The 144179-nt window shown below is 31.8% G+C and overlaps 5 protein-coding genes across 8 annotated transcripts in view; 3 read left to right on the top strand and 2 right to left on the bottom strand.

Annotated features, from left to right (window-relative positions):
* The window catches only part of cbc (crowded by cid), a 43907-nt gene extending 11127 nt beyond the window's left edge, over positions 1-32780 (top strand). The window contains exons 3-13 of the mRNA XM_067269436.1: positions 6874-6987; positions 11407-11532; positions 12264-12377; positions 12461-12488; positions 12571-12741; positions 17573-17662; positions 19119-19219; positions 20611-20749; positions 23387-23467; positions 28625-28718; positions 32577-32780. Coding sequence (XP_067125537.1) covers positions 6874-6987; positions 11407-11532; positions 12264-12377; positions 12461-12488; positions 12571-12741; positions 17573-17662; positions 19119-19219; positions 20611-20749; positions 23387-23467; positions 28625-28718; positions 32577-32688 — 1170 coding nt within the window. The 3' untranslated portion in view covers positions 32689-32780. The remainder of the gene's footprint in view (positions 1-6873; positions 6988-11406; positions 11533-12263; positions 12378-12460; positions 12489-12570; positions 12742-17572; positions 17663-19118; positions 19220-20610; positions 20750-23386; positions 23468-28624; positions 28719-32576) is intronic.
* A 16-nt stretch (positions 32781-32796) lies between these two features.
* Positions 32797-46545, bottom strand: LOC136974532 (meiosis 1 arrest protein-like). The gene is made up of 3 exons (XM_067269434.1): positions 46092-46545; positions 44084-44212; positions 32797-33900 (listed from the first exon to the last, which is right to left on the bottom strand). Exons 1-3 carry the CDS (start codon positions 46455-46457, stop codon positions 32998-33000), a joined length of 1398 nt encoding a protein of 465 aa, XP_067125535.1. The 5' UTR covers positions 46458-46545; the 3' UTR covers positions 32797-32997.
* A 10662-nt stretch (positions 46546-57207) lies between these two features.
* LOC136974539 (dnaJ homolog subfamily B member 6-like) lies at positions 57208-94758 on the top strand. 2 transcript variants are annotated; one of them, XM_067269444.1, is made up of 7 exons: positions 57208-57226; positions 75336-75426; positions 79288-79397; positions 81523-81732; positions 81832-81934; positions 83014-83133; positions 93669-94758. In XM_067269444.1, the coding sequence occupies exons 2-7, from the start codon at positions 75362-75364 to the stop codon at positions 93763-93765; spliced, it is 705 nt and encodes a 234-aa protein (XP_067125545.1). In that variant the 5' UTR covers positions 57208-57226; positions 75336-75361; the 3' UTR covers positions 93766-94758. The 2 variants fall into 2 exon arrangements, with proteins under 2 accessions (XP_067125545.1, XP_067125546.1); XM_067269445.1 differs by lacking the exon at positions 57208-57226 and adding an exon at positions 58456-58467.
* Positions 94759-104329: 9571 nt separating this feature from the next.
* On the top strand, positions 104330-112454 carry LOC136974543 (mitochondrial translation release factor in rescue). The gene is made up of 2 exons (XM_067269448.1): positions 104330-104727; positions 112203-112454. The coding sequence occupies exons 1-2, from the start codon at positions 104478-104480 to the stop codon at positions 112427-112429; spliced, it is 477 nt and encodes a 158-aa protein (XP_067125549.1). The 5' UTR covers positions 104330-104477; the 3' UTR covers positions 112430-112454.
* LOC136974537 (synaptic vesicle membrane protein VAT-1 homolog) lies at positions 112439-132355 on the bottom strand. Of its 3 annotated transcripts, none has more exons than XM_067269441.1 (8): positions 132234-132355; positions 130726-130771; positions 130316-130584; positions 130043-130253; positions 120879-121046; positions 117225-117314; positions 116907-117151; positions 112439-112669 (listed from the first exon to the last, which is right to left on the bottom strand). In XM_067269441.1, the coding sequence occupies exons 3-8, from the start codon at positions 130574-130576 to the stop codon at positions 112580-112582; spliced, it is 1065 nt and encodes a 354-aa protein (XP_067125542.1). In that variant the 5' UTR covers positions 130577-130584; positions 130726-130771; positions 132234-132355; the 3' UTR covers positions 112439-112579. The 3 variants fall into 3 exon arrangements, with proteins under 3 accessions (XP_067125542.1, XP_067125541.1, XP_067125543.1); XM_067269440.1 differs by lacking the exon at positions 132234-132355 and adding an exon at positions 132109-132203; XM_067269442.1 differs by lacking the exon at positions 130726-130771 and having other exon boundaries at positions 132236-132355.
* Between the last annotated feature and the right edge of the window lie 11824 nt (positions 132356-144179).

Here is a 144179-nt window from a genome sequence, read left to right as displayed (position 1 = left end):
TACCCGTGATCTAAAAGTGTCAGGAATGGTTCAATGAAACAAGATCTGAATTTATTTATCAAAATTTATTTCGTCCACTTCAAAGTTAATCCCCTCCCACTGCAATGCACTTATGCCAACATTTTTTCCAATCCTCAAAACATGCTTTAATTAATTACCACTATAACAAATTTTCGGGTAGGGTTTTATTTATATAAAAATTTTTACAATATCGTCTTTATTTGTCAATTTTTTATTTTACATACAATCACCAGAATGATAATTATCGTAAAAACATTGAAAACAAAAACTATTTTGACATCTTGCACAATTTATGAAGGACGATTGTTTAACGAACAACCTTTCTTTAAAAGATCTATTGGAAAACATATTTGTTTGTTTACAAGAAGCAACCGGTAACTTTGGTCCCCCAGTTCAAAAAACAGTAAATGAATATGCGCAAAAATATAAAAATGTCGTAATAACGTCTTCGAAATCTGGGAAACTAACGACAGGACTTTATATTCACTTTCTCAACCGTTGTTTAAAATCTTATTTGGGAAAAGAACAGTTTTTATTATTGACTCTTGGGATGGACAAACAAAGCCTGAATTATATGACAAAATCTTTCAGGATGACAAAAAATCACTGACTTGTACAATTAAAGTGATTCCACCAAAATGTACTCCTCTTGTTCAACCTTGCGACGTATATTTTTATAGACGGGTAAAAAAATCTAATAAAACATATACAAAATTGCGAGTATCTGATTGAAAATAATAGAGAAATAAACTCCCGTGAAGACTGTATAAAAATACAATCAATAGTGCATCATCAACTGTTATCGCCAATTTTTAATGAAATGATCCGGTATGCCTGGTAGGCTTCCAGGCTTTCTGATGAAAGAAAAATTTTTATGAATGTAAACAAAGTATGTTTTCCAATAGATCTTTTAAAGAAAGGTTGTTCGTTAAACAATCGTCTTTCATAAATTGTGCAAGATGTCAAAATAGTTTTTGTTTTCAATGTTTTTACGATAATTATCATTCTGGTGATTGTATGTAAAATAAAAAATTGACAAATAAAGACGATATTGTAAAAATTTTTATATAAATAAAACCCTACCCGAAAATTTGTTATAGTGGTAATTAAAGTTTTAATTTACCTCCATTAAAAATGCATTTGAAATTATTCAACTTTTAAAAAATAAAATATTATCTTTAATTCACATTTTAATTAGCTGTAACAGTCATTTCATAAATAAAGTAGAACTATTTATGATTTAATTAATAATATTTTTAGGTTATTAACTTTATTTAAAAGTTATAATTTTTAAAACAATTTAAAAAAAAAAAAAAGGCGGTGGTAGATCGAACCCAGCTCACCCGCATGGCAAGAAAGTTCACTACAGACTCAGCCATTTTGCTACGTTGCCATGCTGTAAAATTGATCGGTATATGAGCTGCGCTTAAAACTTTAGAGCCTTTTTTTCGGAATCTTCTGGCTAGTGTGCTTTAAAATTTTTCTGGGTGGACACCCTTGAGGTATACTACTAACCTGTGAAGTCTCATCCCGAACTGAATTTCCGAGACCGTAAGGTCCCCTTGTAAATCCGCTTATGGAAAAGTTGTTTGACTGGTTTTGGTATAAAGTTTCCTTTCTAGCCTGAGGGGTAAAACCAACTTAATCTGTAGCTACATAGTAGGAGAATGTTTTCAGAGTATAAAGAGTTAGACATTTTCGTGAAACCCCTTCAGGACTCATAGTAAATTTTTTTTATGGCATCAATCGACTCAAAACTGTCCATGAAATGGAAATTTTAGTCAAGGAAACAGGAGAAAGTGACACAGTGCCATATTAGGTGATTACAGAGCTTGTATGTTGAATTTGTGGCCAAAAATTCATGAACAAGTGCATTATCATGGTGCAAAATCCACAAATTTTCTTGCCACAAATCATGTTATTTTCTACAAATTGCTTACACAAACAACACAAAATGCTCAAATAATATTCTTTGTTGACAGTTTTGCCAGTTGAAGGAATTTGTCATGTACAACACTATAACAATTGAAGAAATCAAACATGAACTTGGTTTTTGATGACTTTGATGTGGTCTTTTTGGTCTTGCTTCACCTTTTGAACATCATTCACTTGATTGTTGATCTGCTTCGGTGTCAAAAGCATAGATCTATGATGTTTCGTCATCCATAATAATGCATTTTAAGAATGATTTGCCTTGAGAAAGCATTTCCTTGGCCATTTCAACATACTATGGTTTTTGGAAAAAATTTAATATTTTTGGGACAACTCAAGAAGTGACATGACACAAGCCCAAATGATTTTTTAAAATTGCTTGACAAGATTCAAATGATACTGGAACATGTTCAATAATGACCCTAATTGTTAAACGATGGTCATTGAGACTGTTATTTAACAAATCTCCACTCAAGTGACCAAATCTTTGACTTGAGTGACGTGTTGTTCATTGGTTGAAGTGGATAGTCTATCAGAACCTTGTTCATCTTCGATGCATTCTCTGTCTTCCTCAAACATCTTGCTCAATTACACTTGATGTTTTGAAAAATTACTGGTGCAAAAATTCTTTACACAAAACAGATGATGACACACAGATTACTGCTAGATGTCAAAAGACATACCAAACAACAATGTCATCTTGCAAGCACACAGTTTAAAAGAACCATTTCCAATACTTTTTGATCAAAGTAGTATAAGTTTATAAGTGGATCATTTACACTTTGACATGTTTGATCAACAGTAAGATGTTCCTCAAAGAATTTTTTATTGAAAAATGTTGCAGAGCTTTCTATTTTAAAATTCTTTGATATGAATCTGAAGTGCATCATACATTTTACCTTTTCCTTTAAAAAGATTATGTAGAAGAATTACTTTATCATTAATGCAAAAGAAAGATTCAGTATGTTAGAGAATCAATGCCAAGCGATAATGAGAATTGACTTCCAATTAGAAAATCACTCCGTATTATCTATTCAAATTAATCCTCTTACGTCTTGAATAGTGATGGGACGATTAATCGGAATTGGAAAAATTGGGCATTTTCTGGTAATTGGAATTGAGCAAATTTTGTCATAATTTCTGATTCCTAAAACAATTCTTTCATATTTTATGAGAAAATTAATTATTTGTTTCAATTCAAGATTAAAAATTTCTTAAATTATGATACTAACAATTAAGTATTAGTTTATTGAAACTTTCATGTTGACAAAGCAGATAGTATGCGACACCTCATACATGAGATGAGGTCTGTTATGGCGGACTTTCCTTTTGTGTAGTCAGAACCATATCAGAACGAACAGAGATTGCACTTGGTTGGTACTAACTGTCCCCATTTTAGAGGAGATAGGGTGACATTAGGGTTGCCATCTGGCTGGCATTGGGCCGGCTTGACCGGCAATCTGTATCTATATTAAAGCAAAATGTTCTGTCACCACAGCACACAAATAACATAAATTTAAAAATTGATTTGATTTACAATTTGAATATTTCAAAACAACTTTTTAGTGGTTTTTGAAAACTTTGTTTTAATTTTAGTTCATTTTGATTTTTTTTTATTAGTTTTGGTTTCAGTGTAAAGGCCAGACCACAGTTTTAATTATTTTATTATTTTTAATAATTATTTATTTAATTTTGCCTGCAGTTTTTGAGCCCTTAATTAATTACAATTTTTAAAATTAATTGCAACTTTTTTTTTCTTTTGTGACATAACTATAGAAATTGTTTGTGCTCATTTGCACAAAAGATAATCTAATTTAAATTAATTTTAATTTTTCTTTTTAGTAATTTTATTACTTTTTGTTTTATAAATTTGTCTGCTTTTTAAAAATTTTTAACATTTTAATTATAAGTGAGTTAATATTGATTGAACTATCAGGCTATTAAGTTTCAAATCAAGGCCAGTAGTTGGCAAAAATATTTAAGTGTCAGCAAAACAGTTTAAAATATAAACAAACGTGTATTTTAATTGAAAAAATATTACATAAAATTATTAAGTTTTTCATTTGCATTCTACTGAAGAGGCATAACCTCAAAGAAAAGGTCTCCATGCATGAAAATTCATGTGTTGGACTGTCACTGGTGTGAATGGTGGAAACGAAAGCAAAGCAAGAAATTTTTTCTTTGTACATTCATTATATTTTATATTTTGTAAAAAATTAAATATCATCTGCCAACTTTTAAATTTTTACTTTATAAAAGTTTTTGTTATGATTCATAGATGATGCTGTAATACATTAAATTTTCAAATGCAATTCACATGATGCTGAGTAAAAATACTTGTTTGCACTAAGTTTACTGCGAGTTTTAAAAATCGTTTTACAAGATGAGTCAGTCTTGACATTCATGGCTCAAGTGAATGAATTCAAAAACTGGTTAACTCATAATAATAATAATGATGATGATATTTATTTGGCTCATTGCATCACTTGCCAAATCTCATTTAGTGTTAAATACAATGGAATTAAAGCATTTACAAGACATGCCGATTACACAAAGCATGAAAAAAGAAGTACATCTTTTCATTTACTTCCCTCCATCCTGGTCACTGCGTCAGCCAATGAAACATTTTCCAAAGATGATGACACTAGATGACATGATGGGATTGTTCTTTGAATAAAAAGAAATTAGCTGTAATTTCTTTGAGGGTAGTGTCGCAATATTAACTTTATCTGAAATAAGAATACAAATTTATTTTGTAGTATGCAATAAAAGCATGCATATCCACATATAAATGGAGAATTCTCACATTTCTTTCAAAAGATTGATTCTGGATTTCCTAATCATTTTTCATTCTTAAGCTTGATGTTTATTAATTAATGAATATACTGTGTTTGTAATGTAAATCATTAATTTTTCTAAACTAAAATAAACTTTAGAAAGTATTCAAAAAATCAGAATTGGGAATCTGTATCAGAATTAAAAGTTTTCAGCAGAATTGGAAGAAATTTTGGTATCGTCCCATCACTAATCTTGAGTCATTCTTTTGCAATGGAAAAAATAATTTTACACAATAAATATAAAATTATTGTGCTAGGGCTAGAGTTGGCTATAATAAATAAATAATTAATAAGACAATTTGGCACTAGAGCTTGGCGTTAGATGCCATCTCTTACTAAACTTAATAATTATAATTAAATTAAATAAATAATTTTAATAATTTGGAACTGGAGGAAAAGAAATCGGCCCGAAGCGGGACTCGAACCCGCAACTTCTGCTATCCGTGCAGACACGTTACCAGTTACGCTACCCGGACCTTCAGTCTGAACGCCTCCTCCAGTATATATAAGCTAACACGACGACCATTGATGGTCATTACAATGCCGGCTGGGGACACATCAAGTGCCCACGTCTTCCCAAGGCACTCAACCGGCCATCGCAACCCTGGCAAGGCGTATAAATATAAATAAATAACGACTAACCCGTTACAAAGCTATACATCCACAAGAGCCGAATTATCGTGTTAGCTTATATATACTGGAGGAGGCGATCGGACTGAAGGTCCGGGTAGCGTAACTGGTAACGTGTCTGCACGGATAGCAGAAGTTGCGGGTTCGAGTCCCGCTTCGGGCCGATTTCTTTTCCTCCAGTTCCAAATTATTAAAATTATTTATTTAATTTAATTATAATTATTAAGTTTAGTAAGAGATGGCGCCTAACACCAAGCTCTAGTGCCAAATTGTCTTATTAATTATTTATTTATTATAGCCAACTCTAGCCCGATAATTCGGCTCTTGTGGATGTATAGCTTTGTAACGGGTTAGTCGTTATTTATTTATGTTTAAAAAATATTTACAAAATTTTTGAAAGTGATTCCTTAATTAGATAATATAAGTGTTTAGAGCAGGGCTTCTTAAATTTTTCCTATTCCTGGCCCACTTTTTCCAATAAAATTTTACATGATCTCCAGTATATAGATATATAAAATAGATATACGAATAAAATCACTGATGATAAATCATAAAACAATTTATTTCAAAACAGTTCTTTGACATACATACATATTTTACCATTTCTTGCCATTTGTTAAAGACAAAACAAATTTGCATGCTAATGAAATTGATATGCTTGTTTATTTTTACATAAGTTAAATCTTGGCTGAATATTTGATACTGTGGGGTGCAGGGCATCTTCAATGTTTTTCATAGTTGACCAATATTTTGATTTTATACTTGTTAGTGCTAAAAGTGCCTCTTCACATAAACACATAGTATAAATTTTTACTGTTGTCAAATTTTTTGTGACCCCATTCTTAATGTTTGTTTAATTTCACCCACCATATTAACATCACTTTCCAGTTTTGTAACATAGAGGGTCTTCCAAAATGAATGCCACCATTTTAAATTACCATAATTATGTTAATTATTATCTGGAAGTATGCAATGTACTGTACAGTACATCAATTGATAGAGTAATCATCTGAATTTCATTTCTTGTCCACATTAAAATGTCATCTATTACCTCCAGAAGAACCATAAATGAAAATGGCAACTACACAACAAAGTGCTTTGTGTTCTGCAGTTTACAAAGTCGGAATCATTCATTGTTGTGCAACTTGAGTAATCTGCAGGAGCTGTAGTATTGTGGCTGCTGTGAGAGGAGTGACAATGGATATACTGTAGTGAATTTAGGAAGAATTTAAGTATCAGTTGGGTGTGTGCTGTGTGATATGAGGTACCTGTACATATATTGAGAAATTCTAATGGGAAATTTGGACAGTTTTCCAATGTTTTAATGTAAATTACAATGTTCTTGGGTAATAATTAACATAATTACAATAATTTAAAATGTTAGAATTCTTTTTGAAAGCCCCTGAATTTTCTGAGCATATTGTATTTTTAATATGTACATTATTATTTTCAGCTTAAAACAGGTTTGGCAGAAATATTTGGCACAGAATTAGTTAAAAACAAAAAATATATATTTACTGCGGGTGCCAAAATAGCTGTATTTACTTGGCATGGCTGCACAATTGAAATATCCTTTTTATTATGATGTATTTATTTAAATTTATTTTTAAATATGTTAGATATAGCAGATAAAAACTGAAATGCAGAGAAGCTAAATTTATTACTAAGTGAGCTTTAGTTTTAAAATTAGTTGTTTCAAATTATATAATTATTAACTTGTAAATAATATTTTTATTATTGCATTTATTAATTTTGTTAAATTATATTAAAAATTTAAAATTTTTATTATACAGTACATATGTTTATTGTAACTTATATATCAGGTAGTCAAACCTTTTCACAATAAGAGCCATATAATGTCATGTATTTCTGATAGGTACACAATTACATCTTGTATTTGAATGGTATTTCATTATAACCTATACACTGTGTGTGTAGAGGAATAGCACCAGAATTTGACCCCTACCCCTAAGTAATAAGGTAAGGGTCCCTAACATACAGGAGCTTCAATAAGAGTCTTGAACTACAGTAGATATTGTGAAAAATTTTATCATTCCTTTATTGTAAAAGTGCCAAATCCTATAATAAAAGGTTGGCATTTGATCATTTCACTGTGGTTATATAATAAAAGTAATTAATTAAAAATATGAACTTGTAAATTATATAGATTTGTAATAATTTCTAAGTATTTGTATAATATTCAATGCACAGTATATCTCAGGTAAACTATCTTATACTTATCTATCTAGTTCTAGTAGATGTCGAAATTTAAAGTTTTGGGAGATGTTAATGAATCTAAAAACTACACTTTTAAACTTTTTGTTGTTGATTACATTCATATCTTTGGCTCCATATCAACTTCATATCTTCAGTTTCATATTAACCCTTTGAACTTTATTTGAATAGTTTTTCTAGTTTTATTATTTCTGTTGTTATGAAAACAATTACCGTATTTTATGGACTATAAGACGCACTTTTTTCTTCGAAAAATTGCCTCCAAAATTCAGGTGCATCTTATACTCCGTAGCGTCTTATAGGTATTTTTTTAAAAAAAATTGCTTAAAAATTAAGGTGCGTCTTATAGTCTGTAGTGTCTTATAGTCCGTAAAATACGGTAAGTTTTTTGTTTACTTGAGTACAATTGGATCATTTATGTTTCAGTTTGTATGTATGGAAGGGTCTATGGAAGTTTGTGTGTGTGTTTATTTATTTATTTAGACTTATTTTATTATTACCTAAGTCTTTTATATTTAAAACATCAGTAGTATTTTAGCATTTTATTATGAAAATCAAATTCATTTTATTTATTTTGATATATTGTTGGAGTATTAAAAGACTTTCATAAAAAAAATAATAATTTTCTTTCATGTCTATTCTTTATTCCTTTTTAATCCAACTCAGAAGTAACAGTAAAAAAATTGGCTTGAAGATATAACTAAATCTTCAAAAATACAGCAAGCATAGAATATTAAAAAATTACACAAGTTAAAAATGATCAAATGCCAACCTTTTATTATAGGATTCGGCACTTTTACAATAAAACACTGATAAAATTTTTCACAATATCTACTGTGTCTTGTAGCCATAACATTTAACTGTTGTTGTTTTTTGAATAAATTCCTGAAATATGTGGTACATTTAAATTTTGGGAAACAAAATATAGCATACTATATTTATGAATACTGTATAAGGAGAACAGTATTTGTCCAAGTGTTAGTTGCTACAGGGGCCTCCACAACCATGGCTTGACTACACTGCATAAATAAATCCATTCCTGTGTGTATCACTGAATGTAATGAATTAAATATTTATTTTTGTTATACAGGGTGTTTCAAAATTCCTGTTACAAACTTATAAGATGTTCTTTAAGAAAAACTAAGTTGAAAATGTTCAATAACAGTTTTACTTTCCTGGCTGTTATACATAACAGAGAGAAAGTATCGCCACTAGTCAAAAAATGACTTCTCCAGATTTTTACATTATGCAGCTAGAAAAACCTCAGTAACACAGTGCTGTCAGCTTATTCACAGAATAATGACATGTATGTTCAATGGGATCAAGCCAAAATCATTAGGTCCACGTCTAACTTACACAACATCATGTTTTTAGAAAACTTGGAGATATATCACACAAAAAGTCACACTGTATCAATTGTTGAGGTGTGGAAAACCTATCAAACACCTGGTGGACACTTTACGAAATATAATTTATGAACATTTAATTAAGAATTACATCTTACAAATTTTTTAAATATTTGATATTTATTAATTTAATTTGTTTTACAAAATTTAATTTTTTGTGTTTATTAATTATTACATTTTAATTATTTATTCTTAAAATTTTTGTATTTATGACTTCGTTATTTTGAATTTGTAATTATACATTCTAAAGAATTCAAAGAATTGGTAACTGAAGATGATCAGTAAAATCTGATTGAAAATGTTTATATTTCAATAAATTTATAGCTAGATTTATTAAAGTTTAGTTTATTGATTCTAATGAATCATCACAAACTAACATTTCTAGATTTTTTTTAATTAAAATGTTGCTGAAAATAAATATATCTGTGGAGGAAACATTAGAAATCTTATTGTGACTTGAATTCAAAAACATTGCCTGATTGGCAAGTAGGAGATAAAACATTTTGGAATAAACACATGAATGGAAATAAGTCACTTTGAAATAACATGAGGTTTGCTATTTGTTAACAACAGCAAATAAGTCTCTTAGAAAATGAAATACAGTGGTGTCTTATACATCAAATTTAATTTGTTTCAGGAGGCTGTTTGAAGTTCAAATCAAATTTTCTCATTAGAAATTGAATTAATCCATTCCCAGACCCAAACAATACCCATTTCGATAAACAGCAAATATACATAATTTAAGGTAAAAACAACATGGTTAAATCTCCTAAATAATAAATTAAAACATGAAAACAATAAATAAAATATGTAAATACTAAAATAAGACTCACTTCAACTAATAACCAGTGTGAATTATGATTAACTCTTAAATAACAAATGTTTTCATAACCCTTCTTGGTTCTTCTTCAGGCTTTTACTTGACAACGCTATTTAATATTCAATATTATTTAAAAATGACACAGGGAATGCATGCGCAGAAGTTCTCTTTATTTGAACTCATCCTCTTATGCTTTCATTGTAGGTTTGAATTTTGTATTCATGTCATTTCTTGACAATGATATTTAATGTTCGATCTTATTTAAACATGTTACAGGGAACCCATGCGCACAAGGTCTCGTTATTCAAAATTTTTGTCTTACCATTTGATTTTATGTTTGAATTTTATATTCATGATTAATTTTGGAAGATCCAGATTAATCAGAATTAACAAAAGCCTGAGGAAGAACCTAGAAAGAGTTACAAAAACATTTGTTATTCAAAAGTTAATTGTGACTCACACCGGTTATTGGTTGAAGTGAGTCTTATTTTATATTCATCCTGGTGTGGTGTGCAGATATGTAAATACTGTATAATAAAATGAAAATTATATTTACTGGTTACACACCATCAACTTCAGCATTTTGAACATAGTTATCAGGATCTCCACCACATGTGTATTGCTTTCATGCTTTGCAGTAAGTTCCTTTTTCACATAAATCGTTGATAATACAACTTTCTTCTTAGGCTTCATTGTTTCCACACACTTAGATGCCATGGTTAATAGGTAGGAGTTATATATTTAACCAAACACGCAAAAAATAAAGCGAAAAAAAGCACTGAAAACATACTACAAGTGTAATGCAAGAGATGTTTTCACAGTAAGGGTGATAAACAACTTGGGCACACAACAAATGTGTAAACAAAACAAATGCAGTAAAAAATGTAGTGTGTGCATTTTTTACTGCATGTGCAGTTCAAACTCCAGATCAAATTTCTCTTGAATTTGGTGTTTGAACTCTGGAACATTTGAAATTTGAGGTACTACTGTAATACAATACTATGTACTTCTGCTAAAGCAGAATAATAGAAGTACCATTAGTTTATATTGTGTCATTTTTGGAGATTAGTCATTTTGGAAATAGACTTTTCAATTGATACTCTACATCTATCCACACCATGAGATCAAACTTGTATCCATCCTTCTGACTTGCCCTGTAAAATCAATCTTATCATTTATTTAAGGTAAATTTCAAAATAATATACATAACTATTTCTGAATTACACAATGTCCATACTTTCATTTGGTGTAAATTGGATTATTCCAAGATAACTTTCATATTTCAATAGAACCATAAATATATTATGTATATTGAAATATTCATTTGACAATTCATACAAAATGATGACATAAATGGTTCTACTTTTCAAAGCAATTAAAAATCAGGATTAATTCTGGGTAATTCAGTTTTTTTATATATGAAAATAATATAATAGCTTCTGAAAATGATTCTGCAGCATTATTCTTTTCATCAATGCAGGATAGCTAGACCTATAATGAAATATTTCCTTAACTATATATATACTTATGTGGAAAAACAGAATCAACTTATGTAGCCAAAGAGACACCAATGATAATGTATGCTAATATACATGCAGCATTTGAACAGATGAGATTGAAAGCAGAAGAAGAAGATACAAAAGGACCAACAGTAAGTGAAGTTTTTATGTTGTTTGCTGTTTTTATGACTTTTCCTTTAGAAAATGTTAATTTTATCATTACTAAAACTAAACATTTTTTAAAAATAAACACTTACCTTCAAGTATTTATCTCATAAAACACTATTTTATTGAAGAACTCAACTCGAACACTAAAAAGAAAAAAATTCAGTAGTTCCTAACTGGCATATTACAAAGCAATTCAAAATGTGCCATGAGATGAATGAAAATATTTTAATTTCTTTTTCTAGCAACAATTTCAAAATTTTTACAAAAAACATGAGAGTGTTTGTGTGTGTTATCAACAATATTTCAGAAGTTTGGTCCAGTAAACTGTCAGAAAAACTATTAGAGGTTTGTGATTGACCAGTTGGCCGGTTCAGTAATATTTATTAATAAAGTGTGCTACAACCTTTGCTTGATTGTTTAAATATGCTGTCAGTCTGAAAAGGTTGGGAACCACTGTTGGGAAGATTTAAAATTATATATATAATGTTAATAGTTTTTTTCTATTGCTATGTTGGTGGATACATCATAAAACAAACTGCCTTGAAATTAGAAGGTGATGAAAAGCTTGGAATGAGGCTTGAACTTGTTTTTTCTGGGTATTTCTAAACTAAATGAAATGAATAATAAAGAAAAATCTAAAAATAGATTAATTTTTGCGTGTTGCATATTAATATAATGGCAGTATCAATTTTTTTTTATAACTTTGATTTTCTAGGTGTTAATTGTAGGTCCAACAGATGTCGGAAAAAGCACATTGTGTAGAATTATTCTTAATTTTGCAGTAAGAATTGGCAGAAGACCCATTTTTGTTGATTTGGATGTTGGGCAGGTTGCAAATATTTTATTATTATTATTATTATTATAAATTATAAAATTATAAATTAATCTTTCTGTACATGTTAAATTCTTTAGGGTCAAATATCTATTCCTGGGACAATTGGTAAAATATATTTTATTTAAATATTTATTAAATTCCTGTGTTAATTACTGAAAAATCAATTAAATGGATGGATAAATTTCAGGGGCCTTATTAGTTGAACGCCCAGCAGATGTTGAAGAAGGTTTTTCTCAACAGGCTCCATTAGTGTACCATTATGGTCATAAAAGTCCTGGAAGTAATATTGTCTTATATAATACGCTAGTATCAAGATTAGCGGAAGTAATTAACTTACGCGCAGAAAGTAATAAAAAAGGTGAAACATACTTTCAATTATTTTTCATTAATATAAATGAAATTTAATTTTTGCAGTTTTGTTTTAAGAGTGAATACTTTCTAAGTGTTTTTTAATAAACACTTAGAAAGTTTATTTAAAAAAAACACTTCCTAAACAAATGTTTAAAAAGCAGTAAATAAATTGATCAAATAAGCTGAGTCAGAAGCATTTTTTTCCATTCACAGCGTAGAACTTGATTTTTATCAATTCTTCTCTATTACAGTGGGTTACAGTGGGTGATCGGTTAACGAACAAATTGGATAATGAACACTTTTGCGAAAGATTTTTGTGTTTCACAGAACAAACACAAGAGGTGAAGTAAAATAATGAATTCCAATTGGTCTTCTTCGGGCAACAATTCGAAACTTTTCAGATCATGGGAGACATTGACATCAACGCTCAACCTGGTATATACTGATTGGATGGTATTCCTCTGAACTTTGAAACTCTCCCTTGTAATTCCAGCCTTTTATTTTCCTGACAGAAACAATTCTTTTATAGTATTTGCGAGACTGTCGGGCGGGCACTCGTTAAGTTTTGCATCTGATTTTATTTTTGAAAGGTGAAAGTATAATAGCATAGTGGGCAGATGTCTGACGTTGCTGGCAATATGGCTTAAACAGGTCTATAGTAGGCCGCAGTTCAATCTTATCTAACAAAGGGCAGGCACGACCTGGGAAATTCACTTCGGGATGAGACTTGGTATATAGGTAGTACTCCTTTAGGGTGTTCAACCCTCAAAACAAGAAAGCACAATGGCCAGCCAATTTTGAGAAAAAAGCCTTTAAAAATTCAAGCTCAGCTTATGTACTAATAAGTTTTGCTAGGCCGTTGAGCAGCTCAGTTGATAGCGTTCTTGGCTAGCGCCAGGTTGTTCAGGGTTCAAATCTTGGTCTCTATTATTTTTTTATTTTTTATTTTTTTCTTTCTAAAAATTTTTTAAAATAAGTATTTTTAATGTATAAATATTAAAATTTTATTATAATAAATAATTTCATTTAAAAAAATGTTTAATACAATTTACATGCCATTTTATTTATAATAAAACAAAATAATTAATAAGTATATTAATAATAATAGTTATAAATAATTAGTTGTTATAATTATTTTTATCATTTACATAGTTTATAACATTCTATAAAAATTTTCTATTGAACTCTGCAAAACCAGTTCTGACCTGACAAAATTTATATGGGTACTAGAGAACAGCTGTTATTTTATTGACAAACTTGCAGTCTGTTTAAAAAAACTATCATCAGAATAATTCAAACAGCTTTCAAATGATAATCCTAGATTGTTCAACAAATTCTCAATAGTAGTGGGTAACATTTCCCATGATGCTGTTTTACTAGATGATGAAAGTTTAGTATATAACAGTTGCCCATAATCATTTTCTGGTAGTAGTAATTCTCTTCCAAAAACAAAGTAAATTTAGTGACAAATTTACAGTGATAGGTGGTATACCTAGTTCCATCTTTATCATGGCCCCAGGCACAAAATGATTTAGACAAAAAATTTACTTGAAAAAGAATAGTTGTATTTTTTCCACTTTATCAACCATCAATCTCTCTCATATTAGAAATGCAAATAAAATGCCCAATCTTATTAAGACATCAAATAATCTACAATAGTTATTAAGTGACGATTCTTTCATTTTGATAAGTAATTTATAAAGATTTGAGATATTTTCCTTAGCCTCAATTATCACTTTTTCCAAATGAAAAGAAAAGGAAAATCATGAGGGGTAAAATAAATCCCTAAATATTTAAAATTTGAAACAACTTCCAACTTGTGTTTCTCTAAATAAAATTTATCTGATCTTTTAAATTTACCACCTCTGCGAAAAATCATTATTTTTGTCTTTTCCGAGTTAACTATTAAATAATTATTGTGACAATATTCTTGAAATATATGTAATTTCTCCTGGAGAGCCACAACTGAATTTGCCATCAAAAGAACATCGCCTGGATATAAAAAAACAATTTATATTTACATAGGGTGAAATTGCAATTGCAGAAGTTTGGCCATGTAAAGAATTCAGAAGGTCATTTAGAAAAAGGATAAAAAGAAATAGGTTTAAGGGTTCTCCTTGATGTGATCCTTTGTTAGATGAAACAAAATCTGTACAAAAAGAAGATTCTTCTATTGAATAATGAGTATTAGAAAACAGATTTTTTTTAGTAGATTGATAAACTTTGTTGATGAAAGACCTATACATTCTAATTTGAACTATAATGTCATGATCATGATCTATAGAATTGAAAGTTTTTTTAAATCTATGAAACCTGCATACAAGGTTTTTTTTTTCATTTTTTTGATAGTGTTAGTTGAACAGTTTCATTTAAAATAAACGAGTCAAATTCAACACCTCTGTTCTTAACGTAAGCTCCTTGATAAGGATTGATAATATTAAACACTTCCATCCAAAGTTTAAGACAGTTTGCTAGTAAGGATGAAAACAATTTTCTTAATATGTTGATTAAAGCTATTGGACAATAATTAGTTGGTAACAATCTGCTTCTTTTTTTATATAACATTTTTAAACAGATTTGTTTTCAAGTAATAGGAAATTCGTCATAAGATTTAAATGAATTAAACATATTTAAAATGTCGTTTAATATTTTGTTTGGAAGACATTTAATCATTTCATTCCTGATTTTATCTGAACCAGGTGATTTGCAAACTTTTTATTTCCTTATTGTATATTCTAGTTCTGTCTGAGATATTGGATTGTCTAGAAGAGGGATATTTCTAATTGAAAGGCTATTTAAAAGAATAATTGTGGGAGGCCCTGAGAAATGTAATTACAAAAATCAAACCAAATCTCACTTGAGATTATATTTACAATATTCCTTCTTATTCTGAACTTATTTACCAATGACCAAAATTCTTTTCTATTTTTTGTATGTTGTAATTGTAGCTTAATTTTGGCTTGAAATAACTTTTTATTAGCTTTGCACAATGACTTATAACTTTTGTTTAATTTGCAATACTCTTCTAACAGATCTCTTGATTTATTTTTTGGAATCTTCTTAATAAACTATTTTGTTTTCTTTTTAACCACAAACAATTCGAATCAAACCATTGTTTATCAAATGGCTTTAATAAACAATTCATTCTCAATGTTCCACTTTGAGTTGCTGAAGCCAATAGTATTTCTAAGAATTCTGAATAAAAATTCCACACATCTAATAAAAACCTCATCTTCAGTAATTTATGTAATGAGGTGACTGACGAAACATATTTGTCAAGCTTATCCTGGTTCCATACATATCAAGTTTCCTGTAGTTTGCATGTCTCTATTTTACCCATGTTGAAATTAAATATTGCAGAAATAGGAAAATGGTCTGAACTGAATTTGTCCAAGATTTTAAAGTCTTTCAACTTGTCCAACAGATTAACATTTAATGCTACCAAGTCTATTACCAACATACCATTTGAAGAAACAAAAGTGAAATTTGCTGGATAGTCATTTGTGCAGTGATTGTTTAATATATGTAATCCATATGATTTGATCAATTGTAAATATTTTTGTCCTTTAAGGTTGCACACCATGTTGTTAGATTTATGAGAATTTGAAACTTGAATGTTAGGGCCATAATAGCCAGGAAAGTTATGCAACTTGTTGCTGGATTTTTTAATATTTTTAACAAATCTTTCTTAATATCACAATTATGGTATACACAGTGTTTAGCTACTGCTGAGTTGTCTAGGTTGTATTTTATTGCATTAATGTGTTCTTTAAATCTAAAGATTTAACAACATTTATAATCTTTGAAGATGTTTATACTGTACACAAAATAAAATGTCTGTATGAATATAAAAAGGAAGGCAACTATGATTGTTAACAGATAAAATGTGTTATTTAAGTATGTATTAAATATAGTTTAAATTATTGTAATCATTAATCGTAATGTTTGTAATGAAAACCAATTATATTTTATACTCCTGTAAAGTACAATTTGTAACAAACATGGCTGAAAAGTGACATATAAATTGTCCAAAATGCATACCATCATTATAATAAACCAATGTTCACCCATTTCTATGTGATTTCTCCAGTGCATCAATAGTGTGTGATAGTGCTCACATATTCAATTATTGTAATATAAGGAGAAAAAGCAAATCACTAAATAGATTTTTTTTCTTTAAATGATGCCAAAAGATGCACCCCAACTTAAGGAATCTGCTTTTGTATCAAACTCAATTTTGCCAATTTATCAGATACAATATTTTCCCATACAAGGATCATTTAGTGTATTATATTTTCATATGGATACATAAAAATGACAAAAAGTCTCTACTTTTGGCTTATCTGATTGCATATGCCACTACGCTATTAAGGCCATCAAAAAACTTGCTTTTTTTCCAACAAGTTGCTACGGTTGGCAATAAGGGATAGCAAAGACAAGGTGTGGGAATTTGATTGGGCTGCAGGGGTAAAACATGGAAACCTTGACATGGAAGATGATCTGTATATGAAGATGCTAATGAAGCAAATCATTTTTATGTGTAATTATGCATATAATTAGATTGAAATCTTATTTAAAACATATTTTTTAGTGTTAAATATTATAGAAAATCAATTAAACTGTTATAAAAATTTATGCAAAATATAGCTCCCTCATTCTGCTTTATTGGTAAATAACTGGAAATGGTTTGGTATACACTTATTTCATGGTTTCATTAAGCAACCTACAGTGGATTAGATATTGCTTTATCTGCCTTTGGATTGCTTTACTTATAATGCATTTGTTATATTATTTTAAAATTTTTTATTTGGTATTAATAACCAGTTAAATTTTTTTAGCAAGCGTCAGTGGTGTAATCATCAATACCTGTGGTTGGGTGAAAGAAGAAGGTTATAAAGCGATATGCCATACTGCTCTTGCATTTGAAGGTATGTAAAAGTTACGCAAATAAATTACACCTAATCAAATAAAAACCATTTATCCAGCAGATGAATGTGTTAGGGTATTATTTCTGTTTTATGAGATGACAAGTTCAAATCCCACTTTGGGCACAGATGTTTGTGTTTATTGGATTTTAATGTGGATTTTTGTTTAGAGGTACTTTAAAATCACTAAGGTAAGTGGTGGGACATTGCTTGTGACATTTTAACAAAATTAAAAGCAACTGATATTTAAGCATTATATGTAGTTATTTTTTTATATTTGCTGTAAAATGTTTGATTTAAAATAATTTATTTTTCTCAATTGGTTTTATTCCATTAATAAAAAATGTATATTATTTTTAAAATTGATGGTGTTACCATTTTAAAAACAACAAAAATGCAAAAACATTTCTTTTAAAATGAATTGTAAGAGACAATTTTAAAAATTAGCTGTGTATTTCTTATGCATCATTCATATCAATCAAATATTATTGTAAAGAATGGAATACTTTATATTTATTATTAAATACAGGTACTCCTCACTTTACGACCGAGTTCTGTTCTGACGATTATGTCATTAAGCGAATTGGTCGATAAGCGAGGAGCATGCATTGGGAATATAGGATCATTATAAAATTATACAAATTATGCAACAAACTTTGAATTTATTCATAAAAGCACATGCATATGTACATATTATCATTTGTCGGAATGAAACTGACTGAAAAACCAGATAGCAAGCCTATTATAGTATGCTTAGTGCACGTGTCACTATTTGCCACTGACCGACACTCAAGCTGAGAAAGGGGATTCCCCGAATTGCAGGTCGAAACTCGAGTGGTCGTTAAGCAGATATGTTGTAAAGTGAGGAGTACCTATATTTAATTCTGGAAATTGTAATTTTCTGCATCTACATACTATATAAGGACCCATTTAAATAAGGTTCTGCATCATGCAAAGAAAATGTAAAGAGTACTTTGTCAACAAAGACAAAAGAACATCATAGAATACAGTTCATTTTACATATCTTGGGTGGGTATAGACAGGACTCTAAATGTTTTAAAACAGTTAAGGCTCCATGACTTTGTGACTTCTTGTAACATTACAAATGTTTAGAAAAGATTAAAGAAATTTTAATTATATTAATAAACACATCTCACAATATGCAGAAGATGAAAGACAATGCTTTGCTCAAGATCAAGTTTTTCTTCCACAAACTTCTAAATTAGTTTATTTAATTCAAAATTAATTATTAATAATGGAAACTTTATCAACTATGATTAGGCTAAATTGTATTATAGACTGTAAATAATCCAATAATAAGGTCTTTGGTTAAATAAATTTATTATTTTTTTTTTAACATTTTCCATGAATGAGCTGTTGAAAATGTAATATTTTATAAAACAAAAAAAGTATTCAAATGTGAAGTGTTGAATGTACTTACTTTTTATTTTTATTCCAGTTGATGTTATTTTAGTTTTGGATCAAGAAAGATTATATAGTGAACTATTTAGAGACATGCCACCTTTTGTGAAAGTTGTTTTAGTTCCAAAGTCTGGTGGTGTAAGTATTTAAAATTTTGTAGATTTTTTTAAGCACACACAGTTTTTCATGTAAGTGTAACCACATACAATAAGTACTGTAGTGCAATACTGTGAAAGTAAATTAATTTACTCAAAATGCAATGTAATGTTATATATATATATAGCCTAGTTTCAATTTCCCAAATTTTGGTCTCTGTGTATTATATTCTGTGGTATGTTAAATAGTTGTTAAAAAAACACATTGTTGTTTTTTTTTAACAACTGTTTTGGATAATCTCATACCAGATAATTGAGTTTCTACTTTATTACTATTATGATGATATATATATATATGTATAAGTCAATATGTGTGATATGATTAAATATGTAATAATAATAATAATTATTGATTAAAAATCACATATTCAGAAAATTTAAAAATTTGAGACCAAGTTATCTGTAAATTTTGTTCTCTGGGTTAAATTTTTTTAAACTCAAGTTAATTCTGGTGTTGACACTCATTCTAATAACTTTTTGTTTTAAATTTGATCCATGTTTGTAATTAATTTTTAATTTTAAAATGTATTCATCATATTGTAGGGATAAATAAATGTAGTTTTCATTAGAAAATGTTCAACATTTATTGAAGACTGTGACTGAGAATTTTTAATATTTAGAAAATTTAAGAAACTTTTAAGAAAAACATAATGTTTAAAATTTTAAAAGTGACATAAAAATATTTATAGTATCGAATTTTTCATGTCATATGAAATATTTTTATGTCACTTTTAACATATTTAATCATATCACACATATTGACTTATACATATATATATATATCATCATAATAGTAATAAAGTAGAAACTCAATTATCTGGTATGAGATTATCCAAAACAGTTGTTAAAAAAAAACAACAATGTGTTTTTTTAACAACTATTTAACATACCACAGAATATAATACACAGAGACCAAAATTTGGGAAATTGAAACTAGGCTATATATATATATAACATTACATTGCATTTTGAGTAAATTAATTTACTTTCACAGTATTGCATTACAGTATTTATTGTTCATAAAGTTTGCATAGTGCTTGATGTACCCAAAACACAGAAGCAAACATGTTTCTGGATTATCAGAAATTTCATTTATCCAAAAGATCCCTGGTCCCATCAAATTCAGATAATCGATTTTTCATTGTAATAACATTTTGAACATTACTTTTATTAATATAGGATGAAAATTTGATTAAATGAAACATTATTAAATTATCTTGAAAGCAGTGTTATATAGATTTTATTTTTTAATAATAATTCTTGCCTAAATAAGAATCAAAATATCTTTTGTATACAAAATGATTGAGTTGTCTTTTATTTTAATGGTTTTATAGTCAAAAACCCATAATACAAGATTTTTTTTTTTGTCATTAGGTTGTTGAAAGAAGTCAAAGGTCAAGAGCCGAAGCAAGAGATAATCGTGTTAGAGAATACTTCTATGGATTAAGAACTCCACTATATCCACATTCTTTTGATGTGAGATTTAGTGATATCAAGATATATAAAATTGGAGGTAGTTTTTATTAAACTGTTGTTTATTTTTTATGTTTATGTCGTTATGTTATTTTATAATTCATTGTTTTGTTGTAAATAAATTAAACTTCAGATTTAATAAGTACAGTCAAACCTTGGTTTGTGAATTTAATTTGTTTCTAAAAGTTGTTTGGAAACCAATTTGTTCTGAAACCAAAACAAATTTTCTTATAAGAAACAATGTAAAATGCATTAAACTGTTCCTGACCCCCAAAATAAAGCCCTTTTTTTTAGCTACATTTCATGGTTTCATGCATAAAAACTTGTAGGTGTGACTAGCAATGAGAAAGACTTGATGGTTACAACAAACTGTTTACTTGATACAAAAAGAGCTTACAAAATTTCTTCAATCTTAGAAGTTTAAAGTTAATGGTGGCCTTTGGGTCTTTCTCTGCTTTCTAAGATAGTCTCAAATGTCCCTGGTTAGCAAGTGAGCATTCCTTCACAGCCCCCAGGGTAATGCATTCCATTTTGACTTCCAGTGATGGGAAAATGTTGATCCAAGGAAGGAAGAGAGATGAAGATAGGCACACAACAAATGGTATGAGACTTGGAATTTTCAGGAGAAGAAGCCTTGAAATTTAGGTGGTTGTTATTTTCTGTCCCTGATTGCCCATTCCAATTGGTTGCTTTTCTTCATTCTCACTTTCTAAGTGGTTGTTCACTCAACTCCCTCATGGGAGAGGTCAAAATTGACATTTAATCTGATCACAACTGGAGATGGTTCAAAAACTACAACATACTTCAAAAATGATTTTCATTTTTGAAGCATGTTGTAGCTTTTGTTAAGGAAAATTCCTTCTTTGTGATATCATTAACTATACAAAGCAATCTTTATCTTAAAAGAGCTTTTTTAATTCTACAGATTAAGAGGCATAGTAAAGAAAATAAAGGAATTGTGAAACACATTTATTATGATCATAACATCATAATAAACATGTTTTATTGAAGCGGAGCATTAACAAAGCCTCTTCTATGAGACTTACACAATTGTGTTCGTTCTCAAAATCCATTCTATAGATTTTGATTCAACTTTGCCATTTTTCATTAATTGCAATGCGGAATCCAAAAATGCTATAAAAAATGGGTGTTCACGACTTCATTTTTGAGATATAAAGTTGTCTTGCGGGCACACGTGACAAAGCGATATTGCATGAATTGACAGACAGCCAATCACTAACACATCTTGTATGGACTTATAGAATTGAGTTTGTTCTCAAAATTTAATGGATCGATTTTGATAAGACTTTGCCATTTTCCATTAATTGAGACAAGGAATCCAGAAATGTAATGTGGATCCATTTAAATGTAAAAAAATCCAGCAACAAATTGCTTAACTTTCCCAGCAACATTTAAAATTCTGCTGGCACTATCTGTTACGATATTTCATTAAAAAAACTGTTTACGTTTTTAATTATTATAAAATGGCAAAAAGCTTAATTTTGAGGGTAGGAATGGGTTTTATAAAAAAAATTGTAAATGCTAATAATGAGTAAAATCGTCATTAAGTCTGACCCTATTCGAGATATGACACACGACCACGCTTTATCTCTTCACCCCATTTGACCTTAAACCACCAAAATTTAATAGCATGAATCTTTCTAATACACAAACCTCCCTGCAAAATTTCAAAAATTTTTAAAAACACAGGAGTTATTAAGCTTCAAAGAGGGCAAACAAAATTGTGCCCTACACACATACATATGTACACATTAACATCCATACATACAGGGAAAGAACTCTGAATGTTTTTACATTTCTTGACATTTCAAGGTTCCTAAGTCCAAAAATGTGAAAATCTTGGAGTGGTCATTTTTTGACCAATTGCCATAATTTCCCTCTGTTATATATAACAGCCAGGAAAATAAAAATAGGAGTCCATGACTTTGTTTTTGATATACAAAGGTATTTGTGACAATGTCCATGCTCTCTAATGCATTGAGTCCACCTAACGGAATTTAGGCCTAGGAATCAAAAATAAAAATAGTATTATCTGTGCCTAACAGAAAATAGGTGCGAAAAAAGAACAAAGCAATTGCCATCAACTACTTTGTTCTTGAATTGTCTCTTTGTACCTGGCCGTGCAAGGATTGTCTCCCCTGTGGTCTGCTGGTATGAGGATAGCCTCTTTTGTGGTGGCAAGTGCAAAGTTCCTCTCCATGTTCATTAGGTAGTGTACAAGAATTGTCTCTTCTGTGCCTAACACAGGTGCAGAGAAGGGATCACTTCTTTCCTTCTGGCTTTGCTTCAATTCTATTGTGATACAACAAAGTCACATGATATCTTAGTAATTCTTATAATGCACATGAATGACTTATCATTATTTATATGCATTACAGGAATAAAAAAAAATATATATATATGTTTATATACACACATATTTGTGTAATGGTTGCTCTCTTATTGATTAAATTAAATTATGATTTAAGAAATATATTTTATTAATATTCTGTTTATTTTTTCCTTTGTGAATAAAAATTCAAAGCAAACAATGTATAAATTTTATATTTTTTGATTATTTTGTGCATTATTAATAAAAATAAATCTTTTTATCAAAATTGATTAAACTAATTATGTAAATGATATATTTTGTTAACTGGATGGCCTTATTTTCTAGCACCTTCTCTCCCTGATTCATGTATGCCATTAGGAATGAAAGCAGAAGATAATCATACTAAAGTTGTTCCTGTCGCTTGTTGTAAGTAATTAAATATTACTATATTAACCCTTAGCCTGCTGTTTGCCATGCCCCCTTGTTTACATTTATTTTGTAAAATGGCCAAGGGCAAAATAGGTGAATTAGGCAATATTATTTTAAAAATTCACCAAAAATTAAATTATTATTTTATTCTTATGAAAAAAATCACATATATTTATCAATATAGTTATAGTTATTTAAATACGACATTTTTCAATAAAGTTTGTTTGAAAAATTTATGAGAAAAAAAATAATATATTCTAACTGACAAAGTAACAAATTTTCAAACTTGAAAATTTGTTACTTTTTGTCAAAATTAACATTGTCTGGTTACTTCATTCGTATTGTCACTGAGCCAGAACAACATAGAATATTGTTCTGTACTATTTGATATAACATTTATGCATGTACGTTTATTCGTTGTGAAATTATCGCACATTATATCAAACATTTATTTGAAATCTGAACTTTATTCTGCTTTCAACTAATATAATGAACTAATATACTTTATTTATTTCATATCAAACAAGATTATATATTTTTGTAATAAACATATGATTACAAGTAGCAATAGATGTAACATTTGCTGATATTTTAGATTTAAAAAAAAAATAAAAATTAAAAAAATATATAAAATATCAGAACTGAAGGTTCTGATATTTATATATTTATTTATATAAATATCAGAACTGATAACTGAATATTTATAATGCATTAACATATAGCTGAATAAACTTATTATAGCATTAAGAACTTATTATAGTAATATTATTGCATGAATATGCTAAAAATGAAATAAAATAATATCAGAAAATGAAAAATTAAAATAAATTCATGTATATGTTACTGTAAAAGTCTGAAGACCGATAACTCTTAGAAATTACTGGTAAATCTGGATAGTTACCGATATTGAGTGTTAAAAGTCCGAAATTCCTTATAAAATGTTGTTCAATATTTATGACCAAAGTTGTTATTGATTTTGCATTGATCTTTGCTTGGTCTACATCCAGTACTTTGATTCCTACATTCTGTCCAACTGATGGTTTTGAAATTTTGTTACAAGAAACTGTTTTCATTTTCTTTGCTTGCATTTCAAGGCCTTCTTTGGCAGTCTTTCAAAACAGCATCACTTTTGGCTTTGTTAGAATTTGTCAGTCATGTTACAACTCTCAGGAGATAATGGTCTTTGGTCTCAATTTCAACTAATGTCAAAGGCTATGTTACTGCTGCCTCTATCTGCTCCAACTGTATTTTCTTTCTGCCTCCTGCAGCTTTATTCTCTGCTCAAATTGTATTTCCCAGCTATGTTCATCCATTTCCAATGTTTAACATTTTTTTCCAAATCTTTAGTGTATGTTGTTTACTAAAATCACATTGAATAATTGAACATATGAAGTTATGTTTGATGTTCCATTTTCATTGGAATATCAAACATAACTTCATTTGTTGGACATTTGATCTGTTCTTCATTGATTGCACAAACAAAATTAAACTTTAAAAAGCCTTCAGGCCATTTTGAAGTTTTATTTGTTTTTGTCCAACTTGATAACACATTTCCAATGTCCTTTTTTTTAAAAAAAAACTTTAAAAATTCTTTTAAGGTATAATCATTTAATCTTCATGTCCAAGGTAATGTGCAAATAGTAACACATCCAGTTATCTATACCAATTTTAACAGGAGATATTTTATGCAGAAGACAACTTTATTCTTATTTATTTCTATTAATAATAAATAATGTTGTCAAGTAAAATCTGTCTTGTGTTAAAATGTTATAAAGGTTCCAATTAAATGAGTATATCTTAAAAGAATTTTTAAAGTTTTTAAAAAATTTTTAACTGATTCAGAGACTTAAACATGTTTGAGCAAAGTTTTTAAGAATATAATAATTTCGATGTCCTGATTTGCACATTCAACCAATTCCCAAGATCGACTGTGCCTCAGTTTTCCATGAACTATCTTTATATCAGCCCATATGCCACGTAAAAATTAGATAACTTGATTGCAAAACTCTCTACCATTGTCTAAATGTAGGATATTGGGTGCACCAAAAGTTGTGAAAATATTCAAAAGATGATATACAACTTCCTCAGTCCTTTTTGATTTTAATGCTCAGAGAATAACAAATTCTGTCAAATGATTCCGGTATACCAATGTGAACTTCATTCTTATACTTGTGATTCAGTTCCATAGCCATCTGAGTTCTTCCACCATGACCAATCTATATATATAATCGAGACAAGTTGATGATGATAATAATAATAATAATAATCATCATCAGCACAGAGCCCAAACGGTTAGGAGTTGAAAGTTGAAATTTGGTACACAGTTAGGGTACGTCACAAGAACGCACACTAAGAAGGGATTTTTCGAAATTCCTCCCCATGGGGAGAGGGACAGGATTAAGGCTTAGCATTTCCATCAACAATGGAAGTGTTAGGCAACAATGGAATTGTTAAGAGAAAGCGACGTGCAAGAAACAGATGCAGTTTTTACGGGAAATCGAACATATTTTTAGACCTATGTAAAAATTCTGTAATTAGTCTCGAAACGGGGGGACCCAATTCTTGCATTCTGTGAAAACGGGTAAGGTTGACTATAACGTAATAATCTTAATTTTTGCTAAAACGGTTAGTTGAAATTTGGTACACAGGGTACCAAATTTAAGTACCAAAGTGTTAAGTAACAATGGAGAACAAGAGAAAGCAACATGCAAGATTTATAGGCACTGGAGGAAAAAAAGAAAAAGAGTAATATGTTAGAATATATTCGATTTTCAAATTTAAACAGATTAGTTCGGTTTTTCTCGATCTTTCTTCTTTAGAACATTCAATGAAAATCGAACGATATAATCAGAACACGTCCTGAAAATCGAACGATATTAGAACATTCGATTTTCAAATTCGACCTTTTTTTAGAAATACTTAGTTTGTTGATGAAATTACTCTTTTTCTTTTGTGACTATAATGTAATAATCTTAATCTTCGCTATCGTTACTTTTGCCCGAGCAATGCCGGGCCTACCTGCTAGTAGCAATATAAGCTTCATGTATCATGTTAAACAGTTCATGAAAACAAACCAAAGTAAAGAATTTCTTCTTTTCCAGTTGAAACTGGTGCTATTAGTTTCTCTTCACCCCAATATTGAGAACATTATGCCTCTTCGGACATCTATAGCAAACAGATTTTTTACTGGTTACATTTTTTGCATCTCACTTTTTTACAAAAGTTTTTACAATATGTAGTGAATGGTTGGTTAGGGATTGGCTTCACAGTAGGGATAGTGAAATTCATACTATTAGTAAAATATGTAATTTTATAAATTGCTTTATAATTATTCTATTTGATGGCTTGTAAGATACACTTGTCTTGTCTTAGAAGCTGAATGTGGCAATACAACAAATAATGATTAAGATCTTGATGAGCATGTCAGTAATAAATCTGATAAAATAAACTTTTTCTTCTTTTAACTGAAGATTATGAATGAACACATGACTGGATGCAGTCATATAGCATTCTAGAGCTGAGGAGGAATACTTAGGTACTTGAAATGTATTTTTTAAGGCACAGTAAAATATCAATAAAAAAGAATAAAGATGTGTTTTTATTTTGTTATTGGTAAACTATTGCCTTGTTTAAAAAACCAAGTATTTGAGGAAATTAGATGCAAAAGGTAATATGTCCATTTAAAAAAAAAAATGAAAAACCTATTTATGATCAATAAAGAAGTGGCATTTAGATCATAAAACTAGAATTTACTAAAAACACAATAAACCTCATATTTGCTTATGAAACATGATGGCTCAATGTAAATAGTAACACATCCAGAGTATGAATGTGAGTAAAACTAAGCAATTATCAATTTTTCTTAATGGTCATATTATTAACATAGAGAAATATTCACATGAAGAGGCGTTAAAGAACATTAAAATAAATGTTTTATTTTCTTGCAAGCGCTTTCGACATATTTAAAAACGTCATCTTCAGGCAGAAATAGAATTCGAACAAACTTTTTTTTTTGAAAATTTTTAGAACAAAACGGCATTAGCCACATGGAACATAACAAGTTTAAAATAAGAGAACACAACATTATATTTAAAAACGTATGCGTAACAATGTCGCGCATGCATCCTGCCGTGCAAAACCACAAACGACGTTAGCCATTTAGAACATGACGCAAACTTGAACTTAAATTTAAATTTGCGTAACATCGACACGCATGCGTTTAGAGCGCAGAGAACAGGAACGGCAATTGGCCGTTTTTAACAAAAAAGGTTAAAAAGGTTAAAAATAATAAAGTTTACAGAAATAATTAAATACGTGTAACATCTTCGCGCACGCACCTTACCGCACAAGGATGGCATGGATATTGAAACGGACTTAATGCAGGTGTTTTATCTGTTTGTATAGATTGATCCAAGTGCCGGGCAACTCAAGAGTGGGAGAATTACAAGGAAACAGCAGTGTGGTGAAGAGGGCCTCCCAAATGTGCACCAATCTCTTTTCATCACAGCACTTGAGCATCATACCAGAAATGTAACTCCTCAATATCCTGCTCATCTATATCTCCTAGTCCTGCTGTATCGATTAGGTTGAGTTTGGTCAACTTAACGATACAGCAATGGGCTCTTCTTGTTGAGAATTCTTGGATACCTTCAGCCATAACTTCTTCCACACTTCATTCCTGCATTTATCAGTTAATTCTGCTAAGCGAAGCTCCTATGGCATCCATGATGTTATATTTTTTCCAAAATTACACCAAACAAATATAGATTTAAAGAAAGTGCACCTTTTTGCCACCTTTTGCTGATAGGTTTGTGTTTGCAAATAATCGTATTATATACGAATCAATGAAATGCCGCGATAGTTTGAATCAGTGTAAATTTTGAGCTTTTTCTTAGGCTTTGAGCAGACCATTATATCGAATCAGCGTTAAGTGAGGCAGCATTAAGCGGGGTCTTACTATATTTGATACAGATGCAAGATTTGTTTTATAATTATTTAATAATGTAATATTCTTATACTAAGATTTAAAAAAAAAAAATTTCTATATTTGAAATTGAATAATAATTATTTTTGATGATGATAAATATGTTTTGTGAAATTTTAAGTGCTTTTGTTTTATATAATTTTGTTTAAAAATTATTATACTTTATATAGCAGCCAATTTACTTCATTGTGTCTTGAGTGTTAGTTTTGCTGGAAGTATAGAAGAAGATATTATTCAGACAAATGTTGCAGGCTTCATTTGTGTGTAAGAAAATTTTTAATGCTTATTATTTTTTCTGATAATTAGGATTAAATTGAATAATGATATTAAATAATTAGTATTATAAGTTTATTCTTTGTTGTATTACCAAGAAAATAGAACTCTGAAAAAAAAAAAATCATAAACTAACAATAACAAAAAGTCATAAATGACAATAACACTTTTTTATATAACTAGCAGTTTTATTTTGAAATGATCATTATAGGTTATAGCAGCTCATATGCTAGACTTCTATCTATATTTCAACTTTTTGATTTATTCAACTTTCATTTATTATTTAAATGAACCTGTATAAAATTCCATAAATCCTATAATTGAACTTGAATTAGATTATTTTAAATTGGTATTACCCACTTCTGTTGCAATAGTTCATCATCAGTATTTTACCTTGTTCTTTTCTCTCTTTGTTCATCCTTCAACAATAGTGTGAGGGGCTGGCTGTGGTTATCGAGTAGGAATGTACTCATATACCACTTATTCGGCTACTAGTCTGTTGGACTAGCCCTTTGCATCGAAGGATGGCAATTATAGTGTTTATTATAAAAGACGTACAATCATATAATCTTGTCTCCCATCAGGATTCCCGACACCAGATAGTCAATTTATCGTGGACTAACACGCGTAAACTATTATAGATGATAATATTTAAAATAGGGGGCTATTTTTAACAATAGATGCCTTTAAGATAAAGAATGAGTGGAACTCCAAATCTGTATATATAACCCATTGAACATGTGTCTGTCCATCCATGTAACGTTATGCCAAAAATGGGCACTAGAGGCACCCTTATCATGTGTCATATTTCAAACATTTAAATTAACAATATAAAGTTTAGTTTTTAAGATAAAGAATTGTGTACATTTATATATATTAAGTGCGTCAAACATGCCTCATTGGAATTTGTAATGCTGCTAGAATGCCCACTAGGGGGCATCCCAGGCTACTAGTATAATATATATAAATATTATTTATTATACTATAGTGAGAAAATATATATGATAGTCACAAGTATTATAAAATGCAAGAATATCATATCAAAGAATCTAAAATTAACTTATTCGTTACATCTAATACGAATGCTGCACAAGAGAGAGAGTTTACAATCATTCTAAATATTATACTACCTTCACTTGAGGTTTGATATTAAATATCAATATGTTGATAAGTATTCTGGAGAATGTGGAACGGGAGAATCAATCTTCTGTGTGCTCAGTATACATTATGGTTTGTCTTCTAAATGATGTCTTCAAAACTATGGAAGACTGACTAGTTTTTATGGCAATTTCTGTCTTCTAAGAACTGCACTTATGTGGCCAGTTTGGGTCTTGTTGAAAAACAAGACCTCTGATGAACTGTGCGAATTATTATGGTGAATTCTGTCTTCTAAGAATTGCGTGAAAAGGCAGGAAATCTACCCATTTTTATAGGGACCGCTTGATAACTGACTCAGCGTCATAGGACAGTGAGTAGTTTTTAGTCAGCCAAGAAAGGAAGTTCATTTCCTCCCTTTCTCAGAAACAAAAAATCTACATCCTTTTTGTTAAAATTTTATCAAAGAAATAAAATATTTTGTTATAATATTTTATAATAATTAATCCCTTAATCCGCAGATCTCGCAATAGCCAATATCAGTTACATATTTATACTTTTTAAATTGTTAACTAAAATGTGTAGTCTAGAAAAAGGATGATAGATTTTATTATACAGTGAGAGTATTTAACTCACATTTGGGGATATATTTATAAACACACACTCAAGTATGAGTTGGTTTATGATTTTTTTTCTTGCAATACTGTAGCATACAGTATTAATTTACAGGGTAATCTGTTTATCAATTCTTATTTTTCAGTTGCACTTTTATGGAACAAATTTTAATGTTTACTTTTTACTGTTTGCTCCATCATCACAATTTGCATAATACAAAAACCCCACGAATAATGGCAATACATACTTCCTATAAAATTTTTTAAAAGTTTTAAGAAATATATACTCATTGCCATAAAAATTAGCTCACCAAGTTGTTGTTGTCAGAATCAAATGAAATTGTACATGTGTGAGTGTAACAGAGATATAACTAAGTGATTACAAAATGAAAGCAAAAGAATTATTTATTGCAGGAAAAATTGCAAATGAAAGGAGGTTCTAGTACCCTGTTGGGCCACTTCTAGCATGTGATATAGGTGGACATAGAGCTGTATGGTGTCTTCTGGCATCTCAATCCACAGTTGTCCCATCTCAATCCTCTAGTTTGGCCAAACTTCTGGGCCATCCAACCAGGCTTTCCAAGTGATTACTGACATGTTCGATTGGTGACACTTTGGAACCAGGCAATGTGGCAGAGGCAGTCATGTGACACCCTTGCTGTGTGTGCTGGAGCATTGTCGTGTTGGAAAATGACTATGCCATGAGAGGTAACACATATGGCAGCAGGATGTCACTAACATACCACTTGGCTGTCATGGTCTTTTGGATCACTACTAGAAGTGATTGGCTGTCATATGTGATTGCAACCCAGACCACCACACCAGCTGTGGGGTGGTGTGCTGCTCAAAGCACAGGCAGGATTGAGGTGCTTACCAAGGACCCTCCAGACACAAATAGTTCCATTCCATCGCGGTCTAATCCTGTTGGGAGTGACACCATTCCAAACGGATCAGTGGCTAAGTGTACCAAATATTCCTCATCCAGGCACCTCAAGTGGACAGACACAGTGGCCTGTAATGATGGTGCCATCTGTGTCTGAATGACAGACAATATTATGTTCAGCTGTGTGTACACTTATTGGAGGACCAGGCAATCCTCTTGGATAGTGGTATGCCAAGGGTGTTCTGAGCCTGTAACACTGTGTGCGTGAGCTCTCTTTTGTTCACTGATCCCAGCACCTCCTTACAATGTTATCACAATGACCTTGGTGGTGGGCTATTTGGCAAGATGATTATCTGGCTTCTCTCAACCTGATGATCCTTCCCTTCTCAAACATAGTTGTTCATATGATCTTCAATTGTGACTTAAAGGCATCTCTAGTGATACAGCATCCCTCTGCAACAGGTAAACTACAGACAGGATGCCTTTGAGTGCTTTTTATAGGCAGTTTAATGCCCTCTGCTGACATTACACAATGAGCCATCTTGCTATAACTCTAATCATTTCCATATCTGCTTGAGACTTATCTGCATACCAAGTTTCACAGCAATACAACTCCTTGGTACACCAATTTTTATGGCAATGAGTGTATTTGTATTGGCGAAACTGCTTTGTGGATAGTTTTGGTTTAGTTTGATGGGATACGGAAACACAACACGTGGGCAATTTTCCAGGGGGGGGAGTGCCTTCTGGGAGGACTTTCTATAGAAAACTGACCTGTATTTAGATGTTATACATAATACATACAACAAAAACCAAACAAACTCCATGTAAGGTGTGAACCTGCAACTGACTACTAGTGTTCAATGGTTTTTACCCAATTGGCCATTGGTATGCTCTGGATAGTTTTGTATCTTGTATTATGTATTTTACTTGTATTTTATTCACTGTTTTGCTCATTTGTATTGTTTTGTATTTTGTTTGTTTTTGCTATCTGAAAAAGCCCAGTTTGGTGATGATATCATTTATTAAATTAAATATAATATAAATATTTAACTTTTAATTTGTTTTCATTCTTTTTAACTGAATTATGTGAAATTACTAAAATGAAATAATCTTCATTTTCAACATGTTCTTATTCTTTTATACAAAGTTTAAATATGAATGTTTATCTTAAAGTGTTATCCAAACGTACATAGTTATATTAGTTTGTATATTAATCAAAATTACATATTGAAATTTTAAATTTTATTTTTTCAGAACTGCTGTTGACATGGAAAGACAATTGCTTACTGTTCTGTCTCCTCGTCCTCGACCATTGCCAAAAACTGTTTTACTTTTAAGTGATATACAATTTATGGATTCTCACTGATTTGTATTTACAATGTAATGTATTTTAATTGTAATGATAAATCTCATATGTACATACTCATATAACAAATAAAACATTTGTTGACAAAAACATTTTTGAAGAAAAAGCAGTATATTAATTATATTTTTTTATTATATAAGAATTATTATACATTTAAAAAGCTTTTTATGATAAACATATTTTTCATATATGAGTCACAACTTTATTTAGTTGAATAGATATTAACAAAGCAAATATAAATTTTAAAATAAAGTATGTTAAAATAAAATTGTTTTGAACAATAAAATTATATTCAGTTTAGAGAAGAATTTACAATTTTGTAGGAAATTCCTCTGCTAACAATCTAGATACTTTGCAGAAATCTGAAGAAATGTTTGTTTTATGATTATGAGAATGTTTAATGGATTTAGATTTGTTAGATTGACTTAACAGATTATATAATCCAGAATGGTAATAAATAGGATTATATTCTTCCAACTTCTGCAAAACATCTAAATATCCCTGTACTAAAGCAGTTGTATCATCTGATGTAACAGAATGTTCTAAACTTGTATTAGGAAGCAACATTTCTCTACTGCATGCAGATCTTATTAATAAAGAATTATTTCCTGAAGGAAATAACAAAAAGTAATCTGCAGTTATAAATTCTGACATTCCTGGACAAAATTGGTTGTCCTTCTTGGCAACTAAAACACTATTTGTTTGTTTTAACAATTGACATATTGCTGTAAATATTTGTTGATTGTTTTCTAATTCTTCCCAATCAAGTTTCCAACATTGAGTTGGAATTAAAATCAATGGTTGACCGTATAAAACTGATTCACATATACCTGAACTATTAACTACTGCTATTACTTGTAATTGATATATTGGTATTTTTCCATCTGAATTTTTGTTCTGATTGGAAACAAAGTGAGTGATACCAATATCAGTAGCTAATCTACACAAATTGTTTCCAAGTACATCAGGACTAATAAGACATTCTTGAGAATCGCATTTTATCTTTAAAATATCAGAATCAGATCGATAAATATTGAGATGTAGATGTTCTACATCTGTGTTGTAATCTTTAAACCATTGTTTAAAATGCTTTTCTAATTGATAAGGATCACAATCAAAATTCAGTATTTCAATACAGTTAAATTCTTCATCTGGCCATAAAGATGGTGAAGAAATTAGTTCTTGGTGTTGAAGGTGATTCAAAACAATTACCTGTTTAAATCAAAGAGATATTTGAATTTTAAAATAATGGGTACTTTAATGAAATATTGAATTAGGCACTGTATTGAAGATGGATACAGTGCATAATTCAGTAAGCATTAATCATAGTTTGAGACAAGTTATAGTTGCCTAATAAAATTGTTCTAAAATTTACCTTTCTGGTTCTACCATTTACAATAAATCATATAAAACTTTCCATCATAAACAGACTGTTATGTGCAAATGTTTGCATAACATTTTAACTTTTCTTATGCAAACTGTTTTATTTAATAAGGGTATCCACTACTAGGTATAATATCTGATTCAAAAATCAGATATAAAATTGGGCATTGTGATAAAACAGTCGGTTATACAGGGTGACAATAATTAACCCGTACAAGTTTTTTGTATCGTAAATTTATTAAAGAAATGAAAATTAGCAAAACAAAAGCATATAACAGTGACAATACTTTACGTATTAATCAGATATTCAGCCAGTTTCAAAGTGGACTCCTTTTGCTTTGATGCAGAGCCCCAAACGCGTTTTGAAATTCTCAGCGATGGGCCGCACTCTTCTGGAGACAGTTTGTCTCACTCCCAGCGCAAGGATTGCTTCAGCGACTCCAAACTTTCATGGCGCTTAGAACAGGCCCTGGCCTCCAAAATGGACCACACACTGTAGTCCATTGGGTTCAGATTCGGCGAGTACGGTGGCCATTCCGCAGACGAGATGAAATCGGAAAAATGAGCCTTGCACACTCCTGAGTCTTCTTCGCCCTGTGTGTCGGCGCCGAGTCCTGCTGAAACGTCCATTTCGCACTGACAAAATGCTGCTGAGCCCACAGAAGTACCACAGCCTCGAAAATGTCAGGGTGGTACACATCTTGATTGATTTTGGCCCCTTGATCGACGAAAACAAGGGGTGTCTTGCCGCTCGCACAAATTCCGCCCCAAACCATGACTGACATTGGATTTTGGGATGTTCGATGACGGCTGAGCTTCCAGGAGCCCCCGCGGACCAGTTCCTGTCGTTTTGATGGTTGTACGGAGAAAAGCTTCTCGTCTGTGAAGAGAATGCACTCCCATTGTCGACCTGCGGCCCGACGCTTGAGTTAACGGGATCTTTAGAGTCTCACGCACTTGTTTTCATCGGTGAGGAGCTGAACCTTTTGGAACTTGTAGGGCTTGAGTACGAGTTCCTTTTTCGCCATGAACCGCACCGATTCGCGATTGATTGTGATCTCACGAGCAATTTTTCTCGTGGAGACCTTCGCATGTCAGTCAACTCGCTTTGTGATGATCTTGCGGTTCCTAGACGTGTTGACAGTGCGCTTTCTTCCACGTCCGGGACGGTCACCATTGTGGCCAAGCTCCTTGAATCGCCGAACTGCATCTGAGACTGTCATTTTTGGAACACCGAGCAGACGAACAATTTCACATTGATGCTTTCCTTGCCGGAATAGCTCTAAAATTGCACAACATTTGTTCAACACCATTAAAAAAATAAAGAACTAACCCTTATTACATCGAAAGTATATCTACACGGGCAGGAAATCATGGAGAATTAAACAATATTATGTAAATTGGTGACAGTAAAAAAAGTTCAGGTGCAGCATTGCTACAAACTTTGTACGGGTTAATTATTGTCACCCTGTATACTCAAACCTGTTTTTGTGCAGTATACCAGTTTGATTGAAATTCATATACCGCACAAAAACAGGTTTGAGTGTACCTCGTATTATGATTTAAGCTGGGCCATGTTCAGTAACGCAGAATGCTAAGTAAGAAGTCTACTTGGTTAGGAGACAGTACTCAAGAATTGTTCAGAGTTTCTGAATGGTGGCCCCAGTCAGACCAGGTGTGTTAAAATGGTGGAACAGAAAAGACGTCACCTTATGAAGGAAAATGCTGACCGATCTACTAAGAATGCTAGAATTTGGCTGAATCCGGGATCGCAGCATAACTAGATTTAACAAAACTGATTTACGAAACACCACTCTGGCTCAGAACTAACATTGTTTCAGTTCCGCAGTCCATGCAGTGGCGAATCCAGAATAATCCATAGGGAGGCTAAGTCAAATACTAAAAATATTTCAATAATTATAAGTAACTTTCATTAACAAGAGGATTGAATCGCGGATAGTCCGATAAACTAGTGTTTCTCAACCTTTTCTCATCGCAGACCGGTAATTATATGCGACTATGAATTATGCTTATTTATTGCGTTTATGTATACAGTCAAACCTGTTTTTATGCGGTCTTTTTATGTGCGATTTTGATTTGTGCGAATTTTTATTTTGTGCGATTTTTTATTTGTGCGGTATAGTTGGCGACTAGTCTCATGCGATTCGTCATGTCTCACGTTGACTTATTATAGCTAAATAAACTTATTATAGCATAAATGCACTTATTATAGTAATATTATTGCATGAATATGCGAAAAATGAAATAATTTACTTTTTAAGTCAACAAAACACCACCTGGACAAAAATATGTAAAACAGACGATAGACCAGACGATGCAGTCAAGTGCTGACATCTGTTGTCAATAAATTCTATTTCGTACGGTTTTGAGTTATTTGCTATGTGAGACTTTTTTATGCTTTTTTTGACCGCATAAAAATATTTTTTAAATTGTGTTGCGAAAACTATTATTTACCGCCATTCGTGAAGTTTCGTGAGATTTTTTTATGCGTTTTTTTTAATGCGGTCCCTATCCACCGCATAAAAACAGGTTTGACTGTATATCAATACTTATCTAGAGTTAATGTACGTAACAAAGTATTTACTGTAACTCTACATTACTATTTAAATGTCACCCGTAATCAAATACCCCAGTGTCAGTACGGTCATATATTTTTATGTGGACCGGACCTGTCCATGAACTGGCGGTTGGGAAACACTGGGATAAAATTTTTCCCCGCCGCAGTCGCCAAGATAGGGAAAAATTCCCACCGCCGCCATCTCGGAACCTAAGGTAACATTAACCATTTTTTTTTTATATTGCTTAGTATCATACGTGCATAGTAAATTCAATTGCAGAATATGCAGTTAAAAAACTAATAAACTAAACTTTGACTCTGAATATAAGATGTGAAATAAATTTTATGTATTGATAGGTAGACCTACTTCGTATTCCTATACCTATATTCGTACTTCGTACTTAAGCTATAATAAATTTATTAATTATAAACTTCAGAAGTACTGTACATATAATTGCATTTTTGGCCAAGCAAATATTCACGCCGGTCCTGGTCAGCAGTTCATCGAATGTGAAAAAAAAAAAAAAAAAAAAAATATATTCAAAAAAATGAAACGGAATAAATGGAATATTCAAGACGGAATTGTTTCGAAAATAATAATAGCTGCTGAAATATAGTTTTTGAATGAAGACTAATAATTATTGAAAAGCAGCGGCGTAGCTAGGGTTCTCCGGGCCCGGTGCGGAATAAGATTTGTGGACCCCGAATTACCATTACGGAAAGTAACAAATGTACGTAACAAAGTATTTACTGTAACTCTACATTTAACCCTAATTGTAACCCCTGCCGAAAAATTTTTCGGCGGGGGTGTGCTTTTTTTCGTAATGGTAATCGGGAACGTCCAAACAAAACCAAGCATTTTTTTTCTTTAAATTTCGGCTTTTGAATTTATTTATTCCGTTTTGTGCGAGGTAAAACAAATAATATTAGGATACATTTAAATTTTAAAAACTTACTTTACGAGCTTTCTGACTAGCAAAATCAGAAATAACAGAATCGAAATCGATGGAATCAGTAACTTCACGTTCAATGGATAAAATGGCAAGGTTCGTCAATCTCAGGTAGTTTTTAATTAGCTTCAGCTTGGAAAAGCTTCTCTCACAAGTAGTGGCGTAGCTAGCATGGGTGACACCCGGTGCGGATATCGTGGTGTCACTCTTTTTAACTCTTTTATAAAACACTGTTGAATTGTAATATCTTCGCACTTAAGCAACTTGAACGCTTTATTGAATATGCGATGTCGCGACGTATGAGTTTAGATTTATAGAATAAATCACAGTAAGATTTTCAGCTGGTGCGAGCTCTCGTGGCGTCTCCTCATAGCAAAGAAACTGTCATGGGAGGCGAGCCGTTGACCTTTTTTTTCTTTTTTTTTAGGTACAGGCGGGCCGCCCCCACCGTCCCCCTCTAGCTACGCCTATGCTCATAAGTTGCAACACTAACTCCGATTGTTGATTAAGAAGATTCAGAGACCGATTTCTATATTCGGTACTGAATCAATCAATTTGTATCGATGAATAAAATACAGAAGCTCCATTGGTCCATCTTGATAAATCAGGTTAAGTTCCGAAGATACAGCAACGAAGTCTTGAAGCCATTTTTGTTCAAGACCAAATTCTTTTTTGTTGATTTCTTCCGGAGCGTTTTCACGGTCCACTTCCGAAACAGGATCCAGCAAAATTGCAGGCATTAAGAAGGCGTATTTCTTTCGTTTGATGAATGATACGTTAGATATATATATATATATATATATATATATATATATATATATATATATATTTTGTTTACATAAACAGACTAAAATATTTTTGTATAGTGGTTTATATAGTGTATAACTAGATTAGAGTTGAGTTACTGGTTTTTTCCTGTGTAAAGGGGGCCCCAGCAGCTCGAGCAGCCAAATACAAATTTTGCTTTGTTCTGATTGCCGTGAAAAATTTTTCGGGTCTTTTTTTCTTGTGATTTTGGGGCCCCCATAGGCCTATTGCTTTCCAGGGGCCCGGTGCGGACCGCACCTACCGCACCTCCTAGCTACGCCACTATTGAAAAGTAAAACTTAATTTAAGTTTTAAAAATCGGTGTTGTGTGGTTCAACTTTTGCTGTCTTACTAGAAAATACAGACATGTCCAAAACTTAAGATCAGAGGACCATTTGTACATAAATAGAGAGAACTGTAGATTAATGCTGACAAATATGGCAATACATGTATTACTAGATGTCTAATACAGGGTAATACACAACTTGTAGGATTTTTCAAATCAAAGCAAATCAAAGCAATAAAAGTAAGTTTTTGGTAAAAAAAAAGATACATATAATGGTATCTCTTACTTCGAACGACTAATTTCAAACATTCCAGAGTTCGAACTCTAAATTGGAGAGAAATTCGATGCTTCTACGTTCGAACTTCTTTCTCTGCATAAACGCCAGCTGCTTTACAGTGGCGTAGCGAACATAACTGGCGCCCGGGGCATAACTGGAGCCCGACACTTTATTTGCGCCCCTCTCCCCCTCCAGAAACATATAGTTTGTCTTGGAGACCATTTGGGCGCCCCTCTGCGAGTGGCGCCCGGTGCATGATACACCCCCTTGCACCCCCCTCGCTACGCCACTGCTGCTTTAAAGGCGGGAAATCGAGTTCCGCGTCTGGAACTGGAACTGCTCAGTCTGTTGGACTAGATCAGGCCTGGCCAACCCGCGGCCCGTCACGTTAAATTGTGTGGCCCTCTAAGCAATATTATATATCTATTAAAACTTTTGTTTCCCGTTATGTGTATACCAAAACAATTAAATAAATGAAAATTTGCATGTGTCATTGTTATAATGCGCAAGTACGAGTACGAACTCTTGGTATAACAATAAAATCTTATTCATTTTGTATTTGTTTTACTTTTTTAAAAGCATGTTTGCCTAAAATGTGCCCCACCGTAATGTTACGCATGATCAAAGTGGCCCGCGAAACAATTTGGGTTGGCCAGGCCTGGACTAGATGATTCCTTGTCTGTTTTATGTTCTCTCTGTTATAAGCCTTCTTTTGACCAATCTATTCCAAACGTTTATGTTTATTTTCTAGGACTAAAGAAAACGTAGACTTGTATGAAACATGGAAACTTCTGATTTGTTCTCATTGACACTTCGTGATAAATATAATAATGGTAGGTTAAAATAACCAAACTTGTAATATGGTTTTCATTTAACATTCAACCTTCTTAATTTTTGGCCTGGAAATGCCGCGAGTTTGTAATGAAAACAAATAATTATGAACTCTACTGAAAATTTTAAAAAATCTTTATGAATTTAAAATACTCAAAAATAATTTCATTATTCCTAAAAACTCGTGGAACGTTTTCATTTAGTTTAATTAAGTTCAAATGCAGATAACGTGTTCACTGTTTCATGAAAAGCCGTGTTTATAGAAAAACAAAACGAAGAGAACACGACAGTAGTTTCGAATGGAACTGTGTCAACCCTCGGTGTGGAACGGTTCTTAGTAGTTTCGAATCCGGAACGGTTCTGACCGGAACTACCCACCTCTAATCTGTTGAGCCCAAGTCGTCTCTTGCTCTTGCTGTGAAAGCATCTCTTTCGGTCGTCTGTTTTCAGTGCTTTTATCACTTTATTTTTGGTGTGTTTGTTTATATATATAACGCCTACCTATTAACCATGGCGTCCAAGAAGAGAGTGGAAGCAACCAAGCCTAAGCCTATAATCTTCCTAACAAGAAGATTGTAGTATCGATTGAGGCTTGGTTGCTCCACGACTGACAATTGAGGTAAGAATGATCTTATCGCAAAGCACGTGTGGGAAGTATGGCAGCCGTGTTTAATAAAGTCGACGGTGTAAGACCAATAAGTGGAATTTTTACTTTATTATACAGTATTTACGCACTTTATTAATTATTTTCGTGTTTTAATTTATTATTTAGGACATTTAATTGTGTTGTTTTTTACCTTAAATTACGTATACTTGCTATTTAAGTTTATCGAAATAGTTATTGTTTAGGGTCTTTTTTAAACTCTTTCCGCCCTGTTGGCACTAAGAGGGTCTTTTTTAGCAAGTCCATTGTTGGTTCGGCAAGGCCCACATTGGGGCGGTCGGGTGGTGAGGGTGGGGCCCGACATATCCGGACGGACCGCCTCCCGAAAAATTCCTGGGGATTTATCGACCCGTCCGATTCGATTCGTTGCCACCTTGACCGCTTGGCCATCCGGCCGTCAATTTTTTAGGGTCTGGAACGCATTACTTCACTTTCTATAATTTTTAATGGGAAAATTTATTCGGACTTCGGACAATTCAGTTCGAACGGCCTCCTGGAATGAATTAAATTCGAAGTAAGAGGCACTACTATACAGCAGTGGCGTGCCGTGACATTTGATGATAGGGAAGCTGTGTTTCTGTAAGAAGCCGACTTACAGGGGCAATCAATTAATTGCGCGTCAGGGCCCGTTCGTATTCGTTCGTTCGATAAGCCAGTAAAAACCGTATACTTCTTTAAATGTATTTTTAATACATTATCTGACGTACTTAATAAATAAGAAAGTTCAATATAATTACCTCCGTTATTAGATTCAATAAATTCCCTATGGCCCTTAAATGCCAATTCTCGCTTTGAGAAAAAACATATAACATCTATTAATTTAGATATATCTATTAATCGTAATTATCTTGTTATAATTTTCAATATTTATTTTATATTGTCTACCAATGTTAAATTCTATTCCGCTTTGATTTCCAAATTGCTTCAATTTTACGAAAGAATCGTCATTCGTCATAAATTTTATCGTCAAAATGTCGAAATTTTTTTTGTCGACATATTTATATTTAATTTAGGCATTGGTCTTTCTCTTTTAATAATGTTTTCTTTTTCATTATATGGTTTCGAGCCAAAACTTTTTTTAAATAAATTTTGAATCACTAGCCACGATATAAGGGCTAAAATTAAAATTATCAGAAAAACTTACTTGGTAAAACAAAATGTGTGACAAATATACATACCTAGTACGAAAAATTCTTTAATTGTACGAATATACTTTTAAAGAAACTTATAATTAAATATAACTATGTGAAGAAACGTACATAAAAATAACAAAATATTCTTTACTTTTTAAATCTTTAAACAATCCACTTAGTGAAATAGCTCCCTACCAGTGGCAAATGAATGGAATCAGAGACGGTCCAGGTAGGTGTGTGCGTGCCAAATCCCGAGGGTGCCGATACCGGTCAATGTCAAATGCCTCTTTTGTCGTGTCACTAGTATATATCAAAGGACGCGACGGGGTTGTTGTAGATTTTAAACGTTTCTCACCGTAGCTGTAAAAATCTAAATATGTTAAACTTAACAGATAGTTAGAAAACGAACGACGGACAAATTCGTTTTAGGACCGAGTGTTCACGGAAATTTTCAAAATTTACAATTTTTCGGTCACTCTCATTGAACTGGAAAAATTTCTGTTTTTATTACATCTAATATTACGAAGAGATCAGACCCCACTGTACTCGGCAAGAGATTGGTTCGGTTAAGCGTCTGTTTAAGTAAAATTTCGGCTCCTTCATCGGGGTTTTATTTATGTTTCTAATTCCCAAATCGCTTAATTATTTAACTACTACTTAAGTAGAAATAAGTCGAAACCGGTTACTTTGTACTCGAATATCTGTAGTCTTGGGAAAGAAATGGAAAGAAATTTTTACGACAACCGATACATAAATCGTAAATTTAAGGAAAATAAATCCTAGAGCTTTTTTGTACCGTTGTACAGTACGTCTCATTCATTAAATTTGGTTGTAAATGATGCTGCCAAAGTAACAGTTAATTTTTTAACACTGCACTAGAATTGTACACGTTTTTTCTGCATCCCCTTACAGATGAGACATACTAAATCGTAATATCACCGGTTTAACATTGAAATTCCGTAAGTAATATAAGATGAGAGAGCGGAATAAACGCGGAATAAATATATCAAATATTTTAATGCATTTTTTAAAAACTCCTGTCAACTATACAGAACTATCATAAAAACATGCCAGTAAATTCCTATCGGTTGGGTTAAGTTATAAATCTAGTCCAAGGGTGGGCAACCTTTTTTATAACACGGGCCAGAATAAATTTTACGTTTTTTCCGCGGGCCGTAGTAGTTAATTGACGTCTTCTTGTGACTCGTAATTTTTTAGTCTGCAAATATGAAATAAATAAATAAAAAGTTAATTACTACATTTATTTCTCTTATCGTTTTCGAAAATTACAAAGAATTGGAAAAATAACTATTAATTAATTATTTTTTCCAATTTAATAATCTATTAAAGATCTCGCGGGCCGGATAGAAACTTTTCGCGAGCCGTAGCTGGCCCGCGGGCCGGAGGTTGCCCGCCGTTGATTTAGCCCAAGGTCCTAAAATATTCTAGGACCTTGGATCTAGCCTACTCATGATTTACATAATCGGGCGAGGGCGGCCGAATATCTAGCAGGCGGGCGGCTAACAGCCCACAACCGGTCCGGGATATAAAATTAGATGCTTTATGCGTGTGTTGCTTCTACCAGCTAAACCGGGTGAGGTTGGTGCTCTGTAAACCGCGTGTGCCAATGCCTATATAATCTGGCTGATTGGAAACTGACCCGGTTTCGACACTCCTTCCGCCACCGAATCATTCGAATATACAATAGCAATCTTATCGTTTTTTTCACATGTAGTATAGAAATTTGTAAAAGATATATAATGCAGTTATAATAAAATATTAATTTTAATTAATGCAAAGTACGTTAAAATATGAAAATTTATATTTTATAAAATACAAGGGAAGGTCATTGGAAGGTGGAATCGGCGCTTCCATCGCTTCCAATGACGGCACGCCACTGCTATACAGTAGTTGGACATAGATGGAGAATGGATGGAAAGTGCTTACCAATACCAAGTATGAGAGACCTGCCAGTATGGAATATGTTCATCTCGAACTGAGATGCAGGACTTATAACGTCATGGAAGGGTTGTCACCAAGACTTTTTCTAGCTATTATCATTAGCAATAGTGTTCGTCCTCAAGTTTTGAACGTGTGTCTATTTTAAAATAATAATCCTCATTCTACAAAAAATGAAAACAATCACATAATTCCAGTACAAATATTCATTACGAATGCTTTCAATCATATTTAATGCTAATCCGCAGAGAAAGAAGAGAGAATGTAGTTAGTTACTTCAATGCGATTCTTATTATTCTGACAGATAAGTTATTAAATGCTTTCATTTTTTCACATTTGCTAACAAACAAAGTAAACTTAATCTGATTCTATTCAGCCTGTTTGTTTTCATTGGTATTATACTCTTTAAAGACGTGTTTCACTTTTATGATTATATAAATTGTGGAACCAAAATATTATTAAGTTTCTAAAAATAATTCTATAAACTATAACGTAATATTTACTGTTTACAGTTTTTGTAAACTTACCTGAATTTTTTTTACTCTGTTTATCTGCAAACGTTTATAAGTATTTTCTACTTGTTTTACAAATGTTTGTTCCTTCTGTGTAGTAATAAAGGTTAGTTGCAAACTCTGCCAACATTCTTTATTGGTGTCCTGAAAATTTCAAAATTTATAATATTGTTTAAAATTATAATAGCCCCTATTATATCGCGCATATCGGGAAACAAAACAAATGAGCAATATATAACTGATGTATTTAGCCACCTGTTTAGTATTTTTGACCTATATTCGGGCTTGCTTTTTATTTAACTTGCTTGTATCATGTCATGAAATCTTGCAAATGAAATTTTATTCACTTCTAATTAAGACAGAAGACTGCCTTAATTTAATGACAGTGCAGTTTAGTGATGTTTTAGAAAGATGGCCCCCCGAAATCCGATAAACATAACCAAATGTATAATCATGTATATCTTTAAATGTATTGTATGATAGAGGAAAAGCACCAAAGTAGATCCCCGGCTTATTTCGAGAAAGTAGTGTTGCAGACTAGCAACAAAGAGAGACAAGATTTACATCAACTTGTGGAATTGTTTGGTTTTCTCGTCTGTAAAAGTGTGAGAGTTTTTATTCTTGCTATCCGCAAAATTGCTCATCACTTAACTTCTAAACAGGTAAGAGTTCCTTTCTCATTACTATCATGCAGTAGTAGAAACAAATTAAAGGATTATATGTTTTATTAACCGTTTCTGATACACAATAATTAACGATGCCACGCTGTTCATTCCTAAGCGAACCCCCAGGCGTTCCAAAGTAGGATCTCACACTTTTTGAACATTATTTTGAGTTCGATTAATTAAGCCATTTTATTACAAATTAAAATGGCAGACGGTATATTTCTCAGATTTAAATATTCCGTCATTAAATCATTTTATGTTTTACATTGAAAACAATGACAGATGATAAGAAGAAAAAAAATCCATGATTAATGTCATAGAATCTATGAGGGGGAAGATGGAATGGAAATAGCGCTATAACTCTCAAAAACTATTTTAATGAGGTTATGACACTGAAAATGTAATAATCTCATGTCTGCATGTTTTGTGATAGAAAGTGATCATCAGATTGCTGCGATGAACTGTAGACGAACTGTGTACAATGCACAGATTGGGTCTAAGTAGAATGTTCAGAAGCAGAGAAAAACTCCGCGTGGCCAGCCCGTTCTGGCAAGGCGCGAACCCACCGCTTGGCCACTGGTGGGCCATTTGTGAGTTATATTTCACACAATAGTAGTTTCAAGGTCAAAAATTGGAATAATGTAACATTTTTTGACAATAAAAATGAAATGGCAACCGATATTTTAACAATTATCAGCTGAAATGCTTTTATATTTGGAAAACAAAATAAAATCGCGATACCACTATGATCAAAAAGTATCGGGAATGATTTAGTGGGTGATGTCCCGTTTTTTCATCGTTTGGTACGACTTTCATCGACATCGAGCAGCAATCCGTGTTATCGTCTACTTTCGTTTATTTGCAAATAAACGAAAGCAGACCGTAGAGAATTCAATATCACTACAGGTTTCATTTTAAAATCATCTTCAAGCGAGAATTCGAAACACATTTTTTTTATCTTATCAAATAGGAATTTCGTTATCCGTTACGGTATTGGAAATTTAGAACACACTTTTTTGATTTTCACTTTCAAATTTAAATGATTCAAAATAACTCGATAATTCAAATTCAAATAAAGAGATTGGATGTAGACCGACAAGACCGCACTCGGGGGGAGTAGGTGCAATATCACTAAGCAGACAACTCGCAAAAACGATTTTAAAGCATGTTTCGAGGATTGGAAAAAAACGTTGACATTGCAGTGGGAGGAGATTACTTCGAAGGAGACGGAATAAATTTTGATGAATAAATTCAAATCTTGAATTTCATTGAACCATTTCGGATACTTTTTGATCGCAGGGTTATATCCGAACGAGCGATATAACGAGGAGCTGCTATAATTTATAAAATTCACATACCTTTAAGTATTGTTCATACTGGTTACTAATTTGACGAAAAAGATTAGTAAAAGTATGGCTGTTGCATTCATCAGTTGATATATCTTGACAGGCAGTTACAACATTATCGATCAAATTAACAAGCTTTTTATTACTTTGAACTGGCTGCATTGGAATTACTGATTTAACTACATCAGCGCCGATTAAGAAGAAAGCGAAACAAGGAATTCTCGGTGAACCTTTCAAACTTGAACATAAACTCAAGACGTTCTTTAGACATTCACATAAATGACTAATAATGTTTAAAGTTACGGAACCGGCATCTAAAACTACACATTGAGCACGCTGGCGATTAAAAACGTTTCTCCATTCTAATTGTTTGTCCATGTTTTATACCGTTTTGGTAATCGATATTATACTAATTACAGTATTCGAAATTTTGATATAAAGCAGACGATAATAAACTTTGCGTAACGCCATCTGACGGAAGATTATCTATTTGAATTATTTATTATTTGAAATTATTATAAAATACTAATGCCTTAAATTTTAATGCATATTATTTTAATATTATTATTTTTATTTGTCATTATTTCATTTAAATAACAGGTTATAATGATCTTTTTTAAAATTTTTCCGCTTTAGGCATCGAGAAGGCTCTTTTCTCCCATACCTATTATGAGTTCAGTCAACTAACAATGGGACGGCTGATTGGTCAGCGAGGCACCAATTTGATCCCAGATCCCTAGAGAGGTAGACTGACTCAACCATCCAATATAATTACCTATTAAATACAATAACATTTTTTATTAAATGTATGAAAATTATTTTCTTGATACAATTAAATAAAACCGAGAAAGACTAATATAGACGAAGAAATGGGGGTACTGAATTTGGTAGCGATGGAGGGGGCGGTACCCCTCCATCGCTACCAAAAGAAGAGATCAACAGAAGCCATCGTTAGCATGTTGTGAGCCGCATAGTTCGAATATATTCGAACTACGCGGCTCACAACTTGCTAACGATGGCGGGGGCGAGTGATGTGGATCTGACAGTCAAGGCTGCAGAGGTTTCTGGTGTCCGTCTGGTCTGGTGCTTGTCTGTTCTCTCTCTCTCTCTCTCTCTCTCTCTCTCTTCTCTCTCTACTGCTCGTACTGCTCTGGTACTGCCTGGGCTGGACTGAACTCGATTAGACTGGACTACACACTCTGTCTGCTTAGGTTGGAGCTCTCCTTTTTAATTTTCAAAGACCATGGTATTAAAGTTCAGACCACAGCACCAGATTGCCCTCAACAGAATGGCAAGGCAGAACGGAAAAATCGCACACTTTCAGCATGAGAGAGTTTGTCATCGGTGATGATCAATTGGCGGTGTCGTCATCGTGGCTGAGAGGGTTTTTTTGTTTGTTTATTTGGTAATGACATCAAACTTTTGTAGAGTCATTCTCGAGTTGGTGTGACTCATCTTTGCTTTGTGACAGTTCTCATCGTTACTCATTGATTGCTTTGACTAGGTTCTTCGTCTTACATCGAGGTAAACACTGTAGAAGTCCGAGCCTCGCCGCGACACTCGGTGCGGTGAAAAAAGGGGAGAGGGAGAAAGTACGATGTTTCCCCTTTTTTATATTTTCAATCTTTTACAGATTAATTTAATCCTCTAATTGCTCCTTCTTCTCTTCCCTTAGCATGTTGTGAGATTTCTGATAGTTGGATAATAAACCGTTTTATTTTAATTCGTTTATTTAAATCATTTTAAGTCGATATTAAAATTTGGATAAAGGGGTCTCTACATCGGTAAAATAGGCGAATTTCCTCTTACACTTCGGTTGTTGTTCAAGACATAGTTACGGTTTTAACAAAGTTCAAGCGAATGCATAGTTAGCAAAAAAGGTTAATATAAAGTGATTAAACAAAAATTATTACAAATATCGTAAATAACAGTTCACAAATGCTTACATCGAAGTTTTCCCTTTTTTTTTTTTTTTTTTTTTGAGGGGGGAAATGGTGATCTTCACAATATATATGATGAATATCATTAAATAAATTACATTTCATAAAAATTGTTATCTCATAATTATCTTTATTTTGTATAAATTACTACATTTTCGTGTTTATCAAGTTTTGAATTTATTCTGCGATTTTATTATAATCTGATATTTGAAAGTAGACTACTAATAAATCATGAATGTATTACATCGTTTCCGGAAATATTTTAATCTTGTCTAATTATCTTTTTACTATTTTTTTTAGGAAAAATCGATGACGTTCTACTCACATTAATACCAATCTTGCGTTACTTTGTAATATGTAAGATTTTCGTCCTCGATTGAAGGCTTAGTTAGTGTTTTTTTAGTTTTAAAATATTTTATTATACAAGATAAGAAATATTCGATGCTTGCCGTATCCGGGACAGCCTGTCCCCAAAATGATTTCCGAGGTTGATCGCTTGGATTTAATCTCAAGAAAGAATTTCAAGAATTTTGGGGGCAACCGGGAAGTAATAGATGGGGACCGACATATGAGGGATGGACCACTCCCGAAAAATTTCTGGGGTTTTTGATCCGTTTGGATTCGTCAGAGCGGTAGGCTGACACCTTAACGCTTATTCATCTGGCCGTTGGTTTGTCTGGAACATGAGTTCCATTCCTCACCACCCAGCCGCCCCCAGTCTGGACCTGGCAATGGGCCTAAAAAGGTCATTTTAATGCTCACAAGATGGAAAGAGTTTTAAAAAATATACCTGACATAAAATATTATAATAAAGCAAGTATCAGATTTTATCTTTGTAAATATATTGTTTAGCAAAATAACGAATAATGAACTTAAATTTCATCATCATTGTATTTATAATTAAGTCATAATACAATAATAATATTTTAGTTTAATTGTTAAATTATTTAATTATAATTTAATTGTCGAATTTAATATATTACATATCACGGAGACATAAGTAAATATAATCTATATGCTTAATGTGCCAATTAGAGCGCTAAAATTTTATTTTTTGAAATAATGTAATTCTTCTAGCAATTTACATTTGAATAAAATATAAATTAAATAATAACAGAGAGTGCTCAGCAAACCATTAAATATATATTATACAAAACACCTTTTTTCGTTGCCGAAATATATTTAATTCAGAAACAAACGTTTTCGGCCTCATCTTAGGAAAAAAAGATTAATGAATCATAAACTAAAACGAACAAAACGCGATTATGAATCTACAAAAGAATGCAGCTCTATAAAAATGTAACACATCTAATATTGAACTTCTACGTTAATTTTGTTTATCCTTAATATTATATAAATAATTAAACTATTTAATTTATATATACACAAAACGCCTTTTTTCGTTGCCAGAGCGGTAGGCTGCCACCTTTACCGCTCGGCCATCCGGCCGTCCGGCGTCATCTATAGGTCATCCTCAGGTCGAAAGACGAAATTGGAACGATTACGTTCCATGAATGGAATACAAAATTCAAATTAAACATTTTTACAACGGAACAAAATAACGGAAAAATAAGCTTAGAGTAAGATAATAAATACATAAAAATAAACTTAAACTAAGATAACCGTAACAAACCACTAAAATAACATAACTCTTGCAATAACACTAATATAAATAAAAGTGATAAGTCTCGTTAGTTTAAGTTTCTTGCAAACTTCTTAACCATGAACTTCCACGCCGATGGTAGGCTTTCAGCATCCCTTGCATTCAAACATCCTTCTTCCAGCCTGTCCCCATAAATTTCAATCTTCTCTGCAGTCATTGCTAATGTTGGGGAAGATATAGGTCTGATTATGGCTGCCTCATCCCACTTCACTACTAAGCCTTGGGCCCGCGCCATTTGGGACAACATCGTTGCATTAGACTCCTTTCTGATAATATACATATGTTCTTTGAGCCTTACCCCCAAACTCCTGGTGGTAACGCCGATATAGTCTTTTTCAATACCCAGTTGCATATTTTCATAGGGAATTCTATAGACCCCTGCCTTCTCTTCTCTCTTAATACTATCCTTATAATATCTTAACACCTTGTACAAATTTGGGGCACTTTTTAAAACCATTCTTGACTTTTTTCTGTCAGCAATCTCTTTCATAACCCTATTCATACTCCCATTGTAAGTAAATTTCGTGATCCTAGTGGGAACATTCCTTATGGCTCTTTTTTTGATGTTCATTTCTTAACGATTCCAACATTGGGCGTTACCACCAGGAGTTTGGGGGTAAGGCTCAAAGAACATATGTATATTATCAGAAAGGAGTCTAATGCAACGATGTTGTCCCAAATGGCGCGGGCCCAAGGCTTAGTAGTGAAGTGGGATGAGGCAGCCATAATCAGACCTATATCTTCCCCAACATTAGCAATGACTGCAGAGAAGATTGAAATTTATGGGGACAGGCTGGAAGAAGGATGTTTGAATGCAAGGGATGCTGAAAGCCTACCATCGGCGTGGAAGTTCATGGTTAAGAAGTTTGCAAGAAACTTAAACTAACGAGACTTATCACTTTTATTTATATTAGTGTTATTGCAAGAGTTATGTTATTTTAGTGGTTTGTTACGGTTATCTTAGTTTAAGTTTATTTTTATGTATTTATTATCTTACTCTAAGTTTATTTTTCCGTTATTTTGTTCCGTTGTAAAAATGTTTAATTTGAATTTTGTATTCCATTCATGGAACGTAATCGTTCCAATTTCGTCTTTCGACCTGAGGATGACCTATAGATGACGCCGAAAACGTTTGTTTCTGAATTAAATATATCTCGGCAACGAAAAAAGGCGTTTTGTGTATATATAAATTAAATAGTTTAATTATTTATATAATATTAAGGATAAACAAAATTAACGTAGAAGTTCAATATTAGATGTGTTACATTTTTATAGAGCTGCATTCTTTTGTAGATTCATAATCGCGTTTTGTTCGTTTTAGTTTATGATTCATTAATCTTTTTTATTACACGGAATACGAATTCATCGACTTACATCATTAATTATACGTTCATATTATCGTTAATCAAATAAATTAGCTGGATAAATACATTATGTTATGAATCATAGCTAATAGTTGATTAGTAGTTGCAGTAATTTTAATTTATTGGCACTGTGCTGATATTAAAGATGATATAAGGCCAACAGTCAAACTTCTGAACAATGACCACTGACGAAAACATAAAAATGGCCGTTGTTTAGAAGTTTGAGGCCCTTTGAGAAGTCTTATTTTGGGACTTTATCCGAAGAAATAAATTATACGTTTTACAGTACAATTTATTTCTGGAGCCTGAATGAAACTTATAAGCTCGTAGTGATTCCTATCCTTATAAAATTAGTTATTTTTACTAATAGAAAATATAATCTTTAAAAAACATTATATGTATTTCATTTGTTCAAAAAAAGAGGCCTCAAAAAGCCTGCTAAGAAGCAAAAAAGAGCCCGCTCTACCCCTGGGCTCCATACAAATTATTGACGGTCCTGAATATATATAGTAAGCGTCGAAATCATCCCAAAGAACGGAGGAAACTATTTTAAAAAACTGGAAAATGTGGCAAAGCACATTTTAGTACAAAAAACTTTATATACTTTTAATGTTTAAGTATTTAATTATAATAAGATAATTATCAGAACAACGTAATTATTTTATTAATAATAGTAACGTACAAAGAACATATGCATTGGAAGGATTTTGATGCAGACAAAAATCTATCATATATGTGGAAAAGGTACACTTCAATAATTAATATAGCCTCCTTTGGCCTTTAAAACCTTCATCATGCGATTGGGCATAGAATTAATAATATTCCTGCAATCGTGCAATGTTATTTTGTTCCACTCATCCTGTACACGTTCCCATAATTGGTGGATGCTTTCAGGCGAAGCTGCATAGTCAGACAAGCGACGTTTAAGAAGGGGCCAGATGTTTTCAATCGGCTCGAGATCAGAAGATTGAGGCGGCCACTCAAGCAAGCTAATATTTTGATCCCGAAGCCATGGCATGGCATGTCCTCTTGGATGTATGTTTTGCATCATTATCTTGCTGATAAATGAAAGATCTCCTATCAATGTGGTAATAATCAACAGATTGTAACAAATAATTATGAAGTATCTCAGTGTAAATAACGCTATCCATTCTATTGGGTATGGAACGTAGTATTCCAGGCCCAAAATAGGTAATACAGTCCCAGACTACCACCACCAAATTTTCCATGCTGTTTGTACTTCTCGTGAAAATGGGTATAGATTCCACCGATAGAGTCCATACCCATTTTCGCCCATCTGAACCAACTCTATTAATTTTGGATTCATCTGACCATACAATTCTCTTCCAATCTTCTAAGGTCCAGTCTTTATAGCTTTTGACAAAATTAAGACGTTTTTGTTTATGTAATTTGGTAAGTTTAGGCTTTTTGGTCTGTCAAATTATTACGTTTTAGGCATCTGTGGATGTTTGAGGTACAGTACTCAGTTGTATTCCTAAGCCATGTTTCAATTTCCTCTTTACTTGTGATGATTTATCGCAATGTCCACTCATTATCAAGATTTCTATTTTGGCGCTCAATATTTTCTTCCTGCCAGCTCTTAAATTTTCGTGATATGGTAGCTCATTATTTTTTATTCTGGATACACTCGAATGCCCAACACCAACTTCTAATGCTGTTTTTTCAAGAGAAAAGCTTTTTTTCAGCAGGTCCACAAAATGGAGTTTCTTCTCGCTGGAAAGTTCTTCATGATGACGCATATCAAGCAGTTAATTATGATGACAATACATGAAAGAAGTTAATTTTCATATTTATACGCTAATATCTCGTTAATATGCACGAAATTACATTGTTTAACGCTGATGTTATAACAAATTAATTTATGCGTCAAAATCCTCCAATACAACAAGCAAAATTTATACACCATAGATATTTTAAAAATATGAAAATTATTTTCATTTTTTGCTATTATGCGAATATTGTAATAATCTTACAGCTGATTTATTTTCTTTTTACTTTTGCATATCGAATAGTTTTTGTTATTTTTCTACAGTACGTACGAACTTTCGAGGATTTTGACGCTTAATGTATGTACGACTGAAGGAATAACTATAGTAACTATGTGGACCGGAAATTTAAGATCAATAGATATTGAAAATTGCAATCGAAGCGCAAGCTGTTTCGATACGCAGAGATTTCAAAGCAAAAGCGGAAAATTCAGTCCGTTCGTTATTCAATGTTTATGGAGGAAGTCATAATGGGAAGCCCTTAGACTTGGGGTCCTCGGAACTGTAGTTGTTGCAGACTTAAACCGGTCCTGTAAAAACTGTATACATATGCCTAGTTAATGAATGTGCCCTAGACGAGTATATATATATATATATACTTTACTAATATGTCAGGGCCACACGGAACAAAGATTTTTAAATTTGGCAGGAATACTTCTATCTATGGGGAATTGATACTATTAAATTTTGCAGATTTTTTTGCTCTTTTCGCCCCTGCGGGCACTAAGAGGGCATCTTTTAGCAAGCCCATTATAAGTTCGGCCAGGCCCACAATAGGGCGGCCGGGCGGTGAGGGACGGAGGACGACATCCAGTCAGATTACCCCCCGAAAATTTCCTGTGGATTTTACCACCCGTCCGGATCGAACCCGCGTCCCCCAGAGCGGTAGGCTGCAGCCTTGACCGCTCGGTCATCTGGGAGTCAAATTTTGCAGATTATAAGTCAAGGGAAAGGAGATAAAGAAGATAATGGGTCATATTTCGAACGGGATCAGACTTAATGAAAACTTTACTCGGACGAGTTTTCAGTTTATTAGCGTTTTTTAACTTACCCCTACTCCAAAAAAATAAAACTTACTTTCCTGTTCGAGTACCGAAAAATTGAGCAAAAGTCCTTGCAAGCTTTTAAAATGAATATTTTTTCTTTAATTTTTTAAATAGGAATTTTGAGTTTTAATATTTATAAATATTAACTCTCAACAACTTATATATCTGCAATATCTTTTGTGATTATTAAATATTACCTGTTGCCAGTGCCGTAACTAGGGCAGTGCCAGCGGTGCCCAGGCACAGGGCGTAGACCCTGGGGGGTGCAGAAATGACCTGGACCAAGTTTTGGGGCGTAGTTACAGATGCTCGCACCGGGCGCATAAAAGGCTAGTTACGACGCTGCCTATTGCTGTATATTAATCCAATAACTCCAATTCTTCCATGAAACCGAACTTCAGTAATAGAATCTATGGAGATGCTATAGATTACTATCTATGGAATTTCGGGAGTTTGAGTATATAACTGAACTGAGGGGACCGAGACGAGTTCAACGGTACCCTACTTTAGACCGGAGACGAAAAATAAGAATCGATAATCAAGCCAATCTATCATATATTACAATCAAGCCTCTGAACAATAGCCATTAATGGAAAAATAAAAATGGCCGTTGTTTGACGGTTTTTCTGCATGCATTTCAAAAGAAACGTTCCTGAAAAATTGGCCGCCGTTTACAGTTGGGTTCTGCTGCATTTATAAACTTGCAGCTACTTTTAGAACTCGATTTACAAACATTTTAAAACTCGATCTATACAAATCAATACTATTCAGTAATATTTAAATAAAATTTCAATAAATTTAAAAAATAAATCTATGTAAGCAGTTTTCCTGGCTTTTATAATATAGCACGAGAAAATATTGCATTCATCTCAATTTTTACTTTTCTGGCTGTTAGAACGTAACACAGGTAACATTTCCGGCTGCTATTATATAATATTGTACGAGTGGGCTAAATCCGTACTATATTCCATACGTCAAATCAAACCAAACTGTGGTTGGCACAGCGAAATTGGGAGGTCCTGCAACATCTTGCGTATAGTCCAGATTTAGTCCCCCCCCCTCGGTTTTCATTTATTTGGTCCTTTAAAAGAAATTTTTGGCGGGGAAACGCTTTGATGATCAGGAGGAACTGGAAGACACCGTTCTGGACTACTTCAAGCAACAGTACCATGAAGGGATGTTCAAACTATTATTAATTAAGCAGGAATAAATGTCTCAACGTCTACGGCGATTATGTCGAGAAATAAACAAAAGTACCGTATGTAGTTTTCGTGGAATGTATTAAATATTTTCTTTGATTATAAATGTTAGTGTAATTTTGACCTGTGCCTTTAATATCGGACTCCCGTCGTAATCGCGTCATATTTTACTTTCCGGGTTTTTGGAATCTCGATGTTTTGTCACCTTAAACCCAAAACATTTTAAAAACGGATACTTGAATATGTCTGTTGGTGTCTATTTCGTTTAATATCTCAGGATGGAATAAAGATTAGGAAACGAAATTTGGCATTTTATTATTTGTATACAAGATGTTATTTGTATACAAGATGCATCGATACTTTTTAAAACTCTTTCCTCCGCCCTGTGGGCACTAAGACGGCCTCTTATAAACGGCCCATTTATGGGTTTGGCCAGGCCCACAAGGGGGCGACCGGGCGGTGAGGGACGGGGCCTGACATATTCGAACGGACCACCCCCGAAAAATTCCTGGAGATTATTCGACCCGCTTGGAATCGATCCCGGGTCCCCCAGAGCGGTAGGCTGCCACCTTGACCGCTCAGCCATCCAGCCGATGCAGCGATACTATTAAATTTTGGTTGTTAAAGGTCAAATGGTTTTTCTTATATTTCTTTCCGCTCTGTGAGTATTAAAAGGGCCTTTTTTTAGCAAGTCCATTATAGGTTTGGCCAGACCCATAATGGGGTGGCCAAGTGGTGAGGATGAGGCCGACAAATCTAGTCGATCTGGTCGGACCACCCACCGAAAAATTCCTGGGGATTTTTCGACCCGTCCGGATTCGATCCCGGGTCCCCCAGAGCGGTAGGCTGCCACCTTGACCGCTCGGCTATCCGGCCATCTAGGTCAAAGAGTGGGGAGATAGAGGAGGACACGTGTCATATTTCGGATGGGACCGGATTTGATGAAAATTTTAATTGTTCCTGGCATCTATAATATTTTAAAAAAACTAAATTCTACCCTCAAAATGAAGCCTTTTGCCTTTTTGTTATATTAATAGTAATATTATAAAAGTTTTTTAAAATAAAAATCTCCTAACAGCCGGAAAAGTTACGCAACTGGTTGCTAGAGTTTTTATTTATTAAAACTAACACAAGTTAAATAAGATAAAGAATTTATTGCATCATTTCGGATATTTTAAAATAAATTACAAATTTTAAAAAAATGCATTCAAATATTTTAATACATAACATATTAACTTTATTCTACATTTCTCTGAATAATGATCAATTTTAATTTCCAATTCCTTGAGAAAGTTGTCGATCATCTTTGATTAATGAGAATGATTTGGAGGATGAGCATTTCTTTACGTTTAATTTTTCCATTTATTTGAAATTTTGCCAAGTCGTTCTGTCTTCAAATTAAAAAATTATTTCTTCAAACAAAAGCTATAATTACCATTTGGATCCTATTCTATTTAAAAATTTTAAAAATCTTCAAAAGTTTTTGTTTACAAATAATTTATTTAGGAGTTCCATTTAATTTCAAATATGAAATACATATAAATAAGAGACAGTGTTGTAATTTATCGAAAATATTTTTCCGAACAACTCGAAAAGATACTGCTAGAAAATTTCCGAATCGTCGGTTTTCTAGAACAAAACATTTGCACCAATCGCACAACCGCTTTGTTTATCAAAATATTCGCGCCAATCACATAATCAGTTGTATCACGCAACAAAGTTCCGCTAGGGCATGTGCGTCAATGAACTCGATTTCTGTCTACAATCTCTACTGGAAAGTTCCTGCACTGTAATTTCTCGAAAATAATTTATTTGTTTACGCACGTTTTCTTATTTCCGATAACTTTTTAAAGGTAAATAATAGAATTTTTTTTATTTTTTAAAATATGCAAAGCTTTAAATTTTATATATTATTATTTTACGTTCTAATTTTATCGTTTACCCGATCGTATTGTGTGCATTGCGTAGTGTTGTTATGGTTAATATTATTGGACGTCGTGAATCATCTTTTTAAAAGTAACCAATGAAAATCAATATATTAAAATTCCTTGTTATTGTCGATGAGAGCGTAGTGTATCTCTAGAGAATTGTGGGTAATTCTAATTTAGAATTCAGATGACAAGTTGTCGTTTTTCGATCTAGTGTAAAGTAAGTTTTGTTAAATAAAAAACACTTTTTATTAATAAATTGTATATTAAATTTTAACACTGACGAGTTTTGAAAGGTGTATACGGTAAATACTTTAATTATTTTATTATCCAATAGTCTTATTTCACATCAGAACTATTAAATACGCTCGTAATCTTTCGATTTCGTCATTTGTTATTTAATTTCATATTTCATGTATTAATATGGAAATATTCACTTGCCATTTATAATTTATGTAGTATTTTATTAGATCGGACGAATATGTGGGTGTCGAAATGCGAATTTATTCAATGAGATAAAACTAATAAGTCTTCTCTGATCATGTTTCTTCCACTTAATTGCGTCATTTTGCCTTTTCAGGATTCAATAACGTAACGAAAACATTAAATTGAAATCCTTTAATGGTAAAATGCCGAGAAAAAGAATAAAAAACCCTAGATACTAGACATATGTAATCTTTTCAATTTTCTTACAAAGAAAACTTCAATTTCACATTTATATACAACATACATTCAATATTATACTTAAAAATTGTAAATAGTATATTAAAATAAACAAATTTTTACATTGAAAGTCAAAAGTAGCATTAAACTTTTTCAAAAAAAGAGGGGAGCAGTATGACTGTAATAAAAACTCCATTTTAAGAGTTGTTTTCTCCACATGTTTCATAATCCATTTTGTTTTCTCTTTTGAAATATCAATTATGAATTAAAATTTTTAAAATTCTTATTTAATTTGAGAATCAAAAACTAAATATAGATAAAAGTTGATTGGTTTGAGTAAAATTAAATACATTAATAAAACAAAGTTATTTAAAGTACTTAGTCATTTACTGTTTTTCAGATTTATTTATTACATAATTTCAAAAGGTATATTTGAAAAAAAAACAAAGTATTTCTTAGGGATTTTTCTTTTTAATAAGAATTTTTTTTTTAAATATTTTTTAAATTTATATATTAGTTATTTAAAATATAAGTTTTTAAGTAAATTAATTCAGTTATAATTGGGAAAATAAATATATTTAAGGAAGTAAAATCCAGGATATGATAAGCAGATATTAAAAGTTTCAAAATCATTACTTTAAATAATAATTTCCAAATTTTACATGTTATAGATATTTCAACAATTGCTTCTTTAATTACTGTTTCTTCTGATTACCAATCAATCTATATAAAGCAATTTTTTAATATTGCTTTAACTAAAAAATCTATACTTTTATAATTTAATTTTAACTTTCTATAGTTAAATTTTTGTGTAAACTGAATGAAAATATTGTCTTTTTCTCAGTTTAGAATAGTTCTGTAACAAACCTTAAAAAGTAAATGAATAATAGAATTTTTCTCTACATTAATTGTGTGCCTCTAGTGCCAAATTCATTTATTATTTATAATTATTTATTCCAAATTATTGTTCGATGATTTACAGTAGTGGTTGGTGTGTTGTTGCATTGCATTGGGTTAATAGGGTTGTTTATTAATTATATAATATAGTATGCTATATCTGTACTGTACAGTACATCTATGATATAATTTTAGAACAACTGCTTTTTATTGGTGGAAGATGTTTCTATGGCAACCACATTCAAATTTTTCTTAGAATAGTTTTAAATTTTAGTGGTTAAGCACTTAAATTATATTTGTAAATTTAGAGCTTGACTTGCCAACTACTTTTTTTTTTTTTAAAAGGATAGTCAGTCAGTTTGTCTGTCCTTTATTGACTTTAGAAAAGAAATACTTTGTCCTATATTCTGGAATTAAAAGTAATAAATACAAGATTCACTTTAAAATAATAAAATTTAAATTAACCATTACTAGAGTGAAACGAATAGCATTGCTTGTACAGATGGATTGGATAATTGCTTAGATCTTCCTGAAAACATAAAAACTGATAACATAACCCTCTGCTGGAGTTTGCAAATAACAATTATGTATTTTTAAAGTTGTATCTTTTGCAATGTCTTTTTAAGTTTTTCAGAAAATATGTAATAGTATTTAAAATTGTGAAATTTTAATTCATGAAAGTTAATTCTGCCTATGTAATGCTAAAGTAAATTCTGTATTTAAACAGCTAGTTTTCTAGGTATTTGCCTTGGATCTAGCTTATGGATATTATAATACAGGCATGGGCAAATGCGGCTCTTCTTGAGTTACATGCGGCTCTTGCTGAAAGTGTTAATTTCTATTTTTTATTATTATTTTTACAATTTTAGTTTTATAATTTTGTGAAAATATGTTTATTAAAAAAATTCAATATTTGTTTTATATTATATTTATATTATATAATAAAATCGCATGCCTTACCATACTATCTGCCACGACAGTACAGAACTGCGGCACCCATGCATTTTGCAAAACCTACATTTTGGCTCCCACTGAACTCTTGCTTGCCCACCCCTGTTATAATAATTCTGTAGATCATTTTCTTTCCTGATATTGGACATCATCATCTGTATCCATTTATGTCTTTATATTTTTTATACTTTTTGACAGGACTATTTAATTATATAGAATATTAAAAGTGGGCAGAGTAGTTCTCTCTCAGCTATTGATATTATCAATCTGGCTATCTTGTTACAGGCAGAGAACACTGCCTACACATTGCTTTCAGCATTGCCAACTTTCTGTGTGGAAACCCATAAACGGACTTGAAGTCCACCTAAAAACTGAAACAAATTCTCCCTAAATAGCTTTGAACATTCAGAGAAACAAATTTTTACTTCAGGGTGTAGGCGGCATGGGCACAGTTGAGCAAAAGCATCGTATGATGAAGCAACCTACTCCAGATCTCTCCACAAAATTCACACATAAGAAGTTATGAGTCATGTGACTGTTGGAAGTTCCTACTCATTGCTGAAATGTCACTAACCAATATTGATAAACTACATTTCCTCCTAAACTATTTCTCCCCTAAATTTTCCCCATCCTTCAGATTTCTTCATAAATTTAGGGAAAAAACACCTAAGTTGGCATCACTGATTTCCTTGCTTATGACAGTACCTATAATTATGCTATCTGAATATATCTTCTTATTTATAGTATTCTTAGTGTTCATTAGATCTACATTTATTAGGCTAGTAACCTAACTTACAATTCCATGAGCAATGTTTTTAGACTTGTCCATCCCCCTGATTTTATTAAATTATTCTGCTTGACATTTGTTGTTAGCTAATTATATTGCAAGTTCAGTTAGGTTAGGTTATTTTAGGTTTAATAGGTTAACTAATAATTTAGTATAACTGAATCCAAAATATAATAATCTAAAGTGGAGATGTGGAACACTTGATTCATGTATTGTCTCAATGGAGTAAGTTACAATGGTCAAATGAAAAAAATCTTATGTCCTTTATTCAAGCTTTGCAAACTTGGCAATCTTAGTTTCAATTCATTTGCATTCAAAAGTATGAAAAACTTCCAATGCTATTGCCTCACTTAAAATTGACATACAGGCAGGGCCAAATTTGGACTGTTGGCTACCTATCCTATGTGCTACAGATATTTGGCCATTCCTATCAATGCTGATTGTGAGTAAATTCATTACCTAATCCAGGGCTTCTTAAACTTTTTTTATTCACGACCCCATTTATGATTGTGGTTTTTTCACGACCCCCCAAAAAAATATATAAAATAAAGATATATAAATATTTTGCAATATACATGTGAAATACAATGAAAATATAATATATATTGAAGATATATACAAATTTGCAAAAACAATAATGGTGTACTACCACAGTTCACTCTTGTGTTACAATGGAACAGAGACAACTGAATACACTGAAAAGCAACAACACTACACTAGTTCACACTACAATCAGTGTTGCTGAATCGCTGTCTCGCTGCACCAGAAGTGACACAAAGTGTAACTCACGAAACCTACGACACAAAGCATGCCATTTTCAAACTCTCACACATTATTTTCAATATTTTGCATTAAAATCTCGTGACCCCAAGATTCCGCTAAGCAACCCCAAATGGAGTTGCGACTCATAGTTTAAGAAGCCCTGACCTAATCCAACCCATAAGAGCTTACTGGTATGTTTTATGACTATTTCATATAGTTGACAGGAGTTTAAAAAATCCATAAAAATATTATATATATATTTTAATTTTCAAATCAAGCTGCCCCATAGGTAACAGGTGTTTTTGTTCAAAGTTATATTTTAACACTGCCATAAAATAGAATTTGCAAATTAAATGAAATTAATTTAAAGAAACCTTTCTTATTTAGTATATAAATACAATAATACAATGCAATGTATATGTATGTGTATATAAAAATTAATTTAAACATTAATATTTAAATTAATAATGTTTGTGTGCATCTTTATTTAAATTTTCTTTTGGTTCCGTCAATAATTAAAACAATGGTCTAAGTCAGGGATGGCCAACCCACGGCACGCATGCCACAGTGTGGCGCGGCAGAGTGTTAACAGTGGCACACGAAGACTTATTGAAAAATTGAAAAATTTGAAAAAATAATAATATTGCCTTCAGGAACTTTGTCAAATTCTGTAAAAACCCTGCTCATACGCTACTGAATACAACAGCACTGGAAAGTGGCGCTGCTTGACACCAGTACAACGATGTGTTAAGACAGTGTGGTCATGGGATGAGCCCAGTGGTTTGAGTTGCCTTGCTTTGGCGCTGTTGTGTCTTGCTACACTTGTCTGTTTTTGAGCAAGAGCGAGTGCCACACTCTGGCTGTCTGGCTGAGTTGATTATAATGTTGCTACCTTTTCAAAATTGCTGACCCGGACGGCAGGTCAGGTTTGCTTCATACAGAAGTCTCTGGCGCATGCGAATGTTATTTTATCATGTGAAGAATAATGTGCAAGACAGTTCTAAAGCCAGTTAGGGACTTGTGTAGGAGCAAGTTAAATTAAGAAATGAAGTAACTTAGCTGTAAAGAGCTGAGAAGCAAAAAAATAAATAAATAAAAAAAGGTCGACAGGTTATGACATACATCAGCGTAAGATGGCGAATAAAGTTTCAGTGACAGTGTGAAGTCTTTTGCTGTTAAAATAAAGTAAATTTATAAAAATATTTGCTAGTACTTTGTTTCATCATAATTTCACAATTTTTATGAAATCCCGGACAAAATTAATAGTTAACCCAGACAATGAATTAAAAACCGGATGGGTGGCAACACTAGTTGATTTTAATCTGCCGAGCAAGACGTTAAGCTTTTTTTAAACTGTTTTTAGATTTTGGCGTCGAGCATTGTTGTTTTAAAAAATTTATTTTCATTATGTTTGTGAGTAAACCTTCGACATTGTAAAGAAAATACGAAGAGGATATTGCAATTCGTGATTTTAAAACTGTCTGGGAAGAACAATTTTTGTTTACCCATCAAAATACTTCCAAGCCTGTTTGATATGTGGAATTTGTGTAGCAGTGCCAAAAAACTTTAACCTGGAACGACATTTCAAATAACTGCATAGTGATTTCAACAGCAAATATCCTGTCAGATCACACTTGCAATCGGAATTTATCAATAAAAAAAAAGAAATCTTTAGCCAGCCAACAATCCTTTTTACAGATGAAAAATGACGAAATGGAAACTATGGTGAAGGCTTCTTATGAACTTTCTCTGTTGTTAGCCCGCAAGAAAAAACCCTATTCTGTCAGAGAGGAGATGATAAAAAAATCGCCTTTTAATATTTGCCCAATATGTCGGTGATATAAACGTCAAAAATATGGTTGATAAAATAGCTTTGTCTAGAAATACCGTCATGCATCGTATAGATGACATGGGCCAGGATGTTAGCACACAAATTGTCTCTGGACTACAATATTGCAAATACTTTTCATTAACTTTGGATGAAAGCTGTGACATCACAGACAATGCGCAGTTAAGCATATTTGTGCATTACACGAACAATAATTTTGATATTGTGGAAGAACTTCTTGATTTGCACCAACTAGTTTTAACTACAGGCAAGGACATTTTTAAAGAAGTTAAAAATGTAATTGAAGTTAACAAAGTAGAGTGGACAAAATTAGATAGTGTTTGCACAGATGGAGCACCTTGCATGGTTGGCAGGATAAAAGGTTTTGTTACATTGCTTGAAAATTATTTGAGAAGAAAAGTTTTTAAGTATCATTGTATTATCCATCAAGAAGCTCTTTGTGCCAAGGACTTAAACCTGTCTTCTGTTGTAGACCCTGTAGCGCACTGTATCAACAAAATACGAGCTTGAGCTTTGAATTGACGACAATTTCATGAACTTTTCTCGGAAGAAACGGAAGAGGATGGCAAGTTACTCCTTCATTGTAGTGTGTGCTGGCTTTCCAAAGGAAGTGCACTCATGAGATTTTGGAATTTGAGGAAGTTTGTTTTAAAATATCTGGAAGAATACAATGAACTGCCCAGTGAGTGCTTGCTACTCAAGAATGAAGATTGGCTATGGGATTTAGCTTTTCTTGCCGATATTATGGGGCATTTAAATAATTTAAATTTAAGATTACAGATTGTATTTTTCCTACCCTAGTTGCTCATATATCATCTTTTGTGAACAAACTTTTGCTTTCTTCTCTCAAGTTTGGAGAAAAAAGATTAACACATTTCACATTAATGCAAGAACTAGCTGCCAGAGTCAATAATGCTCCAAACTATGATAAATTTAAAAATTTAATATTCATTTTGCAGGATTCATTCAGTGCTAGGTTTGATGATTTTCAAGATAATAAAAAAAATGCTGATCTTTTCACAAATCCCTTTTCAATTTTTCTGCAAGATGTTAATTGTTACCCACCTGAAATCCAAATTGAAATTATTGACCTACAGCACCATACTACACTGAAAAGCAAATATAAGGAACTTATTTCAACTGCAAGTGATCCAAATTATATTGAATTTTGGAAATTTGTATCAACAAGCAATTTTCCAAATTTACACGATTTGGCTATCAGATATTGTTGTAGGTTTGAATCAACATATGTTTGTGAACAAATGTTTTCTATTATGAACATAATCTTGAACAATATTTTGATTTTATTAACTGATATGCACCTAAAACATCTAATTTTGTTAGCATCGTCAAGAACTAATCTTAATATAGATGACTTGGTAAAAAACTACAAATTCAAAAGCCACATCAATTAAATACTGACTGTTTAATAATTATTTAGAATTAAATGTTTCAAGTTATTCATTTTTATTGTAAACGTAACCTAACTGACTGAACCTTTAAAAATGTTTATTAACAATAAAACCTAAGTTTGTACTTTTGTTTTATTTATTATATTATTTTTTAAATCTCCACTACTCAGACTAACATGAAAAAACATGTGCTATTTGTGTAAAAATCCCATAATCAGCCTATACATAACATTTTTTCACCTTTATATATTTTTTAGTATGTTGGAAAAGTTGGAAGTGGCAGCAGTAATTTTTTTCTTTCAGATAGTGGCATTCTTCCCAAAAAGGTTGGCCACCCTTGGTCTAGGTAATGCTTTAAGATTAATAGTACAGGAATAAAGGCCCATTCACAATGAAAATTAAACATGAACATGAAACTTTGTATCTGTTATTTAATGCAACCATTCACAATGAGTTACTTAAGTATAACCCTAAACTTAATCATAATGTTAACATAAATAAAGCTTGCAGTTTGCAAACCCCCAAGTTTTTATGCTTTTTACATGATTTAAAACAAGAAACAGTCATAGTGGTTATGGAATTCCCAATGATGATAAATTTTTTTCTGGTTGAACAGATGAATCCCCATCACCTGTTGCTTGAACTTTTTATGCAAAATATCTAACATGTTTGCTTTATTTATATCCATAAACTGTACAACTTACTATCTCATCAGTCATCATGTAAACATCAGTCTATTTTAATGTCAACCACTATATTAAAATTAAATTATATTTGAATTTTATTTTTTAAAGTGTACTATTAGTCACCCTAGGAATTTGGCTGTGTGCATGCATGCACTGCACACCTACTAGAACCAGCCCTGAATACAGGTATGCCCAGTGGTGATATTCAGCGGGTTCGCACAGGTTCGGCCGAACCCATTGTTAAAATTTTCAGTTTTCCGAACCTTGTTAAACACACGGAACATTTCTCAGTGGTTTTGTTTTTTTTTTTAAATATATTAAAATATACGTATTATATTCTGTAATACTACTAAACTAGAGCCTTATACCCCGTTTGCACCGAGCATTTCAATCTAGATTGTGAGCAAGGTCGGGGACTATGTCTTGGTGCGATCTCTTTCGACCGTTTCAATCTTGACCGAAACGAGGTTTAATCACGATCGATTCAAGAGAGTTCTTGAAACTAGATCCAGTCATAAGAGAGATCCCACAATCCCACGTGTGCAAGAAAATACAAGATGGCTGTGGAACATGTGTCAGGCTATGGACAGCGAAATAAAAAGGATACTGTATTTTTGTATTTCAAGAGATGATGACATCTGTCTATTATCAGCAGTGCCATTCGGGGTGAAAAATTTCTCTGCCCCCCCAAAAAAAGGTCGACAGCACTATTACACTATAGTTACCTGGTGTTTGCTCAGGGCCCCTTACATTCCAAATACGCCACTGATTATTAGATATATCACAAGAAAAGGTGTATTGTATTTATTTCTAGCCAAAACTTCCATTTCATTTGTTGGTGATTGTCAGGGAAAAATTTTCTGCTAGCGAACCCTTTGTTAACTATTTCAAATATCACCACTGGGTATACCTCAGTTAATGTTACCTCTAGTAACAAAGGCTCATTATAACAAAGTCTGCAATTTCAAGCCCCATTTAACTTAAAGATATTGAAATTTCAAGGTCAATGGCCAGAAGTCATCCAAGTGGCTAACAATGATGAATCATCATGTACTTCAAATTTTAGGTGTCTGTTTTAACACTTTTGCATGCCATTTGCCTATACTTCATAAGGTGTTTCAGTATGGTGCAATAAATGCGGTATGAAGAAAAGAAGTTGTACTAGAAGAAAATAACATTCAAGAGATTAGAAATGAAGTTATCCAGATGATACAATCAATAGGTTTTGAAAATGGTTACAAAGAGGATGTAAGAAATTTATTAAATGCAAAAGATGATGGTTTTTCAGTGGAAGGTTTAGATGAACTTAACCAATAACATCACCAACTGCCGTAAAATAATCAGGCTAACTTTTGAATATATAAGATTAAAGATTAGAAATAAATATGGTACTTGATGTTATCGGGTTTAGCATGACGTTTATTTGATAAACTTAACATTGAAGTCAAAGAAAATGAAAATGAAATTAAAGAGAAGTTGCTAACACAAAAAATGTTAGTAACCAAAGATTTAAAAGGATGTTTGAATGACATTGAAAAGATTTTAAATTTTTTCATTGAAAATTATCTTGATTTAGAAAGAAGTGTTATTGTTAATTAAGCAATTAGTGTTAAATGCAATAACTTGGTACAGGTCATTGTTAAATAAAAGAGAAAAAATGCATAAACAATTAACTTTAGATTTATATTTTAAAATGTAATTTTATATTTGTTTGGAATGTAATATTGACTTTTTATTTAATAAAACTTTTCTTTTTTTTCAAAAAAAGCCTTTCATTTTCTTTGTAAGAACATATCCCTATTAAGGCCATAGTATTTTTATCTGAGAACAAAGTTTTACTTAACAAAGTAATTTTGTGGAATTCATCCTCTTCATTAGAAGTGACAAATGTCTGTATTTCATTTCTATGATGTTTGATGAGTCACAGTTAGGGTTATTACATGAGTTTTCATACCTCATCTCCAGGCTCTGACTCTTCTCTGGCTAATTTCTTTGGGCTACATTGATATTTTTTAAGTATTACTAAATAAAATAATCAAATTTTTGAGCTTTCTATTCCTCTTTGCAGTTGTATTCTTTTTCCTACATGTACAGTACATATACAATGTTCCTTAGAATATAACATCAATACATAAAACAAGTTAGGTTTAATGTGTTAGAATTTGTTAAATTATTGTTATTGTAATTATAGCTATTGGAAATTGAATAGTTTCTATTCAAGTTATGAATATATATCTTCAGCTTTAATTCATTTCTGCAGTAAAACAAAGGAGAACATGTAAGTGGTGTAGAAAATTGTTATACCTTTTAAATTGTAAAAAAGTAAAATTAATTCTAAGAATTATTCCTAGAACTAGGACTATTCTGAAAAGAGTTAGGATAAGGTATGTTTCTAAATGCAATGGTTTTTTTTAAAGCATTTTAGCTAAACATTCCAAAACTCTCATTGCTGATAAAACATTTTAAACTAGTTTGTGTCACATTTATCAAGCTTCTACTTTGTTGAAAGTCTTGCAAGTGATGTATTGATGACATAGACCGGTCATCAATGATTTTAATTGGTATATTATTGACAGAATATAATTATGTATGAGATTGCTGCATAATGATATAATTGTTTTTCTTTTTATTAAATGTTAAAGATAATTATCAAGTGTAACTGAAGTATTATTTTATTGAAACATCAATTGGCAATATCTCAACATTTTCCTAAATGTTACAGATAAATCTTACTTTCATTTAGTGCACTTGACTAAACAATACATTGAGTTTAGGAATGCACACATACAGTTTTCTGGAGGTTACAACAAATAACATAAATGACAGAAAAATTAAATAAATTATATTTTTAATAAATATTTCTTCTAAATGTAGATGAAGAGGACTGTTTATCCTCTGCACCCAAGTGTCCTAATACAATTGCACATTTCTGTTCTTACTATTCTTATATTCAGACTTACCCAGTCTCATTGGATGAAGAAAGTTGCTAGTCACATGATCAATAGTGTGTAGGCAGTAATCATGTGATAAAATTGTCTCCTGGTTTACAGAGGGGATCACCCCTATTACAATTAGTACCATTTAATACCATATAAAATCCTAAAAAATTTTTTCAATGGGGGGTTTGTTCTATATATACACTTAAAAAAAAGATTTTTTACAGGAAAAATTTGGAAATTGTATTTTGAAGTTTTAATCTAAATAAAAATTTCTTGTCGAGAATTTTAACATCTTAGTATTTTAATCCTCAAAAGTTGGTACTGATGATTTTAAAAGATTTTTACAGGAAAAATCCCAAGTTTTTTTAAGTGTATACACAAAATACTGTCTTTCACAATAAAATTGATTATCTTGATATATTTTTTAAAAACATTTTAATAAAATATAATCTCAATAGACTTCAAAGAACTCAAAGCTTTGAAAGTTACACAGTACTTAGAAAAGAAAGTGCTTAGAAAGTTAAGTTAGAACAGTACTTTATCTTCATAATTTGTAAAATACTTTCAAAATGAATGATAAATTTGTTTCATTACTAATAATAGATATTTTTGTGTTCTTCATCTGATGATTATTCTTCCTGTAATTAAAATGTATTTCTTCTTTTTCTAAGGAATTTTTGAGATAGTTTGTTTGCAGAAAATTAACTATTTATTAAATACAGGAATAAGTAATACCAAATGAATTGATTAGTTCTAAACCCAACGATAGCCTTGATTAATCAGGCTATTTTATGCTATAACTAATAATTATAAATTAAATAATTTGGTACTAGAGGTAGACATTTATTAGTTCTGTCAAGTGACTCCATATTTCTTTTATCCATAAGACATCTTAGTTAGTAGTTCTATATTTTTTACATTCAGTTTTGATGAATTTGAATCCGACAATAAGATATGATAGTTTCAAATAACATTTTATCAAGTAATAAATTAGCTCCTTAAAAATTCACCAAAATTCGCCACATAGTTCCTTACGGATGAAATTGAATGGTTAAACTAGAAATCTATTTTTGAATATTAATTTTTTTGTTGATAGAAATTTATATTGCTATTCAATGATATTTTTTCCTTAAAGTTTACAATATGCTATTAATGGATGTGATTTCAGTGTATTTGTTTTCTTTTTATCTCATTATACACTTACGTGCAAACATATACAGTATATATACAGCTAGATATATATTATAAATTATACACTATATGGAATTAATGTATGTAGATACAAATGTGCTAATTCCTATTCAGAAAATGATCATTCAACAAATATTTGTTAGCAGAAAAGAGAAAATAATACATTTTTATATATAATGTATTCTTTTACAATTTATGCTATAAGAATTTTGTAAACTTGCTAATTGTGTTCTCAATATATATAAAATTACAAAATTCTTATAGCATAAATTATAATTCATTGCTCCTCCTCTATTCACTGATACAATATTCTTATCATAAAGAATTTATTTTTCTTCAAAAGATTGAAATGACAAGCTTAAAGTCTTTTAAGAAATTACAGCATGGTCTTGTTTTATGTGAGAGTTGAGTATCAGTGGGTATTGTGTAAAACAAAATTCTGTATAAATTTGTTCTCTTCCCCAAGTAATCCCAGATGATTGCTTGATAATAGCCATTTGCAATTAACAGAAATATGATAATAAATAAAAAATATAATAAGTCAATTAAACTATGGGTTATTAATGTAAAATTATATAGAATATGTTAGTTGTAAAAATTTACCAAATTAGAATGTTTGAATGTAGAATGCTATAGAACGAGCATTCTACGAGGTGCATTCAAGTTATAACATCTCCAATTTTTTTTTCTCAGGACTGGAAACAGATAGAAACATGTGGTTTGTTTTAAAATACGTGTGCACTTGTTGTGAATGCATGACAGAGATGGCAGAACTGTACAGCACACAGAACTCTAGCGGCAATGGCGAGAGTGTGGACTGTTTTTGATACTTAAAATAGCGACATTTTCATTACAAGAACAGTGTGTAATCATTTGTTTTCTCCATTTGAGTGGTATGACACTGATTGAAATTCATCTCCAGTTGAGTGAGACATGTGGTGATGGTGTCAACATTGCCTGACAACATGCCACGTGTGCAGCCTTGTGATCGTCCGTCAGCATTTGTGGCACCCCACCTGGAGGACACTTTTCGCATTTTCAGGTCTTCGTGCAGGATTGTGTGCACAGATCTTATGGAAATGCCAACTTTGGAGGTGTTGTGTTCCACACTCATTCGGCGATCCTCCAAAACAACTTTCTCCACTCACACGATCATATCGTCAGACCAGCTGGTGCAAGGCCGAGATTGTCTTGGTTTGTTGTCACACGACATTCTGCCTTCTTTGAACTGTAGCACCCACGAACACACATTAGACACATCCATGATACCATCACCACATGTCTCGCTCAACTGGTGATGAATTTCAATTGGTGTCACACCACGCAAATGGAGAAAACGAATGATTACACGCTGTTCTTGTAATGAAAATGTCGCCATTTTAAGTATCAAAAACAGTCCGCACTCTTGCCGCTACTGCTAGAGTTCTGTGTGCTATACAGTTCTGCCATCTCTGTCATGCATTCACGAGTGCATGCGTATTTTAAAACGAACCGCATGTTTCTATCTGTTTCCAGTCCTGAGAAAAAAAAAATCAGAGATGTTATAACTTGAATGCACCTCGTAAATAGAACGTGTACAACTGACCTTGAGCAGGACAGTCAAACTGTTCAAAAATGTTAGATGTTTTTAAAGTAATACTGGATTAAGCAAAGGTTATCATTGTGATTAATATAACAGAAATATGTTAAAAATGTTTTTGCTACAGTGAATAACATTTCAGTCTGATGTTTTTGAGTATATAGAGCAAAATTTTATTATACCATATCAAGAACAGTATTTGAGAAAAATACACTGCTGACTATAAAATATGCAACACCAAGGACTAAAGATGTCAAAGCCAAATATACAGAATACATAGCTTATGATACAAAGATGAAATGATTAAACATAAAGTTGATTAGACTTACATGGTGACTACAGAAGATAGAATAATTCATACCATGGGTGACAATAGTTGCTACTACTTGCTCTGGCAATGAGAGAATGGTACCAGGTATGTGTTTCTGGAATGTCAATCTATGTAATTTCAATATGTTGCCAATGTTTTGTAGTAGCAGCTGTGTTGTCTAGAATGCTAGCAATCATGAGATCATTGACCAGACGTGCTCTATGGGGGACAAATTCAGTGATAATGTAAGGTAAGAAACAAGTGAAACACTGTGGCTTTCCAGGAATTTTATCATTCTACATGGACATTGGTAAATGGCACTAGAGTAGCCCTGAAGTTGAAGATACTACCACATGCTCTAATACTTCATTGATATAACATTTGCTGGTCAAAGTAATGCATATGAGGTTTGAGCAGGAGTGAATTAAAATAGCACTCCATAACATAACACCTGATGCCAGATCAGTCTGGCACTTCATTATGCATGTCTCATTGAGTCTGTTGCCATAGTATTGCCTTTCCAATTGTTGTATTGCATATTGATTCATCTGAAAAAATATTCCATTTTCTCATTCGTGTGTAAAGTTCATGGCACCATTAGTCATAAATGTCTGTGTTGTAGAGTCAAAAGTAACTGAAGCAATGTGTGCTTAAAGGGTGCCATAATGCAGTAGATATGTGCAGGCACTAGTTGATGTAAAAATTGTTGAACTAAGTGTCTGTAATCACATAGTCAAGCATACAACATATCTGTCCTCATTTTTGTTAGCATGACAGGGCTGTTGAAATTCCTCATATCAGTGAGTTTATTGCTCCTCTATTCACTGATACTATATTTTTATCATATTCCATCCAATACAAGCACCGATCTCTAGGAAACAATATCTGTTTTCCTGTAATCATACAGTTCTTCCTCAGTCTGAATATTATGTAGTTGTATGCTCTTTAACAGGATGTATGGTTTCCATGCTCTTCAACAAGACATAAGTGATCCTTCTATAAGCAAGAACTGTGAACAAACACACTTCTGATGCTCTTTGTATTTTTGACGCTATTTCCAGAGGTGTTACTGCCACAGTTGATTTATATCTGTTACACTTTTAATCATTTGCATATTCTGCCATGTTCTAACCAATTTGAAAATTTCAGACATGTTCTTCCTGGTGTTACATTTTTTATGGCCAGCAGTGTATATTGGAACATTCCAATTTTCAATGCACATTAAAGCCCTGGTCACACTATGTGATTTCCAGCTGCATAGGCGACTGCAACTGCAACAAGCGCGAGTCACGCACATCTTCTTGTGGTCACACATTGTTCGTTGATGTTGCAACTTGGAAACACATGACCCTATAATAAACCAATAAAATTACAGTAGCTTGTTTTTGACTACTTCCGTGAGTTTACCGACATTTTACGTTCTACTTCATAGTATTTACGGAATTTTAGCCACTTTTCTTATTAAAATGGTAAGCAGTTTCTTTTCTGGAATGAATAAAATAAAAAAAGGCAATTATTTTGATATAGCTGGCGAGAATACACAAAAAGATAAAATCTTCGATAAAATGAAGAATTAAAATCCCACAGGTATTCGTGAGCCCAAATAAGCTCAATTAATCTCGATTCTGTAAAAGTATAAATCCTCTAACTATCTGCCATGAGGATGAACTATTTTCAATGTTGTCACCGTATGACGTGGCACAAAGGCATTTGCTGATTGGATGCGCGTTTGCAATCAGCACGAGTAGAACAAACTTTTTGTTTCTAGTTGCGGTTGTAGTTGTGCCGGTTTTTGAGGGGGGATTACTAGTTAATGGGAACAGCCGTCGCAGTTGCAGTCGCCCACGTGGCTGGAAATCGCATAGTGTGACCAGGGCTTAAGTGCTGATCTCAACGTTTTTTAAAAGTTGTTCCTTTTTTTAATGTTGAAGTGGTGCTGTTGTCAATGCTGTCTCAACACACTCAACACTCAACAGATATGTTGACTGCTACTTTCCAATGAATTGTGGGTAATTGGTGAGACATTTGAATGAAATCCATCTTGAGAATGGAATTATGGGAACTAAGCACTTCATACTCTAGTTGGAACATCGTTGATGATGTCAAGTTGTTGGTTTCAACACTCAACACTTGTGTTGAAAATTGGAATGTCCCGTAATCAAAACAGAGTATTCATCACAGTGAGTAGCATTTAGTAGTTCATGTTTGAAATATCAGAAGCTGTATAGGAATGGTTTGCTGACTTGAGTTAATTCAGTTGCCCTAGAAATGGGTTAATCTAACAGAGTACTGCTTTTGCAAGCTATTTCTTGCAGCATACACAAAGTTATAGCAAATTAATTATAATCTTGTTTTCAAATTGAATATTTTTCTTGTTGACAAATTTTCATTTATTGTTAAACAGAAAATGCTTCTGCTGTGATTTAGACAGTGTGAACTTTTCCAGAGTGCTTATTCTGGCAACTTTTTTTTTCCAGTAAAATATGAATAACAGTTTTTGGTCTGCTCATCATTAGCTTACTAATTCTTCACTATTTTTACGGTTTTGAGAAATTGAGATTTGACAAATTTCAGCTTGAAGTTTTGTTCTCTGCAACATTCATAAATTTTAAGAAAGGTTAGAACACCATTCAAATGTGAAATTTACTTTTAATTTCACATTACTATAGTTTAAAGGATGTATTTTTTAAAAACAAATATAATCTATAATCTATAATCTGAGGTCCAACAAAATTTGTTGGACCTCAGATTAGAAAATTACTTAATGATGAAAATTTTGACATGAAGTTGAATACTGTCGAGCTAAAGGTATGGAAATCATTAAAGAATGTAGTCCATGGTTTTCTTGGAAATAACAAAGCACAAAATAGTGATATTTTATTAAAAAAATCTCCTGCTGAACTATAAAAATTTAGGGTGCTGGATATCCTTAAAAATTCATTTCTTGCATTCTCATCTGGACTTTTTTCCACCAAATTTGGGTACAGTGAGTGATGAGCAGCATGAATGGTTTCACCAGGACATATTGCAAATTGAGCAGCATTACCAAGGGAGATGGGACGAATCAATGATGAGTGACTACTGCTGGTTTCTACAAAGAGAAGATCCTACTGTGGATGTTCGTGGAGAGAGGCTTGCAAACCCGTGAATGCACGTTACAAGTATGAACACAGAGACTGATACACAATTAAAAGCTCTTTTATTTCTCCTCCGGAACACGGTTCTTTTCTTTTCTAATTACAAATGATCCTAACTGGACTAACTTCACTGAGGAAGGGGGTCGCCACATACAAAGAATGACACCCGCGCTCGTAACACAAGCTTTTTACACCCGACTTAAAACTAAACTTATATCTACCTTAAAAACTAAAAAGGAAAGGGGAAACAGATAGATTTAGGAAAGACGGAAAGTATATAGAAACAGATGGAAGGTACCCGGGTCTACGTTGATCGGTATTTTCGCTGGAGTGTATTTCCACAATAGCAGCCGTTTTTCTCTCTCTTTCCTTGTCCGGCTGTCTGCCCTCGACGTTTTTCGATTCCGTCGGTGCTCCCTCGGTTTTGTGTGTATATTCCTTTGGCCTCGACGGTCCTGCAGCCTCCTTTCGATTTTTCCCGTTTCTGGTCGATCGCTGGCTCACACTTTCGTCCTTCTCGAGGTCCAGTAGAAAAGTGTTCCTTGTTCCACCACTTAGCCTTCAGGGCTTCTTCGCCTTCTTTTGTTCTCACTTAGAAGGGGTAATCCTGCCTTCCAGCGATAACGGTTAGATTGTTGAGACAAAGGAGAAAGGAACGGAAATAAGAGAACAGAAATGAAAGAAGATAGAAAATATATATGTATTTACAACTTATGAACTAACAAAAAAAAAACAAGAAAACAATATGGCTGACGGGCACACTACCTTACACTGAAGGAAGAAGTGATTATGACTCCAGTTATAAAAACTTTTCAGGTACTTTTTATGCCTGTTTTAATTATGTTATACAACAGTTTTTTTTATGTAATCAGCAAAATAAAATATGAGTATTAGAAATTTATTTAGCATTGCATGAAATTTTATATACCAATAAACTTGGTCACTGTGGGAAATTCACATTTTTTATCAATTTTTTAACAGTATATAATAAAAATGTGGTGGGTGATGGAGAAAAACTGGCTTCATTTTCAAATTCAGTTAACAAAAAAGAATAAAATTCACTTATTGCTGTTTCTGTTCCAAAAATTTTTTTTCAATTTGTAGACTAGTGTAATTGAATTTATATGCTTTTAAACTTATTTTTAATTTTTTTTCTATTTCTTTAGCCAAAAATTGAAGATTTTCCTGCAAAATGGAAGATTATTATGATATTTTAGAATTACCTAGAAATGCTTCAAATGCAGATATAAAAAAGGCGTAAGTTGTTAAAATATTTATTTGCAAATGCAATACATGTATTCTTTAGTTTATGTAATAATTTTTTACATATTTTTATTTTTTAGAATGCTGAAAACTAACTAAATTTGAATCACACTTTAAGTTTTAGAAAATAAAAAAGTTCTTCAATTAATATAAATTTTAGTCTGGAGAAATTGTATTAATATGATATTTAATGTGATGTTGATAAATGTTACATTAAATATTGTGTTGTTATAAATTTTTTAAAAATATTCATTTCAACATTTAAGTAAAAAATGATTATAACAATTTAGTTTTATAAATGCTATTGATAAAATAAAAAGATATTTAAAAATTCATTCTTATGAGATAATTGAAGTTAAATGTACTAGTAGTATGAAGTTAAAGAGTTCTATACATCAATGAATACATGCAAATAATATAAAATCTGTATTCACTAAAATGCCAATTGTTGCAAAATTTGCAGCATTAGCATACAATCTATATTTTTATATTATTCATTGGACAGAAAAATAATTACTGTTACTAATGGTATTGTACAGTCAAACACTATTAATACAAAGTTGAAGAGACTTACATTGGTATTTTGTATTAATGAAGTTTGTATTACAAAATCTTTACAAAAGAATTAAGTCGTACCATCAAATTGCAAATGCCAAATTTTATTTCATTGTTTTATCTTGTTTGGAAGCTTAAAAATGCAAACAAAGAAACTTGAGTGTTATTCCAAATATATTTTAAGATACAATGGCTTAAAGAAAGAATCAATGCTCATTTTTCAATGTTGGTTAGAGTTGGTAGAATATTAAAGGATATAAAAGGTTGTTTTAACTGCCAAATTGAATTCAGGAGCTGGATAAACACCAAACTTTATGAATTTAAAATAAATACAGTAACTTAGATTTTGATGGAAATGGTTTATTTTCAATTTTATAATTGCAAATTAGTTACCATATTAAATATTGCAATTCAGTTTCATTATTTCCATTATTAGAGCAATTAAATATGAATTATTATTTTATTTTTAAACTATAGATTTTTAATCGAAAATCTTTCAATCCTATTAACTATTGCCTTCTGTTTTGATGTGGACTGTCTTAACTGATTGTTCATAGTTGTCAGTGTACTGTACAAAGTGCCAGCTATAAAAGAAAGTATAATTTTTTTTGATTCTATAGTTTGAAACTATAGTTTTTTTTGGAGTTAACATCATTCGTGTGCTGTTTTGCCAGTGACAAATAACATTGGCCACAACTCTTAACGATGTCAATGTTAATCAAAAAGTACATCCCTTGTTGTGATGTGGCTTGTGTGTTCCAGTTTAGGTCATGTGACTTTGAGATGGATAGTACAAGAGTGGGTGCTAATCCACCCTAAAATCTGCTTATCCACCCACTCTGAAATAATTTATTTGCAAGTTTAACTATATTGATCATTACTGTGGGTTTCTTTAAATATGAATTGATTGTTTGACAAATGTGTTCTTGTTAAACTTTCCTGCTTATATTTCTTACTGAGAATCAATTTCTAAATTTTAAAAATTAGTTTGATGATACAATGTGCAGATAACTTTCACCTATCTCTGCTTTCCCAGAAAGAAAATTCTAGCACCATTGCTGCTTTGGGGAAGCAAGAAGCAGTATGTTTTGCATAAAACCACATAATATAATTGTTGAATTTATACGACTATGACACTTTGTCATATTTCATATTAACTGAACTTGTTAACATTGTAATGCCTATCCTTATCCACAGGATCACAAATCTACTTTGTATTAACATAGACTTCACATAATAACAAGGTTTGATTGTGTTTACTTCTTTCCTTGTCTTCTAGTTACATTTTTACTTTGTATTTAATATTAAAAATTGTTCTGATATGATCCATGTATTACAAATTAATTAAAAAAAAAGTATAATGCAATAATAATAGTTTGAATAATTTTGAGACTTACAAATTACAATTTTATTAATTTATCTGTATATATAAATGATAATGTTTGTTTGTTCACTATGCATCCCTAGGCCATTCAACCAATTTCTGTGAAACTCAGAAGTATGTTAACATAAATGTTAAGTTAAGAAATACTCATACATACCACCCCAAAACATTGATTTAATTTCTGTCTACATCTGATTTTCTGTCTTTACATGTAATATTGTCTATTGGCAAAAAATTTTTAAAAATAATAAACTAAGTATAATTCATACAAAAAAGGATATATAATTTTTAAAAAAATTATATTCACTTAATTACTGTGACAATGATATAGTAAAAAGTGGACATGCTATATCATTACTACAATGGGTAGCACAGTGCCATCGTGCATCGAGTTGAAAGTGTTACACTGTGAAAACTGTGTGTTTAATTTTCCATATCTAACAACCTGGGTTTTTTTTCATTTCTGAATGGTACTTTCTTAATTCTAATAAGTGCTCACCAGTGGCTGAGTGGATAAAACTACCGAACACTAGTAGTTTGTCGTGGGTTTGTGCATTGCCAATGAGTGGGCCAAGAGGCGTTTTCCAGGTTTTCTTTACATTAGTATCATCTAAATAGGGGCCAGTTTTCCATAAAAGTCCTCCTAGGAAGCATTGCCCATATGTCACATTGCCACATATGTCACAACTTAGAATTATGAAGAAGAAAAAGAATAGCAGCAACAGAATGAATCAAATGAGTCTTGTGAAAATCATTATAAAAATCAAAATTTTCATTATTTTAGGAAAAGTTTACAATTATTATTATTTCAGATTTTGTGTATATTGAAATTCAGATCTCTTGAAACTTTTATCCTGTTAGAATTTTGATTTTTGGCATAATTTTGATTATGTTTTAATTTTGAACCAGATCTATAAGAAATTATTTTTGTTTATATTTTTTACATTCTAAATTTTTTTTGTTTTGGATTCTGAAGATTTGTTGTATGTTTTATTGATAGTAATATCATTTATATTATATAACAGTAGATCTTAATTCAATCAGGATTAGTTTTTCATAATGAGAATTGTTAATTTCTCTCAAAACAAATAAGTGTTTATTGCTGTTGGATGTTTCCAGGGTAAACTTCATTTTCAATGCATTTTAAAATCTAGAATAATTTAAAGAATTGTCCAAAATTATTTATTTTTTTTAATAAACTAGTAATCATTCCATTTATATGGTCTCCATTTACACAAATTCACTTTATTTAAAATTTTTTTTCAACTGTATTAGTCAACTTTATGAGGAAATAAATGATAGTTACATAAAAAAGTGTTTTTTATTATCAGTAACATTTTATGTAGATGTATATTTAAAAAAAAATTTAGTTAAAACTTTTCTACCGCAATAAGAGTAAAATGTATATTTGAGAACATAGACCAGATCTCTATTTTAAACAGCTTTCCACAGCTCCATTTAAGCAGTTTTCATTTACATACTTTTTTCATGGAACCAATTATTCTCATAAATGGAGGGATTTGTTGTATGTTTTATTGATAGTAATATCATTTATATTATATAACAGTAGATCTTAATTCAATCAGGATTAGTTTTTCATAATGAGAATTGTTAATAACAGGCCTATTGATAAATATAAAATAATAAGTTTATATAGTTATATAGTTTATTAAATAAACTTATTAATATAAACCTATATATAAAATATACTATACTTTATTCATCAATGTATTGAATTTTCATACTTTTTCAACAATATATGAAATTTTTATTGTTATACTCAGAACAATCATTGTAATCAGAATAATTATTTGTAATAATAATTACCAGTTTTTAATTTTATGGTTAATTTTTTTAGGAACTTTTTGTGAAAAGAAGTATTTTAAGATATATATATACTTTATTTATTTGCATAGGTATCGAAAATTGGCTTTAAAATGGCATCCTGATAAAAATCCAGATAGAAAAGAAGAAGCTGAACGTAGATTTAAACAAATTTCAGAAGCTTATGAAGTACTTTCTGATGGTAATTACTTTCTTAATTCAGATTACTAACATTTGGAATGGATTTTTGCAACACTTTACTTATATAAAAATTAGGTAATACATAAGCATTGCTTTAATAACTCCATTTCCAAAATCTCTTTTATTTTAGTGATATAAATCTTGTAATTTTCTAAATAAAAAATTAAAATCATATATATATATCATATATATATATATAAAACGAATGTATGTCTGTCTGTCTGTCTCCTTCATGCATTACCACACCATTTATCCGATTGCCATGAAACTTTGGGAAGTTGTTTAATACACTCTCGCGAAGGTTTCTGGCATATGTGAATACCACCATTTCCCCCCTTCAAAAAATATCTTTATATATGGATTAAGGCTTTTATGTCCAACAGATGGCGCTAACTTCCGACGACCTAAGTTTGCTTTTCTGTGAGAATGGACTAAAGCAGATCATTTTCTATCTATCTATATAAATAAAATATAACATTCATTTGTTTCTACCGATTCCTTTGAAATTTTGACACCACGTTGCTTTCAAATACGCACGTGTTTTTATATAATATACATGTCGAAATTCCCCCCACTGGGGGGAGAGGGACAGGATTAAGGCTTACTGTGAAGAACTCTGCTTCTATTTATACTATTTTACATGCGGTTTTTTTGCGTTTTAATAGGTTACGTCAACAGAATATACACTAAAAAGGGATTTTTCGATATTTCTTTGCGAGGGAGAGGGACAGGATTAAGGCTTACTGTGAAGAACTCTGCTTTTATTATACTATTTTAGATGCATTTTTGATTGCGTTTTAATAGGGTACATCAAGAGAATGTACACTAAGAAGGGATTTTTTGAAATTTCCCCAACGGGGGAAGTGTTATACATTTATAATAGATACATTTTGAGCCACAACAACGCATGACCGGGTCAGCTAGTATAATAATAAAAATTACTATGGATAACCTGCAGTAGTATATATTGTGTAGAAAATTTCTAGAACAGAAATGGAACTTTTACATGACCCACCCCGTCATATGCCCTCTGCTTCCAGGGCTACTATTGAAAACATGACACTGGTAGGCATTTTAGAAGTTATCATCTCAAATATTAAAATATTATTTTCCTACTATAGTTCATTGTAGAAAAATAGTAATTTAAATTTCACTAGTAATTTAGTGTCACTCATTTTATAATTTGTAATTTATAAAATGGGTGAAATGAAAAAATGTCATACTGAGAGGTAATCTCCTAAACTTTGTTTGTCCAAGAAACATGCTGAACAAAAAAAAAAAGTATTTTTAATTATATTGCTTCATTTCTACTTTTATATATCAAATAATAATTAACATTTATTATCATATAGTTTATTAAATAAACTTATTAAAATTATTTTTTATTTAGTTTTTCTATCAATAATATCCAATGATATATACAAAAACTTGCATTTGAGTATTAGTTGCTCAGCTCATTACTGTGGAAAACTCTTAACTTAGTTCAGATAAACATTTGTTGGTGAAAGTAAAAGAAAATACAAAAAATGATTTATTTTCACATAGAAAATTTGATTTTCACAACCATATTACAAAATGAGAACAGCAAAATGAGCAATCATGTGAAAATAACTGAAGTTTTTATTTATTTTTCATATCATCCTAATATAATGCTAATGCCAATATTGTTTAGGTTAAATTACACCATTCATCTTATTAGGCCATCATAATTTAAAAAAACATATATAGAAATAAATTTTTAAGGATTTAGTATAAATTATTTTAGCTTTGCAATTAAAATAATAGCAAGCAATCTTAAGCAATTAAATGAAACATTTGCATCAATATTTAAACATGTAAAAATATAAAGAATAAATTTTTTCTGGTATATTAAATAAGATAATTCTGTAATGTGGATAGGTCCATAAGTTTTTCTGACTGAGAGAACAACTTTTATTAATAGTAAAAATAATTAAGTTGTAGTGTTTTATTAGTTTAAAAAAATTTTTTTTTACTTGTTAGTAGTAGAAGGGTGTTCTAACATAACTTAATACAATTCTTGGATTTATTTTTATGTCTAATAGAAATTATATTTTTATATAAAATAATTTTTTATTTAAATGTGTGTTTTATTATGCAAATTTTAGAAAAGAAAAGGCGAATTTATGATCAGTATGGCAAAGATGGACTTCTAGGAAATGCTGGTGATCATAATCAGTTTGGTGCTGAAGATTTCTTTAGTGATTTTCCAGGCTTTTCATTTTCATTCCGTGATCCTGAAGATGTATTTAGAGAGTTTTTTGGCTGTGATCCCTTTGCTGATTTATTTGGGGGAGCCTCAGCAAGACATCAGCAAGGTAATCATAAACAATTATCTTAAAATGTTTAATTTTTTTTTTAAACATTTATTTATAAATTATTACACTTTTATAATTTAAAACATTTTTTGTATTTAGGATCATTGAACAGAAGACAAGATGCAATGTTTGGTTTTCCTGGATTTGGATTTGGTTTTGGAGGCTTTCCTGATCCTTTTGCAGGAACAGGATTTAACGATGGGTGAATATTATTTTAATAGTTATAAATTTTTACATATTTTTTCATTATAATTTCAAATTTTTAAAATAAAAAATTAATAAATTGGACGACAATTATTCTTTAGTTTTGTTATTTTAAATAATATATAAAATATATGTATGATGATATTTAATATTTTTCTTTTTTCTTTATCAATATTAATAATAATTATAGCTTTATCTATTTTGGAAATCACATTTATCACTTTACTTTTTTATGAGATTATTGAAATCTAAACCTAATTGTAATGTTTTAATTAAATCTATTGGTATTGTAACATTAGTCTTATTTATTACTAACTTACTTTCTCATTGCTCCTTTTCTTCTAATGTTGAATAACTGAACAATTTCTTTAATTTTAAATACTTCCTTGTCTTGTATTGCTGATCAAATATGGGTTTTACTGTTAAATTTTTATTTTTTTTCCTGAAATTTGAAAAAAAATTGTAGACCTATAAATTCCCACTGTCGTCTTTCTGTCTTTCTTTAATCTCAAGAACAGAGTTAGGTACATGAAAGGCAAGACCAAACATAGAAACCATAGGAACAGGAGGCCCTGATTAACTATATACAAACTTTTGATGCAAACTGGAAGTCATGTTATTTCAATTAAAAAAATTTTTTCTGAAAAGTGTTAGATAGATCTGTGCTTTTCAAACTGTGGTATGCTGACAAAAGCCAAATGAGTGTATGTGAGGTTTTGGCTCGATCTGGCAAAGTTATAACTTGCTATATGTGAGTTGCCTCACTTGTTAATTTTTGCATGGGAAAATGGTAAAAGTTAGAGTTGGCAATGTCATTACAAGTGCATATACTTGTAAAAGATTTCACAGTTTATAATATGTAACTATACTAATGTTTTATATTAAATGCTCTATATACATGTATGTATATAGAGCATTTAAAAGCTTAGAATTGATGTATGGTTGGCATCAATTACTACAGTTTTCCCATCTTGCATTGAAAATTCACTTTTATAATTTCAAAATATTTTAGATACTTCTATTATAGATATACATTATATATGTTATATAATGTAAACATTTTTTTTTTTCTTTTAGATTTACATCATTTAGTAGTAGTTCATTTAGTTTTGGTCAAGGTGGAGGTGGAAGAGCTGGTGTTAGAAAAACTACAGTTTCAACAAAAACAATTAATGGAAAAAGAATTGAAACAAGAACGTATGTATAATATTTTTTATATTTATTCAATTAGTTTTAAAGCTACTAGAAATATTAAAAATTTTAATGAAAAGTTTATTCTTAATATTTATATATATCCAGTCAAAACACCTTAATTTCCTAGGAATTATCACATCCAAAAATGCCATAATTACTAGCCAATCAACAACTTTATTTTACCCAGATGTATTTTGGAAATTACAATATTTTCTTCTCAATGGGTTTTCTTTCTTACAAGCTAAACAACGCACAAACACTTTTTTCCATACTCTAGTAAATATACAATAACTGTAATAAAATTACAATTTATAATCATATTCACTAAAAGCCATTAAATATTTACCTTCCAATTTTTCAATATTTCAACTGTTTTAACTATTTTTGTATTAAAATTATTTTTGCCTATTTTAAAAAACAATAATTTAAGAATTTAAAAAACTAACCTATTATAACATCAATTATTGTAAATATCTGTATTTCTTTGTTAACAACACTGTTATATGCAGTCTTTGCTATTTGCATTTTTTACCGGATGCTCACCCTCTGGTGTTTAAAAACAAAATAATTTTATCTGGGTCCTTTGAATCATTCTTGTGTATTGTCAGCAGTAAAGATGAATAGCAATAGAAAAAGCAAAGCTTTCTGTTGTGTTCTAAATTGCAATTTCAAGCCCTACAGGAGCCCAATGTAAGTTTTCATCTATTCCCACATGAAAAATGATGATTATTCGGAAATCAGAATTTGGAGTTCATAAATATAATTGACAGAGAGAGTGAATTTGACTGTTAAGAATCAGCAAAAAAAAACGTTTCCCGATTGTCCAGCTTTACATGAACAAGTGATGCTGTCAATTTTAAAGAATTTTTCCTTAAAGTTTAAAATGCCAATAATTTTATGTATTTTATGTAGGAGACAGGGCCAGATTTAGGCATTTCGAGATCCTAAGCTGAACTCTGTGTGAGGCCCCTTGCCAGCCCTTCACAATTTTAGAAGTCAATCATAAAAAGAAAAGAATTAACAAAAACATTAATTAAATACTACACACAATAAAAAGTAAAGTATATTTTGTTGGTTTGTAAAAAAAATTTTTTTATTACAAAATTTGACTTCAAATTTATTTTTTTTAGAAATTTTTGAGGTTTCTTAGAACTTGAGACCCTAAGCAACAGCTTACATAGTTTACTTGTATATCCAGCCCTGATGGGACAGATATCGAAGCTGATGTTTTTTAACACAAAGAGCACAAATATGTATAGAATGATTTTGCTCATTTGTTTTGATAATACCACATATAATGACATGATTCGCTAGCAATAATTGTTCTCCTGCTATAAAATTTCTCTATAAACATATATATACAAGCAGCATATATTGTTATATCGGACAATAAAATATGATTGATTTTATGTTGACTAGTTACAAGTATAACACATAATCACCTGAACTCCATAACAGTTTATTTATTAATTTTCATTTATTTATTCCTACAGCTTAAGGTTTTATGGTGTTTAGAAATATACATTTGATTTTTGAGACAAACATTTATTAATTTCATACTTGTTACACTAATAGTAATGTATTGTCAAATGTTAATCTCTGCATTCAAATGTCATAGTTTTTTTTATGTAGAATAACATATACAGTGGGTGATTGATTAACGAACAAATCAGATAACGAACAGTTTCGTAAAATAATGAATACTGATTGGTCTTTCCTCGTCTTCAGGCAACAATTCAAAACTTTTTGGAGCACGGAGACGTCGACATCAACACTCAACCCAGTATATACTGATCGGATAGTATTCCACCGAACTTTGAAACTCTTCCTTGTAATTCCAGCCTTTTATTTTTCTGGCAGAAACAATTCCTTTATAGTATTTGCGAGACTGTCGGGCAGGCACTCGTTAAGTTTTGCGTCATTTTTATTTTCGAAAGGTGAGAATATAATAGCAAAGGTAGAGAGTGGGCAGATGTCTGATGTTGCTGGGCAGTATGGCTTTAAAGGAGTAACAAAAATCACACCTGAGAAATAAAGAACATTGAAGAGCTCATAATGGAACTTGAAATAGATCTGACAACAGAAGAATGCCAAGAACTCTTGAATGAACAACATTAAGATACTCGGGGAGATATGTTTTCTTCTGAAAAACAGGATTAATGCAGATATCTGCTATTAAAGATCTTTTGAAGAAGTGGGAGGATGTCAGAACAACAATCATAGAATGGCATCCAAACTGATTGAGGTTAATAGGCTGGGGATCTCTACGATTACAGTAATTACTTCTGAAAAATCTCGAAGAAGAGAGAAAAGCAATCAACATTAGACAAATTCTTTAACCCCCACAAATGGAAAAAACATGACTAATAAAAATGCAAGACTGTGTATATATGTATTTTTATTATTACATATAAATAAACATAGTAAGAAAGTATATATTTTTTATTTTTTGGGATCTCCAGAACAAATTAATCAACTTGTCATAAAAGCCTATGGTAAATTGATAATCGGTTAATGAACAATTTGGATAGCGAACAAAGTGTCAATTTGAACAGATAATGTTCATTAACCGATCACCCACTGTATATTTAAGATATTGGGCAGATAAATACTGAATTCAGATTGTCAATAACCTTTTTGAAAACTTGTCCAAAAGGACAACTTTCTAAAACTACCTAAATGACTGCTGTAGTTTTACTCATAGATGCTAATAAAAAATGAGCCCTTGATCAAATTCTGTTACTGGAATATGTGCATCTATGGCAAGTTTCTGACATAATTCATCTGATACCTCTCTCATATGTTTGGTTTGTTTACTCGGATCATTATAAGGATTAGCCCTTAATGTATTTATATTTTTTTTCCATTGCAGAATAAGTATTTTATTGTTCTCAGTTTCATACAGAATGAAAATTACAAATTTTTTGATCATTAATAAGTTGATTAGTGAATCAGAGGATAGCAAGATAGTAAGTGAAATCAATTAAAAGTGCTTTTCAGAAATAAAATATGTACTTCTAAATCATAAAACTATAAGCTGCTAGAATAAATAATTAACAATACATGGCAATATGTTTTTAAATTAATTATATAAATATTAAAAATATTTCATCATAAGGCTTGATAGTATTATCATCTATTGCTCGGGCTCCGGATGGCATAACTGGCACGGCAAATGGAGATTGGGCAGTTCTTTTATTTCAGGTTCTAAATTTATTTAATAATTTATTTAAATTATAATTATTAATTTAGTTAAGAGATGGTGCCTAACGTTTACCTCTGATGTCAAATTATATCAATCATTTATTTAGCCAGTTTTTAGTCCGATATTTAAGGCCCCTAGTTAATATTAGGCAATATTAGTTATTAGATATTAGTTATTTCATTATATGCATTGGGCTTTGAGTTGTTATTATTTATATTATCATCTATAAATAGACTGGATAGATAGTATGATGAATTCTAATGTTTTTACATATGGTCTAATAATAGCTGTTGGTGCCTTATACCAGGTGATTGTAATAAAGTATCTCACTAAATGTTATCTAGAGAGAGCTTGATTCTTTTCTTTTTGATACCATTATATGGACTAACTATAGTTATAATAACAAATATTGTTATGGATTAATAAGAGGATAAATTACTTTTATATAATAGTCATATTTTAAATTTTAATAATTCAGTAATTATAAATAACAATTTTTACTAATTAATTATTTTTATTAGAATAAGGTAAATACATATTTGTACAGGCAAAACAACATAATAAACATGACACAAATTTGCAATAAACTATTGGTATAACATAGATTTTTGTTTTGTTTTAGTTGTAAGTCACGTTACCTGTAACAGAAAACAAAAATTCCTAATTAGTTAAATTGCAACAAAATTCACTGCCACCTCCACCAACAGTGACTGCCACTTTTAACACTTTGAATCTCCTGGTGGCTAAATAAACAAGAAAATAAATATTAGTAGTTAGAAGTAAAATTATATATGGTCAAACTCTGTTATAATGAGCATTAGGTGACCAGCAAGATTTTCTCAATATAACCATTACTCGTTATATCTGTGAAGAGCAATGATGTAACTAGGGGCGAGTGGATGCATGCAAACATGTAGGGGATGCCTTGCAGGCAACAAAATTTGTAGCTATGCCATTGATAATTAGTGAAATCAGCCTTTCAATTTTTAATTTTAAATAAGTTGATTCAAATGTATGTATTACATTATACTGTATTTTTTATTAATGATTATATAAACTACAATATAATTAATATTTAACAATTTACTTTTTCGTAATTAAAGATGATGATAATTAATAATATGCCTGATTTCAGTTAGTGTTTATATCTACAAATCTTAAAATTGATGACTACTTTATTTTTCAATAATGTCAATACTGTCGAAGATGACAAAGAAAACTTTCTACACACTTCCACGTTCTAATACATGAATAGTTTCTACTTTTTTTTAAATCAAGAGATGTTTTCTTTTCCTCATAGACATCTTTCTCTCATAAGGATTTGCTTCTAACTAGAGTATATGGTAATTTTACAATCATAGTGATGATTAGGTAAATTGGCACAGTAGGGCTGGAAGTTAGGTTAGTCAAGAAAGAGAGAGATGGTCTCCAAACAGAAAGTTAAGTGATAATAAATAGGCCTGTAATCAATACAGGTCATAAAACTAAGTAACCCTTTATAAAAAATACAATGGGGTGGATTTAATACTATTAGTTGGTTTTACCTTAAAAACAATAGAACTAAAAATGTTGATTTTGTTTTTATTCCTTATCTGCCTTTTATCAGAGACAAAGAACATACACCAAGGATTCTCAGAACAGAAAAACAATTGTTTATTATTATTTTTTTTTTAATAAGCTATGCATTTCGGGTGAATTTTCTACAAATATTGTCACCTGAAGGGATTTTTAGTTTTGTTTTTAAAAAAAACCAACAAGTAAGTAATCCTTTCAGTTTTATTTCTTCTAAGAATTTGGTATTGCATTTCTTACTACTTGAACAATTAAGAATGTTTGTGTGTTTGCATAGCTACCAAAAATTTTCTCAATATATCGTGAAGTACCCTCATTATAACCATAAGAAAATGTTTGGAAATACACACAAATTAAAATTGTGGTAATTTACTTGTTATAACCAGGATCTCATATCAGAGTTCAACTGTATGCATATATGATTCTTATTATTACATAACAAATTTATAAAATCGTAACTTGACAAAAATACAAAATTCTTTTGCTTCAAAAGCTTTACACCCAATAATAATAATTGACTATTCCTGCTTTTTTTTGCCAAAGTAAATATGACTTTGCTTTAACTGTAAGCTTACTAACTGGACATTTACCTGTCCATCTTAGATAGTTTTATTATATTAAATTTTAATGGGATGCTTTAAAATTCTAAATAGATTATATAGAAGGAAATCCATCTCTGAGGAATAAAGGCACTTAATAAAATTTAGTTGAATGGCATTTTCTCTTTCTGTCAATTGAAGAAAAGCTTTAAATAATTTCATCTGACAAAGCTGTTAATTTATCAGATTTACATACTTGAAAAATCTTATCTATACCAACATTCACTTTATTAACAATATGATTCATATGCCTAGAAAATTTTCCATTCGATTGAAGAAAAACTCCCAAATATTTGTATTTACTATCTACTACTATGATTAAGTTATGCTTAATATACCACTTTTCTTTTTAGCATGAACCCCTCCATTATAAAACACTATGATTTTAATTTGTTAACATTAATACAAAGACTTAACTTTTGCATAGCCTCTGATGTGAAATTAATCATCTTCTATAATTCAATTGGAGAATTTGCCAACATTACCAAATCATTTGCATAAGTAAGAATTTTAACATCATAACTTTTCAGGTCACATCCTGGCATATCTAAAGCACATATTTCCTTAATAAAGATGTTAATATATAAATTAAACAAAATTGGCTTAATACACATCCCTGTTTAAATCCCTTATGCATAAAAAATACATCCATATTCTTTCCACAACCCTAGTACCGCAAAGTATCGGTCGAACCCAGGTTAAGAACCACTGGATTAGACAATTATCAGATCTGTAACTTAGACCAATCTTCCATAAATGTCTTTAACCAGAGAATCAAATGCTGATTGCAAATTACAAAAAAGCAAAAGTTGCATTCAAAATAGTTTGAGGAAAAAGTATACAATACAAAACTATTATCCAAAGTAGAGAAACCAGAGTGAGAACCAATCTGAAAAAAATCCCATTATTATTCAACCACATAACTAATTGCCTATACAGAATTTTGCAAAATATCTTAGAAATAGTTGATAATAGCAAAATACCTCTATAATTCTCTGGACACTTCTTTAGAACCTTTTTCATATATTGAAATGATTTTACTTGCATGCCAGTCTGGTGGAACATCTCCCAATTTGTATATGTTATTAAACAAAGAAGCTAAATAATTAAATAGTCCAGGACAGTTTTTATAAAATTTTACAGAAATTCTTTGCCATCTGTTCCTGGAGCAGTACTGTCATACATTGATGACTCAGCTGACTCTACTTCCAAAGAGGTAATCTCAACACCCAAAAAATCATCTTGCCAATTATAACAGATTTCTGTAACAAAACATCTGGTTTATAACACTCTGAGCCATATACTTTCACAAAATGTTCTACCCAGTCCAGATCTGGCAGACTCGCATGAGTGACCCTAAGAAAAAATTAATACATTTCCAGAATTGCATACTATCTCCAGAAATCAAGTTTTTATTCAATCTCTGTAAAAATAATTTCTTCTTTGCCTTTACAATTATGAGCAATATTTTGCTCTTTGACAAAGTTAGCTACTGCAATCTGATCTCCAAATTTTGCCTATCTCATTGCATTCTGTGCTTAATTTCTTCTTAAAATACTCAGTCTACAAATCTAAGTCAAACCAAGAAAATTTATCAGGTCCTTTGGGTTTTTTTTATTCCAATCAGCAAAATATCTCTTACCAGCTGAACAAACAAACCAACAGTCAACTCTAAATGACTGAATTCTTGACATTAACTTGTTATATTTTTGATTTACCACCAGACTGTAATCACTCTTCAAAAATAACCTGGAATCTACTGATCCTGGCGTCATTACTTTAACTAATTTCTCTTTCAAATTACAGTTTAAATTCAATGTAATTGGAAAATGACTACTAAATACTTCATCCAAAACTGCAAAACCTGAAACCAATGATATAAGAACTAAATCTGATAATAGCCAAATCAATAACTGAACTACCTAATGAACTCACATAAGAATAACAGCCTTTAGAGGCAAATGGGCCTCTACGATTCATAAACAAAGAATAAAAACTTAAAACTGACTTGCCTTGCTGATTTACTATCAAATTCAGCAATATTCTTGATAACCAACACCAGTCCACCTCACCCAAAATTTGTTGGGTCCAGTCCTGTGGATCTGTTCCTGTACATGCATTAAAATTGCCCATCGCCAATATCAATATTATAACTTTGAACTACCATAACAACCTCGTTCCATATATCTTCCCAAATAACAGGTCTTAGATACAAAAAACAACTAATTTATTACCTAATATAATTTCAATTACCAAAACTCAAAGATAACAATTTGCTTAACAAGAGCATCAAACTTGATATATAATGTCATCTATTAGTCTCACAAAATCCAGTTTCTTGAATGATTACAAATTTTCACAATCACTGAACTCTATAACAGCAGATTTACCATCCCACCAAGTTTCCGAGAGAGAGAGAACTTCAAAAGAAGATAAAAATTGCCAAAATAAATAAGATTTGTTCAGAATTCCCTCACAATTCCACAATGTTATGAAAACATCAGATTGAAGTCAGGATCCATCTTGCATTTCCATCTTCTTTGAGTATGGATTATAAGTGAAAACCTCTGTCATTTACCTTGACTGCATCACCAGTGTTTATATATTTAATCTATGCTCCTTTCCCTTCTTTGTCTTTAGCAAAGGCCCTCACTATTTTGCTAACTTCACTAGTCAAAGGAGGTAGGTCATCCGTTATATAAATATTGGAACTTTTCAACTTAAATGACATACTTTTGATCGTACATTTATTGCTGTAATCGAAAAAATTAATCTTTTCCTTCCAATTTTACATATCCTAATCTGTAACATTTTTCTACAGAAACATTATCAACATTCAGCTTATTTCAAAAAATGTTTAACATAGATCAGGAAGATAGAATCCTTAATTTGGATTTTATCTCAGGAAATCCTGAAATAACCATGTTATTAAGTCTTATAAAACAATCATAATGCTTCATACACACATTTATACAAATATTAAACAGAAATTTAAAACTATATTAAAAATATTAGAAAGTTAGAATTTTAATGAAATCTACTTGGATAAAAATATAAAGCCACATGATATTTTCAGTAATTACACTGTCAATAGCCAACGAATCTGCCTTTATTAGTCTTTCAATCATTGATGAAGAAAGTTTATTTTGTATATCATGAATTATTTCAAGCTTTTTCAATGACTTGCATCAAATCCTGTTTAGATGTAAATACATGAAAATCTTTGTATACAAATCTAACCAAAATTCTCCACAGTTTCTCAATATGGTTTAGATCAGGACTTCTACTTGGCCATTTTAAAACAGTTACTTTATTAGCTGCAAACCATGATTTTGTTGCCATAGAGCAGTGAATTGATGCATTGTCTTGATGAAATATTCAATCATCAGATGTAATAAGTGGTCCAAAAAGGCAACAAATTTTCTGCCAAAATATCTGGATATTTAATAGAATTTATTCTTGTTGTGATAAATATGATTGGTATTATTCCATGACTTGCAAAACCAGCCCATACCATGACAACCACCACCAAACTACTGCTGAGTAGTAAGACCTATCATATCTGATGTCATGCCAGTAATATTTAAAACCATCGAGTCATCCAAATTAAATTTTTCTTCATCTGAAAATATTTCATCAGCCTATTTACTGCCAAATGTTGTGTTCATGTGCAAACTCCGTCTTGCTTCTTGGTGTGCTTGTGTTAAAAGAGGTCTAATTTTCATTTTAGAGAATTTTAAATTTTCATTGGCAGATAAAACATTTCTAATGGTTCTTGATGTGCAGTTTAATTCTAATTCTCCCAAAATAGTTTGAGGACATTCTTATGCTGGGAAAGGTTTACAATCTGAGATTTCTGATGCACTGTCAAGAATTGATCATCCAATTTTTAATCCAATTACTTCTGTTCAATCCTATTTCTGAAAATGCTAAAATTTGGTCCCTCTCAAATCTTGACAAATGTTTTTCTTTTGACATTGCTGCAAGTAAAATTGTAGAATGGATACCATGTAGAATACTCAGCAGATTTGTAACAATTCTAAACATGTGTAAATCAATTTACACATGTGACCTTATACTTTTTCCAAGTAGATTTCATTAAAATTCTAACTTTTTCTAATAGGTTTGTTAATTTTTTAAATTTCTATTTAATAATTGTATAAATGTGTGTATTCTTTTGATTAATGTATATCAAAAGCAGAAATAAATAATTTTCAACAATATGGAAAATATAAATAAAATTTCAGCAACCTTAAACATTTTTCCAGCACCTTAATTTCTGGGATTCACCATTGCAAATTCACTCACTCTGTAGTTGAAGCCAAATCTTCCTCCTGCATCAATTTCTTCTCCAGTAACTCCAACCTAGATTCAAATCCCACAATAGCTTCATCCAAATTCTCTACCCTCAAGAATATCTTATCCACTTCTGCAATCATTCTCTCTAATTCTATCTTTCACATTAAGATCTCTCTGTAACAAATGCATAATTTTTGTCTCCTCTAATGTACCACATATCTGTGTGAAAGATTTTTGTCCTCTTATCTCTCTGGCCTACTGGCAAATATATCTACCTCCTTGATAAATTAAATCAAAAGGATTATCTTAACTATAACAGAAAACAAAAATTCGTAATTAGTTAAATTACACCAAAACTGCCAACAAAATTTACTTCCCAAATATTACTAATTAAATTATTATTTAATTTAAAAATTTTAATTTTGAAAATTGATTTTCTAAAAATTGGGAGTGCTACTTTATTAGAATAGTCAATTAAAAACAACTAAATAGATTACCATAGTTAATTACTGGACATTACATAGACTGCATTACTGGATTTATTTTAAAAATCATTTTGCTCATTTGCATTTTTTTTTGTACAAAATCTTTTTAACAGGTACTGAGTAATAAGTGCAAACCCAATATCTACATTACAAAGGACATTTGGCCATCTCTTATTAGAATTTAAACTGCTAATTTACAAAGCTTTTTATTCTATTAATTTTTTTAAGGTAATGAATTATAGAAAACTATCTAATAAATTGTAAATATATGAAATTGCATTATATATAAAATATTCTTAGCATTGGTGAAGAATTTAAGATTTGAATAATGCTATTTTTCAGATTATTGATTAATATATTTTATATTTTTTTTTTTAGTACTGTAGAAAATGGAGTTGAAACTGTGACTGTTCATGAAGATGGGATTTTGAAGTCAAAAACAATTAATGGAGTGCCTCAAGCTATTGAATATTAATAAATAATGTGGTATAATAATGGATTTATTTTCCCTTCTGACTTTTGTTGCAAGCTAGCATGGACCAGAAGTGGATTTGTTCTATATTTGCTCTTGTAAGACATATCTTATTAAATACACTGTAAAGACTTTTTTCCTTAACGAAGTAAGCTGCATTCAGCTATGTGGACCAATATTTTAATTTGTACAGTTTGCCAAAAAATTTATTAAATATCATTCTTATAGTTTATACATATTTCCAACTTGTGTTTGTTTTATTTTTATTGCCTAGATTTGCTTTGGTTAATATTTTCATAAGGTTATGTTGTACATAATTTAAGAATACATTTGCATTCCTATTTGTTGTTGATGTGTTTATCAACAAATTGGATAAATATAAACAAATTCTAGATCAACATCTAAAATTATAATAGCGTAATGCTATCCACTACTTCCAAATTGTCATTTTTTTTGTATTTTTGACCCAACTGCAACTATTATATTATATGGACTTGTACATTCAACGCACTGTAGAATAAATAACAAAACTGGTTTTCTCATAGAGATCAGTCATACTTGTAATCTAATTTAGGTTTAGATGATTTTTAACCAAATAGTTTATAATACTAAGAGTTTGAAAAGTTAGAGCTGTTAATATCTTAAGTTTAAATATTTTGTAAGTTATTTAAGAAAAGTCTGTTGTAAAAGCTTATGTTGTGGAAAAGTTTTGTTTCTGTTTGTCTGAAAATGGAGTGAAAATGTAGTACATGATATTCCAGTAAGATTATTGAATGGTTGTGATAATGTTGATAAACAATTTAAATGTACAAACTGGTTTAACTTGTACTTAAAAAATTGAAATATTTCCAAATTTCTAAATGAATGAAAAACGTTTTCATTGAGATAGTCATTTCGTGTAGTTATGATATTCTTTGTTCGAATGCATTCAATAAACCCAAAATTGTACTTGTCATTGTAAATATAACAGAAAATAAATTGTTCTAGAAATTGAAATTTTTCTGTTTAAGAAAATTACTTTAATTAATCAAAAATACATTTAAAAAAAAATATACTATACTAATGAGCAATCATACCCAGAGGGCATTCCTGGGTATCAACAAAATTTACAGTAATAAAAATACTCATAAATTGATTGAAAATAGCATATGGATATTCTGCTGATATGCATTTGCTCAGTGATTTGTTTTCATATTGTGCAACACAGTTTGTGTTAATTTCATTAAATAAATAGTGAAAATTAATCCTTTAAATGTTGCAGAAATTTTGCTTGATAGTACTGTATCATCAAATTATTCAAAGTAGATTCCAATTTATTTACAATTAAAGGATCAACTTCTTGGTAAGCTTTGCTACCTTTATAATAATTCCTCACATGTTTATGATGCTGATGATAAGTAAATGCATTCCTTGTGTTACCATATATTTTATAGACATAATCAAGAATTGCTATCAAAGACACTCAAATTTGTTGAAAGTGATTAGAATTTGGTGAAATAGAACCAGAGTCATTGTAATACCTCTGAGAAATAAAATTTTATTGTACTGCATATCAGCAGCTTTATTATTATTATTATTAACATGCAATCTTTTATTACAAAATTTTAAACTTCAGGAGGATCCTCTGGATATGGTCTCTTGTAAGTATTGCATTTGTATACTATAGCTGAATATACATACACGTTCAAAGTTGACACTAACGAACTACTAAAAAGTATCTATTTTAAGTTACATTAATAAACATTTGCTGTAAATTTAATTTTTCTTATCTATTTTCTCTTTTAGTACTTCTAATTACTGTATTTTTTTTTTTTTTATAACTGCATATGCAAATTTGGATACAATATACAGGGTAAGTAGGCCAGATGGCCGAGTGGTCAAGGTGGCAGCCTACCGCTCTGGGGGACCTGGGTTCGAATCTGAGCGGGTTGAGAAATCCCCAGGAATTTTTCGGGGGTTGGTCTGTTTGGATATGTCGGGCCCCGTCCCTCACCACCCGGTCGCCCCATTGTGGGCCTGGCTGAACCCATAATGTGCCTATAAAAGAGGCCCTCTTAGTGCCCACAGGGCGGAAAGAGTTAAAAAAAAAAAATATATATATATATATATATATATATACAGGGTATTTACTTTAACATTTATCCAGGTGCAAGAGATGGCTTTTCCAACATTACACGAATATGTGCGTCTGGTGATTAGTTCTACTAATTGTTTACCATAAAATAAATTCAGAAATGGACGTATAAAGGGAAAGGGTGTGTCTTACACTATAGGAAGGGTTCGAACAATCAGAAGCAGAAAGTTTAAGTGGAAGAAATTTTATAGTTGTTCAGATACTAAGTTAAACCCTGAGTCAAGCGCGCGAGGTTTTCACGCATAGTTGGGCGCATGGGGTACAATAGTAGGCCATTTTCAAAAATCAATTTTGTAAAAATCATAGCTTTTTTTCGTGGTTTTTACATTTTGGATGTTTGTGGGAATGTGTTTTTGATCTATCAATCAAGAAAACTACTCAAAATATATCATTTTTATTTATTTATAACGAAACCAAAAAAGTATTACGTTTCAGGAATTTTTCGGGAAAAAATCGTCAACTTTAGAAGCATTTTTTACAAACTATAAACAAGTCTGCTGCTGTCTAAGCTCTGATTCGCTATCTTGTATGTGTCTTTTAACTGTTTCAACCAATAAATGCTTTGTAACAAACTCCGGATCAAAAATATTTCAGTATTTCCAAAAAATATTCCCTAATATTCTACAGCAACTAGAGGTAAAAAGGCAGATTATTTGCTGATAACATCGACAGAATACTTTTTTAACACTGTAATTGGTTAATTTCTTTGTCGATTATTAGATCCACCAGTAAAAACAATTGCCGCTAAATTTCCCGCGAAATGCTACGCCCCTGCAGACTACCACTTTGAATTATGTAAACAGTCGCTATAAAATCGCGTCTTTTAATCGTTTTTTCCCCTTGGTGCGCAACTGATCACTACTATTTATAGTTGGTTCTCGAAAAATCTCTAGAGACTTTCGGCCCCTCCGACTTCGATCCCAATTCGGTATGCTGCCACGTTAACCGCTCGGCCGGGTTGTCTCGTAAAGTCGGTTTTACTTATTATGTCTAAATAATAATAATTTTTTATGTGGATATATCACACTTTTTAATTTTAATTATTAAAAATGCTTCTTAAAATAAAATTTTTGTTTACTGTATTAATGTTTCATATTAAAGAAACCGAATTTTTATCATTCAGAGGGCGTTAGGTGCGAGATAAATCTGGGAATGAGTATTCCCAAATGTTGAAATATACGTTTTGTAAGTATTTCGTTAACTAATAATAATAATGTAAAACAAAACAAAAAAACTTGATGGAAAATAATTGGACCAAAAACGAAAAAACTTTATTGTGATAACGCAATTACTACCAAAACAATCTCTCGGTAATTTAGGTCTGTTCCCTCCAAACTTATGTGAACCTGTGCAGGGAGCTGGGTCCAATCCCCGATTTTAGGCAAACTATAAACAAGTTTGCCTAAAATCGGGTATTTTTGACCCGGGTTTGTTTCCTTTGATGAGTAGGTTTTGCTGGAAGATGTATCACTTACGAAGAAAACGTCATCAAAGAGAAAATCTTGTAAACTTCCTGTTATATTTGTCATCTTAAACTTAAATAATTTTGGGGATACTATAGATTACCACCTATGGAATTTCGGGACTTTGAGTATATATTTGAACTGAGGGGATCGAGACAGGTTCAACGATACCCTACTTTTGGTCCAGAGATGAAAAATAAGAAAGTTGTTATACTTATTTAATGCAATCATGCAGACAGCACCGTAGTTGCTAGTGCCGCCATTTTGCGGTAAAGTCTGCAAACCGTTAAAAAAAGCACTCTGAAAGGCAAGAAATTACACAAACAGTCGAATGCCACTTCCTTTTTTTTTCTTTTGTTCAAGAACTACCGTGAATCAATAAGTAGTGACTTTAAACACTTGGCGGCTCCCCTCCCAGGGGGAGTTCATCGGGAGCGCAAACAGTCGCGACCGTTAATTGATACGTGCTAGTTATTGATATGTGTGTACAAGAACTATCGTGAATCAATAACTAGTAACGTTAAACACTGGGCGGCCTGCCGGCAGCCCCCATCTGGGAGGTCTGTCGGGAGCGCGAACAGTCGAACGCCACCTAGTGGAAAACTCTAAAATGGCGTAGATTGCATTGTGAAAGGCAAGAAATTGTAACTATGATAACTTTCTTATTTTTCATCTCTGGTCCAAAAGTAGGGTACTGTTGAACTCGTCTCGGTCCCGAGTTCAGATATATACTCAAAGTCCCGAAATTCCATTGGGAGTAATCTATACAACATCCAAAGTTATCATAAAATTTATAGTTTTATGATAACTTTGGATGTTGTATTATAACTTTAGAACCAGCCATAGTGTTTTTTGATGAAAGCAATAGTTTTTATCCATAAATTGTGTATGGAAATTTAAAAACTAGTGTTGTGTTACTTCTGGCATAGTCAAAATTGAGGGATCTTCATTAAATTACAGTTGACTTGCCTTAAACACCAATAAAGCAAATTTTGCCATTGCTCTGGCAAAATGCCATTGTTACAATGTTAATTTTCAGTGATAAAGTAAACAAAAATTTTATTAAAATTTGTTAAAACAAACTATAAATTATTTTCACAACCCCCAAGAAATAACCTATTTCCAATAATGATTTTATTATTCACATACAAAAGTGTAAAAGGCAAAATGATACTGTAATAAATGTTCTATTTTGAGTAGAGTAGATTTTCTTCTCCTAGTAAGCAAAGGTGTTTAACTTGTGATTGTAGAGCAATTAAAATATCTGGTTTTATCAAACCATTCTTCTGTACTTGGAAAATAAGGGTTAAAGTTTAAGGATGCCTACCCCTTTAAATGGATGCATCCCACATAAACATGCTGGTTTGAATATAGGGGGTACCTAAAGCGAGGATAGGATTGGCTACTTTGCACCAAATTTGGCTTCTTTTTTACTGTTTTCGTACCAAAAAATATTTTCTACTTTTTCAATCTTCTACAGAAAAAAATCATGGATTTCTTTTAGCTTTGTTTCATTTAAGTACTCTGATATACTGTTCCACACTTAAATGGTGGATACTGTCTCCTCATTTTGTTTGATTTGAAAATCATTTAGAACATTAATTGGTTTTTGTAAATAAATTTTATATTTATTTAACTTTGCAAAATATTATAATTTATAAATTTTGATGGCCTATTAATCCTTAACTCTGTAAATTTTACAACCTTGACTTTGACCCTGAAATTGTTAATACAAATTTTTGATAAAGTGAACTAACAACTGATCCCCTAATAATTTGTATTAATGTGAGTTGACTGTATAGTCAAAAAAAGCCACAAAATCATATAAAAATGTCCAAATTTTTTCTCAAAACTAATGAATTTTACAAATATTCCTATTTTTATTATCCATCAGTCCACATGATTTTATACCCCTCAAAATTAGGACATTCAAAAACATAAAAATCATTAAAAAGTATTTAAAAACTAACTAAAATATGAATCTCCAAAAATGCCTTTGATTTCTTTCACTCCAGGAGAGATTAAAAAACAACAAAACTGTTTAAAAATGTTATAAAATCCCCAAAAAAATCAACCCTCTGTTGAAATCTAACAACCAAAATTCATAATCCCATAAAATTTGGAAGGTTCAAAACACTATTGCAGTCTTTTACAAAACCTGAATATTTCCAAATTTCATTTCCAGTGCAATAGAAATTGGGAGATTGATTAGGCTGCAATTTGAAAAAATTGTATCCTATAAATTCTCATTGTTGTCTGTCTTATGTCTTAATCTCAAGAATGGATTTACATAGATGAAAGCTGAGACCAAATATGGAAAGCTTAGGGACAGGAGGCCCAATTAACTATATATGAACTTTCAATGCAAACTGGAAGTCACGTTATTTCAATTAAAAAATTTTTCCCTGAAAGGAGTTAGAATAGAGTCATACTGGTTCATTTATCTAATATGAACAAGATGATGTACAGGGACAAGACACTACTAATTTGAGGTAGAGAGCATGTTTTAAATTAATTCGCACTTTCAGGTCTTTATCTTTTAGGTGTCATGATTCTGTGGACTGACCTTTGTTGACCTGTTTTTAATATCTTGCACATTTGAAAACAAACAACTTTATGGTTTTTATGACTAATCTATATTAAAGATAATATTTTTCTTGTTTAATTTGATATATAAGTTATTTGTTGATACAGATTTGATTATTCATAATAAAAATATAATTTATACAAAAGCAAAAACTAATTTTTTTTAGCCTTTATTTATAATTGCCCCATTTGAAAAATGCATGCTCAATTCTGATTAGGTAATTGTTTATATTCATTCTAATTATTGTGTTCTGTCCTTTGACAAAAATATATGGCAATATGTGCAACAAAATTTTAGCTTTTGTTATGTTTATATGCCATTTTGGTAAATATGCAAATTTGCATACTATAAAAAAGTGCATTAATCTGCAATAATTTGATGTTTATACTTATTTACTTATTTGTATTTACATTTTAAAAGAATCAAACATTAATAGTAATAACTTAAACAAACAAAAAAAATGGTGGGAAAACCTTTTGTTGTGAAAAATTCAATAAAAGTTGCAAAATTGCTATATTGATTTCAAATTTCTATCTTAAAATTTTGTTAATAGATGGAGCTAGAAGTATACTTTTATAAGTAAAAGGATGATCACCATAAGAAATAGAAGCATACACATTTAGACAAAAGATTACAAGAAATTACAGGTATATTTCCGGGTCAAAAGCCATTCCCATATCCCGCACCAGAAAGTGTTAATGTTATTTGTTAATATTATGAAGTGTTTGTACAATATATGATATTGCATGATAGATAAATGTCATCAGTTTAGGATAGGCCAAATTGAGAAATTTTATAGCCTGTATGTGCTGTATATGCACCTTTCCAAACCTACATTATACAAAATTAAGTAATTTTAGTTTGATTTATTGTGAAGTTTTTCCAATTTTGTAATTCCATTACAAATCTTCAAAAATGCTTTCAATCAATACAAAAAATAATATCAAGACTAAAGTTTTATGTATGTGGAAGAATTTCATATCTATCAGAAAATTGTGTAAAAAATTTAATGAAAGAGTATGAGGTGAGCATCTGCGCAAAATTTGTATAAACTGCAATGAATATTTTTTAAATGGTCACCACCAGAAATCACACATATTCAGATCTATGTCATTGTTTTCACTGACTTTATTTGTAACGTTTAAAATAGCAGATTAAAATGTCATTTTAAGGTTAGTCTTCACCAGTAACTGTTTTGTTTCATGTATTTTTCTTGTAAAGCATCTTCTAGCAGAAGTTTTTGAACTAAATTATTTTTGCAAAATCCTTTTCCACATACAGTTCTGGAAAAAAGTTTTGAGACTACTTTTTCAAATTTCCCATTAAAATTAACTGACTTCCTATAAATATGTTGTTGTTTAGGTATTAAAATAACCATAAACTGAATATAAAGTGAAAATTTATTTTCATATTTAAGAAATTCAAATACAACAAATTATTGCTTGCAATTTGCAAGGAAATGTTTGAGACCAGGATCAAAAGTTCATATTTTACAACATTCTAAAATACAATAGACATTCTAATGTGAGAATCCAGGGTTAGTAATTTAATTTGTTAAATTATAAAACAAGATTTTGTATAATTTTAGCTAGAATTTTATATGTTTTGTAAAAATTGTAGATGTTGAAAAAGGAACTTCCTGTTTAATTGGAGGAAAATGACACAGTTCCTTCAAAAGTGATAGTTTAGTTTGGGATTTCTCACACTAGCCACAAAACATCCCAACTTCCATCATGTGTCAGAAGTGTGGAGGGCTTTTTTAAACAATTTGATTGCAGGAGATTTCTTATGAAAAGTGATAAGTCACCTCTAAAAGCTAGCTAGCTAGTAACTAACTCAGTTCTCTGCTAACTTGACCGGGCAAATTCAGACTTATGGTATCCAGTCATATAGTCGCGTGTATTCTCCTCAAGACATCAGTTCATTTCTCACATGAAAGCCTGCATGTCATCTAGGTAATATATTTATGTAAACTCTCTCTCTCTCTCTCTCGGCAGGTAACAATTTAGTTAGTGAGGTATTAGTTTGAGTTCCCTTTTTAAAGATATTTTTGCTATCATTTTCATATGTTTTAATCATTTAGATTTATTTCTCTTTATAATTGTATATAGAGGATCTTGATTTATTTTATTAAATATATCTTTTAATCATTAACTTGTTCAATTTCCTTCTGCCTACATCATCGTATCCACATTAAAAATAGACCCCCCACCTCTGAATTCCAGAAACAGATTTATAATTTCACTCATGTCTTAGCCTATGGAATTGACTAAATGGTGTCAGGAATCCTCACACTGAGAGATCTTACCAATCATTCAGATTAATAACGGTTATCACAAACGTCTGACAAGGTCAACCAGAACCCTGAATATCTTGCAGTAACCTAATTTGCACATGTCCATATTGTGTATTTTCAACCTTCAGTAAAAATGACATCTGGTAAAACATTAACGATGAAGAAAAAGGCAAGATATATATGCATTCGGAGACTGTGGGAAATCTGAATGTATTATTGCAGACCTACTAGGAAGATGAAAGATGGTAGTTCACAATTACTTAAAGGACGCTGACAATTGTGGCAAAACTAAACGTTGTGGTAGGCCAAAACTTTCTGTCAGAGATGATGGCAATATTGAGAACAGCTACATCTTCTGGTATGTCATCTAGTCAGATTACAACTTTACTGCAGCTACTGTAACACCAAGAATAATGAAATATGTTCTGAAGAAATCTTCAAATCATGTATATATTAAAATTCAGGCACAGCTAAAATTGACAACTTTCCATAATGAAAGACAGCTGGACTTTGCACTGCATTATGTTGATCATTGAGATTTATGGAATCATACAACTTTTAGTGATGAGAAGAAATTTAATCTGGATAGCCCTAGTGGTGTGTAATACTATTGGCATGTTATACATCACCAATCTCATTTTTTATTACTTTGTATACAAGGTGGAGGATCCATGATGGTGTGGGCAGCTTTCACTCAGTTAAAATCAGCCATTGCTTTTATTTCACCTCGTTCAAAGGTAGTTGACTATGAAGATATGTTGGGAAATTATCTTCTACCACTAAGAGATGATGCAATGGATGGACATTTTATTTTACAACAGGATAATGCTCTTATTCAAAATGCTGTCTCAACGATGACATGGTTATCTGACAGTAATATCAAATTTTTGCCATGCCCACTGTGTAGCCTGTGTTTAACCCAATAGAAAACCTTTAAGTTGATTTGGTAAGTGGTTAATGCCAATGGAAAACAATTTTATAATGTTTCTGATCTTAAAAAAGGAATTGTCCGCTTGGGATGAAATTGGTCCTGAAAGGCTAACAACTCTTACTACATCCATGACTGATTGATTGATGATGATCAGGTTAATGGTAAACAAACTAAGTATGAAACATTGTTTTTCCCACTATTTTTTGTTTTAGTTGTGCTTTTTGATCCTGGTCTCAAACTTTTTTCAAACAAATTGCAAGCAATAATTTGTTATATTTGAATTTCTTAAATATGAAAATAAATTTTTACTTCATATTTGGTTTATGGCTATTTTAATACCTAAACAATAACGTATTTACAGAAAATCAGTTAGTTTTAATGGGAAGTTTTAAAATGCAGGTGGTCTCATACTTTTTTCCATAACAGTGCTTTAGTCTGTATACAAATTTTGATGTAAATCTGCTTATTGGTTACAGGGACAGAGTACCCTAAATAGGGAAACTTTAATTATAGTTACGCTGTATATATGAATATAATGAAAGAGGAACTATTACAGTAAAAATATTATATGCCTGTTACAAAAGAGGTCATCTTTACTTTGCTTACTAGTGGCTAGGTGGATAAAGTCACTGAACACAGGTAGTTGGTTGCTGTTTGCTTCTAACCAATGGACAGGTCATGTAGAGTTTTCTGGGTTTTCTTCATATATTCAACACCTAAATAGAAACAATTTTCCCCATAGAGAGTACTCCTTGTGGCATTCCCCTTGGTAGATCATCTGTGTGTTGCATTGCCATATCCTATCAAACCAAAGTACTGTATATTGTTCTTACACAAAATTACAATACATTATGCAAATGTTTCCTGGTGGTTTGAATATTGGTAAATTTTTAATTTTGAAAAATTATAAGTACATAGAGTACATAAATATAAATTCTTAAAATTTTAATTAGAATTTAATTACATGTATATGTAATTTGCATAAATTTTATTGATTGATAACTTGCAGAAACTCTTGGATTTTTAAAAAAATTTTAATTAATAATTTATTTCAGGAAAAATTGATGATGGAAAATATTGGAAAACAGCAAGTTCTTTTGTTGTATAAGAATTTATTGCAGTATTCAAAAACTCTAAAGTTTACAGACAAGAAATATTTTCTTAACAGGATAAAAGCAGAATTTCAAAGTAATAAAAATCTGCAGACTAAAGAAGAAATTGAATTTCAATATAAAAAAGGGTGTACTTTTCTACAAAATAAAAGGTTAATATGAAAAAATCATCTCTGAATACAAAGTGTTAAAATGTTTCTATATAAGTTTATTTTACGTCAAGTACCTTTCAAATATCACTCATCAGTTTCCTCTCAGACATTTTTGAGACAAAATTATTTCATTCAACAATTTTTGAGATGTAAATACATTGTGGATAGATCAAAAGTTCCAGAAATAAATGATGATGATCTTGAAGAACAGTTTATAAGAGGATCTGGACCAGGTGGTCAGGCAGTCAATATGTCATCAAATTGTGTTTTGCTTAAACATATTCCTACAGGTAAGTTGTTATTTGAGCTAGCAAATTATTCTGAATGTTAACTAACAAGTAAAAAAGCTATATCTAATGTATTATATTAACATTAAGATTTACAATAATCATATGTTGGAGTTGAATTAACTTAGAGCTAAAACTTGGCTAATTATACAGATATGTAATTCACCCATGTAACTACATTAATTTCTGTGTATAAGTGTGTATGCTGGATGGGTACACTTATTCCTGCCAGATCTACACAGGGAAACAGATGTCCAATCCTGGAATTTCATGCTGTCTTGATGCAACTCTGCAGTGGTCTTGGGAATGAAGGTAGATCCCTTTACATTGACAACTTCTACACAAACATGTATTTAGCTTGACAGTTGATTGCCAAAAATGAGCTGGAACTGTGCAAGACCCTCAGAAAAACAGGCAAGGTGCTTCAAAAGATTTGGTCAGAAAGCAATTGAAAAAGGTGAAGTTTATGGACTAGAAGATAATCAAGGAATCCAGGTAATAAGATTGTTGAACAAAAGACTTGTCATGCTTTCAACTGTGGAAATAAACACTGATGTGTTCATTGATATGGAAGAAGTCAATGAAAACCCAAAAGCATGAAGCCACAATGTGTAATTGACTACAATTTTGTCAAAGGAAGAGTGCATCTTTTGGATGAAATGGCATCCTACTAAACCTCACTCCATAGAGGCATCAAGTGTTACAGAATTATTATTTACTGGAATTACCATGGTCAATATCCATTGTATCCCAAGTGTCTCGACACTTGGGATACAATGGGTATTGGCCATTGGGAGACACTTGCCAACGATAAAGTTCTGCAAAGTAGTATTAAAAACCTACTTGGGGACACTGTCCAGACCAATCTATTGACCCCCCTTATAGTGATAACCACAGCATTCACACCCTGCAGAAGCAAGATAGTCCTGCAAGGAGAGTACTGTACATTGCCATTGCCAAGATTGCTGTACAAATGCACAGAAAAACACTAACAGCAGAAAGGAACAAAAGGTCACATTTTTTGCAAAAATGAGTGCTGTATTATCATTACAATAATTGCAAGTTGTTATTACATTTCAACATTTACAATTTTAACCTAGTATTTGGAAAATGTTTATTGGGCTACATTTAAGTGCAGTACCTGTGTTATTTTATGAAACATGATGATAAAATCCAATTAGATGAATAGTCAACAAGCTTGTTTTTTGTATATAGCCTTTAGATTTTGAAATTTTATTTCTGCATTGTATTTGCTGTTTTCACTTTCATAGTTGCACGCTAAATTTTTCTAATTTTACAAGATGCAGGTTCACATTCAATTCTCCACAGGGGGCCAAACAAATCATATGTGCCTCAGGCTATGGCAGCAAATGAAGCTTATAGAGCCATCTACTGAACCTATTAACAACTCTTGTCTTATGTGTAGTGACTGGCCTGACAGAACATATTAACAAATCAAAGTTACACAAAGTCACCTATGCCTCATAGCCTTGCATTAAAATGGACTAAAAAGGAGAGGGTCAGACATTCGGGTCTCCAGTTCAAAGAAAACTTGATGAGCATGTATCTCTAAACACAAACAGCTCCTTGTCCAAATAACCCCACTTCTCAAGTATTTCTGAAAAATGGGCCTCTGAGAATTGAGTGCTTAGCTTTTAAGTTTTTGGAAGTTTCACTTCTTGTAATGGCATTAGCCAAGTGGATAATATTCTAGACCAGTGGTTCTTAACGTTTTCAGAATCAAGGAACACTTACAACTTTACAAGATTTTTGCAGAACAGTCATAAAATAAAACAGTATATGTATTTTTTTATATTGCATAATATATTAAAAATCACATACATAACAGTTTGTTATTTGCCTTTGACTAATATGTAATCAGTAAATGAAATTAAAAAATTGTGACAATTTTCTTTTTTTTTTATGTGATATTTGGGCTTGATGACTTTTACAGATGTTTTCAATATCTGGTCTTATGTGTGAAATAGCTACTCTCATTTCCTCTTCTATAATTGTCAGTCTTTCCAGTTTCTTTGTCTTAAATGTTGTGAAACCAAGCTCACATAAGTACGATGTTGAAAATTGTAATAAAATTTTAATTGCTTTTTTAGAAATAGTTTTAAACTTGGTTTTACAGTAATCCAAAATTCTTCAAGTCTTATTTTGGAAAATTTCATTTTGAGAGTACAATCTATTGACAATGTAACAAATTCTTCCTCTTATAACAAAAACTCATAACTTGATGTATTGACTTCAGAAAATGGATTTCATATCCAATCATATTTTTCGATATTCAATGCGTGAAAGTATTTCACAATTTTTTCTTCTAATAATGCTAAATGCTGTGTTATAATAGGAATTATTTCATCAATAATCATATTTTGGACTGAAGGAAACATGTCTGTTGTCCTTTTTTGAATTATGTGCGTTCTCCAAAGTTATTTTTTATGGTTTTTTTTTTTTTTTTTGAAATGCTGACAGTTTGTCAGTGGATGTTAGAATATTTTCGTTTTTATCTTGCATACCAGAATTCACATTATTTAAATAATTGAAGATATCAGCTAAATGTGCCATTTCAATACACCAAATATCATTTGTAAGAAAAGTTTTAAAAATATTGTTCTCTTCGTTTTGAAAAAACATTGACAATTCGTCCTTAAGTTCCAAACTTCAGTTCAGTACTTTACCTTGCGATAATCACCTTACTTCAGTTACCTCAGTATGTAAAAGTAAAGATCTGTGCTGAGCTTTCATAGATGCACATAGTTTTTTAAATAGGCATGTTTGTAAGGGTCGTGATTTAATGTAGTTTACCATATTTACAATTTGGTTTAATACAAATTTTAATGTCGTAGGTAATGTTTTTGAGACAAGTGATTCTCAGTGTAGATATGATATTACAATTTTTCTTCTTTGCAGAAGTAATAAATCCTTTAATAGAACCAACCATTGAAGGAGCACCATTGAAACAGATTCCTACACATTGGTGTCATGTTAAATTTATCTAAATATGATAAAATGGAGTCAAAAATATCCTGTCCTGTTGTGCATTCAATAAGTTGTCTGCAGCATAAAAATTGATTACCATATTTAATTGCATAGAAGAAAAGGTTTTTATTCATTTTTCACTGCTTTAAAAATCTAGGTTGTCCTATATGCATAAGCGAAGGATTCTTTTCGTTTTTGCAATAATTTTTGTAAACTGTGTATTTGCATTTTTTACCGGATTCTCGCCTTCTGGTGTTTAAAAACAAAAGTATTTTATCTGGGTTGTTGTTGTGTATTGTTAGGATTAAAGATGAATAGCAAGAGGAAAAGCAAAGTTTTTGAATTGATTTCCAAAATTACATGGGAGCCCAATATAAGTTTTAATTCATTCCCATGTGAAAACGGATGATTATTTGGAAATCAGAATTTGGAGAAACTCATAAGTAATTGACAGAGAGTGAATTCGACTGTTAAGAATTGGCAAAAAGGTTCCCAATTGTCCAGCTTTACGTGAACAAATTATGTTGTCAATTTCACAAGATTTTTCCTTGAAGTTTAAAATGCTAGTAATTTTTGTGGGACAATATGTGCATTTATGTGCATTTGATATTTTATTTGTGATTAAACGAAATAATATTAGAATTGTATTAATAAATCTAATTTTCTTTTTGATCTTTAAAGTCACACCTTGTCTTATATGCGAGTAAATATGGTAATTATTTTGTTTTCATCAATGAAACGAACAAATCCTAGTACGAGCTACATGGTATACCACTGATATCGGTGGACTCGTCAGTTTGTAAAGCAAAGTATTATTCTGAAAGCTTAATAATTGTTTTCTTAATATCATCTGACATATGTATAATTCTATTTTTTATTGTGTCATTCAAATGAGGAATTTTCATAATTTCTTTCTTTGCATCATCATCAAACATAATTTGAACTATTTCAGAACATGCTGGTAAAATCGGACACTCTGCTATGGTGTGTGGTTTGAAATTTTTAGTGATTATTTTGGCAACTTTATACGATGCAATTTGTGCTTTATTAGATATTGTTACTATTTTTAAAAATTTTTTTTCTTGATTAATTTGATTATTCAACAATCTTTGAAAATAATTCTCGTCTTTGGACTGGAGATTGGCATGTTTAGATGTAAAATGCCGTTTTAATTTTGCTGGTACTATTGCACTATTACCAAGCTTTTCCCCACAAACCACACAAAGGGGAATTTGACATTCATTTTTGTCAATGTAAGTGAACCCAAAACCTAAATAATCATTGTCTATTGACATTTTTTTATTTTGTTCTCCCCATTGTATCATTATTGATATTGCTTGTGCTTGCACTAGCATCAGCACTATCAGCGCAAAATCATATTTTCGTTTTTGAAATTTGTCCATTTTGCTGTTTCAAATAATAAATTTTAATTCTTTGGAGGGTAATTAGAGCTATTTTAGTTTCTAGAAGACCAATTTGTTGCAAATGAACTCCTATCTACAATTACAAAACAATACATTTTATGACACTGACAATCTGTCTGAAATGTTGGACTTACTTGAAGAAAAACAAAAATAACAGTAACCTTTTTACAAGAAACATGTCTGTACACTTCAATTGTTTTCATTCAACTGTTTGCACACAGGCTCCACCTATACACAAAAGCAGATTTGATTCATGTTCTAATAGAAATCTGTTATAGAAATCAATAAAAGCCTACATAAGTACAAGTAAAGATGATAAAACTAAAGACAATGATTTTTGCTTTTTCGTTTTTTTTTCTCCATCTTAATAACTGTTTTAATTTTTCACAGATTTTCAAATTCTGGCAGAACACTTTCTCTAAGTTCACAGAACACCAGTTAAGAACCACTGTGCTAGAAACTGCAATTACATATTGTGAAGGTTTAAACCTTCACAATATTTAGTTTTTTTTTTTTTTTATGTGTAACAAAATTATTTTATTATTTTACTGTATCATTAGTGATCAACCAATGCCGAATTATCAGGCTAGCAAATTGCTAGCCCGATAATTCGGCATTGGTTGATCGTTATCTATAACAGGCTAGTAGTTGTTTATTTATGTATCATTAGCATTATTATTCCTCATGTTTAAAGCTTATAAAACAAGAGATTAAAAAATCATGATGTTACTTCCTGTTTAGCAAAAAAGAGGTCTCTTTAGATTAAACTCTTATGTCATTAAATAAAATTTTTATTTCTTCATATTTATTTTCAGATATTTTTGCTTGTGGTTACATATTATGTCACCACAAGCAAATGAGCTGAAGACATTACTATGCAAGGATGAAAAAATAAGTGTGATATGCAAATAGGATAGTATAATTGCAGCAATTTTTTTAATTGTTAATGTTATAGACAATTTCCTTGTGCTCATGTTTGTTACAACTTCAAGTATAACAATAAACACCATATCTGAAAATAAATATGAAGAAATAAAAATTTTATTTAATGACATAAAAGAGTTTAATCTAGAGAGACTTCTTTTTTGCTAAACAAGAAGTAACATTATGATTTTTAATCTCTTGTTTTATAAGCTTTAAACATAAGGAATAATAATAGTAATAATAATGCTAATGATACGGTAAAATAATAAATTTTGTTACACACCAAAAAAAAACTAAATTGTGAAGGTTTGAGCTTGCATCATGTAATTTGCAGTGGTAGCATCTTATCCACTTGGCTAATGCCATTACAAGAAATGAAACTTCCAAAGACTTAAAAGCTAAACACTCAATTCTCAGAGTCCCATTTTTCAGAAACACTTGTGAAGTGAGTCCTATTATTTGTACAAGGAACTGTTTGTGTTTAGGGCCACGTGCTCACCAAGTTTCATTTGAATATGAGACCTGAATGTCTGACACTCTTGTTATAATAATTATCCATGACACACAATGCCTAGCAGTTGCCTTAATGTTTTTCCATTGCCGCCTTCAAAAGTGTTAATGTTTGCATGCCTGAAACTATGCCAAAAGCATCAGAACTGAGTGATGCAAAGAAACAATTGATAATTTCATATTACAATCATGGTGAAAAGTGCAGTGTCTAAAGTTATAACTAAATATAAATCACAAGGAACTGTCTCCAATCAATGTAGATGTGGACTTTCTCACATAACTATGACATGAGAAGACAAAGTTCATCAAAATCATTAGAAGAGGACAATTTAAGTCATCCAGAGAGATAACTGATTGGAAAGCTGCTGGTATCTGAAAAAACAACTCATAGAATGTTAAGTGAACATGGCTACATATCAAGAAAAGAAAAGCAGAAACCTTATCTGACTGAGAAGCATAAAAAAACTACATCTACAGTGGGCTAAAGCCTACCAGAGTTGAGATTTGATACATTGGAAACAAGTTATATTTCCAAAATCACATATTTGCATGGAATATGGAGATAACAATGGCAGTAAAGTTTGAAGAAAATCAAATGAAAAGTTAGTCAGAATGCCTTGTTTCCAAATAGAGTTACAGTTTGGGGTGCCATGACAGCAGCAGAACCTGGACATTTGGAAACTTCAACACTGCAGTGAATGCAGAGATTTACTTGAAATTTTTATATAATTTTGTGCTAAAAACAGCAGAGGAACATTTGGGTGATTCAAACTTCATCTAACAATAACAATGATAAATGAAGCTTGAATCAATCAATGACAAGATGACAATGCATCCCACCATTGTGCTAAAACAGTAAACCAATGGTTTCTAGATAAAAACATTTCACATTTAGATTGGCTACCAAAAGTCCAGATTTAAATCAAATAGAGAATTTGTGTAATGTTTTGAAGAAACTGGTTCAAGAAAAGAAATTGGCTTCATTGTCTAAATTGAAGAGTGCTATTCAAACAAGCTGGACAGGAATATCTAAAGACTTACGTAATAAGTTAGTCATTTCAATTCCAAGATGTAATAAAAAGGCCAAAAGCAGTCCCAGGCAGTATTAATTTAATTTAATAAGTATTCCATACTTATATATCTGCAATTACTATATACCATATTTTTGTCTGATTTTACTCAAGTGTTGAATGTGTTGTTTCTTAAATATTTTTGTATAAAAGTTTTCATCTGTTTTCTGTTACTTGCAAATAATTATCTAATGTATGTTTTTTAGTCTTCTACAAGACTTAAAAAAAACACACATCTTGCAGAGTGAACATTATTCCATATTTTTGACCAGGGGTTGTTGCCCTGGTCAAAAATATGGAATAATGTTCTGATCTTTGGAATCTATGGAAATATTAAATGTAAAATTCTGATCTCTCTCTTGAAAATATTGCCTATTTTATGAAACCAGATATAGAGTTGTCCTAATTTATAATGAATAATTATCTACTGAAGAAATGATCACTCATCTCTGTATATGTTACACAAATGTAATTAGTTACTGCAATAGAAAAGTTATTAATTTGCTATAACAGCTATTCATTAATTTGATTTATTAAAATAACATTAATATTTTAATTTTAGGTATTGTAGTTAAATGTCATAAATCAAGACAGTTGCATGAAAATCGTATTATTGCAAGAAATTTGCTTCGAGAGAAACTGGACGATTTGTACAATGGAGATATGAGTGTGGCTGCTCAGATAAAGAGGATAGATGATGAAAAATCTTATAAGAGAAAAAAGAAAGCAGAGAAATTGCGAGAAATGAAAAGAATCTTTAAAGAAAAAAATAAACTTGATGAACAATAAAAAATACTATTTAAAATCTAGAAAACTTTATTTGATTGATTACAATTAAAATATTATTTTTACATTAAACAAATTTCTTGCTTTATTACAAAAGATAAAAATGATAATGGACATAACATTTCTTTGTTGGCATTGAAACTGGCTGTAAATTCATGCATCAATTGAAAAATCTTTTGATGGTATCAAAATTAATTTGCCAATATTTTTTCTTTGGATGATACATTCAAATGCTTTCCTTACCTAAATAAAGTTAGAAAAGATGATTAAGCTGTCATCAAGCCAAATTAAAATTATATAATGCAAAATATTAACATAATTGTGATATAATACTCAAAAGTTTCTTAAAAGCCAGATTATTTTTTGTTGTTATAATTTTTTAAGCTAAAATCTTACCTATTTTCCTTTTTTTTTAATAAGTTAGTTACTTTTTCCATGAAAACAAAGGTGTAAAAGTTTGGGACTAGAAGCTCTTGAAAAAATCCAGTAACGAGTTGCTTAACTTTCCTGGCAATATTTAAAACTGTTTGTGGTGCTTTCTGTTATGATATTTTTAATATTATAAAGTTTATTTTATATTATTATTTATTATAAAATGACAAAATGCTTAATTTTGAGGAAAGTGATGAGCTTTATAAAAAAAATTGTAAATGCTAATAATAAGTAAAATCATCATTAAGTCCAACCCTATTCAAGGTATGACACACAACCCCCTTTCTCTCCCCACCCTGTTGACCTTTAACCACCAAAATTTAATATCAATCCCCTAATATACAAACCCTGCAAAATTTCAGAAGTTATTAAGCTTCAAAGAGGATAAACAAAATCGTGCTTCCCACGCACATCCATACATACATATAGAAAAAAATCCCAAATTTTTTAAATTTCTCAATGTTTCAAGGTCTCAAGTCCAAAAATATAAAAATCTTGGGGAGTCATTTTTTTGACCAATTGCCATACTTTCCCTCTATTATATATAACAGAGCCAGGAAAGTAAAAATGCCCAGTGGTTTACTTTCAAAGTTTCAGATCTAGCTCACACCAAGAACCTAAGCCAAATTGGGGATGTAGAATTTCTGTAAATCTAAAGTAGTTGTACTTCATGACCAAAAGTTTCTGTAGCTGTATTTGCTCCCTGCTATTTGCTATGCATATCTTGCAGATGAAGAGGCACATACAGTCCAATCATTTATCAGCTAAAGTAGGTGGGTCCAATAATGCTCTCCTGGCCTAACTGTATCCAAATACAGTGTACATTTTTCTGTGTCATTTTTTCTAAGTACATGAGCTAGAATAGGTGTTGGGTCTTTAGTATTGACTCCACAGATTACACAGCATGTTTTTCCAGTCAGTCCAACTCAGCACAGGTTTCTGACTGAGCTAAACTTGAAGCTTTGAAGAAGATACTGGTAACTTTTTCAGAGCTTCTAATTACATCTTATTTTTTCATTGAAAACTACTAGCACCAAACATTTACATCTCTATGTACTGTACAGTACTTTGAATTTTTGTACTCTATGCAAATGGAAAATGTCCTACAAATATGTGGTTTGTAAAATTGCTGAATTTTTTACTTTTAATCACATGAAACAAATTTAAAGGACACACAATTCTGAGCTAGAATCCAACTTTAAAGAAGTTTTATTGTAGCTTAAGGAAACTTACATTTGCTCAACAGTGAGCTATTCATAATGTGTATTTTTTGAAATATGACTGTTCCTTAGTTGCAGGCTTTAATGTAAAAACAAAGACCAATATCAAAAAATGCCATTTAGGAAAGGTCCCCAGCATCATTCTATCAAATGGTTTTATTCTCTACCTTAGGATCTAAAGTAAATGTTTCAAAACTTTTATAATTTTATGTTCAAATAAATGCTTATAACTTTGCAATTGCTAAACCAGAAAGCTTCAGTAAATATTCATTGTGAAGAGCTATTCAAGGAGGTTAGAATGACATATTCCAGTTATCAGATGATGTCTTTTTTCACACACCTTGTAGCTTGGAAAAACCAATCTTAAATGACATTTTGGGGTCTAACTCAACAACCATTAAAGATATGTTTAAACTGTTAAATAGGTCTCATCATAAAATTGTGTTATGCAGTGTTGAAAAATATAGCGTCCTGTGCCTCTAAAAGCACATCAAAAATTTTCTTAAAAAATTAATTGGTTCAATAAATATGCAAACATCTCAAGAACCCATCAGAGATCAAAATCTGAAGAATGTTGTCATTCAATTCTTCTTGTCCTATTGAAACCATTTCTATCAACATTGAATGAATGATTTCGACTGTATTCCTGTTACCAGAGGTACTGTACAGTTTAACCTTTTTTTTTTTTTTGAATTGCATATTAAAAGCAAATTAGTTCACTTCGTTAAGAAAATGGTGCCCGATGATGATGATGTTTCTAAATCTACTCGAATGTTTAAACTGTAAATTAAAAGGTGAAATGATAGTTTGCTTCAGATGGACAGTTATTTCTAAGAAAAATATTTTGGATAAGGCTGCACTAGCAACATTCATATCTTCGATTTTAGAAACAGCCATTTAGTTATAAACGAATCGGTTGAAAAGTCTAATGAAATAAGAATAACAATGACGTCATTCTTGTTTAACTCGTTCGACTTTACGAACGTACCCAAAGTTGAAAAGGCTGTTTTGAATATCAATACAAAAAATTGTAGTCATAAGGGTCTAAAATAGCAGTGTGTGTATTGTCTAAGACAAAGGAGTCATGGGCATTAATAATTCTAAGCTTGCACACGAAAAGATATATGTAGCAGATGGTTTGTTTATTTGATCACCTTTTAACAATTAAAGGGTTCTCTGATAAACCTGGACCTTCTTATCTAGTTTGATAAGAATTTAAGTTCCCATTGCATCACTTTGCTTGTTCTGTATAGAGTCACAGTGTTTCTTAACATGCTGACATAGCATTCTGCATGTTGATTCTACATAGTAAAAAAAATCTCTTCTCCCTTAAGAAGTTATACGGGTAAGTATACAGGGTGTCTCCAATCTTTTGAGTGATATTTTGCCAGCTGATAGAAAACATTGAATACAAAATAGCTTTCCCTGTACATTGTTTTGATTCAGCCTTGTGTTCTGCAACGTTATGTTTGAGAAAAATTACATTTTCGTATTGAATATGTCTTATGAAATCAAGAATAAACAAATTTTTATTACAAGTTATGTAGAAAATTTTTTGATTCAAGTTCAATTAACTGTATCTTGAAAACAAAGAACTAAATGAAAAAATTGATGAGAACATTTTTTGTTTGTGTTGAGATGGTGATCATGATAGTGCAAGTAAAACATTTCTAAGACAGATAGTCAAGATCACCAAACTGACCTTGAAATGAAAGTTTATTTTTTCTTTTCAGATGCATAATTGATTGTAATATTAATGCTTTGTGTACTACTATTTTGAAACTTGACCCCAAACCTAGGTTGATAGTTGTGGAAAATTTAAAAATGCAGTTAAGCTTCATTACTTAAGTAGATTAATGATTAATAGTCTCTATTTAGTTTTAGATCTTCCTAAGAACTCACTTATCAAAAAGAACAATGTTTTCAAGATTATTAAAAAAAGTAAATTTTTATTTTCCTCGAATGAAAGGTTTATCGAACTAGACTATTCTACTACTAGAACTAGAAATATTCAAAAAAATAATATTTTACAAAATTGACAGTTTTATACACATAATATGAAACCAAAGTCGAATCAAAAAATGTATAGGGAAAACTTTTTTGTATTCAAGGTTTTCTATCAGCTGGCAGAATATCACTCAAAAAAATGAACACACACACAAATATATATATATATATATATATGTATATATATGTATATACAGTCGACTCTGCATAAGTCGACACCTGGATAACTCGTCACCATAGGTTAATTAGCCAATTTTCTGTGGTCCTGGCCGATTTACATAGGCATTAATGTTATTAACCTTAAAAAACTCGGTTTACTCGACATCGTTTAACTCGTCACCACTGGATAAATTAACATATTTTTTCTGTTTCACACTTTTTAGAATTCTGATAAGTCGACTTTCCCCCTGAAAAATGAGTTCATACCACACAGCTTATTGTACAATATATATATATATATATATATATATATATATATATATATATATAGGGTGTCTTCCAATCTTTTTACAGTTAAGAAAAAAAAGGAGAGAATATATTAATATATTATTACTTTACTTAACTTGGATTTTGTGTTTACTTAGAGATCTGATATGATGGAATTATTATTAAAAATATTTGTTTTCTTATGTATGTTTGAATAGCCAAAATAAACTGTTAGACTAAATCAATGCATGTGAAATGGCATTAGTCACTTCTCTAGTCTTCATTGACATTTGTAGAGTACTTATTCATAACTGTTGAATTCAACATCTCTTTTGATGATATTTTCATAAATTTAAAGAATAAATTATATAGAATTTGTAAATATTTAATTTTACCTCTGAAAATGGAAAAGTAGAATGTATGATTGGTTTTAATTTTCCAGATTCAAATAATCTCAAAATTTTTCCCAAAGTTGTCTTGAAATATTCTGGATCTATCTCAAATAAATTACTAATATTTAGTCCACAAACAGAATGGTTTTTACTTATTAATTCTGTGGGATTTATGTATTTTGTCTGCCACCAAAGCTTTATCAAATGGAAAATACTCCTCCTTTCTCCTTGAAGTACATTTGCCGCCCCTTTTTAAATATATATTAATGAAATATGATGCAATATAATCAAATTAGCATTTAATTTAGTAATAATACTCACCGATGAAAATAAATCGTCCCATTGGTTTCAAAAGTTGGCGAAGAGAATTTACTTCAGATCCAAGAAATGTTGATATTATGATGTCTACACCTATTGAAAAATTGAGCATTAAAAATTTACTTATTTACCTATAAATGGATTCACAATTAATATTTAGTATTTTTTGTTATCAAGAAAATAAATTTAATTGAATTTTCTGTAACCATAAAGAAATTTTATTCAGATAGTTTAATTGGTTTACAGGCTGCATAGTGCCAAAATTGCCGCTTGCTGATATTTTTATTAAGGTGGAAATAAATTCCTAGTTTTTTATTTTAACATTCAGTGTGAAATTGAATCACAAAGCACACTTCAGGAAAAACAGCAGAATGTCTAGCTCCTGTGCACTACACATCTAGTGATTTCGTGACATCATGCGACAAGTTCAGGCAGAAAACTAGGAAGTGAGATTGAGAACCGAAGGTAGTTTTTGCAATGCCACCCATTGTTTCCGGATTGAAATTTTTTATTGACTAACAGAAAATTTGGAGAATTTTTTGGGGTGACTTTTTTCCACTTTGATCTTTTTTGAGTGAACTAAAACAAAAATTTTTTCATGAAAAAACATGCAAAATACTATAAGCATTGTAATCAAATGTGTTACAATTATTCACTAAAAAGTTATTTAAAAAATGATTCCTATTGCTAACTTCACAGCTTAACATGTTACTTTTGCTTTCCACATGCCAAACAGATAAGGCTACCAGCACTTGCATTAGTAAATAAAACTGGTGGCAAAAGAAATTTAAAACTAGCAAAATGGTTGGTGATATTTTTAAGTTTTCCAGAGTGACCCCTGGGTTTATCATCAAAGTTTCCTGGGAATGTGAGAAATCCATTGTTTGCGACATAATGGATTTTCAGAACAGCGGATGATTTTTGGTGCTTCGAATGATCCGTTAAAATGAGATTCTACTGTATTTATACAGGAATCATAGTTGCCAATGTTTGGAGGTTGATTTCTGTCCCTGAAATGCTTAAAGCAGGGGTTCATAAAGTGTGGCCTGTTATGTTGGACCATCTGCCATCTTGAATTCATACCAGATAATTTTCCCTTTTACAAAAATATCATTTAAAAAACTCTCCCAATTATCTATATCAATAAATTAAGATCAAATTAACCGACGATTACTTACAATCTGTGTTATGAATACATTCAACCAACTTAGAGACAAGGTTCAACAAAATTGTTTCAAGAAAACAACTGCATAAGTTGCACACTTCAGTTTCAGGAATGTGTTAAGAAATAGTTTGTAAGAAATATGAGTTATCATCATAAATAAAAAAGTATTATTTCAGGAAATTAGTATACATTGTAGACTCTGAAATAAGATGCAAGGAAAGAAAAACAATTTGTCCTGCCTGGTGAAAACATTGAGAACCCCTGACCTAAAGTAATTCTAAATATTCTAAAGATGATTGATTTCTTAGGCAGTATGCATAATTCCACATCTTTCTACATATGGGTTACCAAAATACAAGTATCACCAAAAAAACTGTATTTTCTTCATCATCTGGCACTGCAGATGCTTCTAGAGAAAAACTATTGGGTGTAGAAAACTCAAATTTTAAACTTAATCATCTTTCATTATTAGTGAGATGCTGGCAAAATTTCTGGATTGATAGCCAAAGATCATCAAAATTTATGGGCTCCCTGTAGAGCTAGTTTACTTTTATCACTTAATTTTATGCTTATAAGGATAAAATTCAAATGAATGAAAATTCAAAATGTTATTCAGAATAATAAAAACTCAAATTTATGTAAATTAAAACTTTTTGTAATGATTTTACTAAATGGCATATTGAAAGTGTTTTGTCAGCAGTCGTTGCATCTTATTTCATCATCTTATGTCTTGATGTAAGGGCTGACAAGAGAAAGGACAATGAGGTAAAATTCTCTGAGCCCAGAATTCACAAGGACCGGACATCATCTCAATTTGCTTTTTTTACACACTAATTACTACTGAAGCACTATTGTAATATAAAATGCCAGATAATTGCCGAATTAAATCAGGCTGCTTTACCAATACTATTAATAAGTAAATAATTTGGCACTAGAGGTAGGCATTATGTGCCCTCTCTTATTAAATTTAAATTTAAGTAATTTAGAAATTTCTGGAAGAAAAGAATTGGCCTGAAGCAGGACTCAAACCTGCAACTGCTGCTTATTGTGCAGATGCATTGACAGATATGTTACGTAGATTGTTTAATCGCTCACTTCCAGACATATTTAATTTAGATATAACCACCCTAAGATACAACTAAATTAAATATGTCTGGAAACAAGATTGGATGGAGGTCATAGTAACATAACTGGCAATGCATCTGCATGGTAAGTGGCAGTTGCATGTTCAAGTCCCGTTCCAGGCCAATTCTTTTCTTCCAGAAGTTTCTAAATTATTTAATATTAATTTAATTATTAAATTTAATAAGAGATGGCACACAAACCTACCTCTAGTGCCAAATTAATTATTAATAGTAGTGGCAAAGTAGCTCGATTTAATCCTGCAATGATTTGGCTTTATTATGAATATTGGGTTTGAGATGTTTATATATGCAATACAAAAAGCTTAACAATAACTATTGTTCTTTATTTTGTAAAATGTAATGTATTCATAAAAATAAATAACTCAAAAATAAATTTCCAAATAATTTATTTATTTGGATCTCGTAAATTTTTCCCCAGCAATGTCTTTTGAGATCCCTGCTTGACATAACAACACATTCGAAATCCAAAGAAAAACATCTGAGATGTAAAAAACTTTGCACCAAATAAATACTTATGATAATTTAGATGACAGACATATTTTTATTTTCTTTAGTAAAGGTAAGCTTGGCACTTAGAAGCAAAATGTAGAAAACAATAATACAGGTATAAATCTTGTAGGTCACTTCAAAACACCAAGCTAATCTTTATTTGTTTGTGGGCAAAATTTTGTTCACCCTCTTTGAAGCTTAATAACTCCTGTGCTTTTTGTCGAAAATTTCTGAAATTTTGCAGGAAGGTTTATGTATTAGGGAGATTGATGATATTAAATTTTGGTGGACGAGATGGAGAGATAGAGGGGGTCATGTGTCATATCTTTACCAAAGAAAAACCCCTAAGAAAAAAATTTGACTGTCATCTAAATTATCATTTAATAAGTTTTTACTTGATGCAATTTTTTTTTACATCTCAAATGCTTTTGTTTGGATATTAATTACAAAATGTGGAAATGCATACTATTGATTTATAGAGGTCATATTATAGTTTTGTTCAGTACACAAAGTACAGATATCCGTATTCTTAAAGTGAAGTAATATGCCTAATACAGATGCAGTTCTAAATTTACAAAATTGTTTTTCTTATTAAACAGTTTAAAAGAAATTGAAAGTGAGTATTTGCTTCCAAATACAAATAAAATATTTTGTTTCATGCAATACATAAGACTTAAATTATTTACTTTAAAGTCTCTATAAAAATTTGGAAATTTTATTTTATAGTTCAAAATAGTGTTTCATAAACTAAATATGTTATTCCTGTATTAACAGTAAATTTGTACAACTACATTTTATTTAAATAAGTATAAAATGATGTGATAATTAAATTATATAATAAAAATAAAAACTTACTACCTTTGGGATATAATTTTTGGACTTCAGTAACAATATTACAATCATAATCAAAGCAATGAGACACTCCATTTTTTAAAACTGCTTCATGTTTTCCTGATGATGCCATACCAATTATTGTCACATTTTCTACAGTCTTTGCCAACTGTGATACTGCACAACCAACACCACCTAAAAAGTGAGAAAACAAAAATATTGTCTGACAATTATATTTTGCATAAACATAATAAACCATGATGATGAACTATATATTAGAAGTTTTTTTGGTCAGTCATATTGTATGAAATTCAATGTGAACCAAAAATAAAAAAAAAAAAAAAAAAGGTCAACAGATTCACGATAGTCAATATAAACCTATGCGATGATATCGCTTATTCGATATAGCATTCAAGTTTCCTCGAGTGCGGGCATATTTCAATTCAATAATCCGATACTGTTTTATAAAACAGTTAAGAAGAGTGACGCCACGATATCTGCCCCAAGTGTCACCCATGCTAGCTACGCCACTCCACATGCAGTAGAGATTATTATAATGTATTATTATTGCAATGAATAAAATGTTTCTTTTATTTACAATATTTTTTACTTCAATTTATGTGTCCTCCTTTTCATTATAAAAAAGTTGGTCACCTTATTAAATAGAAAAAAAATCATTTATTTTAACATAACTGCTGTCATTTGGGTTGAACATTTGAAAAAAAATGTGTCATTATTTTGCATTCCACACATGAAAAACTTTCTGGTTTTTTCCATATTCTATTTCCATACAACAGCCTGCTGACTTGGAACTGGGAATAACCAGAAGTTCAATGGCGCCATACTTGGATGCTGAAGCTCAAGCTGTTTTATGGAAATAGAACAAGGAAAAGACCAGAAAGATTTTCATTGTGACACATTTTCCCAAATATTTAAGCCAAATTGCCATTTATGTTGAAAAATGAGTGTGTGATGAAAACAAACAGTTTTTACAATTTTTAAAACTATTCACATTATTTATAGGTAACACAGCTGGAATTGAGTTCAAAAACCAAATAATTATACTTTAAGTACTTAATCAGCAGAAATATTCTTGTTGACAAATGTTTTTTGACTTTCTTTATAAACCTTCCACAGGTCTGGCAGTAATTCTCCAGTAGAATGTTCTAAAATGGAATGGAATGCTTGCAGATGCCAAATGTATTAAAGTTCTAAATTTAAAAGATGGAATAACCATGCTATGTGGGACTGTGCATTTCACATAATGCCAGGATTTGAGAGAATTCTCTGAACATGATGTATAAAATATCTTTCCTACTTATTTATGGGTTATGGGCATGTTGAGAAACTGCAAAAGAAAATTCAACAAGATGTCCATAACCCATAAATAAGTAGGAAAATCAACGCTATCCCCAACCTATTAACCGGAATAAAATTTGTTCTAAAATTCGCTAACGTTTTCGTCGCCCCTTCCGGGCACTTCCTCAGGTATTTGATAAAAGACCGTTGCGAGCTGTATGTTGACCTTCAAACCTCCCTTTCGAAGATGTTCAATTACCTAATTCCCTAAGCGCATGCGTTTCTCCGTACTATAAATCTTCCACTCGTATAACCGCTTGACCTCCTAACGGTAAACATCGGAGACAATAAATATAATTACACATTATCTTTCATTAAGAATTGCTATGCTTTAGAAAGGGACATTTCCTCCTTAAAGTTGATGCTCTTATCTTTGCACTGCACTTTAAAAATTTCCATGGCCTCTAAAATTTTAAGGTGATCTTCATGCGGGGTGGTAAGAACGATACGCGCCCTACCAAACTCCGCTGTGATGTCAGGGTCTGTTGCGTAATTCGACAGGGCTGTTGTGAACTTACTCCGTATAATGTCTGATTTATGTTCCTTTAATCGTACTTCCAAGGATCTTTATGTTGCACCCACATACACCATTTCCTTATTAAGTCTTCCATATATAACAGGGACTTTGTATACGCCCAGTAACCTATTAGGGTTCGGACGATCCTTCCCGTTCCTCAGTAGGCTGAAAACGGTACGACATCTCCTGTACGCCACCCCAATCGCCCGTTTCCTAGCAACGGCGTTGTATACTGCTTTTACCATTGGGTTATACATTACCGGAACAATGATGCTGTCTTCTTGCCACTCCTTATCGTCCTTACCCACCTTGTCCGCCTCTCATGGATATTGTTGCCTATATTTTCTGATGAGGGTATGTATAAGGCTGGTGTATCCATACGCATTTGCCATCTTTTCTATATAATCTATTTCTTGTCTTAATGCCTGCGCTGTGGAAGAATGAGTGTATGCTCTCCTGATTAATGCTCAGAACGCCGCCACTTTATACGGAAAGTGATCACAAGATCCTATAGGGATGTACGCTGCGACTGCCGTCGGTTTCCTATAAACTGCCATTCTTATGGTCAATTCGTCGAACATTATGTCTATATCTAAAAACTGGATCCTATTTTGGCTGTGTTGCTCCATTTCCATTACAAGCCCATACGAGTTGTCATTCAACTTGCGCATAAAGCCCTCCAGATCCAGTTTCCTCTTCCAAAAAATGACAATGTCATCTATGTACCTCCTGTAGAGGGTCAATAGGATCCATTTTTTGGATATAGACATAATGTTTGATGAATCGACCATAAGAACGGCAGTTTATAGGAAACCAACGGCAGTCACAGTGTACATCCCTATAGGATCTTGTGATCACTTTCCGTATAAAAAATGGATCCTATTGACCCTCTATAGGAGGTACAGTACATAGATGACATTGTCATATTTTGGAAGAGGAAACTGGATCTGGAGGGCTTTATGCGCAAGTTGAATGACAACTCGTATGGGCTTGTAATGGAAATGGAGCAACACAGCCAAAATAGGATCCATTTTTTAGATATAGACATAATGTTCGACGAATTGACCATAAGAATGGCAGTTTATAGGAAACCGACAACAGTCGCAGCGTACATCCCTATAGGATCTTGTGATCACTTTCCGTATAAAGTGGCGGCGTTCTGAGCATTAATCAGGAGAGCATACACTCATTCTTCCACAGCGCAGGCATTAAGACAAGAAATAGATTATATAGAAAAGATGGCAAATGCGTATGGATACACCAGCCTTATACGTACCCTCATCAGAAAATATAGGCAACAATATCCATGAGAGGCGGACAAGGTGGGTAAGGACGATAAGGAGTGGCAAGAAGACAGCATCATTGTTCCGGTAATGTATAACCCAATGGTAAAAGCAGTATACAACGCCGTTGCTAGGAAACGGGCGATTGGGGTGGCGTACAGGAGATGTCGTACCGTTTTCAGCCTACTGAGGAACGGGAAGGATCGTCCGAACCCTAATAGGTTACTGGGCGTATACAAAGTCCCTGTTATATATGGAAGACTTAATAAGGAAATGGTGTATGTGGGTGCAACATAAAGATCCTTGGAAGTACGATTAAAGGAACATAAATCAGACATTATACGGAGTAAGTTCACAACAGCCCTGTCGAATTACGCAACAGACCCTGACATCACAGCGGAGTTTGGTAGGGCGCGTATCGTTCTTACCACCCCGCATGAAGATCACCTTAAAATTTTAGAGGCCATGGAAATTTTTAAAGTGCAGTGCAAAGATAAGAGCATCAACTTTAAGGAGGAAATGTCCCTTTCTAAAGCATAGCAATTCTTAATGAAAGATAATGTGTAATTATATTTATTGTCTCCGATGTTTACCGTTAGGAGGTCAAGCGGTTATACGAGTGGAAGATTTATAGTACGGAGAAACGCATGCGCTTAGGGAATTAGGTAATTGAACATCTTCGAAAGGGAGGTTTGAAGGTCAACATACAGCTCGCAACGGTCTTTTATCAAATACCTGAGGAAGTGCCCGGAAGGGGCGACGAAAACGTTAGCGAATTTTAGAACAAATTTTATTCCGGTTAATAGGTTGGGGATAGCGTTGATTTTCCTACTTATTTATGGGTTATGGACATCTTGTTGAATTTTCTTTTGCAGTTTCTCAACATGCCCATAACCCATAAATAAGTAGGAAAGATATTTTATACATCATGTTCAGAGAATTCTCTCAAATTCTGGCATTACGTGAAATGCACAGTCCCACATAGCATGGTTATTCCATCTTTTAAATTTAGAACTTTAATAGGTTAATGTTACCTATGGTTCTAAAATGGTGGCTCGTCTCTGATTCCAGCAAATAGAAGAAAGGAAACAGTGGGGATGCACATTCTAACCTAACCTAACCTATTCTAATAATTTTGTTGGTAATAATTATGGTAATTTATTAGAATAGGTTAGCTTAGGTTAGGTTAGAATGTGTATCCCCACTGTTTCCTTTCTTCTATTTGCTGGGATCAGAGACGAGCTGCCATGTTGGAACCATAGGTAACATTAATCCTTTAATACATTTGGCATCTGCCAGCATTTCATTTTAGAACATTCTACTGAAAAAATACTGAAAGGCATAATTATTTGCTTTATTTACATCACTCTATCTCTTTCCAAACTAATTTTGATAAATAAGGTCTATTTTTATAATCAATCCTCATGTAATTTCTGCAATATACAACTTTGCATGTTAATAGATTTTAATTAGCTAGCAAAAATATGGAAATATGAAAAACACAAATTATTTTTGTTTTTATTTAATAAACCAGTTAAGATTAGTTAAGCATGTGATGATAGCAATTGGCCAACAAGGATAGTAGTAGACTTAGAAAGGTAAATCATATAAAGAAACAAGACACTGCTATTTTTATATGCTGTTTCTTTGATAAATTATAATTTCTAATCAAAATGCAAAACTGCATTTAATTAAAATAGTAATTTAAAATATAGGTTACTTAAAAATATCATGCAAACAACTTTTCACTTTCTAGCACTTATTTAATGTTTGAACAAAACAGTTTGAAAACATTTGTCCAATCATTAAATAAGTGTTGGAAAGTGAAAAGGTTGTTTGCATGATATTTTTGAATTATTTTCTAGTTCCTTTTACTTTCCTAGTTCTGTTATATATAACATAGGAAAAGTATGGCATTCAGTCAAAAAATGAACCCCCTCCCAAGGTTTTTTTGGACTTGGGACCTTCAAATGTTGAGAAATTGTATCGTATGTAAACCGAAGCATCAGATGACGTTGCATGTGTGAGAGTTCGAATTGACCGGCAAATTACAGATTTAAATTAGTCATTATCTTGACATCAATAACCAAAGTCCAAACCAAAAACTGACCCGTCTTAGGGGAATGACTGTACCTCCCCCTCCCCTCGAAACGCGAAACTGAGTCACACTCGGAACTACAAACAAAATTCGCTTATTGGCGAGAAAACTAACGAGGGGACGAAATAAAACGGAGGGGAGCAAGAACCAAAGGGTCGTCGTACGTAGCTCCCGCCTCTAGTTGGACACTACGCAGAAATTCTACGTTCGAAGCCTCTCCGCCGAATTTCTACGCCTCTACGGATTTTTGTATTGACTCTGTCATCCGACTCCAATACTTGTTGAGGTATGATGACCATTTATTTGTAAACTCTCTCTCGGGTTCGAACTTTCCTATGTTAGTACGTAATTTTTCTGTCAATGTTATTTGGTGTAACTGTTCGTTATCGTTTCGTAATAAATTCTGTTTATTCTTGTAATTGGTGTCATTTATTCGAATCTCGCCTCTGTCTTATCAACGATCCCACTCTTTCCTCCTCCACCCGACCTGACAAGTAATTAGTTCCAGACTGGACAAGCCATCCTTGACAGTGGGCAGGTCGTAAACGACCTGTGAAAAGTGTGAAAAGAAAACTGTGACCCGAGAAAAGGAGGTCCGACTCCGTCCGACCTCCCGGGGTTCCCGCACATGTGTGCAAAAAATTTTGGGTTTTTTTTCTGTCTATATGGATGTTTGTGTGGGGAGGGGGCAAGATTTTGTTCACCCTCTTTGAAGTTTAATAACTCCTGTGCTTTTTATCGAAAATTTCTGAAATTTTGCAGGAAGGTTTACATATTAGGGAAATTGATGATATTAAATTTTGGTGGACAAGATGGGGAGATGGAGAGGATCATGTGTCATATCTCGAGTATGGTCAGACTTGACAACTTTATTCATTATTAGCATTTACAATTTTTTATAAAACCCATCTCTACCCTCAAAATTAAGCTTTTTGCCATTTTACAATAATTAAGAATATAAAATATTTCTTTAATAAAATATCATAACAGATGGCACCACACATGCAATCTTAAATGTGGCTGGGAAAGTTAAGCAACTTGTTACTGGATTTTTTCATATAGGTTACTTATTCTAATGAAGAAAATATTGCTCTCCACTAATATTAACCATCATTAATACCTTTTTTTCTTTTACTTTGAACTTACTGAAAATTTCAGCATAAGTGCCTGATAAATTTATTCAAATCACTCTGACATTAGTGAATTCTTAAAATATACTATATAAGAATATAGATTTCTGTTTAGTTTTCAATGTATAATTCTTTATTCATCATTCTATCTAAAATATTTCAAATACACGAAAATATAAAACCAATTACCAATTTATGCAATCACAATAGCAATATTTAAATAATAGCATAAAGTTACTGATTTACACATACTGTATTGAAACTTAAATACAGGGCATATATACTCAGCCCAGCATGACCGTAAAATAAGTCCCATTTATCAAATGAAAAAATGATAAAACTTATGTAAGTTTCCATAATGCTTTGTGAATAAGGATTTTTCTCTCCTCCCCTTTTTTCCAACATGATTATAATAATTTACTCAATTGACAAGCTGAGCCAGTTTCATGTGGAACACCCTGTATTTGCAAATATGTAAAGTAGTAGAATTTACAAAAGATCAATAATGTAATATCATGTTTTAAAGATTTAGTATTTTGTAAGATTTATTATATATCTTACAAAATACTAAAACTTAACATCATATTACATTATTGATCATATGTGTATATTATACAGGGTGTGTCAGTACAGCGGTTACAAACTTTCAGGAGAGATAGAGTACACCTAAACAATGGGAAATCAGATAGCAATGCATGGTAGGAAATGCTTTCCTGGTATGGTAGTGACAACGCAAAACACAAGAAAGGAAGGACACGAACAGAGTGAGAAAACATGTTTATTATTCTTAGTATAGCAAAAATGCTGGGACGTCTTTGGCTGGTGTACACAATAGAGGTCGCTATGTAAACCGAAGCATCAGATGATGTTTCATGTATGCACGCGGTTGTTGCGGCTGCGCCTGCTGTAAAGCTTCATGGGGTGGTCCGGTACATTGGCCCGCTCAATCGCCAGAACTCACTTGCCTTGACTACTTTCTCTGGGTGTACATCAAGGCACTGGTGTACGAAACTCCTGTTTACAGTGCTGAAGAACCTGGCATGCATCATGGCAGCTGCTGGGGAAGTCCGAAACACTTGTGGTATTTTCGACAACGTTAATCTTCAATGAGCCAGAGATGTGAAGCCTGCATCACAGCCTGGGGTCGTAATTTCAAACACCTTCTTTGATTTTTGCTGTACTAAGAATAATAAACATGTTTTCTCACCCTGTTTGTGTCCTTCCTTTCTTGTGTTTTGTGTCGTCACTACCACGCCAGGAAAGCATTTCTGACCATGCATTGCTATGTGATTTCCCATCGTCTAGGTCAGGGCTTCCTAACTTTTTTTATTCACAACCCCATTTATGATTGTGATTTTTTTCACGACCCAAAAAAAAATATAAAATAAAGATATATAAATATTTTGTGATGATTTATTGATAAGGTAACAATATATATACACATGAAAAAATGTAGTTTTAGAATTTGTTTAAAAACATACAAAAATATAAAATTAAAAAATTGCACAAAAAGTTGTATAATTGTATTTATTATAGTTACAAAAATTATATACCCTATTTTTCATCAAAACTGCATTTTTTGCAATAACATAAATAAAAGAGAATATTGGGCAAAATATATCGTCGCTGGTATATATTCAAGCCCGGGCATTTTGGCTGGCTTAGTTTGTTTTAATATATTTGAGCACAGCCATTAAATGGTTAAGTATACAAAAATTAAAGGAAAATTGTTTTTTAATGAGATGGATGTGCTTGCTTTTTACTGCACAACAAACTAAATCTTGGTGCAATGTTTGACACAAAGTGCAACTCACGAAACCTATGACACAAAGTGCACCATTTTCAAACTCTCACAAATTATTTTCAATATTTTGCATTAAAATCTCGCAACCCCAAGATTTCGCTAAGTGACCCCAAATGGGGTCGCGACCCATAGTTTAAGAAGCCCTAGTCTAGGTGTACTCTATCACTCCTGAAAGTTTGTAACTGCTGTACTGATACACCCTGTATATATAATATATAGCCAAGAAGATAAACAAATTCTGAAATGTTTTGAAATTAATTTATAATTATATCAAAATAATCCTTTCAATATTTTATTTACTAATACGGTAAAATTAATTTTATGACTAACTTGCTTATGCAAATATATCTGAAAAAGTTTGAAATTGGAATTTTTTTTCAATCAACATGATTTGCTTTATATGATATTCATATATTGATTGATATTGATGTTTTTATTGAACAATTGAAAAATGAAAATCAGATATTCTATAATTGTTTAACATTTAATTCCAAGTTTCATAACATTCTGAAGTTTGAATGTAACAAGCAAAAGTATTTACACAAATTCAAAATAAAACATTTAATATCTTCAGTTAGGTGAAATTAATTTTAAAAAAACTATATATATATTAAGTCTCTCCAATTATAAATAAACATGAGATCATTTAAGACAATGTTTATTATTAAACATCTGATAAAAATAATTTTCTTCTGAAAACAAAAAGATAAGATAATGTTTCTAGAACATCAATAAATAAAAAAGATTTATTTAAAGAATATTTTGAGTTGTAAATTACTGAAGTATTTATAAAGGGAGGTGTTTTTTGGAGTAATTTCATATGTTTCATAACAATGCATTCAAAGGGATGTTTCACTTTAATTAATTTTATTTATATTTTTTAAATAATTAAAAAAAAATTATTAACAGTGTAAGAGGCTCCCTAAAAGAAAATGAAGATATTCGTTATGTTTTTCACTTCAATAAAAACTTTAGTTTATATAAATTTATAACAGCTTACCTGCTGCCATCTGTAAAAGAATGACTTGTCCCGGTTTTAAATGACCAAACTCCATAACAGCTAAATAAGCAGTTAAATAATTAATAGGAAAAGAAGCAGCTTCTTTATAAGTCATATCTGCAGGGATTTTAATGCAATTAGTAGCAGGAAGACAAATGGATTCGGTCCACATACCACCAAAATAACTCCAACACATAACTCTATCTCCTTTCTAAAAAATCAAATTATATTTTAACAAAATAACTAACAAATTTTTTTCTTTAATTATCTCACCTGAAAATCTTGAATATTTTCACCAACTTCTTCTACTATTCCTGCACATTCTATTCCCATGGTCAATGGTAATGCCTGATTATTAAGTTCATATATTCCTTGCCAAATCAGAGTATCACAAAAATTAACTCCACAAGCTTTTACTTTAATTTTAAGTTGCTCTTTTTGCAAAGAAACTGTAGGGACCATTTCAGTCACAATGTTTTCATATCCACCATAATTAATTAATTTAATTGATTCACTAGCTTGCAATGTGGACATTTTGCTTTCTTGAAAAGAAAGAATGAATTATGTAATACATTATTATGTGCACTAATTTGTAAATACAATGAGGGTCTTTGCTCAAGAATAGAGAATTAATTAAAATCAATAGGACAAATTTTTAAAATTATATAACTTTTTACACTTACTTATGATTATATACTCTTATAACAAAACCAATTAGGAATTAGTCATCTAAAACACAGATAACAACAATAAATATACTTAATTTTAGAAATTAATAGTTATATTAGAAAGTAAAGAATCATTAAAAATCTCTAATAATTAAAGTAACAACAACTGTTAATCTTTTCTCTAGATTTTTCCCAGTGTTCAACTATATTGACCACAGTATCGCATTAAAATTAATACATTATAAAGCCAGATGGGATTACTACCATACAAGATATACTCCAGTTTTCAAATTGAATTTCTAAACATGCTCATACCTACTGAAATTTACAGTTCAAGTAATGTTACTACAACAGAGGTACGAATAACAGGAGGTGCCCTAGAAATCTAAATGTAAAGCTAGCAGCCAACATCTCGGTTCATGTCTGATTTCTAGTAAAGTCAAAACGCACTTTATTTGTAGACAACCTATACACCACTCTTTAATATGAGATCACCTTTTTCCTTATACATCCATCATACAACATATGTGATACGTAAAACCAGCAAACCTGTTTTCAGAAGATATATATACAGCACAGTAAGTCAACTCAAAAATATTACTAGACCTGCAGACACAACTTGCAGTTAGAATTTTATATAAACTATCACATAAAAAGTTATTAATTTCATTAAATGAGCATATATTGGAATCCCCAAGATAATTGCTACATTCATTTAATCTGCTTAATCATTCAATGGTATCTAATATACAATATAAGATTTAATCATTCAACAAATCTCTTGTAGACAGATGTAAAACTGGCCTTTAACTGTTATGGTAACCCTATAACAAGGTGTATATTTATATTGTTTTCTTTTTTTTGTTTTTATTGTATATTAAATCTCTAATAAAATATATTAAACTTTTCTACAGAAAACATCAAATTATCAGAATTAACAGATAGTTATATAAAGTAAATTTTGTATACTGTTAACATCTAAACTGTTTTAATTTATGATCGGTTAACTCGTATAATTTTGGCATTATAAATGTTACTAACACCAGTGGCGTAGCGTGGGTGTCAGCCGCCCGGGGCGGAGGAAAATTTCGCCGCCCCCTTATTTAGGTATTCTTACAAGATATTATTATTTATTGTGAAATTTTGCCGCCCCTGCCGCTCCCACTACGCTACGCCACTGACTAACACTCAAAATTCCTTATAATGTTTGGATGAAATGGGCGTGGTCACCGACAGTTGAGCTGGACAGCGAAAAACTAGTTTTCCCCCAGCTATCAAGCTTAAAACCAGCTTAACCGTTAGCGATGCCTATTATTACTTCCATGGTTATCACCTGTCATAGGTCCTATGACAAATTATCCAAGCGTAATTATGTTAAAACCAAAATTTTTGACGAACCTAATTCTAAGACGAACGACCGAATATTAAAAAGATATTTACATCGAAGAATTTATAAACCTATTTCTCTAAATACGAGGTACTGGGTACATGCAACATGATTTATAACTTGTTTGAGGAAACTTACACACGTCAGTGGTATATCCGAGATTTTGTGAATATGGGTGATCTCATATTTACAACTAGCAATCACGTCTCTAATATACGCACGAAATAAAAGGAATTTAATACAGACTTTCAATGTGGATTGTATTTGTTTTCGTTTAGTAATTAAAAGGATCTTTAGGAATCAATATATGGGTCGTCAATAAATTATTTAACTCATTCTTATACTTTGCAACTACTATACCATCTTCCCGTAAGGGTGCACTTACCCATCCCCAAAATTATGTAAAGCATATCCTCGATCCCCTTGTACTTTTTTAAAAATTCTCCGGCCTGTGAGTACTAAGAAGGCCTCATTTTAGCAAGCCCATTACGGATTCGGCCAAGCCCACAATGAGGCGGCCGGATGGTGAGGGACGTGCCCGACATATCCGGACTCACCACCCCCAAAAAATTCCGGGGATTTTTCGACCCGTCCGGATTCGACAACGGGGCCCCCAGAGCGGTAGGCTGCCTTGACCGCTCGGCCATCAGGCCGCTTTCTCTCTGTTATAGCCTATACCCGTGGTCTGTGGAACACGGGTACTCCGCGAAGCCGCTTCAAGCGTTCCGCGAAAAATAAAATATACAATTAAAAATTGTTTCAAAAGAAAAATCAATACAATGTAAAATAACTTTTGTATGGGAATGTAATTGGCAAATGTCAATGTCGTCATCTACTGGACCGAGTGCGCTTTATTTCAAAACGATTTGCCACCCTGCTTTAAAGTTGATGTATTGTAAGTGTTGAAGTGAACTCACTCAGCAATATGTAAATCAGAAAAAACCAAACACCTTAAGTTTCTGAGAAAAAAATTTAATAAATAACGTAACAAACGTTTTCAGCCAAACCTGTTGGCCATCATCAGGTTAAACATATTCGAATGCAAACAAAATGGAACAAAAATTAAAATAGAAATAAAATAACGGATGAAATATACATATAATAAAGTAAAAAATAATTATAAATAACAAAGAAATATAAAAAATATGTATAGGTTAAATAAATAAATATTAAGCTATTAAGCCATTACATAATAATAAATTACATGAAATTCTAATAAATGCAAGATCTGCAATGATAACAAAATCAAGGCATTAAATTATGTTGTTCTGGAAGTACAAACATTTTCGAATGCAAACCATTTTGTTTGCATTCGAATATGTTTAACCTGATGATGGCCAACAGGTTTGGCTGAAAACGTTTGTTACGTTATTTATTAATTTTTTTTTCTCAGCAACTTAAGGTGTTTGGTTTTTTCTGATGTACAGTATTGTAAGTGTTCCGCGGAAAAAAAAAATGTCAACGTTAAGTGTTCCCCGACTTCAAAAAGATTGAGAACCACTGGCTTATACTGCAGGAGTCAAATTTTCACATGGTGGAAGGGGTTCAGCTTTTATTGCGATTGCATGCTTTGCTAAATGGCAAAATTGACGAGTTTATCAGTTATTGGATCTTACAGAGTACAAAATCAAACAGTACAAAATCATCACCACCAGTAGGACTCTCAACCTTAACTTAGTTAATGATCTTTCCGGAACGGTTGGAGAAAAGTTCTTCCTCAAGTTCTTCTTCTGGGACATAATAACAAACTACACTTACCTAAAAAGCGAAAAATAAAGAATCAGATTGATTATTTAGGAGACTATCCACAAATTGGATAGTTTCCTAAATAACCAAATCGCTGGTCGATGTTGGGACTGATGGTCCGCAAACAGACTTAAACTTTGTCCAATGATGATTCACTTTTAATAGTTTACTTCCAGTTTAATTAATGGAACAAATCTGGTAACTTTTTTATTTTATTATTATTTGAGCAACAACGCAACACTCAAACTCATAATTCACTTCAACATACGGTAAGAGGAGAAACGCTTAAATAGAATGTACTGTACAGTACAATTTTTCAGTTTACCATTAATATACAGTTTGCTACGCGCATAGAAATATAGGAGTGCATGTAGCCGTCGTTTTGTACAAATATGTCATCATAGTTCCTTAAAGGAGTCCAGATAGAGCTGCTTGCCAAAGATAGAGCTGCTTGCCAAAAATGGCAAGCAGCTCTATCTTTATCAGCTCTTTCGCTCTTTAGTTGTCTCTCTATATAAATGATGACAGAGGCGACTTTAAATGGCTCTCCGAGAGGCTCTAGTAATCAATGCATGTAATCAAATAACCTCTTCCCTAGTCTCCCCATATCTGGTCTTGACTTCCATCTATCCATCTATCACCATTCTCCAGATTAAGGAAGAACAAACAGTAGACGGACGACAGTGGGAATTTATAGATCTACAACTTTTTTTCAAATTGCAGCCCAATAAATAACTTTGGTGTGTACACTCATAGCAGAGTTTGATGGTGAGATTTCACAAAAGAACGTACGCATATTATGAATACGGAAACGCTTTGCAACTATTTGTGGATTAATTTCACAGGAGTGTTCGAAGTAGAAAACAGCAACAGACAAATTGTAAGACTCCTTGCAAAAATGATCGAAGAGACTATTGTCATAATTATTGAATACGCGAGTGTTATCCTCGAAAAATGCCTACTGGTTTATTTTATACGGAGAACTTTTATTGAGGCAGAGCGTTAACGAAGCCTCTTCTGTGTGGCTTACATAACGTAACCATTTATTTTTTGACTCAAAACGGGACATTGGTTTATTTAGGTTAATTAACAGGTAGTCAATAAAAAAACACTTTTTTAAAGTTATTTATTCAGAAAAAGTCAGTTAGCTTAAAAGTTACGAATTAAAAAATATATATACCCGAAACGTTTAGTTGTATTTATATTTATCAGAGGAACAAATTTGCTTTAATATAGCTGGTGATGATTTTAAGTAAGAATGAAACTCTTGGCGCGTTTTTTTTATATTTACCTTAATTATCAACATCGCCTTTAGAACTGAAATTTGTAACTGGGTCTTCTCAGATGGCCACAATTTGTTCATCATAGAAAATACTCTTTCTACTGGAGCATTTGTAGCAGGAAAACAAAATATATTCAATTAAAATAAAAAAGTTTTCATGCTGAAGATTGTTGGCTTGAAAGTGTTTGAATACTTTCACCCAACGAGTTTCCGTGGAAACATTTAGATTATTCCATTACTTTATCCGATGTAATGTAGTTACAAATTAACGAAAATTCGTCAAAAACTTCTGCATCTTTATTACAGTCAATATATTCCTTTTCAATTAATACATCCAGAGATTTTTGAACGTCTTCCCATGCGGGTACCTTTTTTAAATCTGCCCAATAAAATATCTCCATTTCTTTGGTAAGAAAGCAAGTCCACTGCTCCAGATATTCACGGCTTGTTTGATAAAATTTTGTAGCCGCCCTTTTCACAAACTCTTCATCTATGTCAGTAACATTATCTTTCGATTTCACTATTAATTGACGGACCATAAATGGAAGAAACTGATTGGTCTGTTTCTGAGTCAAATTGTCTTTTAGTTGATTGATTTCTTTTGCAGCTTCAATTGCCGATACAGTCTGACCTTCCAGTTTCAATACAGCTTGATGAAAACTTGCTGACAGAGCGTGTAAAAAATAAAGCCACAATTCGGATGTGGGATCTTCAAAAACGTTTTTTAGTAACAGGGGACATTTTTCAACACTCAAAAAGTAGTTTTTTTAATGGCTGATACATTTTTAAAACCTTTTCCAAAGCAGGCATAAGAGCAAGCCATCTAGTTTTGCTATAGCCGAGCATTTGTTGATATTCCGTTTCGCAAAACTCCTTTAGAGCTTCAACTCGAATCGTGTAAATATTAAAAAAATGAATATATCTTCACAATAATGCTTTCGTAATCTAAGGGTAGCCTGTCTGCAGCAGATTTTATTGCATTGTGAATTACATGGGCTCCACATCCAATACCTATCAATGGCTTTTTCAGTGATGATTGCAGTTTCGTTAACACATTGTTAGTTCCTCGCCTAGCCGCACCTCCGAAATTGACGCTGGCATTGTCTCCGCAAAATGCCACGACTTTTGCTGTCAAATTATTATCTGTCAACACTTGGTTTAAATAATCGACAATGATGTCAGAAGTCTCACTTGGTTGGTCTTGGAGATCTAAAATTTTTACTTACACACCTACGTAAGGTTGAAAAAAGCGCACTAGAATAGTGTATATTTTCTTGTTACCGTGGTTTGAAGCGTCGTTTAGTATTGTAATACAATTGGACTTATCAAGATCATCTTTTAATTCTTTCATTGCTGTAGGCGTCAAAACATTTACTACAATAGCTTCTGATTTCGTACGCGCGCATGTAAATTTGGGATCAAAACATGATTGAATTAATTTCGACGCACAATCATTAGAGCGAAAACTGTGGTTTTCTTGTATCGTGTAATAAGCCCAGACGCCTTCTGCCGCGGCGATATCCAAATCCTTTAAAGTTGGTGCGTCCGATTTCTTGAAAAAGGTTAACATCGAAGAACTCGAAGCGGCTGTACGATCGGCATTTTTATGTTTTTCAGACTTTAAATGCTGTTCAATATCACTGGCACCACCATGGGAAACGCTAAATTCTGTACGACACTTTTCACATCTGACATCTGAGGGAGTATTTATTTGCTTGATAAACGGATATTTTGCTTGTAAGTTAACATTGAACTACAGTACACTTGCGTTTCGGCATTTTAACTTATGATTCCAAAACAAAAGAAGTTTAAGTTATTTACTAGGTACACGAGCATCAAACAACAACAAAACAAATATCGAGAAGTGGGCGAACGAAAAATCTGCCAAACAATTAGTCAACAAAGCGCGAGCGATGACGTCTTCGCCACTCTCGGCTATCGTCGCGTCAACCGACGACGCGGTTTGCTCTCGCACACCGATCGCGTCCGGCCGCCGGCGCGACGGCCGTCCGGCCGGCTCGACTACTCAAATTTTCGCGCGGTTTCAGAAAACGGGACAATTTTGCGTCCCAGAGTTCATTTCGGGGACACCGGGACTCGTAACTCTGAAAGGGACAGTCCCGTTCAAAACGGGACGTCTGGTCACGTTAGGCTTACAGAATTATCGAATCGATCGAACATTGTCAAGACATTGACAGAATCAAAATCGATCGAACATGTTGAGAACGAAGTTCTCAACATGTTCGATCGATTTTGATTAAACTCTTTACCATTTTCCATTAATTGTGCTAAGGAATCCAAAAATACAATGAGGGTCCATTTAAATGTAAAAATAGGAGTCCATTACTTTGGTTTTGATACACAGAGGTATTAAAGTGACAATGTCTGTGCTCTCTGACGCCACTGAGCGCGATTAACGGAATTTAGATCCGTAGTGGTCAAATACAAAAACAGCATTTCGTGTGCCTAACGGAAAATCGGCACGAAAAACGAACAAAACACAAGAAGAAAGCAATCGATGGAGATTGCTCTGTTCTTCATACCCGGTCAGTGCAAGAATTGTCTCTCCTATGGAGTTAGATAATATAGGTACAAAAATAGCCTCTTTTGAGGCGGCAAGTGCAAAATTCACTTGTCCGCGTCCGTCCGGTACAAGAATCGCCTCTTATGTAGTACCTAACAAGTGCAGGGATCTCTTCTCTCTGGCTTCGCCTCAATGCTATCGCGATACGACTATATGCTAGACGAAATATATACCTGAGATTACTCATTCGAGTTGTTATTTTTAAATAATTAAAATATATTATTGATCGAATGTATCGGCTTCGTACCTATATAAAGTTCTTATAACACGGCTTAGTAAAACTTACTCGTTAGTAAGAAGTGGCTAAGGTAGGGCTTCCCAAACTGTGCGTCGCGACGCCCTGGGGCGTCACGGCGCTATCCTAGGGGGAGTCGCGAGACGATACCCACAGGTCGCCTGCACGCGACGTAATGAGTGAGTGCGAGGCGCATGCATCTCATTACTCCGCCCCTCCATTCTCCCGTTCTTTCGTTCAGTCTTTTGTTTTCGTCTTTTATAAGCGTTGACAAATCAGTGTTTTGATTTCAAGTGTGTTGTATTTAATTTACGCATCGTAAAATGAATAACCTTATTCAAATAAATAGAAAACCTGTCGAAGACTTAGGAAAGAGTACAAAGAAAACTGTAAAAATACGAAAAAAGTACAGAAAATATGATGACCAATATTTAGATTTTGGATTTACCTACGTTAGGAAAGGAAATGTGGAACTATCCCAATGTGTTGTTTGTCATAAGGTACTGGCAGCCGAAAGTACGCTTCCTAATAAATTGAAACGTCATTTAGAAACAACTCACAGTAATTTACAAGGAAAACCGAGAGATTTTTTTCTAAGAAGATTGCGAGAACTGAAAAATCAGTCGACATCCTTGTTTTTCGGAGCTTCTATTCCCTCCAAAGCACTGCTCGCCTCTTACAAGGTCGCTCATCGTATTGCCAAATGCAAAAAACCACACACGATTGCTGACGATCTTATTTTACCTGCAGCGATTGATATGGTATCAGCGATGATTGGAGAATCGGCGGCTAAAGAAATTAAAAATACTGTATTCCGCTTTCTAACAATACGATTAGTGGTCGTATTCATGACATAGCTAAAGACATTAATGAGCAAATCCTAAAAAAACTTTCTGGTTTATTTGCCATTCAACGGGGTGTAGCGACAGACAGTAATAATGACGCTCTATTACTATGTTACGTGCGGTACATGGAAGAAACAAATGTATGTGAGGATTGTTATTTTGCAAAGAAATGATGATACCGAGAAGGCTAGTGATTTGTTTGCGATCATAGATTCATACATGGAAGAAAATAACATTCAATGGGATAACTGTGTCGGTGTATTTTCGGATGGAGGTCGCGCAATGTCAGGGCAGTATGGAGGACTTCAAGTTCTCATTAAAACCAAGGCTTTAAATGCAAAATGGACACATTGTGTCATACATAGGGAGGCCCTGGCTACAAAAACTATTTCACCCGAATTAAATCTTGTGATGGATATAATTATTAAAGTGGTAAACTTTATAAAAACAAGACCCGTGAAGGCAAGATTTTTCCAAAAGCTTTGTAAAGATTTGGGTGCCGAGCATACATCTTTACTTTATTACTGTAACTCTCGTTGGTTGTCAAGAAATACGTACTCTCTTATGTATACGAATTAAAAAATGAGTTGTACACGTATTTATTGATCGAATCACATCGTGACACAAAAGTTTAAATATAGGCCTACTGACTTCTTAATAAAACTGGCGTATCTTTGTGACATATTTGAGAAATTAAATGCCCTTAATAAATCGCTGCAGGGAAACAAAACGCATATACTGCAACTGGTTGATAAAATTGAAGCGTTGAAAAAGAAGTTGCTGTTGTGGAAAAGAAAAATAGAAGCGGAGGGAGGAAATACTGACTGTTTTCCTGTTTTAAATGGCTTTTTGCAAGAAAAATTTATTCAAAATCTGGAGCCAAGTTTGCACTTGATATTTATCCAACACATCAACATTAAGCACCCATTTTGATACATATTTTTCAAAGAATCTAGATCAATACGATTGGATTAGAAACCCATTCCAATCGACCCCACCCCATCTACACTTTCAACAGTCGATGAAGAACAGCTGTTAGAACTATCTTGTGATAAGAGCCTAAAACTACGATTCGATAAAGAAAAACTATTTGAATTTTGGAGCAATATATTCCAAGAATATCCTACTATCAGTACTACAGCTTTGAAGGTTCTTTTACCGTTTGCTACGTCGGTACTTGTGTGAAACTGGCTTTTCTGCAGTTGCAGTAATCAAGTCGAAATACAGGTCAAAAATAAATTTAGAAAAAGAAATTAGAGTAGCGATTTCAAAACTTCAGCCCCGATTTGAGAAGTTATGCTCAAAAAAGCAAGCTCATCCTTCTCATTAATTGTACTGTTATGTTTTCTAATAAATAATAATTATTAAGATTCTATATTCTTTGGAGTTTTCTTAGAATAATAAAGTAATTTTAATGTCTGCTAAAGCTACACGCAGGTATCTTCTTTTAGAAGGGCGTCGCAAAAAAATTACAGCCTGTAAAGGGAGTCGCAGTATAAAAAAGATTGGGAACCCCTGGGCTAAAGCGTCATTCTATCCGCTTCTACCCACGATCGAATCTACGTGGTCGAAAACCCCAGGAATTTTCCGAAGGTAATTCGAATCGGATATATCAGGCTCCCGTTCCTCGACACCCTATAGTTCCGTGGTTAGCCCGATTTAACCCAGGATGGGTAAAATTAAAAGGCTCTCTTAGTGCCCACGATTTTCGGAAATAGTTTATTTACGGTGTCGGAGCCCATTTGAAAAAGTTTTTATCATAATTTTCTTCAATGTTTACAAAGGTCTTGGGAACACAGGAATTCGTAAAAACACAAGGATGACTGGGCGAGTAAGCGTATATAGCGATTGTTGCAACTAACAATATCCACGAACTAAAAGTTTTGAGAAAAAAAGTACATTGTGCATAAAATTATAGGAATAAAGTTATCACTTTATCCATTGCAAAAATCTGCAGGTGGTGTAAAGTTATTCTGGATTTAAGTTCTTGCATGCAATGCAGCAACAGGACGTCAATTTGAAATCATTCGCGCTACCCAAAACTTTGCTTAGGGAAAATCGCTTTGAAATAAACATTCGTTATTTTGTCAATAAATTTATATTTTTTAAAATAATTTTTTCTATATTATATCTTACTTTTAAACATTTTCATTCACACTTAAAGCTGATATTTCTTTTCACACTAAGAATCCAGGTGAAACATCAAAAATTTTCATGGAGAGTTTGACTAAATCCATGATGGACATGAGGAAAGACTAGATAGAAAAATCTGTTAGATAGATAAGGAATCAGTTAAATACTTATGGGGAACCCCAGGAGTTGCAAGGTCAGAAATCCCGTTTTACGTATATGTACAGTACTGTGTACAGTACATACATACATACTTTAAGCATTTAACAATTTCTTAATTTCTAACTCTATGGATCTATTATGTAATATACTAGTTACTAGTATATAACAGATCTAGCTGAAAAAAACCAACGAGTTACTTAACTTTTCCGGCGACATTTGGTGGCGCCATCTATTATGGCGATATTTTAAAATTTCTTTTATATTTTTAACTATTATAAAATAGTAAAAGGCTTAATTTTGAAGGTAGGGGTAAGTTTTATAAAAAAAAAAAGAAAAAAAAAAATTGTAAATGCTATTAACGAGTAAAATCGTCATTAAGTCTGACGTTACTCGAGATGTGACACACGGCCCACCTTTATTTCCCCACCTCCTCCATGTTTAATCACCAAAATTTAATAGCATCAATCCCCCTAATACACAAACTCCCTGAAAGATTTCAGAAATTTACGACAAAAAGTACAGGAGTTATTAAGCTTCAAACGGTAAACAAAATCGCGTCCCACTACACAAACACTAACATCCATACATGCAGGGGGAAAAAACCCGAATCTTTTTGCATTTCTAAATGTTTCAAAGCCCCAAGTCCAAAAATATGAAAACCTTGGGGGGAGGGGGTCATTTTTGGCCGATCCGTTGTTAAAAATAACAGCCGGGAAAGTAATAAGATCATTTTCTGGACAAAACGAATAAGAATTACGTAAGTGAGGTAGGCGGCATCTGTTACGTCGTTATACCCAAATGGAGACCAGAAAACTGCTATGTTTAGTCCAACTAGGGCCAACTCAACCGACGCTGCAGCACATGCATTTGCATGGGAGACAAAAATTTTTATACTTATTTTTATAATCCCGCCTTGACATGCCTTTCTACTGTACAGTACATCCCTAATGTTTTCTTTTGACCAGAAATCGCGCAATATATTTGTCGCGGGGATATGATAAAAGTGGGGAATTGGTCAAATCTCTAAGAGAGATGATCAATTTACTGAAGATGTTAAAATGACAATTCTATAGTGTCATTTCCTTAAAAAAAATAAGTGATTTGATGAAATACCTGTACTATTTTAGTGAAAAGATAAAACAAACACGCAATATGTGGAAATAGTGTAAAAGAAGAAGGATATGGATGAAAAATTTTATGTTACTTATGCCAAAAAGAAAAGAAAATTATAGATCAAAGGGAACATGTCGCAAAATATCTAAAAATATAGCTGAAAAAATGGAAGATTTTTCATTGAAGAAATTTAAGGACGTGTTAGTGAATTCCAATTTTGGTTGATGTACCTAAGGTAAATAGAGGTCCATTAGATGGAAATATTATTACGGGGATAGTATTAGATAAAAAAATGGTTTATGCCAAATTGGTACTTCAGCTGGCATCATAAAAGATTGGTTTCCTAGAAACGTTCTTCAAATAGCTACAACCGCATTTACCGAAACCATCCCACCGATAAAGCTAAGTTTGCGAGAAATTGCTGAAAAATTATCTTTATTCGGAGGTCAAGGGTTTAAGAAATGTTCCTGTGAAAAATCCAAGGTACAATGCAAAAGAAATAGATGTGCCTTTAAAAAAAATAACGTCCTCTGTAACTTCAGGTGCCACAAATCTACATCATGTTTCAATAAAAATAATTTGGCGTTATATCTATCTTTTCATATAAGTACTTCTTACTTTGTTGATTCGTCTTTTGTCATTTCACGAAACCAGTTTAGAGATTTGATCAAATCACTTCATTTAATTAGGGAAATGTCAATATCGAACCTTTATTTTAACATCTTCAGTAAATTGATCATCTCCCTTAGGGATTTGACCAAATCCCCACTTGTATCATATCCCTGCGACATATATACAGTCTCGGGATTCCCAGTCGGTTCAGTGACACTTAATATGATGCTGCTTATTCAATTTAACCAACGACAATTTTGTCTAATCCAGATTAGCCAATCATAGAATACTTAAGTATTGATTTTTTATCGACCATTCTATGGCGACTGAAATGTTTCAATTGTTTTCGAATGTATTCAAGGGAGTTGATTTTGCTTAGTGTTTTACTGTGCTATATGTTACAGTGATAAGATTTTTAAACGTTTTATGGAAATTAGTAGTGCTTCAGCCTTCATTTATTACTACCAGAGTGAGTCAAAAAGTAAGTTGCACTCATACCAAAAGCACAACTACTTAGAGGTCAAAAACTTTTTTCAACATAATCATAAAGCTTATGTAAACATTTATGATGGTGTGGCATGAGTTTTTCTATTCCTTCTTGGAATAATTCCCATCAAACATGCGATGACCATATTCGCATCGTGTTTGTGATGTCTTCATATTGGCAATTCGAAACATCCTTTTTCTTGAGGCCGAACACATGGAAATCACGAGGCGCAAGGGCTGGACTGTAGGATGTTCCCACAGCCCATTTAAATCATTCTGGTAAGACTTTCGTCATGCCTGTTGAATGAACTGTGGTATTGTCATGCAAAAGCTTTTTCACTGTACACTTTCCTCAACTGGCATTGAATTTCAATGGGGTTACACCTTTTTGCCCAAAAGAAACGAGTTTCTGTACCAAATTCCAATTTGAACGCTACATCCAAATAATGCAAAATCTTTTGACTGAAAACTGATTAACCTCTGCAGTCATATCAACAAATCTGCTACACCTTGTAGCCTGATATATTACCAAACTTACCACCAAATTTCATCTAAATATCATTTATCAACAAAAAGTTCTTGCCAATTGCAAAACTTACTTTTTGACTCTTCCTTGTATATAAGAGAAAATTTGATTTTCGGGACAACTTGTAGTACATAAAATATCTTTTATAATTTTTTGACTTGCTACCGTTTCTATAGTTGATCCTGATTTTTATTTCTCAAATCAAGCAGGATGCTTGGTTTTTGCCATCCAATACATGTTGCCAAATCAAACGTGTTCCTTCTACTTAAGGAGAAATGTTCAGTTTTGGAAAATTCAGTAATTTTCACTTTAAAATTTGGATCTCTGATTGGTTTGTTTGTAACCCTTATTTGACAATAAT

This window comes from Centruroides vittatus, unplaced genomic scaffold, assembly GCF_030686945.1.
Source record: "Centruroides vittatus isolate TY-2023 unplaced genomic scaffold, ASM3068694v2 contig_350, whole genome shotgun sequence".
Taxonomy (NCBI): domain Eukaryota; kingdom Metazoa; phylum Arthropoda; class Arachnida; order Scorpiones; family Buthidae; genus Centruroides; species Centruroides vittatus.
Note: the sequence above shows the minus strand (reverse complement) of the source record. Positions and strands in the feature narration are given on the sequence as shown.

Bases quoted from the DNA above. Each gene is read 5' to 3' on its own strand.
- LOC136974532 (XM_067269434.1), bottom strand. From the start codon at position 46,457: ATGGACAAACAATTAGAATGGAGAAACGTTTTTAATCGCCAGCGTGCT. The intron at 44,213-46,091 runs GTATGTGAATTT...TGAAATTTTCAG, and splicing joins AGTATGAACAATACTTAAAG to GACACCAATAAAGAATGTTG. The intron at 33,901-44,083 runs GTAAGTTTACAA...TGATTTAAACAG, and splicing joins ACAGAGTAAAAAAAATTCAG to GTAATTGTTTTGAATCACCT.
- LOC136974539 (XM_067269444.1), top strand. From the start codon at position 75,362: ATGGAAGATTATTATGATATTTTAGAATTACCTAGAAATGCTTCAAAT. The intron at 79,398-81,522 runs GTAATTACTTTC...TGCAAATTTTAG, and splicing joins TTATGAAGTACTTTCTGATG to AAAAGAAAAGGCGAATTTAT. The intron at 81,935-83,013 runs GTGAATATTATT...TTTTTCTTTTAG, and splicing joins GGAACAGGATTTAACGATGG to ATTTACATCATTTAGTAGTA.
- LOC136974543 (XM_067269448.1), top strand. From the start codon at position 104,478: ATGTTTCTATATAAGTTTATTTTACGTCAAGTACCTTTCAAATATCAC. The intron at 104,728-112,202 runs GTAAGTTGTTAT...TTTTAATTTTAG, and splicing joins GCTTAAACATATTCCTACAG to GTATTGTAGTTAAATGTCAT.
- LOC136974537 (XM_067269441.1), bottom strand. From the start codon at position 130,576: ATGTCCACATTGCAAGCTAGTGAATCAATTAAATTAATTAATTATGGT. The intron at 130,254-130,315 runs GTGAGATAATTA...TTGATTTTTTAG, and splicing joins AAAATATTCAAGATTTTCAG to AAAGGAGATAGAGTTATGTG. The intron at 117,152-117,224 runs GTGAGTATTATT...ATATTTAAAAAG, and splicing joins GGGACGATTTATTTTCATCG to GGGCGGCAAATGTACTTCAA.